The sequence below is a fragment of the Chelonia mydas genome, chromosome 1, assembly GCF_015237465.2.
Source record: "Chelonia mydas isolate rCheMyd1 chromosome 1, rCheMyd1.pri.v2, whole genome shotgun sequence".
Classification (NCBI taxonomy): Eukaryota; Metazoa; Chordata; order Testudines; family Cheloniidae; genus Chelonia; species Chelonia mydas.
In genome coordinates, this window is record NC_057849.1 from 165,485,532 (window position 1) to 165,629,710 (window position 144,179).

The window sequence follows — 144,179 nt, forward strand, 5'->3', positions numbered from 1 at the left end:
TTTCTCCCTGGCTGCCTCCCAGCCTTCTGGCTCCCTCCCAGCCTTTATAGCCCTTGGCTTGTCAGGCCAGCAAGTGTTGCCAATCCTCAGGCCGGCATCAGGCCTTTTCCATCAGCCCCAATCTGTTTCCCCTGATTGGAACTGACTGGGCGGGGCTAATTAGGCGCTTTTGCACCAGCACCCTGCTACAAGCCCCAACAGTGTCTGTTTGCTTTGGAGTTTTGCTTTGGAGTTTGGGTGGGGGTGACACTGGGAAGAAGGGTCTTACCACTTAGAGCCTGTGAGAGCGTGTGGCCACCACCAGAGCAAGTGTCCAACCCACAGCATCCCTACAGCACAGCAAGGGCCTGAGAAGAAGGCCTGGGACTTACAGGGAACAGACTGTGAACTGCCCTGACATTCCAGAGACACTGTGATGTTCCCTGCCACAGAGCGGAGTGATGTGTTTCCTTTAACCTTTCCCATTTTTCCTTATTCTTTTTAAAATTAATTGTTGATTAAATAACTTGCATTTGCTTTAAATTGTATGTAATGGTCAGCAGGTCAGAGAAGTGCCCAGTGCAGCGAGAGTACCCCGGAGTGGGGACATCCTAGCCCCTGTCCTAGGTGACCACAGCAGGGTTGGGGGTCGAGCCCCCCCAGGAATCCTGGGCCCAGCCTTGTTGGGGTTACGAGGACTCTGCCAGACAGAAGAGTGGAAGGGCAAGCCACTGGGTAAAGGAAGTGGAAGCGAGGACTCAGATCCTTTCGCTAGCCCACTTCACCGGAGTAGTGCAGAAGCCAGGAAAGTTCCCCACGATAGCGGGACTATTCTCCCGCTTACACAGAGAAATATATAAAGGAATCAAATCCAAGGTTTGTGGAGCAGAAAGATCTTAACTGAAGTATTTGAATACTTTGGCTCATACACGTTCAAGATGAGTCCTTTATTCTGTTCCTGGATGTGTGACCTTGGGCAAATCACTTGAGTGCTCTAGGCCTCATTTTACTCTTCTGTAAAACCAGGGTAGTAACAAAGGGTATGTCTACACTGGAATAAAAGACCCATGGCATGGCCATGGCTGGCCCAGATCAGCTGACTCAGGCTCGTGGACAGTGGTGCTGGAACAATTTGTGTAGTGGGGGTGCTGTGAGCCATTGAATCAAACTGTAAACCTTGTATATAATGGAAACCACTTCAAGCCAGGGGGCATTGCCGACCCCAGCACCTTTACTTCCAGCACCTATGCTCGCGGGGCTCGGGTTACGGGGCTAACAATTGCAGCGTAGACATCCAGGCTCAGCTGGAGCCCAGGTTCTGGGACCCTCCTGCCTCAGGCTCCACTCCAAGCCCAAAGGTTCACACAGCAATTTTACAGCCCTGTGAGCCCAAGTCAGCTGACCTGGGCCAGCTGTGAATGTTTAACAGTGGTGTAGACATACTCAAAGGGGTCCTGTGAGACTTAATTGGGAGCTAGATTAAACACTGTGCAGATAGAGGGAAAACAAGGGGGATGATTCTCTGTGACCTTGCACTTTGTTTAGTCGTTTACGCCTGTGCAAAGTGGGTGCAAAACCCTACCAAATCAGCACGCTCCAGTCATTTAATGGTGATAGTGTTTTATACCCACTTTGCACCAATGCAAATAACTGCATAAGGTGAAAGAGAGTGGAGAATCAGGCCCACAATCCTGATCTCAAGAAAGAATAAAGCTGGGCGAAATTTTTCAGACAAAACTTGATTTGTCTAAAAATGCAGATTTGGTTCAACCAAAAAATGTTTTGAATTAATGTCAAATTTACTGAATTGGTACAGTCAAAAAAAGATTTAAAAAATTCCAAGATATTCTAAACATTACATTTTGACATTTTCAAAATGATTTTTTTAAATTCAAAATGACTTCATTTTGAAATTTACTTCACTTTTATTAAAATAAAATTTTAAAATGGTGAAAAAAAACAAAAATTCCTCAAGTGAAATGAAACATTTCATTTCAAGTTGAACATAATGTTTGTTTTGAGCTGAAACAAAAAACCATTTTTAGGTTGCCAAAAATTAAAAAAAAACACCATTGGGGTTCACCCAAAATAATTTTTTTGGAGGGGTACAGCCAGTGAACTGAAAAATCTGTTGTTTGCACAGCTCTTCTAAGTTGCTCCCAGTCTAAGCCAGAAACAGCGAATATGGTTCGGACAAATGCAATACACATACTGCGGCTATATCTCAAAGATGTGCAGATATGTTTTTGTTTTGTTTGTTTTCACAAGGAGTGAAAGGGAATTCCAAGCATAACGGATGGCATGGAAGAAGACAAACAGAAGTGAAAGGTGACCTTGGATTTATAACAGGGGAATATTGAGTAGGTATAAGGAGATTATCTTACTTCTGTATTTGGAGTTCGTGCAGCTGCTACTGGAATATTGAGTCCAATTTAGGTTTCCACAACTCAAGGTGAATGTTGCAAAATTGGAAAGGGTTCAGAGACGAGCCGCGAGAATGATTAAAGAATTGGAAAACATGCCTTATAGTGAAAGACTCAATGAGCTCAATCTATTTACTTTATCAAAGAGAAGGTTAAGAGGTGTCTTGTGGAATGCTACCAAATCAGAACGACAGCATTCTACAGTCATACTATTGTGACTTTTCATGGGCATAAATAACCGAATAAGGTACAGGGCAGCCATGAATTGGGCCCACAGTTTGCTGATTTTAAGCTGCGGTGTCCATGGCAAATACAACACCACCACTTAGCACAAGTTATGTAACTGCAGCTGGAGCCACGCGGTTAACCAGGTGCCCAAACTGGTCAATTTTCCAAGATTTGTTTAAAAATATGTATGCCATATGGTTCCTTGTTTTGAAGTTGTAAACTCTTGCTCTGCACAAAGGAGAATAGACCCTTTACAAATGGGATGGATGAGATTTTATGAGCCATGAGGATCATGATTGTCACTGACACAGCTCAGTATACATATTTTTCAGTTCACGTTGGAGAACACAGAAACTGGCAAATGCTGCTGCTTCTTTTTTGTAGTGGTGGTTGTGATCTGAACCTTGAAATGTAAATATCAAAATGTCCCTCTAAAACAATCTGAAGACACAGAAGATACTACAGAGAAATCAAGTGGGAGCAGAGGGCTGGGGAAATGTCTCAGAACTAGAGAGAGGGTCCAGTGAGAGAGAATTTAAGAAGTATCTTTTAAAATGTGTACTAGTTAAAAAGTTTAGGACTCCAGGAAAGCAGAAGTATGGGCTGTTTCAGAGAGTTTTCTTGCCTTATTTTGTATTCTCCCTATGTCTTTACTTTCACACTAATATCGAAAGACAGGCTGTCCTTTACATTACAAGGCATGTGCCCATGCGGTAATGTAAATCTGATGAATCTGACTTAGAGCTAGTGACTGAGATGCAGGATCACATCTAAAATTGACAAACTCCAAGGTTAAAGAAAGAGACGAGAAATGGGAGATCATGCTCCCATTGAAGTTCATAAGATTTGTGCCAGAGACTTCACTGAGATGAGAATTAAATAACTTGGGAACTGATCTTCAGAGGCACTGAGCACCCACTACTCTTGGATTTCCATGGGAGCTGTAGGTGTTCAACACTTCTCTAAATCAAGCTGATGGTTTGCACAAACTATACACCTACTTGGCAATCAGTTTTTTAATTCTTCATAAATTAATGGGTACTTGTTGAAAGCTATTGAGCATCACATTTCACAGCAAACATTGGTCTCCGGCTGGGGTTGCAGAGAAATTATTTCCTGTAGTACAGTATAGTATGAGGTAACTTTTCAGGTGCACTCTGGGGGTGCGGGCGGGTTTACCCTTTCCTCTAAACCAGTGGTTCTCAAACTAGGGGCGCCACTTGTTCAGGGAAAGTCCCTGGCGGTCCAGGCCGGTTTGTTTACCTGCCGCACCTGCAGGTTCGGCCGATCGCGGCTCCCACTGGCCACGGTTTGCCGCTCCAGGCCAATGGGGGCTGCGGGAAGTGGCAAGGGCCGAGGGATGTGCTGGCCGCCCTTCCCACAGCCCCCATTGGCCTGTAGAGGTGAACCGCGGCCAGTGGGAGCCATAATCGGCCAAACCTGCCGACGCAGCAGGTAAACAAACCAGCCCGGCCCTCCAAGGGCTTTCCCTGAACAAGCGGCAGCCCCTAGTTTGAGAACCACTGCTCTAAACCATCTTAAAGAATGGAGGAAATGGCCTGGAAGAAATACATGAATACACGAGAAAAGAAAAGGAGTGCTTGTGGCACCTTCCTCAAATAAATTTGTTAGTCTCTAAGGTGCCACAAGTACTCCTTTTCTTTTTGCGGATACAGACTAACACGGCTGCTACTCTGAAACCTGTCATGAATACACGAGGAGTTCCACTATTCCAGTCACTGAAATGGAAACCCAGACTGAAATATTGTGCACACTGTTGTACCTGACCCTCAGAAAAATGAGACAGAGCCTCAAGTTGTTACCAGGCTGATTGTTCCTATAGAGGTTGCATCCAAAGTGGTATAACAAGATGTGCTGCACATTGTGTAGTTTTGCCCTACACTGCAACCACCTGGATTAAACTTTCTTGGCATACTGAAGCAATAAATAATAAACATAATTAATAATTAATCAATAAAAAGACAGACTTCTCTTATACCACCTCTATTTCAGGGAGATATTAAGTACAAAGAGAGTTTTGCTCTCAGTGGAAAATAGCCAACTGACTCCAGTTTACTGTATAATCATTAGGAACTGGAAAATCTCAAACTGCTTGTCTGTAGTAGCTTGGATAACACCAGTTGGGTTCATTCCAGAAATGAATATTGCAGCTGTGATGAGACATGCTTTGTCTCTCCTTTTAGGGTGAATTTTATCCCTGTGCACGGGCCAGATTAAACCATATACAACTCTTGAGTTCCATTTAAGCCATCAAAATAAGGATTAAGCAAGATTTGAATGGTGCATATACCTTCTGGTCGTTTGCATAAGGATGAATCATTAAGGTCTATGATTTTCACTATTAATGACAACGAAATATACACAGAGAAAGACTTCGTTTCTTTTTATTATTTGAATAGTTTACAAAAGTGTCCAAGATTTTGCAACTGAAAAGGAATATTCATACTTCAGCATTCAGCTGGCACTCCACCCTTGTTGTCTCTAGATATTTGTCTTCTGCTCATCTGCAATTGTCTGCTCACTTTGGGTTGTAAGGCAGAACCAAACAAAACACCCTTGCACCAAATTCTGGACCAACATGGAAATAGCACCAAAATGAGAGCACATTAGCGGCAGAAGCAACATCACAGAGCATCAGTGTTCTGACTAGCAGTGTTCCCTTCATCCCCCACCAAGCCCAGCGCATATTATAGATTCGCCTACTGGGAGAAAGAATAAGCTACATGAATACTTGTGTCAAACGTCAGCCCACTCAGAATGCTCTTCTCTGAATGCTGTCTCAGAGGACCTGCCAAGTTCTCTCCCTGCTAGTTTTTGGGGAACCAGAATTCAGATGGAAAATTTGTGCATATGGCAACCAGAACGCCGTCGCTTAATGGTGCTTTGTGTGCATTATTGCCAGGTAAGACCTAGCAATAGCATTTTTGTTTTAAATTTCTCTTTCATGACTCCTTCAGTTTTACCTTTGAAGTACAGAGAAGCATATTTTCTAGTTTATGTCTCTGATAACATAGAAAGAGACTTCAGTCTCCAGTAGTGGAATGTCATTTATGGTGTCAAACCCTCAATTGGTGTAAATCCACACCAGCTGAGAATCTGCCCCATAGTTTTAAAAATCCTTTGACGTTTATTTTATAATAAAGCACCAGTATTGTGGCTTTAGTGTATGTTCAAGAATATACCCAAAATTGGGGAAAGACAGTGTGCGGTGTAGATTTTTTTTTATTGGATTAATTGGAGCTAAATCAGTTTTTAACTCCCTCTGTTGTGACATGGCCCCATTTAAATGTAAAGATGTATCACTGACTGAAAGGGTAAGCTTGCAAATGAGGGGGGAAAGGAGTTGAATGTTCAAATCTTTGGAAAACCATTTAAAGAAATAATAGTAAAAAGACGGAAGTTTTTTAAATACATTCAGATTTATTTAAGTTCTGCTTTTTGTGCCACAGATGTTCTGTTAACTAGAAGAGAGATGTTCAAAAACCACATCTTGGCTGTTAAACTCTGGAGCTGAGATTAATTAAATGTCTGCTGCTCCGCACACAAAATAGCCTCTAGAGTTTTTCAGTCCTTCCAGTCTGCTGAAGAAACAGCTGTAGAATACATCATGTGTATATCTTGAAGTCTTAAAAATGTATCCTTATAACTAATGTCATTTTTTATAAGGAAAATTTAACATTTTACCCTTCCTCTCATTAACTTGCTGCTGTTCAGAGAAAAAGGATAAGCGTCCAGCAGCAGCATCTGATACTTCCTGCAGATTGCTGCCTCCACCCAACACATGTTTAAAACAAAATTCGTATTAGGTTCAATAGTCATGATTCTTTGTTTTATTTTATGGCTTGTGAGTTCAGCAGTTGCATCAGAGGCAGGAAGGTGAGAGAACCTGGTCTGTCCCAAGGTGCACTAGCTTAATAGAGAGGAAGTACCATTTGTCATTTGTGTCTTCTTTTACTTGTCCCCTTTTGTACAGTTCTGAGTGGACAGGGCAGAGAATGGTCCTTCGGACACTGATCAAAATATTGCACTGCCGACAGAGAGACATTTGAACCTTTGATGCAGTGTGTGACATGTCAGGTCAATTGGATTGTGTTATGGAAGTAAATGCCGTACTATACGATGTGGTGCTATCCCGCATGACTAATTTTATAGTCAGTCACACTAACAACTTTTTTTTCCCTCCCGCAAAAGTGGATACCCTGAACAACCTGATTTTCAGCCGGGCCTCAACTCAGCTTCCTAATTTTAATGTTATTTTGGGCTCGCAAATTCATAGCATCCTTCTGTCACTGTAATACAACAATAAAAGCATATAAATTTTGCTCAATCCAGCATGAGCCCCATATCCCCCAAGGCCAGTTCCCTTCGCCCTTACGGGCTAAATGAAACTGATGTCAAATATAGAATTTTCAGCCTGCTGAAACTGTGAGACACATGAGATGTTACTTACACACATCACTTACAAAAACATAAGGCCTCAGCCAAAGGCGTCGTCTTTGCTTCCCACACGGCTGTAGTTGAGGAAGATGTCATTGACCATAAAGAAGAAAGTAAAACATTCCCCCTTAAAGCTATAGCGTTCCACACCAAGAAGACTTAACTTTTCTTACTAAGGCACAGCTGTCTGTAAATTTTTGGTCGTGTAATTGAATAAGTTTATCTTGGAATACTAAATTCAGTTACAATAAAAGCAGGTGGTTAACTATCACTTTTCAATCCCATGAAAGAAACAACTGGACAATTGTGGTGTTCATGAAATAACATGAATCAGTGCCAGTGTATAGCTCTTCACTGTGATGATACTTAATCCACTTTAATATTTCAATCTTAATGCTTTATAAGGCAAATATAGTCTCTTAATTTAAAATAATATTAAAAATAAATCAGGGCCTACAAAAAATGGTGAACTGGCAGCCTTGGAAACTGAAGTCCTTCCTCTATTAAAAAAAAAAAAAAAAAAAGGAGTACAGAGACAGATGGAATGCAAGCTTCTCTGTTACCTCCACCCAGGTGCAGGGTGGATGAGATGAAGATGTTAGTTCAGTCTCCAGATGTATTCAATCTTTGGTTGTCTGCTGAGACTGCCAGTATGAGTGCAGCGCAGTGCCAATTGTGATGATGGCTTACTTATTTACTAGAGACTGGAGCACGCCCACAATCCCATTTCAGTATCAGATGGTAACAACTAGCAGCGGTTACTGGAACAATTTTTAATCACTATCAAGCATGGCTAAATATAAACTAGTGGTAGAATTTTCAAAAGCCCCTAATTGTCTTAGAAGCATAGTCCCAAGGAGAGTCAGTGGGACTTGTGCTCCTATGTCACTTAGGTGCTTTTGAAAACCCCAGCCTGGCAACCTGTCGGTGAAAGGATGTGTATTCTACTACAAACCGCAACTCACCTAGACCTTATTAAAATACAAAACAAACAAAAACACATCTCTTAGAACGGCTTGAAAAATGATTTTGTAACATATTTCCTTTATTAATGAGCACTTTCCATGGAAATTGCTTAATTGGTTTTGAATGTATTTTCAAAAGAAATGTTTAAAACAAATGGACTAAAAATTAAGGTCTGTATGCTTGGATTGTTAAAATTACTGACCAAATCAATATGCTGCAGTGATGGATTTTTATTGCAAAGGTTACAAAGAATTACCGGAAGATTATTAAGAAGAAATAAAGGATTAGAATTAGGCTCTATGTAGGTATCTTGTGGGTAGAAAGGATGTTGTAATTGATAGGGTACAAGCCTGGTAGTCCTAAAAGCTTGGGGAGAGATGGCAACATTTTCAAAGTGCTGCCTATATGTTGTGTGTCTGATTACGTTATTTTTGAATTTTCTTAAAAGCCCATTGTAGAAACATCTGGGTTTGGGTTGACAGTCTTTGCACTAAAAACAGTCGGTTTTACATTTTTTACACAAATTCATAATTAAAATAATCCCCACCCAGTGAATTAGGGGGTCTCAGCTAATCTTAGCATAAACATTTCTTTATTCCCAAGGAAGAATTAATGAAGAAGGGTAGTTAAAATGGTGAAGGCCAGATTGCTCTGAGTAGGCAGTCTTTACACTGAGGCTTGACTACAACCAAGGGATTCCAGCAAACAGCGTTGGGGAGAGATTTCCATAAATGGAAATCTATCTGCACTTTTCCCCTTCCTAAAGGACTTGTCTGGTTTTTGTTCTTAATTATTGTTAAATCCAAAATAATAAAAAAGAGCCAAAATATGGAATAATTACTCCAAATGATCAAAATAAATTGTTTAAAATTAAGCCAGAATGGCAGTGTTTGCACTGGTGTAACTAGCTACAGAAGGTGCTAGGCAGTGGAAAATCAGGCCTGCTATGTTTCACCACAATCAAAGAGGCAGAACTGAATTACTATTTAAACATGTCGCTGTCTAAGAAAGAAGATAATAGACATGTCCCTGCCTAAGAAAGAAGGTGGCCATAAAAGCGTGAAAACTTTCTGTATTTATTGACCAATCCAGAAATGGATTTTAATATATTAAACTTCTTATCACAACCAAAGTAAAGGACTTATTATCAAGCGCATATTAAACTAATGTCATAGCAATTGCTCCAAAGGAAAAAACAAAGAGAAACCAACTCATGACATTAAAAAAAAAAAAAAAAAAGTCATAGGCCATCACCACAGTAATCTCTTCAAAGAAGAAATGAATGAGCCTGATCCTGAGAACATTGAAACATGTGAGTAACATAGTGAGTTGAGTTAATAGCGTGTGAGTAGTTCCATTGGACTCATTGTACACCTTATTACTACTGAACCAGTAGTTGATACTTAGTTTTTCAATGCAATATCTTACCAGCAGGTGAGTGGGGTGGGAGGAAGTATTTTTTCATGCTTTGTGTGTATATAAAAAGATCTTCTACACTTTCCACAGTATGCATCCGATGAAGTGCGCTGTAGCTCACGAAAGCTTATGCTCAAATTGGTTAGTCTCTAAGGTGCCACAAGTACTCCTTTTCTTTTTGCGAATACAGACTAACACGGCTGTTACTCTGAAACCTTTCTAATATTACAGTCCATTGTCAAGGTCTGATCCTACAATGAATTACACAGTGGGACTACTCACATGAATAAAATTATTCAGGGGCTTTAGTATTTGCAAGCCAGACCCTGGTTATAAAGACTAGGGGTCAGATTCAGCTCTAATTTTTTTTACTTCCTCTTTTGAGCACTATTGAGCACTATTACTGTGTGTGGTGTTTAATAATTGTCCTATTCCAAACCAGGTGTATAGGGACTGCAATTCATTTGTAAGGCACTTCTGGATGAAAGGAATTATGTAAAAGTATTACATTATCATAAATTAATAAAAAATAAATTCAAAACATAAAAAAGACAATAAGAGCAGTAACAATGTCCAGAATAAAATGAAAAAGTCTCTCTGTCTTTATTCTTTACAGCATAAGCTGATCAACTGGAATCAGAAAAAATGTTTTGTGATGATATTGCACATATAGGTGCAGTATGGAGTTTATTCCCTCTCTGAAGCATTCAGTATTAGTCATGGTTGTAAATATGCTATTGAACTATGAAGACTACTAGAGCATTTTTATATGGCAGTTTTTATTCTCCTTTGTAGGCTTTCTTAGGGGGAGTTCTCCTGAAAATCAATAAAGGAAAAGGAAAATGTTAGGGCTATGAGTTTAATATGAATATGTGAAGACGAGAAACAAATGGGACTAATATCCCACACTTGATTAACATAAAAAACAGATTTGCCACCAGTCTTAGATTAAAAATGACCCATTGGAGATATAAATACAATAAAATATATACAGACTAATGATAAATTATTTTTTGGTACTGCAGGTCCATGGTTTTTATTCAGGCCCATCTCTGTTAATAAGATTGAAAACCTAAAAAGTGAGAAAATAAGACGGACATTTTATAGAACGACTTCTGAGGGAAGAGCAGCTAAACGGATTAACATCATATCAACATTTTCTAAGGGTTGTGGTAGATTCTCCATCGATGACAATTTTAAAATCAAGATGCAATGTTTTTTTTCTAAAGGATATGATCTAGGAATTATTTGGGGGGAAGTTCTATGGCCTGTGTTATATAGGAGGTCAGATTAGATGATCATAGTGGTCCCTTCTGATCTTGGAATCTCTGAAACTAAACATCTAAATGTCCTCTCAAGAAATATAGGCAGCCTAAGTTGTTCAATCATAGGAGAAAATACCTTACTGCTGTGGTTTGTTACTTCATGGAGACATATCTCCCATGCAGCAAAACCCCTTTAATCAGAAATCCCATGCTACTGGTACAAATTTACCAGAAGAATTCTAAGCTTTTTCTTGGTCAACAGACAAAGGGTGAGATACAACCTTGATGTAAGCAGCTCCTCCTGCTGCTCTATAGTCAATAGGACTGGGTCTGTTTAAACCAGTGCTGAAATTGCTCTAAAGTATTTAACTACTTAAATTGTGCTTTAGATCTAATTGAGGATTTTGTGGCCTTGTATCTTTCAGTTGGGAAAGGTCAGTCCTGTGATTTCCAGGTCAAAACTGTTTGACAAGGATTTAGTGCTATCCACAACCTGAGATGTGCTCCCAGGCTCTCTAGTTTAAAGGGAACGCTGTAAGAGTAAAAGGGGCTAAGAAAGCAAAATATAGAGGAAAAGAAGACTATCTTAAGTGATTTACAGACTTGAAAATTCTGAGAATAGAAGCCATAATTGAACTAGCTTTCAGTTGTCACAGTGCTGAATTATTACTATTCTGAAATGTAAATTGTAGAGCTCTCCAATACTGTTTCCATGGAATAGTATGTTATAAGCCCAAGTCTTTCTTAAGAATCTAGATCCTTTCTGGGGAAATGGTGTCTTCTATATGCTAAAATTTGAGGGAGTTTCTCTAGCTATAAGACAATCTAGGGCAACAGAATGGATAAGCAATAACACAAGCCAATCTGAATAATCATTTTAACATTTTTCTCTTTTTCCTAGGCTATAAAAAGGCCGTTGGAATTATATTACAATGTAGAAGAACATTACATTGGTCTCTTCAGTTCTGTATTTCCTTTCATTGAGAACTCACACTATTAATAAGAGTTCTGCATTGGTTATTCAAGCTACTTTTTTATCATCCATCTTGTCATTAGCCCATCTTTCAAAGGTATTTTGCTGGTTCAGACCGGTGCTAAATGTTTTCCAAGGGCCCGTTCCAGCTCCTACTAAAGTAAATAAGAAAAGACTTCATTGAGGGTAACTAGGCCTACTCATGACTACAATCAATAATGCAAGATGTTCAAAAAAGGGGAGGAAGGAAATTGTGAATATTTTCTCAAAATCTTCCTCTCTTCCCCGCCCCCCCTTTTTTAATGTCAAAAATTGTAAAAATTTCTATCAATTCTGCGGCTGGTCAAATTGAAAGGTGGGAAAACGATGAAAATGTTGACTTTTCATAAAATTACAAAATTCAGAAAATATTGACCAGCTCTGGGAAGTAGCTCAAGAAACTTCAAACGATGAGTCATTCCTGAAGCATAACGTATATAGCTCTGCAAATCCGTAGATATTCACAGATAACCACATCGTGGATGCAGATATCCACCACCATTTTTGCAGATGGATGCAGATCCAAATTTTATATCTAAAGCTCTGGAAATCGGTGGCTATCCACTTTCTATCCACAGATATTGGCTTCCGCAGATGCGGATATCAGCTGATCATTTTTGTGGATCGGATGCAGATACAAGTTTTGTATCCATGCAGGGCTCTAATAATGTAGCCTTTCATTGCCAACAATTTCTGATGCTCGCAAATTACTGTAACAGGGAATAAGCATTACCAGGTCTCAGAGAAATTAACTATTGAATCCAAGTACTAGTATCTTCAGAAAAACAAAGGATTGCATAGAGAAATGAACAGATGCAAACTTTCATTTGTGAACTCTCATCCTGGCATAATCATTGAATGATATAATTTAAGACTAGGGATACGTCAATTATATTACTTAGCACTTATATGGCAATATTTGTGTTGTAAATGGTTTACAAATGTTAACATGCGGTCTAGATGGTTATCTAAAAAAGTATTCTGTTCTTTAAGGAGTCTCCAGGAATGCTGAATTCAAACCCTAATCTGACATTCTTTTAATTGCCTGATAATATGGTCCTGATCCTGCAAGAATTTACATATGCTTAAATATAATTCCTGTGAGTAGTTCCATTAACTTCCATGGACTATTTGAAGTACGTAAAGTTAAACACTTATGTGAGATGACACATAGATGTCCTAACCTGCATGGAAAGCTAAGTGGCATGGGCTCTTGGAACCCTTGTAAATCACCTGATGCAATCTGTCCTTTTCTGGAGAACCTCAAAGGACACACACCAAATGCATCATACTAGACTCCTTTGCTTCAAGTAATGATTTATCTTTGAGTTACTGCAAATGAAAGTTGTGTGATTTGACCTTCTCTCAGGTAGGTGAATGGGAACAGCAGAAGCAATGCTCTCCTACGCCTGAGTGCCCTCCTTTTCTTCAAGTGGAACAGGTTAGATGAACATCCACGAGGGATGGTCAAGGTGTACTTAATCCTGCTTCAACAAAGGGAGGCGGACTAGATGACCTCTTGAGGTCCCTTCCATTTGTAGTTTTCTATGATTCTCTGAGGCCTGCCTTATAGTGGGTATGTCTACACTACGAAATTAGGTCGATATTATAGAAGTCAGTTTTAAGAAATCAATTTTATACAGTCGATTGCGTATGTCCACACTAAGCGCATTAAGTCGCTGGAGTGTGTCCTCACTACCATGGCTAGCATCGACTTACGGTGCGGTGCAATGTGGTAGCTATGCCACAGTCTCCGCTGCCCATTGGAATTCTGGGTTAAGCTCCCAATGCCTGATGGGGCAAAAACATTGTCGCCGGTGGTTTTGGGTACATGTCGTGAGTCGCCCCTTCCTCCATGAAAGCAACGGCAGACAATCGTTTCGCACCTTTTTTCCGTGCGGATGCCATACTGATTTCAGCAGCCGGTGCAGTAGGACTGCTAACCGTCGTCATCCACCACTTCCGTTGCAACTCTGCTCTGCTGCTATTGTCTCAATAGTGGATTTCTCCATGTTGTCTGTCATGGACTCCCGGGTACGTGTGTTCTTCCTTGGGAAATGTGTGCGGTGCTAACCGTCATCCTCCACCGCTTCCGCTGCAACTCTGCTCTCCTGCTCTCATGAATCCACCTCGCAGGTCCTCTCGTCGTGCTCTATCTATTCTCATGGCATCCTTTGTCAGCCACTGCTTCCGCTGCAATTCTGCTCTCCTGCAGACGCCATACCACGGCAAGCATGGAGCCTGCTCAGATCACCGCAGCAGTTATGAGCATTGTAAATACCTTGCGCATTATTCTGCAGTATGTGCAGAACCAGAACTTGCAAAAGCAGGCGAGGAGGCAACAGCAGCACAGTGACGAGAGTGACGAGGACATGGACACAGATGTCTATCAAAGTACGGGCCCTGGCAATTTGGACATCCTGGTGGCAATGGTGCAGGCTCATGCCATGGAATGCCAATTCTGGGCCCGGGAAACAAGAACAGACTGGTGGGACCACATAGTGTTGCAGGTCTGGGATGATTCCCAGTGGCTGCAAAACTTTTCCATGCGTAAGGGCACTTTCATGGATCTTTGTGACTTGCTTTCCCCTGCCCTGAAGCGCAAGAATACCAAGATGAGAGCAGCCCTCACAGTTCACAAGCGAGTGGTGATAGCCTTCTGGAAGCTTGCAATGCCAGACAGCTACTGGTCAGTCGGGAATCAATTTGGAGTGGGCAAATCTACTGTGGGGGTTGCTGTGATCCAAGAAGCCAACGCAATCACTGAGCTGCTGCTATCAAGGGTAGTGACTCTGGGAAATGTGCAGGTCATAGTGGATGGCTTTTCTGCAATGGGATTCCCTAACTGTGGTGGAGTGCTAGACGGAACGCATATCCCTATCTTGGGACCGGACCACCTTGGCAGCCAATACATAAACCACAAGGGGTACTTTTCAATGGTGCTGCAAGCACTGGTGGATCACAAGGGACGTTTCACCAACATCAACGTGGGATGGTCGGGAAAGGTACATGACACTCGCATCTTCAGGAACTCTGATCTGTTTGAACAGCTGCGGGAAGGGACTTACTTCCCAGACCGGAACATAACTGTTGGGGATGTTGAAATACCTATAGTTATCCTTGGAGACCCAGCCTACCCCTTAATGCCATGGCTCATGAAGCCATACACAGGCACCCTGGACAGTAGTAAGGAGCTCTTCAACTATAGGCTGAGCAAGTGCAGAATGGTGGTAGCATGTGCATTTGGATGTTTAAAAGTGTGCTGGTGCAGTTTACTGACTCGCTCAGACCTCAGCAAAACCAATATTCCCATTGTAATTTGCTGGTTGCACACCCCCAACCAAGTGATATCATGTGCTTTACAGCCCTCTGTGGAAAGGATCACTTCTAAAAGCCCCAACAACTTCCTATCCCCATTAAAAAAAAGGCATAAAACTGTCTCACCCACTTAAAAAAAATACACAAATAACAATAAGATAGGGAAGGAACCTTGCGGGATTCTTGCAGCTTGCAGGCAGCCATGGTAAGCCCCCACCACCCAATTCTCTCGGATGATCGCTTCACCCCTCCTCCCACCACGTGACTAGTATCAGGGAAGATCTCTGCCAGCGAAACACGAACAGCTCAGCGTGAACAGGCCCCCCCACACCCTGGCGTGGCTAAAAGCGGGGATGATTTCTTTTCAGCCTCAGGCAAACAGCCCAGCAGGAATGGCCACCTCTGAATGTCCCCTTAATAATGTCCTTGGAGGATTTCCGCTCCATCCCCAGACACGTTAACAGACTTCTCCAGTAGCTGTACTGGCCATGAATGAATCCCAAGTCTTCAGGGCAAATTAATCATTAAACATGCTTGCTTTTAAACCATGTATTATATTTACAAAGGTACACTCACCGGAGGTACCTTCTCCGGCTTCATGGTCCGGGAGCCCGCCTTGGGAGGGTTGGGAGGGTATTGGCTCCAGGGTGATAAACAGTTCCTGGCTGTCGGCAGAACGGTTTCTCCACTTGCCTGTTGTGCGCTATCCTCCTCCTCCTCGTCCCCCAGATCCTTATCCCTGTTGCATGAGACTCCCCCCTTGCAGGTGTTCACGGACAGGAGTGGGGTAGTGCTAGGGGCACACCCTAGAATTGCATGCAGCTCATCATAAAAGCGGCATGTCTGGGGCTCTGACCCGGAGCGACCGTTTGCCTCTTTGGTTTTTTGGTAGGCTTGCCTCAGCTCCTTAATTTTCATGCGGTACTGCTGCGGGTCCCTGTTATAGCCTCTGTCCATCATTCATCTTTTGGAACGGAGTTCTGATAGCACGGATTCGTCTCCCCATACAACGATCAGATCCAGTACCTCCTGTTCGGCCCATGCTGGAGTTCGTTTGCGATTCTGGGACTCCATGGTCACCTGTGCTGATGAGCTCTGTGTGGTCACCTCTGCTGATGAGCTTGCCACGCTGGCCAAACAGGAAATGAAATTCAAAAGTTCCTGGGGCTTTTCCTCTGTACCTGGCTAGTGCATCTGAGTTGAAAGTGCTGTCCAGAGCGGTCACAATGGAGCACTCTGGGATAGCTCCCGGAGGCCAATACCATCGAATTGCATCCGCACTACCCCAAATTCGACCCGGTGATGTCGATATCAGCGCTAATCCCCTTGTCGGAGAGGAGTACAGAAATTGATTTTAAGAGCCCTTTAAGTTGACAAAAATGGCTTTGTGGTGTGGACGGGTGCAGGTTAAATCAATCTTATGCTGCTAAATTCGACCTAAACTCGTAGTGTAGACCAGGGCAGTGATTCTTCGTTCCCTTCTAAGGAACTGTTGTACTGTTTATCAGACAATTCACCTGGGTATGGATAGCTTTACATGTTGTGATCAGATGAAAAAGTAAATGTGTGTATTGTGTGTGTGGAAGTGGTGGGATGATCTAAGTATCTGAAAGCATTCCAAAGGTTAAAGTAAGTGTTAACTCTTCCCCACCCTGTCTCCTCCCTGGGAATTGAAGGAAATTACAGCCCACCCAGACTAAATGACAGTTTGCTTGAAATAATGACAGGCGTGTGTGCAGAAGAATCACAGTCATACAGACAAAGGGAGGAAATTTTTTGCATTTTCTTCTAACCCGGTAAATGTGGCAGCTTCTGCCCTGAGAAGAGAGGCATGAATCTCCCCAACTTCTAAAGTCAAATGTCATAGAAAACCTCCTGCAGCGATCTGTGTCCCTGCAGTAAATACAGGAAGCAGTAAGTCACTGTAAAACACCGGCTTGCTAATTCTTTTTCCCGTTAAACAGAGCAACTCATCCTTTTTGCTGGTTGCACAACCCCAGCCAAGTGATATCATGTGCTTTACAGCCCTCTGTGGAAAGGATCACTTCTAAAAGCCCCAACAACTTCCTATCCCCATTTAAAAAAAAGGCATAAAACTGTCTCATCCACTTAAAAAAAATACACAGATAACAATAAGGTAGGGAAGGAACCTTGCGGGACATGAGGTAAGCAAAGCTTAGTCAACCCCGATCAGTTGTGAAATATCAAACAGTTCCAGGCGACACTGTGGCTTTAAATGATTCAAAGGAAATCTTGTGTTTTTCTTAAACATTTTCTCCCGGTCTCTCTCTCCTCCCCTCGCTCCTTCCTCTCTCTCCTGCCTTCCTGTCTCAGTCCCTCTCTCTCTCTCTCTCTCCTTTTCTCCTCCCCACTCAGTCCCTCTCTCTTTCTCCCCCCCCCCCCCCCCCCCAGTTTCTCTCTGTGTCTGATTAAATGAGAAGGAAGTGTGGGAGTGGTGGTTTTGAAGCTCTCCCTTTAAGAGGCAGCCTGCAGTGACGAATTGTTGAAATTGCCATTGCAGGATGGCATTCCGCTATAAATTCATTGTTCCACCTCCTCTCATCTTCACATTTCTCTCCCTTCTCCTCTTGTTCACATCGACAGACTGGGGATAACAACCCGCATTAGAAAGGGAGAAGCTGTTTTACAAAATCCAGGGCATTATTATTATCGTTATTATTATTTTAACCATCTCACCGGAGACGATCGAGCCTTTTTTGGCGTGTGTGTTTCTTCTCCTCTCTTCAAACAAAAGGGGGCAAAGGAAGGCGAGGCACTTGCTGCTGAAAGGGCCGATCTGTAGCGGATCCCCCGGCCTCTGCTGGGGAGGATGGTGCAGTGACTCCACGAGAGAAGTGGAAGAAGAGCGGAAAGTGCTCAAACTTCCCCGCTCGCCGGGTGTGAGCCTCCCTTCTTCGCCTCCTGGGCAGCAGTTGTTTTAGGATTGTGGCGCTCTCCTTCCATGTGCTCCCGACTCTTCCCTGCAGACAAACGCAAAAGTTCACACGCGAGCTGCCTTTGTTGACATTTTTTCCCCCTTCCTCCCACTCACACTTGCTTCAAGCTCGGGAGGATTTTCCCCCCCTCTTAAGCTCCGCTGTTGATCTCCACCGGGTGATTTTTTTTTTTTTTTTTAAAGAGAGACAAATATGGTCCTGAAGTTTGTTTCCCTGCTGCTGGCTGCGGAGTTGCACTTTGCCGCTGCCAAGACCGGATCTCCAACAGCAACAACAGCAGCACCTGCTGATGATAAAACCCAGCCGCCTCCCGGGGCGGCGGCAGCAGCAGCAGCGTCCCGTCAGCCTGGCCCCCAGCAGCTGCCCCGGACCAGCGGCCCGGTGCAGAACATTGACCAGATCTACTCCGGGGGAGGCAAGGTGGGCTACCTCCTCTACGCGGGGGGCAGCAGGTTCCTCTTGGATCTGGAGAGGGACGAGCTGGTGGGTCCGCAGGCCCCTGTGCAGCACCCCCGCGGCTGGGCTCACTGCTATTACCGGGGCACGGTGGACGGAAGCCCCCAGTCCCTGGCCGTATTCAACCTCTGCGGGGGGCTGGATGGCTACTTCGCGGTCAAACACGCCCGCTACACGGTGAAGCCCTTGCGCCGGGCCAAGGGGGCGGCCCCGCGGCGGGTCTATGGGCCCGGCTCCGCCCCGATCCCGCACCTCTTCCGCAAGGACCAGTTCAGCTTCCAGACGGTGCCTTCGCGCCCCAGCTGCGAGACGCGCGGCTCCGGCCAGGCCCCGCCGCTGGAAGGCAAAGGCGGGCTGCGGGGGGGCCAGGAGCGCCCCGCCCAGCCCCAGCTGGCCCCGGGGCCCTTTGCCCCGCCGGGCGCCGGGCGCAGGAGCAAGCGCTCCATCTCCAGAGCCCGCCAGGTGGAGCTGCTGCTGGTGGCCGACGGCTCCATGGCCAAGAAGTACGGCAAGGGCCTGCAGCACTACCTGCTGACCCTGGCCACCATTGCCTCCCGGCTCTACGGGCACGCCAGCATCGAGAACCCCATCCGGCTGGCCGTGGTGAAGGTGGTGGTGCTGGGTGACAAGGAGAAGGGGCTGGAGGTCAACAAGAACGCGGCCACCACCCTGAAGAACTTCTGCAAGTGGCAGCACCAGCACAACCCGCTGGAGGACGGGCACGAGGAGCACTACGACGCCGCTATCCTCTTCACCCGGGAGGTAGGTGGCCTGCGGCCCTGGCACCCCTTGCCCAGCCCAACCAGGGCTCCGCACAATGGGACAGTGGTCTCTAGAGTCATAGATTCCAAGGCCAGACGGGACCGTTGTGATCATCTTGTCTGACCTCCTGTAGAGCACAGGCTAGAGAATGTCCCCACGATAAGCATCTCTTTTAGAAAAACTTCCAATCTTGATTTCAAAATTGTCAGTGATGGAGAAGGCACCATGGCGCTTGGTCAATTGTTTCAGTGGTTAATTACCCTCCTTTCTTGTCTGGCCTGATTTTCCTTCCTCCTCCGTTGTTTCCCTTTCTTTTACATCCACCTTTACAGTCCTCCAGTCTGCAGGGTAGGTGTCTGACCCTCGCTTCTGTTGGTGTGTAGGTCACTGCGCTGGACAGCAACAAAGCTGATTGCAAACCCCAGCTGTGTGGGATCCTACCTCATTTCCTAACTAGTTGCTTAGTTGACAACACCACAGAATCATGATGATTAAAAAAACAAAGCAAAACAAAACCCTCCAAACTTTATGAATGGTGCTATCTAAACTGAGGTGTAATGAGTGCAGGTGCTTTGCAAGTTTCTCTGGCGCATCTGCTGATGCACTGCCTCCCTGGCCGGCAGCACCCCATGTTTAGTCCAGAGTTGGGCTACTCTTGGATAGAGACTGCAAGTGTTTAGGGCCGGTGTTAATTTGTATAATCTGGACACATGGCTACTAGAGACGAGACCGGGGATCGGCAACCTTTGGCATGCGGCCCATCAGGGAAATCCAGGCCAATGGGGGCTGCTGGAAACGGCAGCCAGCACATCCCTTGGCCCACGCCCCTTTCCGCAGCCCCCATTGGCCTGGAGCAGCGAAACGCAGCCAGTGGGAGTTGCGATCGGCCGAACCTGCAGACGCGGCAGGTAAACAAACTGGCACGGCCCACCAGCGGATTTCCCTGATGGGCCACGTGCCAAAGGTTGCCGATCCCTGGACTAGACCAAGATCAGCAAATTCATCTCCACTTGAGAAATTACATTGCTGTCATAGTCTGTTTCACATTTCCTTGTTAACAGTAGTGCATCTTCCATCATTTATGTATAGTCACAGTAAAGAACTGACAACACCCATTAGACCAAATTAATCCAAGAATGAATTTGACCGATTGAGATTAGGAAAACAGAATGAATTGGTAGATAACACCTTAAGGAGCTTCCCTGCTTAGCTGCTGTAATTTAACATGGTATTCCCAGCATGACAGAAAAATGGCATTAGGCCTGGAGGAATACAGAACTTGTGGTACAAAACTAGGACTTAAATATAAGACACATAAACGAAGCCACACTAACTCAGTTCAACTCAGTTTGTGGAGGAGCATGTAGTACCTTGCTATCCATATAGTGAAAATTGGTCTCCTAATCAATTAAAGGCCAGATACCACAATTCTCATCCATGCAAAACTCTGCATCAGTGCCTTAATTGCATTGCCATACATAGTTAAGGAGCACTGCTCCTGTGCACATGTGGTATAGTTTAGGCAATGATCTACTGTAAGAATATCCCGTTCAGTTATATTTTTTCTTTCCTCAGTAAGAAAATAATAAAAAACTGCAGGACTTTCTGTTAGTTTGAATTCTCTTGCTTTGCTGCATCACAGGAGGCTGCCAAAAAGGATTCTTTGGATGGTTTCTGGAAGGAGGTGCTCAAGAGGAAAGGGAAAGAAAAAAGACTGGCTTACTTTTGTAGCTGTAAATACTTGAAATATTAGGCTCCGTCTCTGTCATCCCAAACTTGTACAGCAGGCGCTTTCTTGTGGCAGTTCAAACCCATCCATTCTGTTTGTTAAAAGCTATATCAGATCTCATTTTAAAACAGTCACCTTGCTAATTACAATCTGAAGGAGAGGAAGCTAGCTTGATTGTGTCAAACTGCTTTCGTTTTTGATTATAGACATCAATATTGAATGGCGATTCTGGGCCAAATTCTGTCAATCTCACATGTCTCTGTAAGTACTTCTGTCGATTTCAATGGGACTAATCCTGCTTCACACAAATAAGGATGGCAGATTGTGGCCCTAAACTTTGAGATGATCGCTAACAATTGGACTGCATTGCATAATATCTTACTCTGTGAGTTAGGCTTCAAAGGGACTACAGGTGGTAGAATCTGATCCTAAACATTTATTTTAGATGAAAATATCACAGCAAAGAGCAAAATATCACAATTTCTGCAGTCTCAGTTTGATCTTAGTGATTATAGTAATAACATTCATAGGACACATTAGCCTTCATATGGAAAAATAGTTTGCACTATTACCAAACAAACAAAAATATGTTCCAAGAAAAATCATTGGCTGCAGTTTGCTTGGTCATATGGTTTTTGACACAATTAATTATTTGACATATCCTCAGCTGACGTAAATCAGCATAGCTCAATTCAACTTAATGAATTGCTGCACTGATTTACATCAGCTGAGGATCTGGCCCTGTATTTTAAGCTCATGGAGGTTGCATCATAGGTATATTTGTCTTAATGAGAAAAAACACAGGTATTTTCTTACTATGTGCATTCCTGGACTGTTTTTGAAGGGAATGTGCTGAGATCCATACCGCTTTCATCTGATGGTGTTGGAAGGTTCAAAATGAATCTCAGTTAGACCTCAGAATGTAAACATGAAAAAGCGTTAAAGGATCAACAAGCAGAAGAGGTACAGCTCTTAGAAAATAGGTTTTTTTAACCTCAAAGAAAGATTCCCCCCACACACAGAGTTTTGTTTTTCAATGAGAAGAAGCAGCAGTTGGCATGAGGATCCAACTTTTACAACTGTGTTTTGAATGTATGAAGTAGGTTGCTTAGCAACTAGACGCCAAGCTATGGCTCCATGTTTTCCTGGGCTCTGAATGCTGCTGTGCTCAGTGTTTGTGCATCCAGATGTCTTCTTCTAAATGGCTTGTTTTTCAGGCATGGAGCAAATGTGTGAGATACATTTTCCATCTGTTTATTAGCCAAGCCCACCTTGATCTCTGCGTCTGTGTGTCAACAGAATAATGTTGGCAATTCATTTATCAAACTAACACATTTCACAAACTTTAAGTAACTCATTATGCATCATCAGTGTGTACATTAAGCATGCATATTACCATGTAGCTCTCTAGCCTAACACTCACATTGATTCTGGAAGGACTCTTGTACTAGAACTCACATTACACACAGCAAAATATTTTAAAGACACACTGATCTTGCTTGAATGGGAAAGTGCTTTCAAGGTCCTTCCCCTTGTTCTTGTTTTCTTTTCACTTTCTTTTTTTTAAAGACAAATCAATATGTAAATGTTCATAGTACTGAATGCACCAAGGGCTTTCCCTCAGTGTACAATTACTACCAGTAATTATGTTGTTAGTATTTAAATTACAGGTAGTGCCTATGCAATCTGTTTTTAAGTAGAACTACTGAGTCCTGATTTAGAAAAAGCAATTGACCTTTATGGCTCAATGATAGGTGGTCTGTTATCTGTATTTAATCTGGTAAGTGCTTCAAAATGAGCCATGCTGCATAACACAAGAGGTCAATATATAATTTGCAAGGGATCTGGGTTTAACTCTCTCTAATATAGACAAATGACCAGGCTTTGAAAGGTATTTAGACACTTAGTGGGATTTTCAAAAGCATCTAGGCACCATAATACCCATGGGCATTTAAAACTCTGGCCCAAAGTTTTAAGTGAAAATTCTTCTTAACTTGGATCCACGGCTATGCATTGATATCAACAAGTGCTTCTCCTGAGTAAGGATTACAAAATCAGACCCATTAGTTTCAATTAATCCTAACTCTTGTATGACAAATTCAATGATTTGCTTCAATGTTATGGAAAAGTGTTATAGAATTTAATAGAGGTGAAATTTTTAAATCACTAGGTTCTGTAGAAATGTGATAGGGTTCTACAGACATTATTTCAAAGCCTACATAATTTCATAAAGAAAAATATTCTTTCTGTAGGCCTGGTTCTGCCCCTACTGCTGACTGTGAGAGAACCAGGCCCTGCAGAGTATTTGAATTCTAGAGAATGGTTAAAAAAATATAATAGGTGATAATTTTCCATTAAATTATAAATTTGTTAGTCCCTAAGATGCCACAAGTACTCCTCACGTTTTTTTGCTGGTACAGACTAACACGGCTACTACTCTGAAACCATTAAATTCTGTAGGACTTTTCATTAGGGCAGATAAATACATTCTCCATAGATCTGTTACTGTCTTTGTTTATTTTGTGGCTAGGTCTCTAACTATGGTTCTAAATTTCTGGGCCAAATTCACCCTTTTTGTAAATTCATTGACTTTAGTGGAGTTACACCAAGGATGAATTTAGTCTGTTTTGCTTAAATCTCTTTTGTTTATGTCTAATGCTTAGACTCTGGAAACTATTTATTTGCTATATTGACAATGCTTATTGACATTAACAGTAAATATCAGACTATTTGCCACAACACAAACACATGAGTGATGTAGCTTCCAAACTGTACTTGAACCAACACCATTGTTTTCTTGGGTTAAGTCTTCTCAGCAAGTACCCAATAAAATCAGGCCAGATTAACAAGTGTGAACTTGCACAGCACTGTCTGCCCCTTTAGGGGCTTGCAGAGTCAGGGAGCAGCAAGCCCTGGCCTAAGTAGAATCCATCAGGCTGGTGTTGGGAACCAGCTGATACAGCCAAGCAGCAGTTTTAATGACTGGCTCTGATTCCCACTTGGAAGATATTAGTAAGGACCCAGATCTGTGAGTGGAGGGGGCACAAGAGAGACAAACACTTTCCTGAGCAGCAGTGGAAGGCTGCAACAGGGCAGGAAGGCCCTGTGGTCCCCCCTGAGGCTAAGGGATGGCCTTGAGCTCCGTGGGTGGCAGAGGAACTGCAGTACCAGTCCAGTTCAAGACTATCACTTTTGTTTCTTGTCACTATTTTTTGCCATTGTGGGGCGGAGGAATAGAAGAGCTTGTGCTGAAAGCTAAAACAGAGTTAGGTATGGCTGATTGTTACAGCCCCCACCCATCTCAGGAGGTTCCTGACCACCAAACCACCCTCCCCCTAAAACCGGATAGATTCTATGAGCCCCTGCTCCAGGTCGCAACCCTACTCACTCAGATTTGACCAGTCATGACGGAGTGGTGGCCGGGGCAAACCTGTGTGAGTGGAGCTGTGAACTGGCGCTTGGGCCCTCCACTTCTCCCACAACCACCAAACCAAACAGAGATTTTGCTGCATGCCCCCTCCTGCCCTGAAAATTCGACCATTCCCCGCCCCCAATTGAGACCCTCTCTTCAAGGGGATAGCATTGTTAAGAGCGTATTGTTAAGAGTTTATAGGTGGGGAGCGGCACAGTGAAGTTTTGCCTACGGTGGCAATTGTCTTCTATATCACATGCTCTGTGTAGTTTAAGGATGGGGTAATTTGCGTAATGCACAGGGTCCCAAAATTATTTAATCCAGGCCTGTGTACAATTCCCCCAACCTATATCATTCATGACCTAAGCTAAACTTGAATGCAAGCTCCCAGAGGAGAACTACTGAAAACATCTGGACAAAATCCCGTTCTCTTTCTTTCCTTTCATTCCACCCTGAATCATATGAAAACTAAAATAGATACTTCTCACAACAAATACAGGCAACCAGAACATGAAAAAGTCTTTCATAAGTACTGCTCAGCATAGTCAGTGATAGTACCGTCATGCCTGGCTCTAACAAAAAAGTTCACATTAGAGCCAGAGGCCACAGTCCTGCCCTTTTCCACATAGCAATTATATGGGTCCTGCTTATGTGATTTAGTTTAACTATCAAGCTGACAGTGCTGTTAAAATTTAACAGCAAGCATTGGATTATCTCAACTCAATGGATGATAATTTCACTGAGTGGAGAACGTGCTTTCTTTGGCTCTCATTATTTCTTTTTATTTTACCATCTCATCCAAATTATTATCCTTTGTTAGTAAGCCAGAGGTCACTCTGTCATTGTGCCAATTGCCAGCAGTATCTCTACATAGGTTTTTGATGTTTAATGTCCAGTGTAACTGATCCTTATTACACTAAACAATTACAACATTTGCTGTCACTCTTACTTGCAGAGCGGTTCCATTGACCTTATATAAATATCATATGTTTTGTGTAGGAAATGTCATTGGGGAAAATAATATGTGGTAATTTTGTGCATGTAAGTAGATGTGAGCAAACCATTGCAATATTTCACAATATTTGTGTTGACTTCCTCCCCCCAAAAAGCTAGGCCTAATGCAGTTATGCACAGACTTCTAATTGTCTGCCAGATTACCAATTTGGTAGCCCAAGGCACTTTTTTTCTGGCATGTCCAGAAACCTCTTTCAAATGCTTTTAGACAGCTTTTACAGTTCTAACATGCAAAAGATGTTACACGATGAAGAATTAAGTGTGTTTTGAAGAGCAAGGTTTATGAATGGAAGAAATGTGGGGAAAAGTTAAACTTCTTGCTCAAAGTATATCTAGCTAGAGCTTAAGGCACTATTTAATGTCAGGGTTCAAAATTTGCATCTGTTACAGATCAGTTTATTCCAGTTCTCAGACATACAACTAGAATTAAAGATTTTCAAGCGAAATTAGTTACCAGTCTCAGTAGGGACACTTCACACTTGTCTTCATTCACAACAATGCCACATGTAGGTGGCAAAAGACCAGACTTTCTTGATGCACTTCAAGAATGCTGAGAAAACTTGGCCTTTAATGAGCTGTCTAATTAACTATTGATCTTACGATGCACAGCTCATTTTTCCTAAATCATTTCTTTGCCAAGCCTTTAGGATTACCATCTATTGTCTCCTGTACAGTGAATGCATTTTCTATTGATACATCATTTTGAAACTACTGCAATCTAGATCAAAGGGCAGACTGAATTCTTTCTTTAGAAACAGCAAGAAATGTTTATTCTTCAAAGTTTCCACCACTATTTGGAGATAATTAAGTGAGATAAAGGTCAGATGAAATTAGACAGATATGAATGGGTATCTAACTCTTTAAATGAAAATCACACATTATGTGGAAATAATGCTTGGAAACTAACTAAAAGCATTATATGGGCCCATGCTTGCTTAGTGCTTTTGAAGCAGTTTGAAAAATTGAGCAAGCCTGCAGATTTATTAGGTTACATCATTACATCAGGGCCTGATTTTAAGCAAGAATACTCTTCAGGTGCAATAAAAACCTCCAATAGACTCCCAGCAACTTTACTTTAGGAGCATCTGAGGTTGCATCTGACACCTCCAAGGGAAGCTAAGAATGTTATTGATACTTACAACTAACCATCAATAGTCAGTGGGACCACTGAGGTGTGTACATCAGGACAAAATTTGTCCCAAAAGTTTCAATCTGCAGAAGTATAAACAGGCTAGGTTTTTAATAATATACATTCAAGTCTTTGCTATTGAAAAAGACCAAGCAACTAGGGAATGGGTAGCGAGTTGAGGTAAATAGTATGAAAGCAATGTAATTGCAGAACAGTTGTCTCAGAATCATCACTTGGTAGGATTAAAAAATGCATAGTGTACAGATACAGAACCACAGTAAAATTAGTTACATAGGTCAAGTCTGAGCAGCCATGGAGAGGCAGGGGAAAGGAAACGTAATTGAGATCATGAGCTGAGAACAGCATGGAAATGCGTGTCTAAAAGTCTGCCTAAGTAAATGTTGGTAATGATAGCATTAACTTAAGTAAAAAAAATGCATCTATGCACAGTTACCCAGGATTGAAAAACAGGATAAACCGCTGCTGGCAGTATGTAAATCTGAATCTCCAAAACCCAGCCAATTCAAGTTTGACTCTAGTTACAGCCATTGTTAAAGAGCAACCCACAGCCACACTCTTCCAGTAATCGCTCTACACCACGAAGCTAATACCAGACAGCAATTCCAATCCCCACACCACAGGTCCTCTTTTACCCCCCTCCCCCACCCCCAACACACACACCTCTCGTGCCCAACTCTCTGTTTTAATTTGGCTAAATTCAAATGTTATAAAGACGAGCACGGTAGTGACATTTGTTGGTGAGCTGGGAATAGGTTTGACTTTGGCATGTACAGCCCTTTGGGCAACTACTGGAGCTGAGAATAAATACACTTTTTGGGTGGTGTTGCAAAATTTCTGAAAACCTGTCTGTTGTATGGTGACACACAGCATGCAGTCTGATGTGATGTCAGCAACATGTCCATATTAACAAAGCATTGCTGAATACAGATGCCCTGGCGTGTTGAAAGCCACATGTATATATGTAAAAAGAAAAGGAGGACTTGTGGCACCTTAGAGACTAACAAATTTGTTAGTCTCTAAGGTGCCACAAGTCCTCCTTTTCTTTTTTGCGAATACAGACTAACATGGCTGCTACTCTGAAACATATATATATGTGAGATAAAAAGTAGGTGAGGTAATATCTTTTATTGGACCAACTTCTGTATATGTAGCAGTCTTGACATTAATAGAAGTGGCAGGATGAAATCCCCATACACCACTTTGGAAATTTAAGAGTAATATGTATGTTCAGGCTTGATAGAAGTGGTGCATTTTAAATGGAGATTTGAAGGAAGGAAGAGAATCTGAATTATTTTAGAGAAAAAAGGTACCAAGCAGAGAGATTTCTTTGACAGATCCATTTGAAAATATAGTTGTGTCTTCAAATGGCACTTTCATCGAACCATGCTGAAGTGGTAGATGGACTATGGAATAGGCCTATTTTGGTATTTTCCCTTTAAGCCATCTGACCATCTCTGTCTGTTAATTGCATTTTGCACATTACAGTGTGCTAAACTTTCTGACCATTTAGCAGTCCATACTACGTATATGCAAAATACATAAGGGCCTGATCCAAAGCCCATTGGCATTTCAATGAGAGTCTTTCTGTTGACCTTTACATCAGGCCAAATATGTATATGCATGTCCACGCAATGTAACATTAATGCTACCATCCGAAAGCAAAAGCATTGGGAAAGGTAATATTGTTAATTTTGTTGTCTCTTTCACCAACAGAATTTGGTCCACTAAAAGATATGACCTCACCCACCTTGTTTCTCTAATAGCCTGGGACCAACATGGCTACAACCACACTGCATACAGCATAGTTTTTCGACAATTTAAAGGACAGCAAGAAAGGCAAAATGGTTCAGTGGTCAGGGCACTAGTCTAGTACTTGGGAGACCTGGGATTCAATTCTCTCTTCTCCCACAGACTTCCTGTGTGACCTTGCGCAAGTCATTGAGTTTCTCTGTGCTTCAGCTCCCCATCCATAAAATGGAGATAATAGCACTGCCCTTCCTCCCAAGGATGTTATGAGGATAAATCAGTTAACGCCTGTGAAGTGCTTTGAGATCTACTGATGAAAAATATAGGTATTATTAATTATAAGTGCCATTTAGGAATGCATAGTTTTGTGGTTACAACAGGAGACTGCGAGTCAAGAAATCTGTTTTCATACCCAGCTCTCTCTAAGTGACCTTGAAAAAAATCACTTACAATTCAGTTCCCTCATCTGTAAAATGGCGATTAATAATACATCCTTGGCCCGCGCTGCTTCCCGCAGCCCCCATGGGCCTGGAGCGGCAAACCGTGGCCAGTGGGAGCTGCGATCAGCCAAACCTGCAGATGCGGCAGGTAAACAAACTGGCCCAGCCCACCAGGGGGCTTACCCTGATGGGCCATGTGCCAAAGTTTGCCGATCCCTGGCCTAGCACAATGGGACTCTAGGCACCATAGTAATTAATTACGAGTCTTATCCAACTCCCCTCAAAGTCAATGAAAAGTTTCCCATTGACTTTCATGGGGGTGGGATTGGGCCATCATGCTTTTAAAGTGCATTGAGATCCTTAATAGATGACCGTCCAAAGTACTAGTAGTATTATCCGGGTCCAGCTGTTTGCAAAGGGCCGGTGACTCTACTTGTTGTTACCTGTGGGTATAAACATTTATTTTAATGACTTTTTTCTCTTTCTTGGCAGGATTTATGTGGGCATCATTCATGTGATACTCTGGGAATGGCAGACGTTGGGACCATATGCTCTCCTGAACGCAGCTGTGCAGTGATTGAAGATGACGGCCTCCATGCAGCTTTTACAGTGGCTCACGAAATTGGTATGCAGTGCCTTTTCTGTTCCCTTGCCAAATCAAACACTTGTAACAGCTGCATTAGTAACCAAAATACTTCACAATTAATTCCAGATTTCCCCTGGTTCAGATGTACACTTGGGGATTAAAGCTGTATACATATGCACTTTGGGGTTAACTAATAAGAGATCAGAAGGCAAGTGAAGGCGCACAGTAGGTGTTTCCTTTCTGACAATGTCAGTTTAAATCAGTAGTTGAAGTGAAAATTCAAGGACTGCTACTGTCCAAAAATGTCAGTACATGTCCCTTATATGAAAATATTGGCCCGGTCTATTATGGTTTATATGCATCTAGTATACATACTGTGGGAAGTAACTTACACTGCAGAATCACTTACTGGACCTTTCAGGAGCAATCGTTATGAACATTCAGTCAGTATGTTTTTTATTGTCTGCTGAGTGGGCTGAAATCAGCTTTCATGGAATGGGAAAATGCTGATATTATTTTCACCCTATTAACATTCCAATTTTATGGTGAAATGCAATATTAAAATCAGTTCTGAAATAGCTGAAAATAGTATTTAGGTGCCAGAGACTTAGTCTCAAAAATCACTCAACCATGTGTCAGCTGATCCTCAGCAGGCAATAATTTACACTAAAAATCCACTCTGTGGCCTTCAGAAGGTGACATTTAAGACTGCATTAATGATGGAGGAGGGGTTGCATACCAGTAAATTACATCTGGTATCATATATTCCTCGAGACAGATTGCTGACACCTTCGTCAGTTTTAATTTACCAGTAGATCCCACACTGTGTTTCAGATCTTCACTTTCCTCAATCATTCACACTATCATAATTGCTGGAGATTTGTTTGTATAAAAACTATTAGCTCTGTAGCGTGAACGGTAATGGAAATGGAAAACAATTTTTTTAACATTCTTGGAAGGAAATAACAAGGCAAGAGACTTTCAGGCAGTGCCAACTTCTGAATTGCCTTGTACCTCATGCCAAACCAAAGTAAAGTTTGTTTTGGGAGTATCATTGCACTAGTTCAGTTTTCAAATAGCTAGCAGGTAGGGGGAAAGAGTCCTGTGTCTAATATCCCTAGAATGGCAATCAGAAGTCACTTGGGCTTTACTCATGGTTTTCATGTTAGTGGCTCTAGCCCCTCCACCAGACACCCTCAAATAATAAGGAGAAACTAACCTGGCACTCTTGCAGTGACACAGTCGAATGAAACTACAGATGGCTTGAGCTAAATCATTTGCTGTAGGAAAACCTATAAAATGATGTCAGAGTGGATCCTGATCCTGAAAGTTCTTAAACAGGGGGGCTGGAATCATAATAGGAGATAAAGCCCTTCTAAGTCACAAATTCAAAGCATTGGTAGATAGGTGCCACTATATGATAGTTATTCATTGACCCTATAGGAATTGTGTTTGCTTAGTTCATTTCCCAGCAAGAAGAGTCCACATCACAAAACCCACCTTCAGAACTGGAGCTGACTGATTCCCTCCTTGACACCCTTAGCAGAATGGCTAAGAAATTAAGGAGCATATAGACTGAATTATCCTCTGACTTCTAGAGGTGGCACCTCCAGCTAAAGGTTAATGCACACTGGCAGAGAATGATGTGGAAGCTTGCACTGCTGCCACTCATACTAGATCTGTTCTGTGGATACTTTTCACCAGTAATAAATTCATATAATATTTTTAAATATCTTATACATTAAAGAGAAGAGAGGAGATGAATGAGTAATATGATACCTTTGAACTCAATTAGAAGAAAATATAAACATGCTTGAATTATTTTTAGTAATTTGGAAGCAGATTTTTCTTTGAAAAAAATCCCACCACTTTCTTACCTAGAGGTTTACCGTGAACCTGTAAAAGCTATAATTTTAAATATAAAAAAGGCAGGGATTGAAACTAGTGGATAAATAAGTACCCCACTGCACACAAAAACTCTAGTTCTAAGTTGTTTAAACTAATAGCCAGGTTTTCCTCACCGTAAGATTTTAATAAGGAGGGGGTGTCCAGTCACAGATTGGTCTTTGTGTGTGTTTGTTACCCAAAGTGTGAGATGCTGGGAAGTGTGTGTGTGAGAGAGACCCAAAGTGGGAGACACTGGCAAAAAACACACTAGCATTGCTTAGTCTGGTACTTAGATGACAGTAAAGGTCAAGAAAAATAAAAGTGTGGTGGGACTACCCTGTAGTTAAACTCTTTGGGAAAAACCCTGATGTGTCTAAGTTGAAGGCCGAATTCCTTCCTACCATACTGGAGTCTTACAGTTCCCTTTTTTTGCAGGAAGGGAGTGGATTTAATTTTACAATAACTTAGTTATTCAGTGGAATTCACCTAGCAGGGCAGAAAACACCCTCAGGACAGGGGTATTCCAAGTATTCCAAAGCTAGCTGGTCTTTTCTATTAGCAGGATTGGTTAAGCAAGCCAGCTAAGAAGCAAATCAGAATAATTGTCTGCAGTTCTTTAAGGGATTTGTGATGTGTTATAACATGAAAACCCAAATGTGGTAACTAATTAATCTGACCCTGTGAATTGTTGTACACCCTTGCTTTGACCTGAATTCAGTGGGATTTGAAGGCACCTACCACCTCACAGACCGCGCTGGACTTTTTGCAGGATTGTGTCCTTTCTTAGGAAGATCCAAAAAATAAATGGAAATAAGGATCAAATCCACAGCTGTGTGCAGCCCAAGTACACAGGCTGGGCCTGGGTAAATGCATAGGGGGCCAGAAGGGGACTCATCTGTCTGCTACAGCATGGAACCTCAGTGGTTCTGCTACCAGCAGGACTTTCACACCCACATACATCGGGTTTGGATTTACCCCTAAAAGAGAAAATATCTGAATTTTTCACAGTGGTTTTTGAAAGACAGAATGTGAATGGCTAGCAATGACAGGTGGAATCAACAGAGGTCTATGATCATGAAAGCAAAAACAAACTGGTGGAGTCTTGAAATAACATTCATAGAACACTGGTTAGCAGACAGTAAGTTAGACTTGGAGAAGGTTTCATAGCAGGGGACTCAGCAAAGTTGGGCTTCAATTTTCTCCTACTTACGCTGGTGTAAAACAGGAATAATTTAACTGAGCCCAGTGAAGTTAAACTCACATAAAACAGGTGTATGGTGAAGGAGAATCAGATACAACATTCTTCATGCTAAGGATGATGCATCAAAAACAGTATTTATGGAAGAGACCTCCATACCTTTGAAGGTAATAATCCAGTTTCTGCCACAAGCAAAAGCAAGCAGCAGGTATGGGCTATACGTTTAAAACATAACCTGTAAAGATGTTCAATCATTTGTGGTGAATACATATGTACTAATTTTCATGTATTAAAATATGCATTGGATGTGTAATTGGGATGGTACTATTCATGTGGTTGATAACATTAGGAACTGTAGAGATAGGTTAATTATAACCGTAAACCCACAGGTTGCATACTAATATGAAACAGGTGGACATCACAGGTGTATTGGAAAGTATGAGGCCAAAGGTCTAATGCCTTGAATAACATGAAAAGGTCACCAGTAGGTTACTCGTGCACACCCTGATTTGGATTTATCTTTACCTTTCAGTTTTAAAAATAAAACAATTCTAGGAGTGGTTATGCAATGTATCCTTCTTCCATGGCAAATAGTTCCTAGTAGAAAATGAGCAAAAACATGTAGGAAAAGGTTTGTAAATAACTTTTCCCTATTACTTTGGATCTATTTTATTGGGTTCTGTTTCCTGACAGTTGCAGCTTTTTTGTCCTTCCCCTTAAGGAAGGGTAGTCCAGAGTTTAGGGCTCTAACCTGGAACTTAGAAGACATGAGTTAAATTCCCTGCTCTGCCACAGATTTCCTTTGTCACCTAAAGCAAGTCACTTAGTTTTCCCTGTGCCTCAGTTCCCCCACTTTAGAGTGGGGGTAGAAGTACTTGCCACCTCACAGAGGATAAACACATCAAAAATTGTGATGTGCTTAGGCCCCACGGTAGTGGGGACTATAGAAATGTGAGAGATAGATTTCATTGCTAACGCTGTGGAAGTCCCATCTGTGCCCTGTTGAGATGTGGTGCATGAGCGTGATGTTATTAAAAGGCTCAAGCAGCCAATCAGAATGTGGCTTTTGACATGATCCAGAGTCGCCAGACATCCTTTAATTTTCAGTATTACACTTGTCAATTTAGTAACCACTTGTTGCTATTTATATTACCGCCGCATCTAGAAACCCCAGCCCGATTTCAGGACCCCAAAGTACTAGATTTTGTTCCCACACATAATTGGAGACAGCCCCTGCCCCAGTGAGTTTACAGTCTAAAGAAATAAGACTGGCAAAGGCTAGGAGAAAGGACACAGTATTACCCCCATTCCACAATTGGGAAGCTGAGGCAAACAGAGAACCAGTGATGTGCCCAACATTACAGAGGAACCCTGCGGCAGAGCCAGGAACCCAGTTTACATCACCTGCATCCCAGTCCACTGTCTTCACCGCAAAACAGCATGCAGAACTCCTGTTTACTTCATGGAGAGTTACATGTGCATAGAAACTTACCAGGTGAGGCTCCAATTGAACATTTAATTGTTCTTTATTTCAACTTTGCAGAAGGCAATTTTGCTAAGCAGTGATGGAGGATAACATCAGTCTCTCTGCTAGGATCCTTAACATTCATCCCACCTTTTGAAAATTGCCTAATTCTCCGTCTGTGATCAAACTGGCACATCACTGCTCTCTGTATCCTCCTGAGTAATGTGGCTCACATATGCTCTTCCCAGTGTTTTATTTTTAGAATGTAACTTGACATTTACAACACTGAACTAATTAAGCTTTTGTTTGTTCATTAATTTCATCCTTTTCCCTGTAATTCCTCCTCTCCACTTTCAACAGATAGGTACAGTCATGACATTATGCAGCTGTATGGAAGCTACAATTTGGGAATAACATGTTTAATACTGAAACTTTTTCTCTGTGTCAACATCCTACGGTATGCGTTAGCACATGCTCCCATTTTGTGAGAACCCAGTTTACAGTTGCAAGTGCAAATACTGTTAACACTGCAGACATGCTTCTGAGCTCAGTATAAAGTCAGTGATATTGCAATCCTTACTCAGGAAAAACATACTGAAGTATAGACACAAACCAAAACCCCAGATGCAAAAATGATAAAAGGGTTGAGGGCAGGTTCAGAACCTGGACCCAGCTGTGAATTTGATAGTTGTCTCTTATCTCCATAAAAGGCCAAACCCAGAGCCTGGATCTGAACCTCCCTCACACTGAAATAGGCGTGTTTAAACTCTGCATGCAAACTTTGTGACTCTGACCTTTCTCCACAAGACTTTGAAGTCAATGTGAGTTTCGCTTGATATCTGAGCACCGCTTTTACTCACAGGTAAATTATACTATATGACAGATATGTGAGTACGCAGAGAAAGTTGTCATTTTCTTTGTCTATGTCAGTGTTTTAACATTTGTGTTATTTCGTACATGCACGAAATGTAACTAAATTCACAGTAGCTTTTTGTTTTTACTGATGAAGATGTAGCCCTTTGAGTTTAAGGCTGTCAAGATAAAACAGATAAAAAAAAGCCCTAGGCTAGATCGGAACAAATCTTTTGTAGTCCTTCCATCCCAAGGGGATACATTGCCAAGGGCACAGAATCTCATAGCACGAGAAACAATGGTGAAGGATGTCTAACTTTCATCTTACTCTTCCCACATGAAAGGTAAAGTTTGGGCAAATATCCAGGTGACAATAATTAGTCTGAGTTCCTTTCTAAAACCAAGAGACTACGATTCATCCAAATCTTCTCTGATTGTATCCATGGGAAGAATTACTTAATACATTCTTTTTGTATCTTCTTTTTCAAGCTTACATTTTAACTTTTGATGCTACCAAAGCATCTGGGTTAAGACCTCAGAAACAAGATGAGCACTCAACACTAAGTCCTGGTGAGAGGTAAGGAATAGGGCAGAGACTTCAGCTATGGTTTCAAAATACAAACATGAGCTGTACAAAAGGTTTGTCATTAATGCCAGGTTAAATGTTTACTAAAAAATCTTGGCTCATCCAGAAATATTTTTATTACGTTGTAATGATGATAATTGTTCCACCTGCTGCACACATGGGACTTAAAAATAACCCTTTTCCTGAAGCTGGGCCAGTTTGTAATTGGCTGTAGGTGGGAATGGAAGGTGGGATGGCGGAAGGAGGTTGATTTGATTTAGAATACCTGAATCCTCAATTTCTGAACATGCGTAAGCTTTTCTTTCTCTAATGCTTGTTTTTAAGCCTGTTAAGTTCCTTGCTTTATTGAAGGCTGTGAAGTGATTGTGAAGGAGAAGTGAGAGGATCCAAAATCAGAGCAAAATGTTCAGCCAGAGACTTTGGAAGTGACTCAGACACAACAGCCTCACTGCCGAGTTTTGCTGCTGTGGTTAGAGGTTTTCGGGAGTTGTGCTGATCTAGGTAGGAATATACCCTCATACATGATTAGATTAAACAAGGCTGTGTTTTGATAAGCTGCAGTGGATCTTGAAACATCATAAATTAAACCCACAGAGTCAAATATCAGTGTCCCAGCCATCTGAAGGGAAGTGGGAATGAAACCAGGTTTCGCCTGATGTTTCAACATAATCATTATTATCGGTAAAAGTGTATGTTGGGCATGTGTGTCCCACCCCCAAAGCCTTTCATGTTCTAGAGGAGAGCAAAGAATTTTTTAATATTCTGCTAGTACTGTAAATGAAGATAAACATTGTGGTCCTGATCCCTGAAGTCCTCATGTTGTAGTCAGAGAACCAATGAACCTGGCACAGGGAGATGTAATTTATACATTCCTGCAATATCTAATCTCCTTGTGTCTCATAAGGGGATTCATGTGGTGTGCCTCAAAATTTGGGGAACAGATTTAAGGCACAGGAATCCTGCTGATGGAGGCTTCTGAGAGAATGTGCTGAATCAGCACATCTCCTGGCCGTGCCTTCTTCCCAGGCAATGCTAAACATTTTTTGGGATGAGCTACTTTTCTACAGCCCTCCCCACCCACCCCCACGGAGGCGAGATGGCAGCTGTTTTCTTCTCTTGAACCTTTCCTCAGTGGCCTTTCTGCCACCCATGTGCTCCATCAAGGTCAACACCAGCAGATCCTGATGTAGATCCTGGACTGAATGTATATGTGAACTCCCATTGAAGCCTATTATGATAAGTGACTGGTGGAAGTTCTGTCTATGTGATGTCTGTAAGACAAGGCCCTTTTGGCTGTGTGTTGTTCTCTGTTTTTGTCTGCTATTGCACTGAACTTTAATGCAATCATTAAGGTTCAAGTCAGTGATCCAGAGCTTTATTAATTATGAGATTTTAAAATTGCCTCTGGGCTGAAGATTTAAATTAAAAAGTAAATTTTGGTCATAATTGAAGAATACCAGTCAAAGAAAATGAAGATTCAAATGAAAGTAGAGGGGAAAGCACATTTTTAGATTCTCAGTATGAATTTTGTTGTGCTTTTACAATTCAAAACACCTTATAAAACAGAACTTTGTAAATCACTATTGCTTATGGTCGTCAGCTTTTATGTAAAGCTCCCATTGACTTCAAAGTGATCTCTCCCTGTGAGTGGTAGCAGGATGTGGCTCTTCATGAAGACCAATTGTTTTTCATAGTTAGAAAAACAATGTAAAAAATTTGTTTTTATCTTAAATGAGTTACTGCATGGAAGAGAAAAAGTGATTATTCAAAATGTATGGACTGGTGATTAGAGCAAAAACCTCTGAGCCAGGAGATCGCTGGACTCTAATCCCATGTGAGCTCCTGACTCATTGTGCAACCTTGGGCAAGTCTCTTGACCTTCTTGTATCTCAATCATCCCAGCTGGAAAATTAGGTGAAAGGCATGACCTCACTGAAAACAGATGCTTCATCTGAGCTGAGCTTTCCTAAGTAAACAAATTATAATGTTTAGAACATTTTTTAGCACGCTCTGTCATTGCATATGTCCAATGGTCAAATTTAGTTTAGGGACAATACTTTAGTATGCTGTTTAATCCAGGGACTAAACGATAATGTATACGCATAACAGACTTTGCTCCCCAAACACTATTTTGGATCTTTGATTATATTTTACATTGTAATTTACATGCTATATGTTGGGCCAGATTCTCATTCACTCTGTTCTTGTGCTTGGGACAGGGATGGAGAGTAAAGGTGATTTGACGCTACCTTTGCACTCCCCATGTACAGAGGCCCACCTGGGATCTACTTGACCCCCAGCCTAAAGTAGAGCAGACTCGGTGTGCTCAGACTTCTGTTCTGCTTTCACAGTCCCTGGGAAGAAGAGAACAGCCAGAATGTTTTGCTCACAGCTCCCAACACACCCCGTATGTGCCCCCGAACCACCCTTTATGCCAGACGCTGTGAGCAAGGCTAGCATAAAGCCCTTTATGCCAGCTCCATGCTGGTCAGAGAGACCCTCTGCACCCCTTTGTTCTGCCAGAGCACAGTAAAGGAATTGTGGTATAACTGAGAATCAGGCCTATTGTGCGCTGGTTTTCAGAGAGGATTTAGGCTTTGGTGGGTTTGTGACAGTCCCTTAGGAGTATTCTCATTTTTCTGCAAGATTCTGTGTGTCCATCTGATAATATAGGCCCCAATCCTATGAGGTGCTAAAAATTCTTCCGTGGTGCTGAGTTCTATCCTCTCCCATTGGCGTCAATAGGATTTGAGGGCACTGAGCACGTTGACAAAGGACATTCAGCATTTCTTAGGACAAAGTCCTTATACTGTTTTAATGTTGCTTTTAATAGTTTGGGAAATGAACAATCCTTCCCTAATTTCAAAACAGAAGGATTAATGAGGCTGTGAGTCCATTTAAATTTTCTTTTGCTGTTTTGGAAGAGAACAGTTTAATGTGTAAGAAGACTAGCATGCACCAGGGGGAACCTTGCATCATCTACTCTGTTTCTTTTACCCTTTTATGCATTCCTGCAGCATAACATAACTAAAAACCATCCTTCTGGGAAAATGATATTGTATCATTTTCACTCAGTGGGAACTGTCAACACCAGTAAGATGCTTCATTAAGTAAAAAACATAAAATGATCTACTAACCCAGTCTGAATCAGTCATTGTCAGACAGCTGTTGGGAGCCTTTTTTAGTATTATTATTATTCTTTCCTGACTTAAGTTCATAGTAGTACAAAATAGTGTCATGCTGCAGTTGGCACCATTTATAAAAACACTTGTTAGAAGAATATTTTCCCAAGGTTTCTGTTCTTACCTGCAGTTTTTAGTGGGGTTTTGCCTGCTTATAGGTTGCATGTATAACCTTAATTCAGGCATTCCCTAACTTTTGAATGCTTGACTTTGCTACCTTACTATTTGTGTGTGTTTGTGTGTGTGGGTAGGTAGGTAGGTAGGTTGGATAGGTGGATGGATGGATAGAAAGGAAGGGACGCATGGCCAAGAGGGAACAGTCATGCCTGTTCCCCACGTGTACAATGGGGATAATAATTCTACCTTTTTCCCGCTCTTTTTTTGTCTTGCCTACTTAAATTGTCATTTCAAATTTACTATCTCAGAAATCAGTAAGCTACTAAAATTGTTTTCTGACAGAATTGATTTCTCACTTTTTTTAACGTGCCAGAAACACTGATTCTTCATTCTCTAAATTTGCTTTAGTTGATAAAATTGTAGCAGTATGAACAAGCTCCAAAATCATCTGAGCCTTTTACTTTGAGATAGGAGACCCAGTAAGATCTAAACTAAAGGTGATTAGTAGTTTCCCAAGCAGCAACAATGTTCTTCATGAATTATAGTACTGAGTTATTGCAATATTCTTAAATGAAAAAATAACAGGCAACTATATTGCTCCTAAAACAATAGGCCAAATTCTGTTGTCAGTTACATTAATGTAAATCTGGATTAGCATCAGATTCTGCTCTCAATTATACAGGTATAAATCTTGAGTAGTTCCAGTGGACAGCGTGAAACATTGATTCACTGCAGCACTTGCAATTGTGAAAAGTTTAGTAGTCCATTGGGTGACTTAGGTCACCATTAATTTTGTTGGGTAGTAATTGGACTGAATGAGCAGATGGCATATATTTATAGGGCCAGCTTTGTGGTGCTCCAGCTATGTTACCCTGGAACATACTGGGGAATATATAAAAATGCATAAATACATTTTTTATTTAACCTCACTGATGCTTAATATTAACTTCAGTGGGTCTTCCCTTTTTATTGTTAAGTTTTGTACTTGCTGATTCACACTTAATAACTATCCGTACCCAAATACTTAGTGAATAGTATGTGCCATGTAATGTTACATATCCCTTTCTGTGGTAATCGTAGAGTATTTATAGGCACTTAATGGCAAATATTTAGCACAATGCCCAAAGACTTAGAAATGCAGCTCCTCTTGTTGTTAATGGGATATGAATGCCTTATTTCACAAACACACTATCCTGAATGTAATTAATGCAACCTTAGTGCCCTCTAATGACCTTTGATATTTAGACATTATGCTGTCAATTGTTTTTGAGCCGTTAAAGCTGCCGTCCATTATGCTGTTAGATCTCATCAGCATAGCATTCTCATGGCTGTTGGGCTATTTTAAATTATTTTTTGTGTTAATGCTCCTATTAATCAATGCATCAACAAGTTCATTTAGCTTTAGACATGGTAATAGCCAGTTGTGCTCATTAGAAACTGACCAACACTCCTGCAACATGTCAGCAGAGCTGTGGGAACTAATGGTGTAAATTTGTTACGAGGCAGTGATTTAACAAGTCAACAAAGCAGTTCTAGTTACAGTGGCTAAGAAGCTTACATGAGTCAGACTTTATTAATATGTCAGTTGGATTGCACCTAGAGTTCTTTTCAGACATTGAATACAATGAATGGTGCCTGCCATTCATTTCATTAATATGATACAAGTACAGTGAACTGATAACATCATATGGTGAGACAGCGAAACGAAGTGTGGTCTTAAGGTTTTTTGAAGAAGCTCATTGTTTGAGTAAAGGCTTGCAGGGCTTTTAGCAAAGTCAGAAGCAGAACATCATAGAGCCTTCATTGTTAAATTAGTTGTTGATCCGCTAAGCTATCAGTCTGTAACATCATAGAATTTGTAATATAGGTTACCAATGGCACATTGATTATTCAGTCGCTCTTTCTAAGAGACACATCTCTTCAAGATAATAATATTGCCAATAAGTTTTATTCAGCATCAATACTTGCCTTAAACAAAAAAATTGTCAACTCTTTTAAACTGGTGTTTGCATGGGGTGTTTAAATAGTAACATAGGACCAGAATTGACCACCCTAAAACATGAGTACTACCTTACTGCAGAGTGAGGGTAGCAGAATATGGCTAATGCATATTAAATATCCCCAAAGGAAAATATTCATATGTTCAGAGAAAAAAACAATGCCTACATGTCATAGATATCACAAGTCTATAATTAGACATTCATCACATATAAATAGTTGGTTTAATATATTGTTACAGTAATGTATGAATGAGTGCAAGCATACTGTTGTATAGAATTGTTATTTACACTGTATTACCACATAATAATATCGCATTACTGTAGCAGATAGTAACAGAGATCAATTTTTATTGCAGTGTACAGGTTTTAACTATATGAGACTAATTACATTTAAAGAGAGTTGCATAGCTAAATTCTGCCGAACATTTATGCCGCAGTATGTCGGAATACATTATATGTTTTCGTGAAATAGAAAATGTATTTGAATGAATACATTGCTTCCCAGAGACTGAGAGAAGTAGATGTTGTTGCTAGATTTAGCAACTGAGTAAATCTGGTATTTGAAAACACTCAGAGATATTCATCTTGAGCACCCTCCTGACCAGTCAGTCACAGAATATCAATGTATTTGTAGAGATCACTGTTTGTCCTCCTTGTTACACCTTTTGTCCCTTATCCTGCAAACACTAAGGACCAGATCCTCAGTTGATATAAATCACCATTGCTCCATTTATGTCTCAACTAGTGTAAACCAGCAGTACTCTATTGACTTCAAGCTGAGAATCTGACCAATGGGAAGCTTAAAAGTGGCCATCTTCACGTTGTCATTTCAGAGTGATGCATCCCACTCTGAATATACACTTCCCTGCTAAAATCCTATCCACTGGGAAATAATATAATTACATTTCCTACTTGCATTGCTACAGGGCACCTGCTTGGGCTTTCCCATGATGACTCCAAATTCTGTGAGGAGAACTTTGGCTCCATGGAAGATAAGCGATTAATGTCCTCCATCCTGACTAGCATTGATGCGTCCAAACCCTGGTCCAAATGCACTTCAGCAACCATAACTGAATTTTTGGATGATGGTCATGGTATGTATTATTAAACCTGGTGTCAGATATAGACCTCAGCTTTGCACACTCCCGTTGTATATCACTGCAGTGTTGACAAAAAGCTCATTCTTATGTTGTTAGGAAAATTGTGGACCAGATTCTGCCATCCTTACTCCTATTGAGCAGTACCAAGCAGCAACTTGCAAGCAGTAGGTAGTACACAGCATGCCTAGGAGCTTGTTTGTATGAACAGTTAGCGTGTGGCAAGCATGGGTGTAAATCGACTCCTGTTTCAAAACAGTGTAGATCAAAGCACACTATGGAATGTTTAGTGTGTGGTGTCCATATGACAGTTAGTACACAGCAGGCTGGTGCAAGATAGATTTACACCCAGCTTGCACTGCATGCTAACTGTTCATATAGACAGGTTTCAGAGTAGCAGCCGTGTTAGTCTGTATCTGCAAAAAGAAAAGGAGGACTTGTGGCACCTTGGAGACTAACAAATTTATTTGAGTGTAAGCTTTCGTGAGCTACAGCTCACTTCATTGGATGCATTCCTATGAAGTGAGCTGTAGCTCACGAAAGCTTACACTCAAATAAATTTGTTAGTCTCTAAGGTGCCACAAGTCCTCCTTTTTCTTTTTGTTCATATAGAGAATCCCTAAGGCTGGCATAATCTAGCCCCTTGAGTAGCCTGCATGATAAACATGGATGGAATGTAGGTGGATTATGTGATGTTTTCACTGGGAACGTTGGTAAAGTTTAGCTAACAACCACAGTATTACTTTTTTTTCCAAATACTGTAGAAGAGAGTCCAGGGAGCACTTTACCCAAAAGATGCATGAACACCTTGGCTTATCAAGGAATTAAAATCAGCATTAAAGGTGATCAGATATTCGGCTAAAAAAGTGAAGATGCTACACTTAGAAGCCTCATTCCTCCTACTTACTATTTTTTATTATTTATGTCATGTTAGTGTCTAGAGGTGCCAGCCAGGAATTAGGACTCCTTTGTGCTAGGTACTATTGACACACATAACAAAAAGACAACCTCAGCCCCAGTCTACTATACAGTACTTTAGAGGACAAAACTAATATTCTATCTCTTGCCAAAACGAAGTAGCTATTTAGAAATGTCGAGCATACTCAGAGGAGAAGGGCTCCTCAGCTAGCAAGCCAAAGTCTTTAGTCAGGGTCTTTGATTATTAACCTGATCCTGAAAAAGTACTGTACAACGTAGTATGTTAACATTTTATTGTAACTTTGACTTAATAAAAAGCTTTTTTAAAAAAAGCATAATCAATAATCCTAAATGCGTTTTCAATTCTTCATTATGCTTGCAAAGCAACTGCAATTCTTAAACAAGCCATAAAAATTCCAAAATACTTAGATAAAAATTACGTAATTGAGCGAATGGATCAAGTTGTTACGGTAACTGCAACACTTACGGATGAAAGGTACCGCATGTCAGAATGTCCGGGATTTTTTTAAAGCAAGTAAGGTAAATATTTTATTGGCTAATTTCAGGGCTGTCCAAAATGCTTTATCCTATTATTGTATCTGGAAAATTACTTCATTTTTTCACTCCTAATTTTATGAGCTCCATTAATCTAGGGTTGTCCTGTTTTGTGGTACATATCGCTTTGGCATTAATTTAATTTTAACAGGTAAGTTTCCACATGTGCAAGAGCAGATCTGTATCACATAGCTGTGTCAGGCCTGGAGCAGACCAAAGAATGAATTGTGATTCAGAACCACAGTTTATCCCTTTTCCCCCCACCTTTCTCTGCGGAGGGAGCAAGTTACTTCATCCCTTTTCTCCCCTTACTGTGAACCCAGCCAGCTACTCTATGAGGGGCAATGAGTGTGAGTGCAAAGACAGGGCTCCTCCCATTCTCCTCACTGCCAATTTGCTTGCATTGGGCAGTGTATACTGAATAGCCCCAGCGCCCTACCCCATGGCGGGAGTCACAGTCTGAGCTGGAGAGTAACTGGAGTTGTGGCAATCAAGCCCAAAGGGCTCGTGCCGTTTACTTCAATGGGAGCAGGATTGGGCCCCAAATCATTCAGGGCCATGTTCCAATCCTCTTATTCACAATGAGTAGTACCTTACCACACAAGACATCCCCAAGATTTTTGTGCCACTTCTCCCACAGTAATATACTGCACAAAGTGAGGAAGGCTCTCAGAATCTGGCTTTCATTTAACATGATTGGGTCAGGTGTGTTGCCCTTTCTCACCCTGCTGAGCACTTAGTCGCTAACACGAATAGTTCCACTGAAATATCCAACATGGTGAAGTGCTCCACAATCTGACCTACGAGCCGCTTTCATGCCTGGCATTACTCCATTTATTTCAAAATCATAATGGAGTCTCTGTGGAAGCTCGGGCAGTCGGATTGTTTGATCATCTGAACTTACATCTTTTCTAAACAGAGAAGACATTTTTTGTAATAGTTTTGTTGCATTCTATTGTATCCCCTGTGGGTGGGATCTTCCATCTATTTTAAAATCAAAGATTTGCATTGACAAAATATAAACATAACCTATGAAATCAAGCCCTTCTCCCCAAAAAAGCCCTAATCAACAGTCTAAATTGTTTCATTTCCCTGAATAACAATGTTGCAAGGGCATTTGGTGTACAAGGAATGGGAATCGTTTAGTTTATTCTTTTTCAGTTTAACTGAAATCACAGATGAACAGCTCCCACTTAGATTAATGCCCCAGCAAGCATTATACAAATGATGTCACTTCAGCCACTGAACCCTATTGGATCATGAAGCCAGTTTGAAGGCCAGGGTGTATTAAGAGTAAACAGGACCTAGATCAGTGGTGGGCAACCTTCCCGCAGCTCCCATTGGCCAGGAATGGCGAACTGTGACCACTGGGAGCTGCGGGCGGCCGTGCCTGCGGACAGTCAATGTAAACAAACTGTCTCACGGCCCGCCAACGGATTACCCTGATAGGCCGCAGGTTGCCCACCACTGACCTAGATACATCAGATTTTCAGGGCTCCCCAAAATAATTTTGTGCCAGCCCTTCCCCATTGCACCCTTTCCCCTCTTGGCCCACTCCTGGTGGCTGAAGTTTAGGATTGCTCCATCTGAATTTTTCTTTTGAAGAAGTTACTTTTCTGCATTCCCCCATGTAGACAGGTGAAAAGATTGTGACTCCAAAATGCTATCAGGCAGAAAGAGGTACCTACCCATTCATTCAGACATCATGAGTGCGGAGCTGCAGCTGCCACACTATAGAGGAGGAGATACCTTGTAGAACACACTATAGCATCTCTGAGAGAGAATATCTCCATGCTTTGGAGTTGTTTGTCTCTGGCTTTTACATTGTCCTGTGCAATCTAATATGGACGAGATTGTACAAGAAGAAGAGATTTACTTTCTTTCTTTGGAACATAGTAAACTAGCACTGTATTTTGCTTTGGACAGACCAGAAGCTTGTGAACCATTAACTGTGATAACTAAAGCATGTTGAAACTGAAATGAAATCCAAATTGCTGGACTTATTAATAGGCTGTCTTCATAAAAGAAGGGTGACTTCCTTACTAAGACTTTAGTTAACCTTCCCATATAGTTCCCCACCTCCCCCCATCTATCTTAGGTGCTTTTATGGCCCTGTTACCATAGTATTTGAGCACCTCACAATCTTTAATATGTTTATCCTCACAACACCCCCTGTGAAGTAGGCAAGTGGGCAACATTATTCCCATGTTACTGACAAAGAATCAGCGAAACTAAGTGGCTTGCCGAAGGTTACAGAAGAAATCTGTGGTGGAGCAGTGAATTGAACTGAGGTCTTCCGACACCTAGCTAGCAGCCTAACCACTGGATCATTCTTCTGCTTTTGCAGCCATGATTTAATTGCTGACTTTATGTTTCTGATTTCACTTAAGGCATCAATGTGATATTGTGGAAGAAAAGGCCTAGTTACTCTTCAGAAGACAGGAGAAAATTCCTTCCATTTGCTTTTACCTTCTTTCTACCATATTGTACTGATTATCCGTATTTTTGGTCATTATTTATTGCATGCAGGCAGTGTGTTCAGTACCATACGGAGCCTAGACAAAGAGAGTCTCTGTCCCAAGAAGTTTACAACCGCTGCTCATCTGCCTCATGCAGAGTTTTATTGTACAATTCTCTCTTGTGCAACATGTGTGTAAGACTGCTAGAAGAGATAGTGAGATGGCTTGGACTGCATTGCCATCAAATGTCAATAACGCTTAATTTTAGATCTTTGTTTAATCAGATCTGGACTGTGCAGTCAGTCACAATGCAATTGTGTTCACAGATCTTGGCTGAGATAGAGGCTTGGATGAGAGCTAAACTGGCTGAAGTCACCCTGCCTAAGTTTATAGTCCCTAGATATATTTGTCCAGGGACTGGTGACAGAGTATTTTTAGTAAAGAGAATTCATTTCTGGAATTCACTCCCCACCCAGTTAGGAAAAACTTGAGTTTTTTGATTTTCTGGGCATGAGGGCTCATATGTAGAATGTCTGTTCTTGAATGAACATTTGGATTTTAACATGTGTTAACTAAGAGAACAGAAAATTCTAGTGAATAGAAGGGCACAATCATTTTAGCTGGTCACGGTTAATCCAAGGGTCAACTCAAATAATTGTGTCCTGTCTACATTAGAATTTTCAATCATGTGAGTTAACACGTGTTAAAACCCAATGGTTTGTTCAAGTGTAGACAAGCCACTGGGGGCTGAGGAATGTTTGAGTATTAATACTATGGCAGTTTTGTATTATTTTTGTCATATGTTTTAAAATACTGAATAGTTGGTTCCGTAGAGTTTGATAAGCACTATGTATATCTGGTAGTAATAAATACAGCTAAGTCTAACAAGCTGGTCCTCTTTCTTGTCAGCATCCCAAAGTGGTGCTAACTTCCTCCATTAGCAAGAATGGTGTGACGGGGGCAGACATTTGCTGTTTTTTTATTTTTACTGAACACAGTTTTTGACAGCAAATGCTGCTAGTTGTTATTTTCCTTTTAGAAACCCAAGCCCTTCATCTTGTAGAAAACGTGTGTGTCCTCACCCTCCACTATGCCTTTAATATTTTATGTTACAAGACACATTTCACAATAGGGTCCTTTTAATGACTTTCATCTTGGGATACCAGCCTATCTGTTAGAAGAAGCACACCTTGTTTTCATTTTTAAAAAGTCAGTGTAGTCCGGACTAAAGATAAGATCAACATGTTGGGTAAGTCAAGGCCATCAGGGGACAAATGGAGCAACAAACTTAATGAGATGAGTCTTCTCAGTAATAAATAAGTGATGATGCTGAAAGGATTTTTGGCTGAATTTAGCTGTCGAGAGCCCTTAGTGGTCTATAGGGAAAGCAAACAATTGCAGTAAATGTGTTTCTTGAGGGAAATGAAACCTGTTGTTCATTTTTTTTAAAGCCTCTAAACTAGGTCTTGAAACATGATGCCAGACCTTGAATTCTCATATTTTGTAAGCTACGGTAATTGTGAAGTATTTATATTACACATTTTTTTTACCCAGGATTGGGCAGGGGTGGTGCTGGTGTTGGTTGCAAAACAAGATGGGTTGTGGTAAATCATTCTGGCTGAGGATACGTGAAATATGCCCATACCACATGATATGACAGAGTTTAGAGTGAAGACCGAGTTTCCCATGTCAGCATGTGAGTTTGTCAGTGGTGTGAAAATTTTTGTTAGAACAGGGCTCTTGAAGAATGTGAATGTGGCATTGCATTTTTAAAGAGAGAGGGAGCCAGGCAGATTTTTGACATTTTGCAAATAACAGCATTCTATCTTATATTTTAATTTATTTTCTTTTTTATTTAAAGATTAATAGAACTGGGTCCAGAAGTGGCTAACTGTGATTCTTTACATGAGGAGCCCAATTTAAATTTACCACCAACATAACCTTTGATTTGCTGCTTATATTTTTCTTTGAACTGATGTTTTTTTCTTAAAGGGCCCTACTGGCTACAGATCTATTTTTTCATGTGTTTTCTGGCTTTCCTTTAGCAGCTTTGCCTTTTCAAATGTTCTGGCTCAAAATTCAAATGACAGCTTTGCTTATTTTATGTGTCTCTTGATCATGCCTCAAATCACAGATTGATAAATAGAGTGGAACCTACTTTGAGTGAACTCAGATACAGTGAAACACCATGCAAGTCCCAAATTGCCTCAGTGCAGTTCAGTGTTCTAATGTTTATAGGGGTTTTGGGGGTGGGGGTTGGGGGGGACAGGGAGGAAGGGCTCACCACAGGACAAAATAAACAGCTAGACAAACAAGAGTTTGATACCTGTTCCCTGGAGTGCTGAAGATAGAGAACCCAGTTGCAATAACAGTGTCTGATCCAAAGCCCACTGAAGTCAATGGGAGTATTTCTGTTAGCTTCATTGAGGTTTGGATCAGGTCCATAATCGTTATCACAGCTTGAAAGCTAGAGGTCCTATAGTACAGGGAAGTGAGTAATAAACTGGATTGTTCTTTCAGGGAACTGTTTACTTGACCAACCACGAAAGCAGATCTTGGGCCCTGAGGAGCTTCCAGGACAAACGTACGATGCCATTCGTCAGTGCAAACTGGCATTTGGACCTGAGTACACAGTGTGTCCTGGCATGGACGTATGCTCTCGCCTGTGGTGTGCAGTTGTTCGCCAAGGTCAGATGGTGTGTCTGACCAAGAAGCTACCTGCTGTGGAGGGGACACCATGTGGGAAAGGAAGGATCTGCCTCCAAGGAAAATGTGTTGACAAAACTAAGAAGAAATATTATTCGGTATGTTAGTGCTCCAAGGGCCAAAGCCTGGGGAAATCTTAGAAGGCCTGATCCTGCAATGTGCTGATTATAATGTGTGTTAAAGGGACGGAGCATTGGCAGGGTTACGCCCATAGTCTATCGAGTAAAAACTGCCTTCTTGTTTATCTGATATGCAGTTAAATTGTTGCTGGTGAAGACCCTCTTCTGATACCTTTGGAAAAATGTTGCTGAATGTCAGGAAGCACGTTTTCTTCTCCCAGGGTATTGGAGCTTTCACCCTAGGAAAACTGGAAACATTATTTTAAAATATAGACCTTGATTCTGCAGTGAGATAGAACTCAGGAGATGGAGGGGCTGTCAGGCTCCCATTCATAGCTCCCTGGTTCTCAGGCACCACTGACGTAAGTTAAATATGCATAGCTTTAATTTACACCACAGAAGAAAAGTTCCTTGAGGACCTTAAGCCAGTGGAGAATCAGGTATATTGGAGCTCCTCTTCAACATGCCCGTGACACCAAGAGCAGGTTTTTTGAGCGGGAGGTATCAGAGCCGGTACAAGAGGTGACAGAGCCCCTCCACCAGCTTTACATGGATGGAGTTTCTCCATAGACAGGGGAACTGTCCAGTGCAAATCTTGAGCTGCTTGAAGTTCACGTTGCACGACGCTGGTGCGAGAAACAGGATAAATCCTAAAAGAAGGTCCCTGCCCCAAACAGCATTGTGAGAATGTTTAAGAAATGTTAGAATAATTCAGACCTAAATGCATTCTTTCTTTGTATAACTGTATTTTCACAAATGACATATTCCCATCCTCCTGGTATAAAATGCATACATTTCAGAAGTATAATTACAGTGGAAGTGGTGCATTGTGCACAGAGTTAGTTGATTGGCAGGCTTAGCTGCAAACGGTATCTGACTGCTCTCTCTTATGCCAATGCCTGTCAGCACTTTAGCACACTGGTTGAGAAGTTACTTTAACTACACTCCTTTTGCCAAGCTCTGTTTTACCAGCTCATACCTTTGCGTCTTGAACTTAGAACAGCTATGAAATTCAATTTGTATTTCTGTTTATGTGCTGAATAAACGAAAAACAATCACTTAATTGGGGAAGATTATAGCAATATAATTCAGGAAGATCATTTAATTAGCATTCTGTGATATGGCTGGCATGCATGTGAAGCGTCACTTTGAAAACAAAAGTGATTTTGATAAAGGTACCATGAACACTATTCACATTTCTTGAGAAATCTAAAATACAAATCGGAGTCACATAATCTTGCTTAGGTTGGTCAGGTCATGGCTATTTATCTAACTGATAATCTAGCAAAAGGACTCCACGATGAAGAACAATATCTCCTTACCACAAGCAGTGGCATACAACTGTACTACTTAAATATTCAGGGATCACAATGATCAATAATAGCAGCATATTACCTAGGCAGAGTGGAGCTAAGTGAAGTGGGCCTGGCAGAACAATTATTACAAAGAAAGAATGGAAATGTAATTAGGAGTCCTTTAAATTGAAGTGTTTGTTCCCAGTGAAATGGGTAGAATTTGGTTCTGCAGAGTTAGGCCATATACTGCCCTTGACCCACATCCAGAACTCCGCCGGACATCATGCCACCTACATGAAGATCAAGGGCAGTAAATGGATATGATTGCAAGTGAAAAGTTTCTCAGAGTTCCTCCACATCCTAATATGAGGAGAGCCCCAGTTTAAACAAGAGAAAGTACATCTTCCATTTTGGGGACAAGTATCTGTGCTTTTGAGATATAGTATCTTCATTCTGGTTTGGATCATCTTTTCACAACCCACTGTTTCATGTGTTCTAGGCTTCAAACAATGGTAACTGGGGTTCCTGGGGTCCTTGGGGACAGTGCTCCCGTACATGTGGTGGAGGGGTTCAGTTTGCCTATCGTCACTGCAACAACCCAGCTCCTAGAAACAACGGGCGATACTGCACTGGAAAGAGGGCCATCTATCGCTCCTGCAACGTTGCATCCTGCCCAGCAAATGGTATGTTCTGCAGCAGCCAAAGCTGCTTGACGTTACAGCTCTTGTTCCTGTTATATGGTAAATAGTAATCTCCATAGGAGAAAAAAAAAGAAGCTGTCCATTATAGCTTCCCCCAAGTGTACCACAATGTGGAAACTTTAGCTACAAGTGATAACAAAGTCACTGTAACCCAGTTTAAATTCAAAAGCATAATTAACCCTGTAAAGAGATGGTGGCTACTGACAGGAGGATTCCATAAAGAGCAGCCCTGCTCTGCAGAAATGAACCAGATGAGTAGAGTTTTGTCATTAAGATGCTTATAATGTCATGGGAGCATTGCCAAAATAAAAGATTCAGAGGATTTTCAAAAGCCATTAACAGGTGTTAGGGCAAGGAGGAGGGATGGTGTGAATTAAACATGGTATCATAAGACCAAAGAAGGTAGCTGTGCATACTGACATTTGCAGTATATCCTACATTAAACACTAATGAGATGAATGATAATTCTCCAGCTAAAGCCTTTCGACAAGAACAATGTGAAGCAAGAAATGGCTATCAGTCTGATGCAAAGGGTGTCAAAACATTTGTTGAATGGGTCCCTAAGTATGCTGGAGTGCTTCCTGGAGATGTGTGCAAGCTCACCTGCCGAGCCAAAGGGACGGGTTACTACGTCGTGTTTTCTCCAAAGGTAATGTACCTTCAGTGACAATTTCAGTACCAGGCTCTGAGGGTATTTTGGAAAGCTCTGTAGCTAGGCTGTACCAAGGAGAAGAATACCTTTTGTTTAATCGTGTGTTCCAGAAGAGCGTTGGCCAGAACTGACCTCTAAAATTAGACAGTTTTCCACATCTAAACATGTGCATGCACATGAAATTGTGTTTGCTAATTCAGTCAATACTACTTTCACATCAATAGTAGGTGAAAAGGTTTCTCTCTTTATAGATGGCAGTGCACATTGGGATCTTTCTAGCTGAAAGGAGTTGCTTTGTCTGTCTGTAAACTGCTAAATTTTGCTCCAAGCTGCACTGATATGAATCCAGAGTAACTCACTTAAAGCCAATGAAAAGGAGTACTTGTGGCACCTTAGAGACTAACAAATTTATTTGAGCATAAGCTTTCATGAGCTCAGCTGCTCACGAAGCTTATGCTCAAATAAATTTTAGTCTCTAAGGTGCCACAAGTACTCCTTTTCTTTTTGCGAATACAGACTAACACAGTTGCTACTCTGAAACCGGTCTTAAAGCCAATGGTCTGTTATGTGACCTATGATCAGAGTTTATTATTTCTGACATGATAGAATCAAGAGTGAAGTGATTCCTATGAATCCCTTAGTTATGTCTCTTTCTTCCTCTAGATGTTCTGAGGCTGAGTTAATTCAGGTTTTATAAAGTACTTTGAGATGGTCAGATGAAAGGCTGTCTATAAGTGCAAAGTATCACTGTTCATAAAATCATCCTTAAATCAGAACTTCTGATTTAGTGCCTCAGGGTAAACAGAAAAGCCATATGTCAGATGCCTGTGGCCCCTTTGTTAATGTTTCTGCTGCTTTAGTGCCCTGAGGGTTAGATTGCATCAGTCCTGGCTGGCAGAATAAGAACTGTGTTCTGTTAATCATCACACCAAATGCCAAGCAAGCAGAAAAGTGTGAACTAGAATTCAAACATGCAGAGGGCACTGTTAAAAAATACACTAATTGTTCCTTTATAGTACAGCTTTAGATAACTCACAGTAGGTATACTGTGGCTGAACTAAATAAATAGCGATGCTTGCCAATCAAATACACAAAAGCAAATCTTTTTTTTTTTTTTTTTACAGTTTTAACTAACAAAGGTTTAATTCCCTAGGTGACTGACGGAACTGAATGTAGGCCATACAGTAATTCAGTATGTGTCCGGGGAAAGTGCATTCGAACTGGTTGTGATGGCATCATCGGTTCAAAGCTCCAATATGACAAGTGTGGGGTGTGTGGAGGAGACAATTCCAGCTGCACAAAAGTCATGGGAACCTTTAATAAAAAGAGGTAATAATTCTGGATGGAAATAACTGTACCCTTTTGTGCAAGCAGAATTATTAGCAGGCTTTTATAACTATAGATGCAAATGAAGCTTACTGAATAGATGTGTCTAAGTTAGAAGTAAAAGTACTGCTCATAAGTAAGCCTGCGAGTTTCTCACAGAGGTCACGGAAGTCATGGCTTCTCTGACTTTCTGTGACCTCTGTGACTTCCGCAGCGGCCGGTGTGTCTGGCTCAGGGCGGCTCAGGCAGTCTGGGGCCATGCAGTAGAGTTTGGGTGTGGGAGGAGACAGGGAGTTGGGGCACAGGATGGGTTGAGGTGGACTCTGGGCGGCGCTTACCTGTGGGGCTCCCCGGAAGCAGTGACATCCCCCTTGCTCAGCTGCTAGGCGGAGGCATGACCAGGCAGCTCTGCGGGCTGCCTCTGCCCAGAGCGCTAGCTTCGCAGCTGCCATTGGCCGGAAACCACAGCACCTGCGGAGCCCCCAGGCAGCCCTCCCCACCCGCCACCCCCAAGTTCTATTCATTGGTATTTTTAGTTAAAGTCATGGATAGGCCATGGGCCGTGAATTTTTGTTTACTGCCTGTGACCTGTCCATGACTTTTACTAAAAATACCTGTGACTAGAACATAGCCTTACTCATAAGACCTTGTAAAGGCACAAGTCTGACTGGGTGCCAGATTTCTATTCATGAATTTCATTTATATATATATATATATATATATATATATATATATATATATATATATATATATATATCCATCCCAGACAGGCCTAAGTTTTATTGCACTTCTCAGATGCTTAAAACAAGCTTCCTAACACTATCCAGGGTATGTAATAATCAGAGAAAAACACTGCACCGAATTCAATTCCGAGGTTCTGATAGAGAACCTAGGCTGCAGCCCCAGCAATGAAAAGTTTGCCCGGAATAGAGGCGTAGTTTTACAAGCTACCTGTAACCATAGATGTGTACCAGAGGGCCTGGAGCCAGGTTAGTATCCCCTAGAATGTGGGGAACCAGTCAGCAAGGGTTGGGGCTGGAGCAGTCAAGTGATGCACTGATATGGTGCATTTCCCAGGTGACCTGTGCTTGTGAGGGTCCTATGGAGTCACAAATTGAATTTAAAAACTCAACTCTGTTGGAGGGCTGGCAGTATTACTTGCCCCTTGCTAGGTTACGTGCAGTCTGGAGGCATGGTTGCAAATTACATCCCTCTATAATCATGTGCTCAAATCAAGCATATTGCCTTTAATATCTCATTGTCTGTATATCACTCTCTACCTATGGAAACTAAATCAGTCAACCTATGGTGCCCTTATTTCCCAGGCAGCTGAACAGTTGTGATTAATGCTGGCCAGCAAGGGTGGATTTTTTATTCAATTAAAAATATTTACAGCAAGTTGTTGATCAAAAGTTTTACCACCATCACTACAAATACAATACTTAATTTAAAAGAAAGCTCTCCATTTAAAAAAATCTCTTTGTCACAGAAAAGACAGAATTATTACTGATCTTAGTGGTATAATTAGTTTCTGTCCAACCAGTATATCCTTCACAGTAAAACAGTGGCTGTTGTTTTTCTATTTATAAGGGGAACAGTAATATTCCTTATATTAAATTTACCTAATAATTCCCATTGTAAAAATTTCTCGTAATAGAATTTGTTTACGCCTTTTTTCTTAATTTTTAATGTAATTTTCTAAGGGTTTTTTAATGTTAAAGAATTTTAAGGTTACAAAGTCAAGCACTCAGAAGTTAGAAAATGCCAGAACAAAGGCTTTTTGTGCTATCTTTTGTCTTTGCATTATGATACAGTCTTTAATTACATGATCACATACTGTTTTTTCCATGAGCGACCTTAATTCTGACATTTCCTAACTTTTGGGCTCTTGAGTTTGTAACCTTAATAACATTCTTTTAACACAGATTTTTGGATATGTATTTTATGTAAATATGTAATGTAATTTTATACAAATATTTCCTGCAGTGGTGGATGGTGCAATTCATAGACTTTATCTGTACCTCATTACTCCTGACAGTGTAACTTGATTTTAATCATTAGTTATTCCAGCAAAACAATGGAATAATACAAGTACTTAATCTAGAGTAGCACATTTACTTAGTCTTTACATAAATACTCAAAACTTCATAAACATAGCAGCCTGTCGGCTAACTGGCTCCCAGAGAGACATCTTCATTTTTTATATTTTTATCACATTTTCTCATGACTCCTTCCTTTTACTTTAAAAAGATATTACACTGCCTTTTCAAACACAAATGTGATACTTCCAGCATCAGCTTATTTGTCAGAGATTTATAAATGAAAATAAACGTATCAACCGTTCAGCTAATAGTTTATAATGATGTATTTATTATTTCTCTAGATTGTATCCCTCTTGAGATATTAGATATTCTAGAGAGCCTACAATTCTGAATACTTGTGACCTTGAGTATAAGAATTAGACATCTCTTTCTAAATCTGAACTGAAATAAGATACCTTGCAAGTAGTGGTTGACAAATGAAGTAAAGATGCTGTAATTGTCTGAGTTAAGCATTTGACCGTGCCTTTCATTAGACATTTTGCAATTAACCTTTAGCTTTATGAAGTTTCAAAGGAAACACAGTTTTTTCTCAGTGTTCAAGATTATTTTAAATGTTCCCAAGGTACCTTACCCAGCTGTTAGCTTGCTCACTCTTTCCTTAATCATCATTATAGCAAAGGCAGTATGAAACAGCTGTAACCAATGCATACAGAGGTGGCAGAAACTTGATCTGAAGGAGGGGTAGAGTGAGGTGCTCTGCGTGAGGAGCGGGGAAGCAGACAGTGATGGAAGGTCGGGGTGTCAGAGATAGGAAGGCGAGTGGGATGGATGCTCTGCATGGGAAGTGAGGACTGCTATGGAGACTCAGGTGTAGGGGGTGGCTACCTGCTCCAGATGCATATCTTTTTAGCTTTCCTTGGCAAACCTAATGTGCTTCCAATTTCATATCTCCCCTCCTTTGCTCAAATGCAGAAGCTTCAGGTATATAAACTGTCAGTTATTGTTCATTCTTCTTGAATCCAACTCATATAATATTAGTACTGAAACCAAAGATTAAGTCATTTGAAGTAAGTGCAGTGCATTTTATTCAAGGACATAAAAATGAATAAAAAAATATAATGAACAACGTGTTAAAAATTAATTGGATAGCATCACTCTGAGATGGGCCTCAAGCCGAGTGCTTTCAAGGCCTGATCCAAAGCCAATTGAAGTCAACAGGTGGCTTTCTATTGACTTCAGTGAGCTTTGAATTAGGCCCTCAAAGCATGTCCATTTATTTCTCACTAGCTACTTAACATGTTCCTTTCCTCCTTGCAGTAAGGGCTACACGGATATAGTGAAAATACCCACAGGGGCAACTCACATCAAAGTCCGGCAGTTCAAGTCTAAAGTCCAGAACAGGTTCACAGCTTACCTGGCCCTAAAGAGGAAAAATGGTGAGTATCTTGTCAATGGCAAATACATGATCTCCACTTCAGAAACAATCATTGACCTCAATGGAACTGTCATGAACTATAGTGGCTGGAGTCACAAGGATGATTTCTTGCATGCAATGGGACATTCTGCCACAAAGGAGATTCTTATAGTACAGATTCTTGCCACTGACCCAACTAAAGCAGTGGATGTCCGTTACAGTTTCTTTGTGCCAAAGAAGCAAACGCAGATGACTAACTATGTCACGAGCAATAGCAACAGTAATAAAGTAACACCACAGCTCACGCAGCCACAGTGGGTGACTGGACCCTGGCTTTCTTGTTCTCGAACATGCGACACAGGATGGCATACCAGGACTGTCCAGTGCCAAGATGGGCATGGAAAACTAGCTAAAGGATGTCTTCTCTCTCAGAGACCATCGGCATTTAAGCAGTGCTTACTAAAAAAATGTTAACCTGTGGTTATGATCTTCTTAAAAAGAGGTCTAAGTAAGCCATTGTTGACATACTAGTATTAGGTCTACCTAGCCAGACAGAAGCCAACGCTTCAATGTACTTACATACAGTTTCAAATTATGGGCAGAATCTGCCTATTTGGACCAAATGAAGATGTGCACTGCTCTAAGTGACAGTGGGGTGATCTTAGTATGTCGCAGAAACTAAACATTAGAATTGTTATAAGCCCTCTGTGTCTGCAAAAAAGGAAGAGGAAAAACCAGTGAATGGACAATCATGGGATATTTGAAGGTTACAGAATCATCTCCCCCTTTTCACCTACCTCTAATACAGTATGTCCTTAGACAACTTTGTCATATTTACCCATGATACCACAGTAGCTTATTTTATACAGTTTATAAATGTCTTCCCTTTGGTATGTCACTTTATATCACTTGGTTCTACTAATTAAAAAAAAACAATCTTTCTATAAGCAAAGTGATTGACCAAAGTATGTCTGCAGCCATTGTGGACCTCTTCCATTTTTCAGAAATGGCTGTGGACGTTTTACTGGAAAACGAAGAGCTTGCTGTTGTTTTTAAGAGTTGCTACAATTTTCTGACAACAGGAAATGCATTTCCATTCTAGGAATTTCCTGACAGCAAAATTTAATTGTATAATAAACAATGCTCTTCCTCCAAGAAATTCTCACAAGAGGGAGCATCTCAGCAGCTATGCAGATGAACAATAGCTGCTAGTCTTTAAATAAAATAAAGGCATATATTATTTTGTAGAAGCAAGTTATAGAACCAAAAATTACAGTTCAGATAACTCAGATATTTTGAGACTGTTCTCAGCTGCTTTCTCTGTTGTTTTCTTTATGGCTTCCATGTGAAATCTAACAATGTGTAATGTACCTACATCTACTGAAGAGACTATAAAAGGTCAAAAAACACAGCAAGCAGTTAATAGTATTTGATCAGTGTTTTGTCCACCATATCTAACTCTGGTATCCATTTTACCAGTAGAAGTTTGTAAAAAAAATTCAGTTTGTTTCATTGTGTTTTAAAAAGCTGTAGAAGTCATTCACATTTTGTACACCTTGCATATTTTGGAGGATTAAGTGTCACAGGGAAGTTAAACCACGTCAGGATGTGGTGGATATAATCAATCTCAGTAAGACTGTTTCCACAGAGTAGGTAGAAGCTCTTAATGTTTTTCAGCAACTCTTTCCAGATCATGTTGTTATCTGACAGAAGATCTGGCACTGCTCAAGGCCATTTCATTGTAGGCAAGTAACAAATAGTGGGCTGATTCCAAGCCCCCAAAAAAACAAATGTTGCCTAAAGTCTACATAAACCTGCTGATGCACCTAATAGAACCTAGATTAGAACAAAATAGATTCTGACCCAGACCTTATCCACCAGTTTGTCCACATGGTCTGCGTGTATGTAATTAGATGTCTGTTCTTCAGTCAGGATTTTCAAAAGAGCCTAAGGGACTGAGGGAATCTGACTCCCTGAGGCTCTTCTGAAAAGATCAGTCTTTGACATCACCAGTAACTCAGTAAAGGAAACTGGTTTGTTTGCAAAGCCCAAAAGGGAAATTTCCCTTCAGACTGGCACAAGCATGTATTTGGGACTCTGAACTCTAGAAAGCAGATAGTCATTTTCAAATAGCAGAGAATTACTACAGCTGTACATTTGGAACTTGGAGAAATGTCTATTTTTGTACAATATATTAATTATACTAATAGAAACAGGACATGTTAATTTGTGATAATTGGATGCCTGGGTATGTTACTAGACATGAGACCAACTGTTGTGGTCAAGAGTAGTGTGGCCTTATTGCTAGAAATGGTCCTGGACAAAAAATATTGATTTTTTTAGAATTCTTACACTTAATTGAATGAAATGAATCTAAACAGACATTGACCATCCCCAAACTTTTAGTCAGTTCAGATCCAAACTTTCCGTCTCTCTTCGTTGCAAAGAAAGACTATGCCCACAGTGTCAGTGTCTCTTCTAAAATTACATTACTTATGAAGACAGAATGTGCAAGCAATTGTGTTTGAATCATATTTTTCATATTTTAAACAGTGATGAGTAAATTTTTTTTGGATGGTATACAAATTCCAGAAAATGAAACCACAAAGGATTCTAAATTTAAAGCATTCTTAGATCAAATATATACTTTTCTTAGAGTTTTTGTATAACAAGTAGGTATCAGAACAAGCCAAATAGTGAATATTTCCCTTTCACTGTCACCCATCCTTTAACTAAAATTAGTTTTTCTAACTCATGTAGCACCTTAGTGGGATAACCAAATACATAAAATTGGGCAACTGAGCGGAAACTGGATTGTCAGATCTTCAGACTGATTTCAAGAGTTGATTACTTTGTAAGTGTAGAGAAAATGTGAGGGGGAGTAGACAACAATCTCACAATGGGACTGATTCAAAGCTCACTGCCTTCAATGGGCTTTGGTTCAGGCTCTGATTAGGGGAGTGAGATTTGTCTTTGTGCCTGTGTGTGGAATGTTCCCTGTCTCTCCCCACAGCTGCATCATGAGCAAGTGTCCCAAAGACACTTGAAATCAGTGAAGTTACACCAGAGATGAATTTGGCCCTTACTGAGTGGCAACCTTTCACAGTAAAAGGCATGTGCTAGAGGAAACTTGTGAAGTGAACATGGACTGCTCAGGTACAGGAGAGGGAGGACTCAAAGGAAGAGGAGCAACTTCCTTAGAAGTCTCCAGGCCACATCTTGTGGTGGTATAACTAGTAGTTGAAGTTATGCATTTGGAGTAAGTTGGCTAGAACACAGGTGAAAGGAGTAAGATAGTATAAATTGCATCAATTTAGCATTCAGTGAATATGCAAAACAAGTGTAACTTACACAGTGAGGGGGCCTAGAGTGGCATAGCAAGAAAAGCAGCTAACAGGATGGTGAAAAGTAAGGTAAGTCTGCCTGCTTTATTTTACACCCTGCTTTTAGTTGCTTTTCCTGCTACAATGCCAATTCCAGCCCCTCCACGTGTCAGTTACAGTTGTTTTGTGCATCTGCTGGATGCAATTTTGGCGCAAGTTACATGACTTTATCATTTTGACTCATGTTTGACCAACTTAATCCCTAAGTATTCAATTAATATTTTACACCACAGTTTATATCACTGCTGAGTTTTGCCCAAAGTGCTTCAGAAAATGCTTCTAGCTAATGGAAACCCAATTCAAAAACCCAAAATAATGTTCTCTATGTAGAAATAAAACACAGAAGGAATCTCCTTTCGTGTCTCCAGTACGAAATTCACAGCTGATGTATTGGGATGCATCTCCATTGTCTTCCACTCGTGTCGCTGTTACTTGGTGGGTCTTACGCTACATAAGACATCTCACATTCTTAGAATAATTATTTTCACTATGACAAAGGTTATTACGTTTGATCTGAGTTGATCAAGAAACTCAACTTAGTCACCTTCCTGTGGAAACAGTTTTGTCCCATGGGGCGGGGGGGGAAGAGGGGAGTTTGGGGGTTCATCACAAATGTAAAAAAAGCAACGCAGCACTGAAAATAAATAAATAATTTATTATTTTTACAGCTGGTATGTGAATGGATGTAATGAATTTATTTATTCTTATTTAACAAAATTACCAATTGTGCAAATTCTATATTTAAAATGTTTTGCTATCATCTTTTCTTTTCTTTTTTTTTTTATTTATGCTTTATATTTGTGTGGAAAATACACTTTCTGAGTTTACATGATGTGTAGCACTGGTTGCTTTTGAGTTTTGTTTGTTTTGTTTGGTTGTTTTTTTAAAGGAAGTTTTCTGCATGAAATAGGTGTGTGTATACACATATGCACACACAGTGTATATATGTATATTCATTTTCTGCTACCAGATTTTTCCTTTCCAAAAGAAGTTATGATTTTTAACTTTTGTGAAACAGTGTGCAAAAGCTCCTTGATATACTTAATGTGCTTCTAAAGTCTCATAACAACCAAATCGTAGAGCCCATTGACCTAAAAATCTTTGAACCACAAGTGCCAGATTCTCCTTTCATGCAGATTCTATTAGAGGCCTCAATCATTGACCATTCTAGTCAATGGGAGTTTTGCCATTTAATTCAGTGGAAGCAGGAGCAGGCCATAATGAATGGGAGATGTGTATATGCTTCCAACAGTGAAATTTGTCTGAGTTGTCGAGATGGTGTGTGAGCGTTCAGTCGCACAACCGCTTGTACATTAATGCAGACACTATGAATAGTTCTTCCTTTGTGCCTTTTAGAAAATATACCACAAACACTGTAGGATTTGATTTACAGTAACATATGCTACTTTTCCAATCACATTAGCACTCGTAGTTCAATACTATCATCTTCCTATCGTCAGGTATAATGAAAAGCCAACCAGAAACACTTGCTTCATTTTATTTTCAGTATTTTCTAGCCATGCATACTATATTGCACTTCAAAAAGACACACACAAAAGTCATCCAAATGTGCATTTGCCAAAAAGCCCACAATGTGTCCCTGGGAATGACTATGAGCTCTCATTGCTTCCACTGTTTGTCTGATTCAACTCCTGTTGAAGTCAATGGGAATTGGACTGGGCCCTATTTGACGAAAAATTAGCAGTGTAAGCAAACTTACAACATCTGTATAGTCATTTATTTAATGATGCAAAATAACCTTCTGATCACTCCAGCTTGATGCTAGTGCCACACAAAGCAAACAACCTAGTCCAAATTATTCAGCTGTGTATCATTTATATAGTGTGTACAGTTCTCCCTCACTTAGGACCTGATCCAAAGCCCACTAAAGTCAATGGAAGCCTGTTCATTGACTTCAGGGAGCTTTGAATCAGACCCTAAAAATAGACTTTTGGGGAAGGAGAGTTAATCATTTTGTCCTACAGAGCAATCTTTTTTGGGTAAACATTCTCCTCTTATTAAGACTGATAAGAAAAATTATATGTTGTCCTCTGCAAAGAAATGGTAGGAGCAAGGAGCACTTTGCTATATTGGGGTTGCCAAAATCGAACGTTCTCTTAAGTGAGGACTGTAATTTGTAGCTGAAACAGGGAGTTTATTTTTGGCACATCCCTGCGATAGTGCATAGTTTGTAAATAGTTGCCAACACATGGCTATGCATTAATATTCATCACTAGGAGCATTTCCAAGAGGGTTATTGTTTGTTGTTACCATCCATATGAGTGCACAGAATATTGGCTTGTTTATAAGGCTGGTTCTCTAGTTTGTAACTCTACACATTTGTCAGTAACTTTGCAAATGCTTGCTAATGTTTACACTTGTCAACTCCATTAACTGTTCCTTCAGCTATTTCAGTTTTTAATGTGCACACCTGTAGTGATTCTTAGCATGAGAAAAATTGTCAGTGATATATCTTCAGGTGGAGTTAATTGACATAGCTCCAGGATCTGGCCCATTGTTGTTGCAAATTCAAGTTTTCAGTGGTAACACAAAAGTCTTGGAAGAACCCAACTAGAATAACAATCTTCTGGGTGAATGAAATGAGAACTCGTTTCCTGACACTCAATATTTCTCCTGAATATCTTGGCAGATTTGTTGTCCTGCTTCTTTATCTATGCAGTGTTAATTGTCAAAAACAAAAGCCACACAGTTGTTTCTCCTTACTTAGATATTTACAATAGCTGTCAGGACATTAAAAACACTTCTGTATATATCAGCTGAAATCTTATCTATTCAAAATTGAACAATTAAGTATCTGTATGACTATGTATAGATTAACTCAGTCTATAAAAAAATGCATTTTGTATATATGGACAGGTACATGGGTCTCCAGTATTCTCACATATACAGGGCCAAATTCTGATTTGTTATACCAATGTAGATCTAGAGTAACTTCACGGAATGATTCGACTTCTATTTATACTATTGTAACTAAATGCAGAATTTCTCATAATGTATCATAAACTGGTTTGCACAATTTGACTTATAAAATGTGATGTAGTGTGCAGTGAACACTGTTCGTCATTGAAGCATTACTCAGTGAAAGTCATGCAAATGTACATTACTAATGTCTCGTGAGACACAGGAATTATGCTGAATCTAAACACTTTGGGGCAGTTGTTTAATAATCCATTTCAGTTCTACCACTGGGACAATTACATAAAGTCATGTAGGACCAAAATGAGAGGTGTCGTAGGGAAGACTAGGGGGAAAACACATAATTATTGTCTCCAGTTAATTTCACATACCTTTTAATAAGCTGTACCGGGGGCCACATATTCAGTGAGGCATTACATAGCGTGTTGTTGAAATACCAGTACCTTTTGGGAAACTGAGATATGTTACTAAAATTTATTTTTGTTTTGATAAATGACTAATTAAGGTGAATTAACAAAATAGAGCACAACCACGTCAGCCAGTTTACACCATAAATAATCTGTTATATAGGCTAAATCTGTTTGAATTTCATTGTATGAGATCTGTACTGTATCCTGACAATACTTTACCAATGTACTATTCCCTGTGTATAATTTACCAGCTGTAATTTTAAAACACTTGATTCTGTGGTTTCAGTGAAATTAATAAATATAAATTGTATCGTAGGTTCAAATATTCATTCTATATGGTATGTCTGTGGACTCTTGTTTTCCAGTTGTATCCCAAAGATGTACAAGCTAAAAGAGGTTGACCTCATCCAGAAAACAAGGCATACATTTCTTCTACATGTAGACATCATACATTTGTATTGGTGGGCTTGGGGTCTTCCATAGCGGTTTTTGTGTGTTCTGTGGAAAATGGAAACACCTATGTCTTTGTTCACAATCACAAAGCTCGCATTTGCCCCAATCTTAAATATGATGAATGTAGGTGGACAACTGCAGTCACAGAGCCCTATTGGAGCCTCACTGATTTCAGGTGAGTGCAGAAATCAGTCTCTGAGTATCATATTCCAGGAGCAGGGCCAATGACTTCAGTCATGCAAAATAAGACACATAATAAGCAATTTAGGCCACATTTCTATAAACCAGAATAAGAATAGTTAAAATATGAAACTGTCAAAAACAAGTAATGGAAACATATAAGGTATGCACAGAGGACATGGAATTATGTATAAATAACAAAGGAAAGAAAACAGTAGTATCTCTGTGAGTAGAGAACCGATATGTTGATGGAGTGGCATTCTCCAGTGATTAAAAAAGCAGAACACCCTCAACATAAATATAGCCTAGTTCTGGCTTTTATCAACCTAATTTTTTTTTTTTAAACCCAAGTCAGGAGGAGATCTATGTGATGTCCCAAAAGATGCTGATACAAAACTGTTCAGGTCAAATGGTTTCCACATTCTTACAGGTTTCCCCTGTAAGCCTTCTTCTGCTGCCTACTACTGACCTCAAGTAGGTGAGCTCAGGCAGATTCTGAGACAGGAAATGATGAGACAGTAGCTAAGGGGAAATGAAGAGTGCTTTGTGGATTTCTGTCTTGTATTGGTAGGGACAAAACAAATATGATGGCTTTAGTTTCAAAATAAATGCAGTGTACAAATAAGACAACTTCTGTCTCAGTGAATTGGTTTCTGTATGTAGTGTTCCTGCAAATTCCCAGTCCTGTAAGAATTTAAGATATGGTGGTGGAGTAGAAGAGGAATGCTTCGGAAGACCATACTTCTTTGACACATTTTGTAGGTCTTCAGGATTTTCAAAGCTCGCTGTTTCTGAGGGCAATGCAATTTGTCATCAACTTGACATAAATAATGTATCTCATAAATAAACATTGACCACCCACACAAAATGTCTGCCTACGCACTCAGCAGGCTGCACAGTGAGGGGAAGCAGAGATGCTTGGATACTATGATGATGGACACAATATGAATATGCTAGATTAGATGCACAGAAATACAGACACCGGCCAGTGCATTCTGTTCACAAGAAATCCTGTCAGCAAATGGCAGGCTTTCCTACAGTGACCTAACTCCATGTTCTCTGCATTGTTCTTTTCTGCCCCTTCCAACAGTTGCCAATTGCTCATTGATAATGACAGTGGCTTGTGTAATGCTGAGGGAAACATAAGCTGAGACTATGTAGTGCTGCTCAGTTTGGGATGTTAGTCAGCTCTGTTTGTGTTTGTTGTCAGTTTGGTCTCTTATTATTTGAATGTATTTATGTACTGACTTATGTGTGTATATGCCTAGAGCATCGATGGTCAATGGAACTTGTGCTTCTAAATCACTCAGCTGCTTTGGGAAATCCTACCCTTATGCTTTAAAAATAATCTCCTAGCACAATATTCAACACCATGAAATGATTCTGGGCAAGCACTCTCATCCCACGCAAGGCTGCTTGTGCTGTGCTTTGCGGCTGTCCACACCCTTTCTTCCAGGCGAGCCAAGGGTAGGATACAGCCAGTGGTGAGCTGGAGCCAGTTCGCACCAGTTCGCGTGAATCGGTTGTTAAATTTTGAAGCAGTTTTAGAACCGGTTGTTAGCCCGCTTCCCTGCAGGGGGCGCTGAGGCTTTGATGGGCTCCAGCCGGGATGTGATGTAATTCCTCCTCCGGCCACGGGGGGCGTTGCTCTGCGGGAGCCATGTGGGCTGCTGCCTGGCCCTGGCACGAGCCCTGTTGCTGCTACTGCTCCCCTGGCCCTGGGGCTCCCACTGCTGCCGGGTGGGTCCCCGGCTGCTCTGCTGGGCCTGGGCTGCGTCCTGCTGTTCTCCCTGTGAGCACCCACCACCCTGCCTGCAGCCAGCCCCTGCCTCCAGCCACCCCCGCACTCCCTGCCCGCAGCCAGCCCCTGCCTCCAGCCACCCCCGCACTCCCTGCCCACAGCCAGCCCCTGCCTCCAGCCACCCCCGCACTCCCTGCCCGCAGCCAGCCCCTGCCTCCAGCCACCCCCGCACTCCCTGCCCGCAGCCAGCCCCTGCCTCCAGCCACCCCCGCACTCCCTGCCCGCAGCCAGCCCCTGCCGCACCCCCGCACTCCCTGCCCGCAGCCAGCCCCTGCCTCCAGCCACCCCTGCACCCACTGCCCACAGCCAGCCCCTGTCTCCAGCCAGCCCTGCACCCTCTGCCCGCAGCCAGTCCCTGCCGCACACACCCCCTGCCCTGCCCGCACCAACCCCTGGCGCATCCCCTGCCCTGCCCGTAGTCAGCCCGTCTCCAGCCACCCCCGCACTCCGTGCCCGCAGCCAGCCTCTGCCGCACCCCCTGCCCGCCCGCAGCCAGCCCATCTGCAGCCAGCCCTGCACCCCCCTGCCCTGCCTGCAGCCAGCCCCTACCTCCAGGCAGCCCCTGCCCTGTCTCCAGCCAGCCCCACACCCCCTTGCCTCCAGCCAACCCCGCACCCTCCTGTCTCCAGCCAGCTCCGCACCCCCTGCCCTGCCCAGAGCCAGCCCTGCACCCCCTTGCCTCCAGCCAATCCCACACCCTCATGTCTCCAGCCAGCTCCGCACACCGTGCCCTGACCGCAGCCAGCCCTGCACCCCCTGCTTCCAGCTAGCCCTGCCCCACGCCCCCGTCTGCAGCTGGCCCCATGTCCACTGTTGCCCTGCAGTTCCCAGGGCAGTAACCCTGCACACCTGCTTCAATGAGGGGGGCATGGAGCAGCTGGGACCCACACATGTGCACACCCTAGGGTGACCAGACAGCAAGTGTGAAAAATCAGGACGGGGGTGGGGGGTAATAGGAGCCTATATAAGAAAAAGACCCCAAAATCGGGACTGTCCCTATAAAATCGGGACATCTGGTCACCCTAGCACACCCCCAGGGAGTGGCAGGGACCCACACATGTGAAACGGAGCTCATTTCTAGTTCAGGCCCATCTTTTTAAAAAAGAACTTTAGGCAGGGTTAACATACATCCGTATTTTCCCAGGCAGGTCATTTTTGGTTCTTAAATCACCGTCCGGGAGGAATTTTTAAAAATTCCTCCCGGGAAAATACGGACATATGGTAACCCTGTTGGTACAAAAAATACATAGTGGGGCACATCCCTTAAATCAGAACTTTTTATAGGGAACCGGTTGTTAAGATTTTGGCAGCTCATCACTGGATACAGGCCTAAAAGAAGTGTATCTTTAGTGTACCAACACAAGAGAGACCACATACAATATACTATGACCCACCATATTGAACAGATTGGTTCCACCAGGGCTGGTAATAACAACATGTATTTTAAAAGGTCTCTTTACCTTAAAGAGAAGTTTATTTAAAAAATTGCATAGTAGTTATGGCAACTGCTTCCTGCCTCTTGCATGCCAAAAGCCACAACCCATCCATGAAAAGGAACTCTTCCATCCAAACAAATTTTTCAGTGGATAGCAACATTCCCTGGCTGGCGCATACTCTTCCATTCCCTTCTGGCAAACTGGAAGCCAAACAAAATCTGTCACTAATGTGATTTGAGAGAGTCGTGAACTTCTTACTAATATCCTTCACATTTTAAAATAAAACCTAAATAAGCAAAAATGTAAAACACAAACAACCAACACTCCTTTTCTTATATTAAAAGAAAATTCTTCTCTACATACAGTGTATATTTAACACTCTCAATATTCCCAAATTTTGTCACAGTTAAAAAACAAAGCAAAAAACAGTGAAAGGTTTCCTCTTGCTTTGGTAAATTTTATCCTTAATACAGGTTTCAGAGTAGCAGCCGTGTTAATCTGTATTCACAAAAAGAAAAGGAGTACTTGTGGCACCTTAGAGAGTAACCAAATTGGTTAGTCTCTAAGGTGCCACAAGTACTCCTTTTCTTTTTATCCTTAATACAGATGCTGGTGTCCGGACTTTTAAGAGTCTGGTGTACATAGAATCATAGAATATCAGGGTTGGAAGGGACCTCAGGAGGTCATCTAGCCAACCGCCTGCTCAAAGCAGGACCAATCCCCAACTAAATCATCCCAGCCAGGGCTTTGTCAAGCCTGACCTTAAAAACTTCTAAGGAAGGAGATTCCACCACTTCCCTAGGTAACACATTCCAGTGTTTCACCACCCTCCTAGTGAAAAAGTTTTTCCTAATATCCAACTTAAACCTCCCCCACTGCAACTTGAGACCATTACATCCTGTTTTGAGACCAAAGTTGTCTTTATGAGTCAAGAATAAAATGTTGAGACTCTTTGCCTTGTACAGAAATTTTGCTTTTGGGCATGCCATTATGTCTAATCTTCACAATCAGCATCTCTTAAATGTTCCACTTTAGAAAGTAGGAAACCGTTTTGTATTATTAGTTTTATGGCCCTATATTTATAAATGTTATTTTCCCTTACTTGGTTCCGTTAGGTTTCACTCCAGTAAATTCATGTAGGAAGCCTAAATTCATAATTTTAACATTGCAAGCAAGCTTTTAACCAACCTGAAAATAATTAGCAAATTTTCCAACAGTTTGTTGGTTTCATGCTTCTTTATTATGAGACAAAATTGCAGTATACTGTTTCTGCCAATAGTTTAATGCATCATCATTTCAAGCTCATGTATAATGAATAAAAACAAACATAAAAGAATGCCCAGTAAAGTATGTGATAAATATATTTTTTTAAAGCTGATGAATATCTCTTCAATGGTTTCCTGGATTATATATATCTTGAACCTGACAATTTGGGGTACATAGTAGACACACTGTTTGCAATAAATCATTTCCTAAGGATATGCTCTTTTCTGGATGCCACATACAGGATGAGGTTGTAGTTCTAACTCTAATCTAACTATACTCATTAATTTCTATCTCAGTAGCCCATTGTATGAGATACTCTTTAAACAAACCACACAAAGACGGTGCTTGTCTCAGTGAGCTCACAATCTAGTATTTTAGACAATACACAAGGTGAATAAAGAGATAGCTAGAGGACAAAGTAACAGTAGAGACGGGTGATACTGTATTGGAACTTGTGATATAAGGTATCAAGGTCAGTACTACACAATGAAATTAAGTTTGCGTTTCCAAGGTCTCATTAGTAAAATCTCATTGCTTTGGAATTTGTCCCCAATTGGTTCTGATTAGCCAGCAGCTCTTTCCCATGGGCGGGAATATATGCCATATACATGTCTTTTAAAGTTGGCTGAGAGTTTTGCCTTAGAAACTATTGTCTTTTTCACTACTTCAATTAAAGTGATTCATGATTTAGTATTTTAGTCTTTATTATATGAAACACATAGTGTGCTATAACAACAACACTTAAGGATTTCAGATCCCTTTACAAAGGTTAGCATTGTGTCAGGAGTCAGCAAGTAGGACTGTGTTATGCATAGTCTTCCAATTTTATATCGTGAGAGCAAGTTTTGAATATGTTTTGGAGTTATGCAAGATTTTTGTACAGAGGCAGCTTAGGGGGAGAGAGAGCTATGTGAACAGCAGAAGAATTTGCCCTCTGTTTTGGTCTCTGAGTAGAGTCAGTTCTGGAGCCAGAGTTGCTCTCAGGGTCATTGGTGCTGGGCTGAGATTCCTGTAAGAAGCTGTTTACCATTTAATGTCAGAACTGGTATATCTGTGTAAATAAAGCAATTTACACTTAGGGTAACTGTCGGGTTGGTTGTGTGCTCCAGGTCAGCAGTACCGCTTAGTGGCAGTACTTTGAGACATGACTCCGAATGGTGAGTCCAAGGGTTGATTTATCTGGCTGTTCCAGCCCAAGGTAGTGTTGCCCACTCTCAAGAGTCCAAAGGCTGCTCTGACTAGTGGCTACAGTTCAGGGGTAGCATCACTTACTGGCAAGAGTGGGTGGGTAGGTAGGTAGGGGAAGCTGGGCCCACCCTACTCCACCAGGTTCTGACCCAGGACCCTTTGAAATAGTAGCCCTCATACAGGGCTCAGGGCCTGATACCCCACAGCATGCTCCCTGGGTCACCTCCTACCCTTGTTCCAGTCTCTCTGGCATCATCATGGGCTGGACATGGGATCTCTCTGATCCATCTCCACATTCTCTCCCGCTGACCTCAGTGACTCAGTCACCCTTGGCTCCTGTGGTCAACTGGCTCCCAGTGGCTTCACTATGAGGCTCGGTCCTAGCAGTGTGGAGCCCTTGTAATTTCCCAGCAGGAGTCTGCTGCACCTGACTGCTCTCCTCCGCAGTCCACCCAGACTGAGCTGAGTTGCTCCCTTTAAATGCTCCTTCAACGGGAGCATGCCTAGCAGAGGGGAGGGGATGTGGCCTGTCGGGCCCAAAGCAGCTCCTTAACTCTCGCCTCACCAGCGCAGGGTTGGTACACCCTGTCACAGGTACACACAGACCCCAGGTTACTGATTTGTCCTTCACTAAGAAAGCAAATTACAAGGCCCCAGAATTCTGCTATTGTTTGGCAGAGAGTAATGCTGACGTCAAAAGAAGGGGCAAAAGTAAGTGGGTATTATTACTAGAGCTGGTCTGGAATTTTTCAATGAAATATTTTTTCCTTTGAAAAATTATGATTTGTAAAAAAACAAGATTGTTCATGGAAAACCAGTTCACCAAATTTCCCATTTTGACATGTTCAAAAAAAAACTTTAATTTTTTGGTTTGAAACAACTTTTCATTTCAAAATTTAAGTTAATTTATAGTAAAAAAAACTAACCAAACAAAAGCATAAAAAAAATTAAATAGGTCAAAATCAAAACAAAACATTTTTAAATGATCAAAATTAAATGTTTTGAGTGCCCTGAATTGTTTTCTGTTTGCAAAAATAGTTGAGATTTCAACTTTTTGGTCCCAATTTGCAATAAAAACATTTTTGAAATCTTGAAAATCTTCCTTCCCAGCTCTAATTATAACCCTTATTTTTACAGCAGAAGACTCTGGGGCACATAAAGGTTGAGCAACGTGCCTGCCTAAAGTCAAACAATGATCAGAGGCACAGTTAGGAATATAGCCCATTTCTCCTGATGTGCAGATGGTAATATCAAATCACTGTACTTGCATTCATCCCTTGCTGGGATTTTTCTCCATTGCTTTCAGTATCAGGTTGAATGCTTGCTAAATTATCAATATTATCAACTCAAGTTGAGAGCCTGCAAAAGGAACCATCAATGGGTGATATTCCTACCCAAAACAGTGGAAGTCTCAGGGTTTGTCTACATGGTAGGCTAATGTGCTCTGCAGAGGAGTGATTTCCACACGGCTTGAACGTGTTGTGCATGAATTGGTCCATGTAGACCCTGCTGGTGCACACTAAAGGTTCCTTGGTGCGCTTTAACATAGTACTGTTTCAAACACCACTACTTTAAAGTGCACCAGCAGGGTCTATACAGACCAATTAATGTGCAACATGCTCGTGCACTAGAAATCACAACCTCGTAGCGCACATAACTCCACTGGATAGACAAGCCCTCAGTCACTTAGTGTCTGCTGGAGATTGCTTTATAAAAATCGCACAGTGATTGTCATTCATGAGATCCAGTCCATGAAGACAAACATGACTGCTGCTGTAAACTGAACTAGTAGTCTGCTGTCTTCCCAAGGCATTGGACACTATGGGGGTCGGGTGTGTCTATAGACTGATAGGGGTTTTGCCAGCAGTGCCCTTCACTGTTTATGTTATTTAAGATCATTTAAAATTTTAATTCTAAAATATATGAAACTGTAGCAATTGTGTTTCCATTTTTTTAAATCAAAGGAATAACGTTAAAGGGCCCTTTGAAGCCTGTGCCACAGCTGCCACGGAGAGACCAGCATTGCAGTCTCTGAAGGATCGTGGGAGCAGCATCCCTGTTTCCAAGGAGTTGTCCAGCAAAGGACAACATGCCAAATGGCTGCATTTCTTTTTGGGAATTGAACTGGTAGAGGGAAGGGTCCAGAGTTGGATATGTTGTGCTACAGGTTTTACCAAGGTACTAGTGAAAGATTTAATACTGTTCCTATTTAAATCCTCCCTCTTTCTCCCTCTCTCTCTGCTCATACTTCATTACTACGCCCTTTGTTTTCTAATTTTACTAGTTTGCCCTTGAGTTCTATAGGGAACTGTACATCTTTTCGTCAGTATGCAAAGTATTTGCGATTAAATTCAAAAACCTCAGAATGTGAGGTTTTTTTGCATTTTATTGTAATTTCATAAAATACCTCCAATTTTTTTTCTTCACCTTTAAAACATTTTTTGGATGGGGGGAACCTCTACCTTTCTTGTAAAAACTTTATTTTGCAAAATTTTGTAGGAAAAGAGAAATGTTGTCAAGATAAAATTGCTTGAATTCAACTTCTGAAACTTTGGGCAATAAAACATTTTTTGTTTCATGCAGCTTTAGTATACAGTATTTTATGCAATATTTACCCACCATATCCAGATGGAACTGGGAGTTAAAGTTAGGGAAAACCCTCCGCCCCTTCCCCAGAAATGAAGAGAGTCCATGAAACAGGAACTCCAGTCGATGCTAGCGTTGGGGGTGATTGAGGAGTCTTTCAGTGACTGGAAAAGCCCTGTGGTACTAGTCCCAAAACCCAATGGGAGTACTCACTTTTGCATTGTCTTCCGCAAGGTCAATGCAGTATCAGAGTTCGATGCATACCCAATACCACGTGTTGATGAGCTGCTCAAGCGGCTGGGAAAGGCAAAGTATATCACCACCCTGGACTTAACAAAGGGATTTTGGCAGATCCCCCTCACACCCGAAACCAAGGAAAAGACAGCTTTCATCACCCCCTTCAGGCTCTTCCAGTTTCAGACTATACCCTTTGGTTTGCATGGCGCTCCTGCCACATTTCAGTGACTAATGGACCACATTCTCCACTCCCATAGCTGCTTACCTAGATGATGTGGTAATTTATATTCACGACTAGCCGAACCACTTAAAACATGTGGCCACAATGCTACAGTCCCTCAAGGAGGCTGGCCTGATGGCGAACCCCGCTAAATGCCACCTCAGGAAGGATAAGGCCACCTACCTCAGATACACACTGGGAAAAGGCACCATCCAACCCTTGAATGGCAAAGTCCAGGCTCTCCAGCTGTGCCCCGTCCTTCCTCAAAAAACCAAATACACCAGTTTCTAGGACTGGCTGGTTACTACTGCCACTTTATCCCAGGGTTCTCCTCCATTGTGGCCCCCCGCTTACCGATCTCCTCAAGAATGAGAGTCCTAAAAGGATCCAGTGGACCATAGCCTGTGAGGAGGTGTTTCAAACTCTGAAAGCCCAATTCCATCAGGAACCTGTCTTGTATAGCCCAGACTTGACTAAGGAGTTCTTGTTACAGACGGATGCCTCGAATGTTGATCTAGGAGCCGTTCTATCCCAGGTAGTGGGAGGCGACAAAAATCCCATCCTCTACATTAGTAGAAAGCTGTTCCCGAGAGAGAAGGCCTACTCCGTAATCACAAAGGAAGCCAGGGTGGTAAAATGGGCTGCGGACTCGCTCCGTTATTATCTTCTAGGCACATACTTTACTTTAGTCACTGACCATGCCCCTCTCCGCTGGCTGCATGCTATGAAGGACACAAACCCCTGAATCATGAGGTGGTACCTTTCCCTCCAACCCTTCTCCTTCCACATACAGCACCGGGCCAGGAGAGCCCATCTAAATGTAGACTTCTTCTCCCTGGATGTTGGAGGTGCCGGGGGGAGGCACACCACAAATGTGGTCATGAGGGGGAGGATGTGTGAAGGAGCAGAGAGACGGCTGCCTGGCACAACAGGGGTTAAAGAAAACCTGTGGGTTCAGCTAGCCCAGCCCCGTTATACCTGCAGCCAATGCCAGGCCTGGAGGAGGGAGAAAAGAAGGGAGCCTGGCTTAGTCGGGGGCTGATTGGTGAAGAGGCAGGACCTCTCTGTTTGCCTGCCTGAAGATAGACACTGGCACCCTGCCAGCCACACAGCCATGGAAAACAAGTAAGTTTTTCCCTGCTAAGCGGAACCTACAGCTAAGTCCAACTGTGGGGAAACTGAACTACTGGGGCCACGCCCCAAGTTTAAGGACTTGCACAGGGAGCAGCCCAGGAAAGTGTCCTGAAACGCCCCCTCACAGTTCGGAGAAAGATCCAGCCCCACTACTTAGAGGTGTGAGCGGCACAGGACCCTGGGCCAGAAACTGAGGGAAAAGGAGGGGTCAGGTCCCCTTACGGCCCCCCTACCCAGCAATCTGGCCACTAGGCTACCTGGCCACTGAAGGCCCTATCACAGTGCCAAACATTTGCATGGGGCCATGGGAGATAGCTGACGCAGTTATGGTATTCCATGAGAGTTTTATTCTCATACCTGAGAAATTAGCAACATAAGCATTGTCGTACTGGATCAGATCCAGGGGCCACCTAGTCCAATATCCCATCACTCACAATAGCCAGAACCAGATGCTACAGAGAAGGTGCAAGAAACCTCACATTGGACAGAATGGAATAATCTACTTCCTATGTAAAATCTCCTAATCCCTAGTAGTTAGAGATTGATTTAAACCCTGAAGCATGAGTTTACTATCTCTTCTAAAACGTATATTAGCATTAACTATTCTCTTTTTGCGGATACAGACTAACACAGCTGCTACTCTGAAACCGACTATAACTGTGGATATCCTTGTTATCCATATAAATATCCAATCCTTTTTGAAGCTTGCTAAAGTTTTTAGCCTCAACAACATCCTGTGACGAACTGCACAGCTTAATTAGACATTCTATGAAAAAGTATTTCTTTGTATCAGTTTTGAATACTGTTTACTGTGGCAAACCTTTTAATGTCGTTGACTATTCTCTTGTTCTTGTGTTGTGACATAAGGTGAAGAGAAGCTCCCAATCTACTGTCTCTAGACCAGTGGTTCTCAAAGCTGGTCTGCCACTTGTTCAGGGAAAGCCCCTGCCGAGCCAATGTGCTGGCCACCCTTCCCTCAGCCCCCATTGGCCTGCAGCGGCAAACCGCGGCCAGTGGGAGTCGCAATTGGCCGAACCTGCGGACGCGGCAGGTAAACAAACCGGCCCAGACCGCCAGGGGCTTTCCCTGAACAAGCAGTGGACCGGTTTTGAGAATCGCTGCTCTCGACCATATATTATTTTATATACTGTTATTATGTTAACTCTTATTCCTCTTCTTTCTAAAGTGGACAACCCCAGTCTTTCTAATCTCTCTTCATATGAGAGTTTTTCCATGCCCCTAATCATTCCCGTAGCCCTTCTCTGAACCCCTTCTAATTCTGTAATATTCTTTTTGAGATGAAGTGCCTAGAACTCCATACAGTTTTCCATCTGAGGCCAGAGCATTGATATATAGAAAGGCATTATAATAATCTCCATATTATTCTCCATCCCATTCCATATGCATCCTAATATCTTGTTTGCTTTTTTAACTGCAGCTGCACATTGAGTAGTGGGCTTCATTGACAGGTCTATAATGATGCTCAGATCATTTTCTGAGTCGATAGAGTTAATTTAAAAACATGTAAATTGTTTGAGTGTTTGGGGATACAGGAAGGCTCAACAGCTGTGTTCTGGCTGGTTTTGGCTGTGGTAGCAGAAGCTCCAGTAGTAAGATGGGAAGCACCGGAGACTTGCCAGGGTGACAACTCCACAGGCTTAGTGGCTGGGAAGAGTGCAGTGATGGAGTTGCCATCATACTGTTCATGTATTTATACCACATCAACCGTGGGTCTAGGTGTTTTATAAATACTATGTGAGGAAGTCTTAACACAAAGGCAAGCTTGTGAATATGTGGTGTTGTCTGATCCATCTGATATCGGTCTCTTCCTGTGTTCTGGAACCACTTGCTAAGCTTTATTTGCCTCAGGATGCTGCTGAGACAGATTTCACTTCATAGCTATCTCTGAAGCCTTCAACAGAGAGCTATCATTGGACCAAAGGGCAGAGACTGAGCAGGGATTCAATATAAAGAAGGCAGTCTTTCTCCAATCCCCCATCTGTTGCAGAAAGCCAGAGAGGCAAGTAGACTCAGTGGGCCACATTGGAAGGAAGGAGAGATTCCTCCCAGCAGTCATATCTTGATGGATTTCAGATGAAAAACCAGTTGTAACTGGAAAGTAAGGTCTTGCATAGTGGAGGTCATTTAAAGCTTTCACCAAGAGGGATGTTTAGCTCTCACCTGATATCATCTTAATTATCCATTAGTAGAAAAATAATATCAGTTAAAACCTATTTCTCTATACTAATTCCATTATTCATGAAGTAACCAGATAACATAACATGCTATCAAGTGCTGTCTCCCCACACAAACTAGTAAGCCCCAAAGAGGACTCTCTAAATAGGACTCTTTTGTAATCTGCTCTAAAACAAAATCCATACACCGTGTATATAGTAAAACATCACCCCCTTTCTAGGGACTGGTTTTATTCATGAAAAAAATAGCAATAACATAAAGCAGAGCTCAAGCCTCCTCTGCCTCAGGCCTGTTTGTTCATGAGATTCCTACCCCAGACTGTTCAATCTAGACACTCTCAAGTGAGAGCCAGCTATTCCCACTTTTCTTATATGTAGGTGCAGTGACAGGCCACCAGTCTACATGAAGTTGCACTTAACCTAGGCTGACCAGATAGTAAGTGTGAAAAATTGGGACGGGGTGGAGGGTAATAGGAGCCTATAGAAGAAAAAGCCCCAAATATCGGGAGTGTCCCTATAAAATCGGGACATCTGGTCACCCTAAATTAACCCTTTCCCAGATACATCAGCACCTACTAACAGGGTGGGGTGTTTCAGGCAACCATTGCCAACTCCCTACAGATTTGTTTGGGGAGATTAATGTTTTACTAACTCATACAGTCTCAACTGACAAATCTTCTTATGGCATAACTTATATGGCTGCTAAATTAGCATGACTGCTTGTTCTGTGTTGGTCTGCACTTGGGTGTCAGAACTGGTTGTCCTAAAATCTAAAGGCCTCTCAAAGAAGACAAATCTGATAGGGTATGAATTCCTTTGTCTGGGAAGAATAACCCTCAGCTAGGTGCCAATTCTACTACCTGTGCAGATGGACCCATTCCTGCACAGAGTCCCCTTGGTTTCATCGGGGCATTGTGTGTGCCATCCTCACAGAGAGCACAGATGTCTGTTCAGACAGAGCTCCTTTCAGGCAGAGGTGGATTAAGAGTTATTGGGGCCCTGGGCACAAAGGACATTTGGGCCTCCCACACCCTCCTCACAATGGAGTCCCACCCCCTGCTTCTCCTATTCCCCCTGAGGCCCTGCCCCCTGCCAGGAGCCAGAGCCAGGCCACGGTAAGAGCCGCCCAGGGAGCACTGAGTGGCTGTGGGAGCATTCATGCAATCTGGCTGAGTGTGAGGCTCCACATGCAGTTGTACTGAGTTGTAACAGAACCTGGAGGGGTTTGCTGCTTGCAATGAGTAAGGTATTGTGAGAGACAACCCAGATTAGTGAATTAAGGGGGCACAGCAGACCCACAGTCCTAGGCTGCACCCCGGGGATCCTGTCACATATATTATGGAAAATATATAATCACCATAGGCCAAATTGTGCCATGTCAATCCAGAGCAACTGCACTAGCTTTAGTGGAGTAACTCCAAATTTATACCATGTAAATGAGAGCAGAATATCTGGCCCAATAATCCTATATTTAGATAAAACCCAAAAACATAATACATTGATTTCAAATTCTCCTGAAGACCAGAAAACTTCATGTTCAACTCCAAACTCCCAAATACTATTTCTTTAAAGAAAGGTATAGCCATTACCTATTATGATATTGTCATGCATATGACAAAAATGTTTTCAGGCAGGCCTTGAAAAACAATATTTCCTTTCTTTGGACTTTGATTACATGAATCTGCTCCTTCTCAGTTTCTCATTCGTCTAATTCAGAATTACATAGGAGAACTTGGGCTTTTGCACAGAAAATTTCAGAATTAAGCCAATCTACCATTTCTTTGTGTTATTTGAGTAAACTATATATACATAAATTATATACAGTGACTAGCTGTTGTTTAGTGCCATCTTTTGGGCGGTCCTATTACTACAGAGCAGCTTAATCAAACAGATTATATAAATTTGCATTCGTTCTCAAAATAAAGTGTTACTGTTTCTTTAAGTTGGTTACTAATTTTTTCTGTTTGCCTATTGTGATATTTGAGAGTTCAATACAATTCTGCACTTTTAAATGTGTCTGAGGCCTTGAATACCACAAGGAATGAATAGAAGTGGGGTGGGAGATAGATGAATAGAAGTGGGGTGGCTGGTTTGTGCTACATGTATAACTGACTGTTTTTAGGCTGCTTTGCCCTTTTCACAGCAGCAACCTTTTCTGAGGGCTGTTTGTCAGCTACCGTATCTAGGAGCAGTGGCATTTGTATGGCATAACGGGAAACCTGTGGTTTAGAAGAGTCAGGTTCAGGAATCAGGAGAACTAATATAATAAAAGGGTCACAATCAAGTACCCCAACTTCTGAGGTGGGGTCATGTGCAGCCACCTGTCTGTAAGCAGGCTACACAATTCTAGGACTTGGTCACTTGGAGTTGTTGGGGGAGGAGGAATGTTTTCACCTGTCCATTTACCAGACTTCAATAACTTAGCACTGCGGCGTAATGGATAGGGAGCTGGAGGTGGCTGTGGTGTCTGGTCTAGCAACTGCCCAGCAGTGTCCGGAAAAAAGGATGCTGAACTTTCTTACAAGTGCCTTCTGAGACTCTGCTATAGAACTACAAATCATCTCCTTTGAAAATCAACCTGCAGATTTGCACTGTTGGAATGTAACCTTCATGCCTACTTTCCCATTGCTAATGCTACCCATACCCTCCGTGCACAAAATACCATTGCAGATAGCAAAAAAGTATGTAACAGCTAAACAGCCTCTCTCTCTCTGCTTCTTTCTCTCTGTCCCACTGTGCCAAAACAACAAGATTTAATTTTTCAAAGGAACTTTTAAATAAGTGTGTACATGTACATTTAATTATAGTAAGATTTTATCTTCCTCCTGTAGCAAAATGCTTCCAGCAGCTCCCACACCCAAAACAAGTGAAGAATTAACTCAAAATGGCTGAATCATAAAGATCATATGTTTATCAACCATAATCAACTGGAATATTTTTATGATACGTTGACATTTCCCTCTAGTCTTGTTTTAACACACATACTCTAAAATACCCAGCAGCTAAATATTTTCCTATTATTATTTAGAAACATTAGTTTCTCCCATTCTGGTCAACACTCATGCTATTTTAACAAGTTTTTATTCAGTTAACTCAGCTCTGCTATACATTAGCAACTTTTTCCTTCCCACTCTTGACACTAACATAGCAGCTAACTCATTGAATCTCCCCACCTTTCCCTCAAATGTTCTGTTAGCTCCAAAAACAAATCATATGACAAATTTAAAAAACAATCAACAAAAAGCCAGCTGATAACCTACATCACTGTATACAAGATTACACTTGCAAGAAATACTAATATGAGATCAATGCATTAAAGCAAATATAATAACCACATACATTTTTAAAAGACTACATTTCCCAGAGTTCTCTGGGATAGATTGTCCTCCAAACAGGAAATCGTATCTGTAAAAAGCTTTCACGAATGGTAGGCTGGCTCCTAGTGGACTCATTAGGAAGAGCCTTGCAGTAGCTCAGGTAAGAAGGAACTAAACACTGAAGAACAAACTAAGTTATTTTATCAGATTCTTTTTTTTTTTCTTTTCTTTTCACGTTGCACATACTTATTTGGGGGAAGGCTTTTCTTCCTTTTAAGCATTTTAAAATCCTTAAAAATAGCTTCTTCCACTTGTGCACAGAAAGCTCTACATAGGGATCATAAAGCACTAAAAGCTGCCGTGGGAGGAGGGAAAAACGAAGGGAAGGGTCAGGGAGATGTGTAACAAAGAAAATAATAGTTGACCACACTTTGGAAATAACAAAATACATGTCAATGACAGATATTTCCTATATCCATAATGAAAGTCTAAAAAAACCCCAGATATGTAATGGAGGACTTGAGAAGAAAGGCTTGAGGCTTCTTTTTAATACCAAACAAATCTGGGGCACTTATAACCACAGTGAATAGAGTCTCTCAGAGTCTTTAGTGAAGCTTATAGAAAGAAATGCACCTCTTCTGTCCCATTTCTTTATTAAGCCTGCAGTTACTCACTTTTGTTTTGATAAGTTTAATGTCATACTACAGCAGTAGGCAAAGCTAAGGGCCTGCTTGTGTCACCACTTATGCAGGTGAATAACTTTACTCATGCCAGTAGTCTGTCAAAGTCCAGAGGACTACTCATGTGTGTTAAGTTACCCAGTTGAAGTTGTTTGTAGAATTTGTCTTTTACTGAGCTAAAGCCTGGAGGGACAGCTTTTCTTCTATCCCCCCCCGCTAATTATTTTAAAGCATATTTATGTTTTTGGTACATTATTCTACTGCATGACAAATTGTTTTGGTAACTCCTTTTTACAGCTAAACTTAAATTTAATAGGAGCCCATAGCTGTTATGCTGAACTTGAGAGGTGCACATAGTATAACAACTTTGGCAAAGCAGCCTCCCGAAGAAAATGCTGATGTCTGCACAGAATTTATCTGTGAATAGAAAGGTTCCCTAGGTACTTCTTCCCGATCTAAATGTTGCTGGAGATTTTCAGGAGGTGCAAGGGAGTCTGTGTTCCCCTGCTCGTGCATAAACAAAATGCTGCTCAGAAACCTGTTCAAGTCACCCTAAGCAGATAAGTACAATATGTGAATGTATAGTTGGTAGCATTATTCTTATGTTACTTAGCATGAGATTCTATTATCTAATAAGGCTCCACATGGGGCCCATCTGCACAGACCTGATTGTAGGATTGGGGCCTATAATATTAATTGACTAATGTGTGCCCAGGGGTGGTAATGCTGAGATGCCTGTCTTGTACAATGTCCTTGTTCATATCATTCATTGGTATTGCATTTTTGGGTTTCCACCCACCACTGTTGTACAATCAGGTCAATCAAGGTGCATAGGATTTAGAATACTATATTTTTGTCTGTAATTCTTTAAGGAATTGTTGCAGACAGCAAGAGTGCAGTGCATTGTGAATGGATGGTTTTGTCTATAAGTGCAAATATATGTACTCCTTTTATATGCACATACCAGAGAAATTAAATGCAAAGCTATGTCCAAATGATATGAAGTCAGAGGGTCTCCTTGCATGCACAGCTGTCTGCCTACATGCAAAAGATCGCAGGTTATGCCATATGGCATAGAGGTTAACATAAATGAACAAATGCTAGAAAATTCAAAAGCTGATACTTTCTCCTTAGCTGACTTTATATCAGGGAGGGCAAGAGAAGCAGCACAGCATGAGTTAAGTTCAGGTGTTGTCATTACTTAAAATGTCTGAGTTTTTGATGTTTTATGCTACAGCTTTAATGTTTCATCATTTTTAAATCTGGTTCCCGTGTTCCTGTTTTATTTTGAATTTGTTTGAAAAGGTAAAAAGAAAACATTTTTCATGGAAAGTTTTGAAATGCACATTAATAAAACTGGGAGGACCCTCTTGTTAAATATATATTTAGGCCCATTTTTTGTCTTCTACACCATTAGACTATTTTAGTACACGTATTTACCTGTAAAGCCATAAAAGTTCATCTGGCATCATTGTCCATTATATAAATCTATATTTTTATGAAATTGATTTTTACCGTATCCATCTGCTACATTTTCATATAATGCTTTTGTTTTAAAAAAGCAACACATGTGACTGGTTTGTACACATTTGTATTGGAGTTGGGATTTTTTTTCCAAGTGCACAAATATTACCAAGTAAAAGCCTGGATGACTGCAGAAATATAATGTAGGTGTGAAAAACGGCATTTGAAAATATTTGGGTATTCTTGTTTCTCAGCTGTTTGTTTTTTAAATATAAAGATAAGAATAAGACCCCATCTTCTCTGTGGGGGCTTTAAAGGTCCTATAAGAGGCATTTGCCCAGGTGTTTTGGTACGTGCCTTTAAGACCATGTACAATCCTCCCCAACACACATCTCAGAGCCTCCTTCTCTTACTGCATATCTTTCTTCCTATAATGTCAGCCTCAGGAGGAGGCCCCGTAAAGTCTCCCTCAAATTACTGCCCACTGTTGTTTTCTCAGTGCACCCTGTTTTCTCTGTCTTCTAGGTCCCAGTACTACAAAAACACGTGCAAATTTACCAGTGTTGCCAATCCTTGTGATTTTAGTGGGAGTCGTGTGATTAAAGCCCCAGCTGCTAGAATCAAGAGAATGCAAGAGAGTCTCAACTTTAGTTTTTTTTAAATGAAGTTTCTAGCCTTTCTAGTTGCAGAGAAAACCATGAAAAGGTGAAATTAGTGCAGCCTAAAACTGAGAAATGAGAAGGCTAAAATAAAAAGAATCTAACACTTATTTTTAAAATCTCATTATTTTTAAACCAGTCTCATGATTTTTGTGACTTGTCTCATGATTTCTGAATGCTTGGGTTTGGCAATACTGATTTACTCATATTAGCAGTTCCCATTATAGTGTAATTACTGCATGAGTATATTTATACCATATGCATCAGTGTTTGCAGGATTGGGACCTTGGATCAAAAAATCTTTTAGGCGGAGACTGTCTTCATTTTGTGTTTCATACAGTGCTGAGCATGCTGTTGGTCTGATATGCTTGGCCTAATTTCCCCTTCCCTAAATTTTGTGCAGTGGGTGCGCGCTACCCCAGAGGTAGTTAGCTGCATCTCATTGATGGATATATCTATACAGTTGTGATCATAGGGTCAGTCCCCGCTATGATCCCTTAATCCTGGGCCAGCAGTGTACAGTGGCCATGAATGGGCAGAGAAGAACCTAGGAGAATTCTCCCAGCAGGCGGCCATCCTTCATGGCTCTATGTTGCACCCCCTTAAAATCCCTGGCATAGGGGCATGTGCTGTGCCAATTTTGTGCTTCAAAATAGCTCATAGGCAGCCAGGTGACTTATACCACGAGCCATGCTGGCCTCTCAAACAGCCCAGAAACTGGAATGGGTAAAGGCAACTTAAAGCCATGTTTGCCCCTCCTCTGCTGCATCTCCTAAAAGGCACCACACTGAATCCTGTCCCATTTTCTTTCTCCCTAGGCTAGGGAGCAAACCTGAGGCAGCACACTCAGTTCCTTCTAGCTGAGAAGGACTATTATATGGGATTCCCTTTATAGCCTGGCAATGTAGTCAGAGGTGAATTAAGATTTATTGGGGATCTGAGCACAAAGAACATTTGGGCCCTCACACCCTTCATCATGGGGCCCTGCCCCCTGCTCCTCCTCTTTCCCCTGAGGCCCCACCCTCTGGCCAGGCCAGAAGTCTGAGCCCGGCCATCGTAAGAGCCACCAGAGAGCCTGGGCCACTGTGGGGAGCACCGGATCCTCCAGTTGCCCTGGGCGGCGTGCCCCAGGGGGCAGGGACACAGGCCAGGGACTGCTTTCTGGCCCCCTGCCCGACTCCAGCTTCTGGCCTGGCCAGGGAGCAGGGCCTTGGGAGGAAGAGGAGGAGCAGGGAGTGGGGCCCTGAGGGAAGAGGAGGGGCAGGGGCTGGGGCCCCAGGGGTAGGGGTGCGGGGTCACAGTTCTTGTGCCGGTGGCCCTCTCACTTTTACACAGGTTCCAGCGCTCCTGTGAGGGACCCCAAATTAGTCAGAGCCCCTGGGCACGGGCCCCATGGGCCCGTGCATTAATCTGTCACTGAATGTAGTTGTAGCAAAGAACTGCAGAAGAGTCACTGTTAAAGGACGTGAGGCACTCCTTTCTTCGCTGGGTTTGTGTGTTCTCAGCTGCACTCCTTGCAGATCCTAGAGATAAAGGAACAGGCTAAGACAGGTGTTCTCAAACTGGGGGTTGGGACCCCTCACAGGGGGTCGTGAGCTGTCAGCCTCCATCCCAAACCGTGCTTTGCCTCCAGCATTTATAATGGTATTAAATATATTTTGAAAGTGTTTTTAATTTATAAGGGGGGTCGCACTCAGAGGCTTGCTATGTGAAAGGGGTCACCAGTACAAAACTTTGAGAACCACTGGGCTAAGACATCAAACTGAGGTGTCTCACGTACCCATGCAGAGCATTACCACTAAGCAAGTATGTGTATTGCCCGGCAATGTAAATCAGTCCTTTTTATGTGCAGAGGAGAGGGAAGTAGGATGAATTTGTTGCAAGCACAAAATAAATGATTCCATGTGTAACTGTAGTGACATTTATATGTCCATAATAAATATATCCCTAGATGCACTGATCACACATTTAAATAGATTTTAACTGAATGCTTTAAAAATATTTAAATATCCAAATAAAGAGAAGGCAGGGCTAGGCAGTGGGTGAACTAAGGTTAGAAATACTTAGAGCTGCAGTTATATACAGTAAATAGAAACATAGTTCAAACTCTTTTTCTCTTATAATCGGCCCCCCCAAGATGTCTGGCACATTTGGGTGCTCTGCATATTTCTTTTCAGATGCATATCCCTACAATTTATGAATTAAAAACTTTAGCTAGCAATCTGAACTATTAAATCATGTAATATGACTGCCCCAAAGCACCTCATGAAAATAAGAATGAATAAAAAAAATCTTCATGAATATAAATGTGCCTTTCACTGGCACTGTAGTTTCATATGATCCAAAATTGTATTGTACCTGTGTCATGTTACAGCCCTTAGGAGAAGAAATGTGAGCCGGTAGAATAGCAACAGTTTATAGAACACGCAACAACAAATGTCCCAATCTTGTGAACATTTACTAACATTATCCACATTATCCCACTGAAATCAATGGGCCTATTCACAGGAGTACAGTTAAGAACATGTGTAACTTTTTGCAGATTCGGGGCCAGGATGAGGAATTTAGTGATGCTATCTGACAGTTAAAAAAGGAAGGGCTTTTTTATTTTTTGGTTGGAGTTTGCACGTTTGGTCTTAAATGGATAGAATTTTTTCTAGCTGAGCTGGTGGTGATGAGTGAGAGTTATGTGAATCTGGAGGTGCCAATTGTATATACAGTATAAACATAATCTCTGCAGCTGCATGCCTAAAATGTGTACTGGTGTATCAGGAACTATTTATTTCCTATCATGTTCTCTTGTAGTCTCTATGGGTACAAATTAGGATACGCTAGAATACGGATGTAGCTCTTTTTCTCTTTGAGAACTTCATTTTTTTTATGTAAGCCATTGCACATGCTTCCCTTCTATATGTTTTGTAAATAAATATTATACTCAGTATATTTGATGAAGGTCCCAGTCCTGCAAACATTTATGGGATTATTAACAGGCTGGAAGTTAAACCAGTGTGTAAATAATCTCAGGATGGGGGTCTATGTGACTGTTCCGTTTTTTGTTTTTTTGTTTTGGGTTTTTTTAATATTATGTGGTTACTCTGTGCATTATATCATTGGGCTAGATACTACACATCTCCATATTAAGACTGTTAATATTAGACTCCTGCATTTTTTGCATGTGAGAACATGTGGCCACCAGGCATGAGCTCTATTGGTTGCCCCGAATGGTTGGAGAGATAACAAGTATTGATTCTGCTACGCATTATGACAGTGGACATGACAGCAAAACACTATAGACACTGTCAAGGTATTTTTTATAATTTCAAAAATAATTTTTGGTCACAGTCTTTAATTTCACTTTCTAGCGCCCAAAGATTATTAGTTTCCTTGCAGGTTCATTATTGTAGGGTTGCTTATAATGGAGTCTGGCATCAACTTTTTCAGCAATAAAAGTATTGATTGTAGTATTAGTTTGGTGGGGAAAATGCTTGAAAATAATTACATGGAGAGTGCAAATATACATAATAATGGTAGGCCAAAGTATGGGCCACCCAACTTTCACAGTGTCCTTATAAGGGAAAGAAAAATGTCCACAAGCAACAAACAGAACATAGGACATCTTCATTTCAAGTCTATTATAAATTAACACAATAAAACTATTAATTACAGTAATGGTTAGGGACTATCAGAGTATGGACTGGAGCCCCATTGTGCTAGGTACTGTACAAACAAAAACTAATAGCTGCCCTGCCCTAAAGAGCTTACAATCTGAATAAGCAAGGCTGACAAAGCATAGGGGGGAAAGGTATATAATGCACAGGCAGAGCAGAGGGATCAATGCAGTGGCAGCAAATGTAATGTTAGTTCTGTGATTTTGTTTGTTATTTAAATCCTTTCAGTGTGGCTATGCTGGGAGGGGGGCAAGAATTAGCTAGATGGAAAGACAAAGCAAGGAAGTGGGTAGGAGATATTAGAGACTGTGAAGGAGGAGGTGGAAGGGATTGGAGCAAATGGCAAATCAGTAAAGGGGATGGAAAGTCCTAAGTGAAAACGGCAGAAGACAACAATATTTTGCACTTCTGTGGTATCTTCCATCCGAGAATATTATAAAGTTTTACCGTGAATTAGGACTTGCAATATCTCTGTGAGGTAGGTAAAGATTATCTTGCCCATTTTATATATGGCATAGAGAGATAAAGGGCTAGATTCGCAAAAGGATTTGGGCACCTAAATGACACTTTAGGTGCCTTGATGCCAGAATCAGGCCCCACTGGGATTCACAAAACCTCCACTCAGCTGCTGCCCAACTTTCTAGACACCTAAACTCACTTGGCACCTACATTTTTGCAGTAAATATTCCCTAAGCACCTATGGCTATGTCTACACTGCAGGTGGCAGTGAGCCTCCCAGGCGCCTGGTGCTAGTGAGGCTTGAGCTAGTGCACTAAAAATAGCAGTATGGATGTTACAACTTGGGCTCTCAGGCTCACCTGCCCCCCCCCACCCCCCAGGCTTGAGAGCCCAGACTCCAGCCCCAGCCACAATGCCCACACTGCTATTTTGCTGTTGCTGTTAAGCAAGTCCAACGAAGCATTCATCAAGTTCTATTCTGAGACTGAAAACCAGTGAAAGAAAAGGAAGAGCAAAATACTATGTAGCCAACCCCTATTTTATCACAAGTCTTGTGATATTGGATGTTCTTCTGAAAGCCTTAGATCCTAGAGTGAGGTGAACACATCAGAATCTCAGTTTACATTGTGTCCATCTCAGTCTAGCCCTCATGGTTGTGAAGATAACTTGAAAGTGTGAACCCTAGAGGTTCAAAAGTCAGAAGGCAAATAAAAACTCCAAAATTGTATTCTTTTCTAAAGGTCATGCTTTTGGGAGGCCTGACTTATGATTTTTGAACGTTTTAACCCCATTTGTCATTCTATGAATATGAACTGCCTGTGTTGTTCTCTAGCTAGTACAACCTACCATCTGCTTCTGTCCCCAAGTGAGTGACCACACATAGCCCTCTCTGCCACTAAGTCAGCACTGGAAAACTTTCTCCTACTGTGCTTGTGAGGTCTATCCAATAATAAAAGGAAATGAACCACACAGTTTCAATACAGCTTACAAATTTAATGAGATGGCAGGAAGGAAGAAAGATGAGGAAGGATGGGTCTGTGTTAAAGGCACTGGACTGACTAAGCAAATCTAGGTGCAGTTCTCAGGTCTGCTGCAGACTTCCTGCATGACTTGGGCAAATCACAGAATCTCTCTCTGCCTCAGTTTCTTATATGTAAAATGGAGATAATACTTCACCACCTCTCAAGGGACTTGAGGATACATTAATTAACAACTGTGAGCTGCTCATTTTGGAGCCATATAAGTACATAGAGAGAAGGACAGTATTTGGAGGGAAAGGGTTAATGAAGGTTCCTGCATGCTAGCCTTTGAGATTAATAAAGGAATCAAACTGAACAGTTGGTGTAGGTATAAAGAGATTTTCGATGCCTTCAGTGGCAGCTGAACTGCATATAGAGTACCATAGTGTGTGTGTGTGTGTGTTTAAACTGTCAGTCAAACAAGCAAATCTGACATTCTAGCATTACTGAGCAAAACAAATAAGTATTATAGAAATAAATATCCAGATCTCTTACAAATCTGAAAGCCAGATTATTGAGTTGTTACTCACCCTTTTAAGCGCTTACTCCTACAAGTAGTCTCGCTTTAGCCAATCGGACTAGTCACATAAGTGCTCACCAATGAGGGGAAGTACTTCACAATCTGGCCCTAAACCAGAATGAGGCACCATGTTTTTACCTGTATTACTTATCTACTTTTATGGCCCCCATTACCCTAGTATCTGAGCCTTCCCAGTATTTAGTGTAGTTATCTTCACAACTCCCCTGTGGGGTAGGGGAATGTTAGTAGACCCACATGCAGCTGCATAGGCACAGAGACTTACTCAAGATCACACAGGACATCTGTGGCAAAGCAAGGAATTGAACTGAGGTCTCCCAAGCTCTAGGCTAGTGCCCTAATCTCTGGTACCATACTTGGGATATAGAAAATACAGAATAAGTATACACATAATTGCAATTATACTCATGAGTTTGCATTCTGATCTCCTGTAGCATTTTTGAAAGATTTGCTCAGGTCACAGGATGAGTTGATGATTTCCTGGATTAAAGCATCTAATTCCTGATTCAAATCCTTGAATTTTCTGTTTATTGAAACTTCCTTTTAAAGGTTTCAGAGTAGCAGCCGTGTTAGTCTGTATTCGCAAAAAGAAAAGGAGTACTCGTGGCACCTTAGAGACTAACCAATTTATTTGAGCATAAGCTTTCGTGAGCTACAGCTCACTTCATCGGATGCATTCACGAAAGCTTATGCTCAAATAAATTGGTTAGTCTCTAAGGTGCCACTTGTACTCCTTTTCTTTTTCCTTTTAAAGCGCTCTGTTGTGAAGTACATATCACTGAGCATGTTCTTTCCATCAGTTCTGCATAAAAGAAATCTAGACAAGAGTATTCCATGCTTGGCTGGCTAGCATTGCTCTTCTTGGGACGCAGGTCCAGTTTGGCAGAGAAAAGGAAGCTAGCAGCTGATCTCCATTACAATCACTTGAAGGTATTGCTGGGATTAGTGAAAACACTGAGGGCTTTAGGGACTAGCAAACCTTTTGGCCTGGTACAAGTAGCACAGACACACTGAAAACTCTCTGTTTTGATGAGAAAAGCCTCACATTCTCGAGGCTTATTGTCCAACAGCTGCATGAAGAAAAAATGCATTGCCGTTGCAAGGTTATGGCTGTGCCCAGCGTACCCCTTTCTCGCCAAAGAACAAAGTTCCACTCTGGATTTTTAATCAATAAAACCCCCTTTACTTCCCAAGAGGCTTGTGTTTGTTATGAATTGGTTATTTTAAATTGAACAGTTTGAAGGATGGATTCTAATGGCAGATGATTACTTGAAAAAACTATAGAGTTCTTGTCCAATTGAGACATACAAGAGGATGGTTATTGAGCCAATCTAGACTTTCTTATTCAAAAACTACACGTCCTACTGTGCTCTAATACCAAACAATCTACCTCTGTAGCAACATGTTATAGAATACAGGTTACAAATGGTAAAGGGTGGTAATGACCACCTCTATCTCTGTGCCTGTCAGGGGTTCTTTCTCTCCTTCACAGTTCATAGCAGGCTGCCCCAGAAAGAGCAGCATCGTCTGGTCTCCCACAAAGCTGTGTCTTCTCTTGGCAAGTACTACCCAATCTATGGAACTTCATCTCTCTTCTTTTCCTCCTAGTGCCTGGCAAGTACCAGCTTTCCCCAAGTGCCATCTCCAGCCTTGTCTTCACTGCTGAGAGAGAGCATTTTTAACCTTAGGGCAATTGACGTTGAGCGATCCCAAGGTAAAAATACAACAGAGACAAGGCACTTTAGATTTATCACAAAGTAAACTAGACAAGTTCAACACTAGCTGCCCCCCCCCCCCCCTTAAGAGCTGATCTCACTTAGGGCACTTTATCTTTGCCACAAAGTAAACTATCTCAGTAGTTTTCAACTTTTTTTCATTTGCAGACCCCTGAAAATCTTCAAATGGAGGTGCAGATTCCTTTGGAAATCTTAGACATAATTTGTGGCCCCCCTGGGGGTCTGCAGACCACAGGTTGAAAATCACTGCTCTTTGGTAACGACAACCTTTCGCAGATCCCTTAGACATGGTCTGTGGACCCTCAGGGGTCCGCAGACCACAGGTTGAAAACCACTGCCCTATCTTCACTGTATTTTTACTTTAGGATAGCTCATGTACATTAGTTACCCCAAGGTAAAATATATACCTTTTTCAGCACCGAAGACTAGGCTTTCAGTTCATGTGCTTGAAACGTTGCTGAACTTCTTCCTTATGCTCACCCTTTCTGGGTTGGGTGGGCAGGGCAATCTGCTTGTCTAGAAAACCTGTCATTAGCCACGTTGCATTGTACCCTATCCATACAAGTAGTGTCATGGATCTTGGTGGGACTACTTGCTAGTGTAAGGCACTACTCTGCATTAGTGAAAGCAGAATTAGACCTATAACCCCTAAATTTCATGAGAATATTAATATACAGGATATGGTGCCTCCACACCATGAGTCATTGGGGGAAAACTGTAGAGAGGAGCCAGCCAGAGGCTCCAGCCAACAGGACCAGAAGCAGGCAAAGCAGGGACCATCAGACATTTAGAGAACTTTCTACAGTTTCCACGGCACTTTCTCTGCTCTGTGTTGATTGGCTGTTTGCTCCAACCCTCTCCCTCCTCCAGTCTTTTTACTTCAGTGTCACTTCACACCTGATCTTCATACCCTCTTCTCTCCGCTTCCCTTTTCCCCCCTTCCATTTAGTTGATTCCCTCCCAAGCAATCTCCTTCCCTCCCCCCACCCTGAAAAAAAATCATGGAATTAACGAGTTTGCTTTGCTTGTGTGTTTTACCCCTTCCCCATTCTGTGTCCATCTTATCCATTTAGATTGTAAGCATTTTGGGGCAGGGATCATCTACAACTCTCTTTTATACAGCATCTATCACATTGAGGCCCCATTATCAGTTGGCCTGAGGCACTTCTGTAATAAACATGATTAATAGGTTTTACATGGTGCATACCTAGGCCAATTCCTGTGACTTTAACTAGTGATTGGAAAACTATAAGCATATAACTCAGTTTTATTAATGATTATGCCCCCTCTTGAACTAACTTCCTATTTCTTTCAGTAGCTACATTGTAACAAGGAACAATAGAGTACTCTCTAGATAGCATAGGACATACTTTATTATTTTCACTGCACAGTATTAAGAAAACACATTCTACAAAAATAGGAAGTCAAGACAAGCCACTAACATATATGAAAGCATCAGGAAAAGTGGCTGGGTGTGGGGGGAGACTTGCCTTCAAACTTTGGAAGTCTCTTTTGGAAACGTCACACTGGATGTACAATTCTACTTTAATGATCGTATGGGATACTGTGACTAGTGTAATTTCCCTGTGATGAATGTTGGGGGGCCCAGTGATGAATATGGATCTGTACCCCAAGCTGTGTTTTAGACATAGGATTCCTGAGGTGGTGGTGGAATGTCAGGTGGAGTAGAAGATTTCAGCACATTCCTCCATAGACACAAGACCTGTGACTGGGACCCATTGAGGCTGAATGGGTCTCACTGCCAAAAAGTGGAGCAACCATCATAGGGACGTGTTCTTGTTTCATTTGCTAAATAAACCTACTTGTTTTAAGAACTGTTCCTCACTGTATGGCACTGGTCACGAGCTCCCCAAGAGAAGATACACCGATGTCCAGTCCGACCCCATGGTAATAAGCAGTTGGAATGCATAGGATGTTCTACTCAGATCCCAGCCTAAGAGAGAGAAATTGGCGAAATTCCACCCCAAAAGAGTTAAGGTCACAAGGCCTAACATCCAAGGGAGTATACTCAGAGACCAGAAAGAGGGGGAGAGGTGCAAGCAACCCAATAGCTGTGAGCCAAAGTCCATTGGGCTCAAGCCCTATAGCTGTAAAATCATTAGTGGTGGACAGCACCTTTATTCCTCTGTCATTTCCTTCTGTACATTAGGTGTGAAAGATGGTCTGGTGGATAGGTCCCTCACATAGCATTTAAGAGACTTGGGTTCAAACCCAACTCAGCCACAGATTTCCTCTGAGACTTTGGGCAAGAGACGCGCCCTGTGCCTCAGTTCCCCCTCTGTAAAGTGAGGAAAATACTTCAGAGATTCATAGATATTAAGGTCAGAAGGGACCATTATGATCATCTAGTCTGACCTCCTGCACAACGCAGGCCACAGAATCTCACCCACCCACTCCTGCAATAAACCTCTCACCTATGTCTGAGCTATTGAAGTCCTCAAACCATGGTTTAAAGACTTGAAGGAGCAGAGAAACCTCCAGCAAGTGACCTGTGCCCTATGCTACAGAGGAAGGTGAAAAACCTTCCTTTACTTTAAAAATCAATAACTGTGAAGCACTCAGATAATAGAGTGATGAGTAAAACTGATTAGAGTTTTCATTTAGGGTCATGAAAATTGTACATTTCTAGAAGTATTTAAGTAAATTCTGCATTTGTAAAATTCACCGTTCCAAGTCTATGTGGTACAGGCAAAAATTACAGTGTGATAAAAATATCAAAATGTCAGTGGAGTCTAGGGTACATATGAATGTACTTCACTCTGGTTTCCAGTTGCTGAGGGATTTTGTAACCAATGCTATTGTTATATTTAACTTCTGAAACACTTCAGCAAGCATAATATAATGCAACTTTTCGTTTTGCCTGCTTCCTTTTATTTGATCCCTGATTTCTAGAGTGGTTTAAGTATATTTGACACTAGCAGTTGCTTTGACCATGGTAATTTGGATTTAAGTCAGCTGTTCATCAGCAATTTAGGTGGTGAGTCAAATTCTTGAATAGGAACATTTCTATTACCAGATACTGTATATATGGGTTGTCTCCCTCAACAGTCTTTTAAGTCTGTATTGTGTTCTTATCCCCAGGCAAATAGTTTTGCTATCTGTGTGATACAGTAATATCTGAATTCACATTCTTTGATAAGCGAGAGGTTTTTTATTATGGTATGTGACCAATAATAGCTGGGGTTTTGGTGTACATGTATGGTAAACATAAATGCTTGGCTGCCCTCTAGGCTTCAATTCAATCAGCTAGCTATTGTTAAATGTATATATTGCCTTGTCTATACTAGTCTTTCAGAACATATTAGTTAGAACTTGTTAGCTAAAGTATCCTTTTTATCCTAATGAAGACAAACCCATAGACAGTAAAACCCAAATTATGAATCTCTTGTGACTTTCAACAGTAATTCAAAATTCTTGACTAGAATGACAATGTTCTACCATTGGTACCTCCATCAGTTTTACCTATTTGATATGATTTTAGAACTAAGTTTTCTCTATGGTTCCTGTACATTTAATGCACTGAACATCTATTGTATTTTACATCTTAACTCATCAGCTTTAGAAGCTGAAGTTGATACACTTTTCTCCAGTAGGTAATGGAGAAGGTAAAGGGTTTCTTCAAAATATTTGTACAGATTTAGGTCAGCCAAAACAAAAAAGAAATAAAGGTTTACTCGCCACCCCTCCCTACCCTCTTTGAATGTCAGATCAAATTTCTGTAATTGTTTAAAATTAGTGCCATTGTTTCTCTACGTCAATTCTTTTGCTTGATTATAAAAATGCTGGCAAACTTCAATGGGCAGTGTCTTGGTATAAATATTTTTTCAGACAGAAAATGTAGCCATTTTACATTGATATAATTTAACACAAGAAAAATCTAGTATGACAATGGTGGTGATTTTCCCACATTGAATGAGTGTTCCATATGGAAAATATTTCATATTTCCCATTTGTCACATACTGCATTTGATCAGATAAGTTGTACAAATATGGCACTTAGGTACCACGAGTATATGCTCTAGAAATACTATAGAAGTTGAATATAACATACACTTGAAAGGTAACTGTAAATGATATGATAATCTTTAACTATAACGTGGTAGAATAACAGTCTGCATTAAAAGTTCAGATGTCAAGCTATTCAGAGACAGAGTTAAAGCAACACTCTTGAATTTACTTCCTTGCACATGCCGATTACAATATGACATACAGCAGAATCCTGTCCTAATGAATCAAAGGCGTGCTGAAAGAGGTAATATGTAGCAGAATGGCCATGGTTGAGGAGCTATGCTGCTGGTGCAGGATGATGACTCATGGGACAAAGGGGGGGGATAAATAGGCAACGTGCTCCACAGCATTCATAGATTCTAAGGCCAGAGGGGACCATTGTGTTCCTCTAGTCGTACATAATAAGACTTCCCTGAATTAATTCCTCTTTGAACGAGAGCAGATCTTTTAGAAAAACATCCAATTTTGATTTTAAAAGTCCAGTGATGGAGAATCCACCATGACCCTTGGTAAATTGTTCCAGTGGTTAATTACCCTCACTGTTAAAAATGTGCATCCTATTTCTAGTCTGATTTTTCTTCCTTCAGCTTCCAGCTACTGGATCTCATTATATGTTTGTCCTCTATCTATCTATTGCTACCAGGGCCGGCTCTAGGTTTTTTGCCGCCCCAAGCAAAAAAAATTTTGGCCGCCCTATTCCCCCCCCCCCCCCTCTTTTTTTTGGCTTTTACATGTTTGCACTTCGCAATGTTGTGTTGTTTTGTTTTTGTTTTTTTTGACTGTTTAAAATTTAAAAAAATTAAAACAAAGAATTTGTAGTTAGTGAAATAAAACAATTCCTACTCATGTACTCATTTAATTTTAACAAAATCACAATTACAAACAATTTGGGTTCAACTATACACCGTAATGAAAAATGTTAGTGTCTTCCAGTGCGCCCTGTTTCTCATAAATTAAAGGAATTTATATGAACTGAATTTTTCTGGTTTTTATACTTGTGTAGTCTTTAAATAATTCAGTGAAATCTAAATTTTTTGCAGTGGTACTTTTAATTGAAATTAAATTAAAAGTACCACTGACAAACAGTTTTGAGACATGGTGGACCTCAAATAATTTTTTAGTAATTTCAGTTTTGAGAAACTGCGCTCACTAGAAGCCACTGATACTGGTAATGTTAAAAGGATGCGTAATGCTATAGCAGTGTTTGGAGTGAGGTGTTCGGGGCTGTACATCCCGCCCATGGGCCCCCAGCCCGATCTCAGACCCGGCCCCACCCCCGCAGAGGGGACAGTAACCAACAGAGCGGCTGGGGGGGCAGGTCAGGGGTGCCCGTCCAGTGCCGAGCCACCCGAGGCAGCAGGTCCCTTACCGGCCGCAGGTCCTGCCCCGAACCCGGGCTCCACTCCGCTCGGCTCCGGCTCCTCCACTGCTTGTTACATGTGCGGCAGGGGCGGGCGGGGGGAGGAGCCGCATCGCCCCGCTCCCCCAGCGGCGGGGGGCCAGAGCAGGGACCGCCCCCGTGCTGAGCCCGCTGCTCCGCCCCACGCAGGGGCTCATTGGTTGACTGAGGGGGTCGGGGGGAAAAAAAAGGATGGCCAGAATGCCGCCCCTGGAAATGTGCTGCCCCAATCACGTCTTGCTTTGCTGGTGCCTAGAGCCGGTCCTGACTGCTACAAACTTTAATATTCTAGTTGCAGACTGGGGGGTCTGGATACCCTTTCCTTGCCCCCCAATGATGAACTATAGACTGCTAACTGGTGTGTAAGGTGGACTCCCTTCTAGTGCTCCAGAACACTCCTGGGCGGGTGCACTACAGGATGAAGAACAGGTTCTGTGTCCTCTTTCTCACTCTCTTCCCAAGATCATTTCCACAAGGCAGGAAATTATGAGAAGCCTTTATAAAAAATTATACAACATTAAGCAACTGGACACACTATTGAGAATATGGCTAACTATTCATCAAGTGTGAACAAACTGCTAGAAGTTACAGAGTAGCAGCCATGTTAGAAGTTAGACTCTTCATACAGTGTGATCAATTCAAGTTATGCGGACAAATTGGTGTAAGCTGCTAAAAACATACTGCCATTGTCAAAAGGTCACCTCCTTTGGTTTTAAAGCAGTGAGCTGTTGAAAGCTTTCCATAGCAGTCTGTGAGAATTATGGAGGGGTAACACCATCAAAAAAAATCTTAACTGACTTCAGTGGGATCTTAAGCAAGTGAAAAATTGTTTCAATAAGCTCAAAGCTAGTTTTGTACGGCACTCATTTTGTAAATACTTTTGGGGGGGGGGAAGAAAAGCAACATTTCAAACATAAAATACTCGAAAGCGCCACTTCATTGTAAGAAATGTAACAATCAAAGTTTACATTTAAATTTATTTTTTCCACATTTTACAGTTGAAGTGAGTGAAGAATTGATTCAAAATTGTAGCTGTTATGCATTTCTAGCAAGCCTAACCTTTATACTAACTTCCATGTGGGTGATTTATTTTCAATACAGATGAAAGTGTTGGTTTAGCATGGAAATACCATTCAGACATTAGGGTAGCTAAAACGATGCTGGGGATATGGAAGTGCAGAGGGAGGTTGGTCATGAGGACCTGGTTTTCTTGATCCCTGAAGTAGCAGGCATAGGGAGATAAGACAGAATATAATTGTGTGGTCTAAGCCAAGATCAATATGTTTATCCTTGATACCTCCTAGTTGTATCTGTACTTCTCTCTCAAAGGATCTAGGAAACAAGGATCCTTGTCTTTGATTCATGTTAACTAATGGAAGATTGGTGGTGGTTATAAGTTTCAATCATCATGATTTAAGAACGAGGTTCTCTGATTTTGTAGGTAGCAACAAAATCAGCCTGGATGACACTACCAGACTTGTTTTGGTCCCGTTGTCTCTGGTCGAATAGTCAGTAAGCCTTGAAATCAAGGTGGAGGGAAGGCAAGGAGGAAGTTGCTGTAGCTGTGCTGTTTGCATCCAACTAATGTGCAGCAGGTCTCTTCCCACTGAACTGGACTAAATAAAGTATGCGTATCTTGTATGTGAGCTCTGGAATGGAGTTAAGAAGAAATTACTAGAGTACAGCTCTCCATGTTGCACAACAGAGTCCTGATGGGAGCTGATGAAATTCTGTGTTGTAGCAGAATTGGAGGTTGTATGGCCGATGACAGTTATCAAATACAATTTCTACACAATGGTGAGTCTCCTGAATTGGTTAAGCATTTCATGGTCACCCTGCTGATAATGAGATTATCCCCTGCAGTTGCTGGACTAGATCATGTAGCTGGTCCTAGTTGGGATGAGTGGCCTGTTTTTGATGGCCTATGAAATGGGAGCCTAAGAATTTTCAGAGGAATCTCTGAGAGAATACTGTTCATGTGACAGGCCATTCTGTTAATGAATTTGGTAGGAATTTTGTCCCCAGCCATTGATAAAGGTGATTTACTGGTTTCCTCTTCCTCATCTTCAGCCTCACAGTTCACATAGTTTTTTGAATGACCTGTGACACTAAAGTGGCGAATGACTGACAGAAGTCATGTGCCATATCTGACTAACTGCCTCCTAAACAGCCCTGGCATAGGAGTTCAAACTATCTTTATGATACAAAGAAGAGTTTTTTTGTCCCACCATAATATCTTCAAAGTCCAGATGAGCAGATTTATATCAAGTAATAGATAGCCATATTAATCTAGACTGCCCCCCCCATGGCTGGTTTGAGATCACTCTGAGGAAATTTCATATTTGTTTACAGATAAGATTGTGTGGAACAAGTCTGAATGTTCTGTGTCTATGAGAGAAGCTATATAGGGAGAGGATACATGCTGTGTGTTCCCTGTGTGAGTTGCCTAGCTGTCCTCTGAGGACTGGAGAAACTTTGTGATACAACCTGTGTTTTGGATCCTTTTACCCCCCTGGCTGGTAAAGGCCAGCAGGGAGGAGCTGGGCTACTGTTGGGTGAGATTGTCAAAGTGCCTTTTAGGCTGTCTGCTTCCCTTCCAGGAGCTCTTCCTACAATCATAGAAATGTAGGGCTGGAAGGGACCTCTAGAAATCATCCAATCCAGCCCCCGGCGCTGTGTCAGGAGCAAGTAAACCTAGACCATCCCTGTCAGGTGTTTGTCCAATTGGTCTTTAAAAGCTTCCAATGATGGGGACTTCATGACCTCCCTTGGAAGCTTATTCCAGAGCTTAACTGCCCGTATAGTTAGAATGTTTTTCCTTATATCTAACCTAAATCTCCCTTGCTGCAGATTAAGCTCTTGTTTGCTTGTGGCTTTGGAAAACCATGACTGAATGCTGACAATTTGGCCAACTATCACTTTGTATCTAATGTTCCATTCTTGATTTAGGATTATTTAAAAGATTATGGTGAGACAAGACTCAGTGTCTAGATGCCTTAAGAGATCCTTGATCTCAGTTAATCTACATTTGAAAAAGACTAAGGAGCAGAGGCTCTGCTGGATGTGTTAGCAGATAATCTCCTAAGGGAAGAAAATCCTTTCTCCATGCTGACACTTTTAGACCCATCAGTTGCTTTTGATCATTACCTGTTGTTGACTTGCCTGTGGATAACAACAGGAGTAGGAAGAAATTAAAAACCTAAAAATTCCCATCATGTGAAACCATACATGGATCCACATGGGATCATCAGCAGTTGCAATGTTTAGATCCAGAGCACTTTTCGCTACCACTTGAGCTAACTGAGTAATTGGTAGCAGTAGAAGGCTGTTATCTTTATGTGGACCTGCCACTAGAAAGGGATGGAAACACACATTTTGCCAGTAGAGACTAACAAATTTATTTGAGCATAAGCTTTCGTGAGCTACAGCTCACTTCATCGGATGCATTTCCACTGAATGCGTCCAATGAAGTGAGTTGTAGCTCAAATAAATTTGTTAGTCTCTAAGGTGCCACAAGTACTCCTTTTCTTTTTGCGGATACAGACTAACACGGCTGCTGCTCTGAAACCTGTCATTTTGCCAGTGTTTCACAGCTTGTTGCAAGACAGAAAAGGAATATTGAGATCCAGGACTTCTGGGTTTAATTCAGGGTTCTGTAAGGAAGTGTTCTCTAGTGGCTACAGACCAGGGGCGGGCAAACTTTTTGGCCTGAGGGCCGCATCAGGTTTTGGAAATTGTATGGAGGGACTCCCCAAACAGCCAGGCGTGGCCTGGCCCCCACCCCCTATCCCCTCCTGCTTCTTGCTCCCTGACAGCCCCCCCGAGACCTCTGCCCCATCCACCCCACCCCCCGCTCACTGTCCCCTGACTGCCCCCGGAACCGCCACCCCTGACTGCGCCCCACCGCCCCATCCAACCCCTCCTCTCATTCCTCATGCCCCCCCGGGACTCCTGCCCCCATTCAACCCCCCTGTTCCCTGCCCTCTCACCGCCCCGACCCCTATCCACACCCCTGCCCCCCCCCGAACTCCCTTGCCCTCTAGTCAATGCCCCTCCCCCGCTCCCTGCCCCCTTACCGCGCTGCTTGGAGCACTGGTGGCTGGCGGCGCTACAGCCGCGCCGCCCGGCTGGAGCCAGCCACGCACCGCGCAGTACAGAGCACCAGGCCAACCCGGGCTCTGCAGCTGCACTGCCCCAGGAGCTCGCTGCCAGAGCATTGTGCCAACGGCGCAGTGAGCTGAGGCTGCGGGGGAGGGGCTGGGGGCTAGCCTCCTGTGCCAGGAGCTCTGGGGCCGGGCAGGAGGGGCCCGTGGGCCAGATGTGGCCCGCGGGCCATAGTTTGCCCACCTCTGCTACAGACCCTTCTGCTCCTGAGCTGCCCAGCCTCTCCCTATCCCCTTTGCTCCTATCCATCCCTCTCAGCTCCTGCCCCTGCCTAACTGCTCCTACCCTTCCCTGGCCTCAGCTCTTACCCATGTCCTTCCCTCCACCCCGCCTCCGCTCCCATCTACAACTACCCTTCCATCCCACAACATTGCTCTTCCCTCACTCCCTCCCCCTTGTTCCTATTCTTCCCCCGTCTTCTGCCCCTTCTACTCCTGCCTCCCCCTCTTCTCTTCCCCCGCCCCGAGGCTTGTCCCCCACTTCCATTCCTCACCCCTCTGCATTCAAATCAAGCTGCCTCCTCCTCACTGCCTGGATGCCAGAGGCTTTGAGAGTATAGCAGAGAGAATCTGGCTGCTCTCAGTTCCAGTGTTCAGCACCCCCAGACCTTAACCAAGGGGAGCAACTGAAGGGAAAGTCCTGCTCAGCCTCTGCAGCCCCAGGATATAACATGTTCAATTACTCTGTGGGGATGGTGTATGAACAGTCCAGTCAGCACATAGCAGCTGTGAGGGGATGGAGCATGCTCAGTACAGACAGAATCTTCTGAGAATTTAGCTGCCAAACTCTCTGAAAAGTCTTCACTGAATACATGCAAACAGATTTTTCAGAAGCTTATAATGTGGCCAAATCTGGGCGAATTTTCACAAGGAAGGCAAGACACATCACTGACACTAGGGTGATGTCTCTGCCAAATTTCAAGTGCCTGATCCAAAGCATGGAGTCTCCAGAGCTTCTCGGTGAAGTGACTGGAAGAATTTTAACATGAGCAAAACGACGTATTTTTCCCCTGTCTAGTTGCTGGAAACAGCTGAACTATTTTATCCAAAACTTTCAGAAACAATCAGCTTAAGTAAGACACCTGACAGAAAATTTCAGCCAGAATGATTAATTTTTTGCAACGCTGTAAGCAATCTAAAACAGTCTTCTAATGGGAAGTATTAGGCAACCTTTAACTACAGGTGTCACTACCTGTGCCACCAAAAATTAAATATGGTGTTTGAGATCCAGAGCTAAATTATTCCTTGACAAAAAAATGCATGTTGCTCCACTACATTCATACGATTCTGTGGTGTGTGAATCAGAGCGAAATGTTTGTCATGAACTAGAAACATGCTTGAACCTTTACATTAGGAAAAGGCCCAGATTCAACTCCCCCAAACTTCGAGTAAGTTTGGATTTTAGACTAGAGTGCACTTTGTGGCTGCCCTTATCTGTATAACTGGACAAACCAAAACCCTGTATCCAAACAACCCCACATTTTGACTAAAAATGAATCCCAAACTGGACTCCTGTCTGTGATCGATAGGTATATTTCTGCATGAGTCTGTATCAGATTGTCCTTCACTTGACATTGTCACCATCACTTTGAAGAATGTGACTTGCACTGTGAGTGTGTAGCTGTGACTACCTAGAGAAGGTAAAGACAGGCCAAGGCAGCTCATTGTAATGCTGGACATCTCCCCTGAAGCAATTAACCCAGGAGTTAAGAAGACTTAAAGGGCCAGAAGACTTAAAGAAGAGGTGAGCATAGATTCAGGGAGCGGAAGGGAGGAGCATGTAGGTTATTCTTGTTTTCCTAAACATCTATAACTCTTATATGCTTTGAGAGTAAAGATTACTGAAAATTTGGAAACTCCTTTGTGATGCCTGTGTTCCTTACTTTGCCTGACACGTGGTCCCCAAAGAGTTGAACGATAAACTAGAGCACCCAAAGAGATGAAACTTGATGGATGGGCATAAGCGACTAGAGAGGGTTGGGATGTCGGAGCTCTGGTTTGAGGGTCTAGGGCAGTTGAAGTGCAGAGTCTCACATCCCAAGGAAGGTTGTCAGACAGGAGGTCTGCACCCAGGAGTTCCCCTTAGAGGCTCAGATTTAGAAACAGTGACTGAACGCTTCCCAGACCCTGCTGGTTTGAAGGCATGTGGGATCCAAAAGTTAGCTCCAATAACAATAGACTGGTGACCTTCCCCTAGTGGGACTCAGTCAGGTCTGTAATAAGGTCCTTCTCTAATAAAGAAATGTAGGATACAACAATTTTCAGTATTGTGAATTCATAAGAACTTATTCAATTCTGCAGTAAGACACTAATAAAATCTAAACACCACTTAAAAAGTCAGTGCTATTTGTCATATCACATGAAACCGAGGAACCCATTATATACGTGTTAGATGGTACAATACCATGCCTTGAAGTACCAATAGCAGTACATCATCTAAAAAGGTACAAACTGAAGAAATAAAAAAGTTCAAGTATAACAGTCACATTCTGGCAACCCATTAAATAATATAATGCTATAGACTGGTCTGGCAGACAAGTGGACAGGTCTCCCATTTCCTAGATCACTAGGAACTGGAAATCTTGTGGAGGCAGCATGCTTGGTCCAGGGGGGTTGGTGAAAGGCAGAAGAAAGAAATAGTGACCTAATTTTTAAAGTGCTCTAATATCTACTGATGAAAAGCACTATATTTGACTAGATATTACATTATTATTTTGCTCCCATACTGCTTTACATAGCACACATGAGATTGGATCTGAATCGAACTTTCCTACAATTTTGGCAGTTGGCTTGACGTCGGGCTTTAAGTGAAGGGAGAAATTAAGGGGAAATGGAAGATCACATAGAATTCTCATGGATCCTGATGTGTTCCCCCCCAAAATTCAAAGATATTACATCTATCATGAATTTTCCCTGCATTATCTTTCCCACTATTGCTGGTTATGAAAGCACTTATGCAGAAAGAGAATATTTTAGCCTTCTCCTCCTGTTATCCCATTCAGGGAGACCACAGTCTAGTGTTAGTGACTATCGTGCTGGCAGACCAAGTGCCAGCTCATGCCAAGGCCCTGGGCCTCACTGAACACTTATGAATGCATAGCTGGAAACCAGATGTAAGAATGTGTTTAGACCTTGTGAATGGCTTGTAGGATGCTGCATGTATTAGTCTCACTTATCTGTTCACTAACTCACCAAATGGAAAAGAAGCATCAATTAAAATAAAGAGTTGGTCCTGCACAAAGTAGGCCCACTGAGAGCAAATGAGCCATTGTGAAGCAAGACAAGGACAGAGACCTTGTTCATTGCATTCCTCAACCCCTCCAGAGACTGGCGCATGAATTCATCCCATCAGCTCGGACTCTGGGGTGAAGGGATAAAAATCCCTGACAAGGAGAAACTCAGTTTTGTTTTGCTGCTTGTACTCTAAAGGAGCAAGACTCACTAAGCATAAGCTAAAGTCCCCCATGTGTTTTGCCTGGGTTAGCCCCAAAGGAAGCATAGTGTCTGTGTGTGAAAGAAGTTTCTATTATCTTTTGAAACTCAAGACCAATACTCATTTGTGTGTATATGTTTACCTTCTTTAATCTTGTATATGACTTATTTCTTTTTTTCTAGTTAATAAACTAGTTTGTTACAGGATTGTCTACAAGCATTGTCTTTGGTTATAGATCTGAGTACAATTTGACCTCGGGTAAGTAACTGGTCCTTTGGGACGGGGAGTAACCTGAATATTGTTGTGATTTTTGGTGTTAAGTGACCATCTGTCATGAAGTCAAGCTTGCCGGGGTGGCAAGATGAACTGGAGTGCCCAAGGGGACTGTCTGTGACTCCATGTCAAGACTTCTGTAGTGCTTCAGAAGTTCACACTTGATAGTTGGTTGATGAAATGTAAATATAGAACATACAATCAGTTTGGAGTTTTTTTGCCCTGGTTCTTGACAGTCTGCCCTAAGGTTGGCACTATGGCTTGTGAGCCACTCCAGACACTGTGACAGTGACATCAAAATCAATTCCAGGGTAATAAACTTGAAGTCATAAACTACAAACAGCCGTAACTGAATGGACTGAGCAAAGAATCTTGCCCAATTCAATCAGTCATCTTGAAAGGAGGAGGGAGAAAAACTGTTTTTCTTAACCTCTGAGGATAGGACAAGAAGCAATGGGCTTAAATTGCAGCAATGGAGGTTTGGGTTGAACATTAGGAAAAACTTCCTGTCAGGTGCTAAGCACTGGAATAAATTGCCTGGGGAGGTTGTGGGAATCTCTATCATTGGAGATTTTTAAGACAGGTTAGACAAACATCTATCAAGGATCATCTAGATAATACTCAGTCCTGCCTTGAGTGCAGGGGATTGGATTAGAAGACCTCTCAAGGTCCCTTCTAGTCATATGATTCTATAATGAGTTCTCTTTCTCTATGCAATGCCAAGCACACTCATGCTGCTAAACAAGTAAAACAAGCTGGTTAGAACAGAGTTCTCTTCAAACACTTAAGGAATCACCAGCAATGATGGGAAAGGTAGTACAGAAAAAAAACTGTTCTTTAAGTGAGTGTTAAGCAAAATATTTTAGGTTTTAAGCTTACTTGGCATGCTCCTTTTTATGTGTTTTCAGTTGCATCATCAGACTGCATCTCCTATTCAGTGGCCTAATGGGCCCTCTGCTGTTTGAATTCTAAATTACTATAATTCCTAAAGCATAAAAACCTGGTTGCATTTAAAACAGATACTATAAAATATTTTTTAATTGTGAAAATATTAAGTTACAAAAGTAATGGCATAAAAACACAAAAATGCATCATTGTTAAAACTGTTCAGCTATTTACAATACTTTTCATGATTAATGCACAGACTGCTGTTCTTTCAACAGTGACTAAAATATGATCTGTTAGCTCCATCTGGTGGTTTATATTATTTCACTTTTTTCTAATTCAAGCAAGTTGCTTTTTCTTTGACAGTTTTATCAAATAATAGAAATCATTTATCATGATGAAAATGTTCAGTGACTAACTTCAGAATAACCATTAATTCCAGGAACTGAAAAGTACAAGTTTATTTCAGCTTTGTAAAATTACCCTCATGGAACTATCACAGCGCTTTTGATTTAGAGAAAATGTGATTGACTTAAGCCCTAATCCACCAAAAATTTATACACACACTTTGTCATGGGTGGTCTAATTGAATTCAGTGGGACTACTCATATGCACAAAGCTAAGTACATGTGTAAACATTTGCAGGACTGGGGAGCCTAGTGTATAGCAATGTTACAGAGAGATTATGAACTGCTATACAATTTACTTTAACTTTTCACTTGTTTTGATGTTTGCTAGTTTAATTGACTAATTAGCACTTTGTTATTCACATAGTACATCATTTATATGCAAAATTTTACATTTGAAGAAGCACATAATGCAAAAAGAGGAAAAAGAAACTGTCATTGAATTGGTGCCATTTATTAAAAGTTTCTTGGATGTTATATAAAAGGCAGGAACACTTTAAACTACTTGTCCGAATCATAAAAGTTTTGAGAACAGTAATAAAATATAAGCGTTTTCACCATAACATAGTTTGAAAACCCAAGAGACAAGCTGTGAAAGAAATACATTCAAAAGATTTTTTTAATAGCAGAGTGCCATCTGGTGGAAAAAGAGAGTCCTTTCATATAGAAACATTTAAGGTGGTCACTATCTCTTCAAATCATGAAACCAATGAGAATGTAGAAATATTAAATGAGTTGCATACCAACAGAGGGACTTCCTTGCTGATCAGTGGTATGATGTAAGGTTAATTCCTGATAAATGCTGTAAATATGCACTTTATCAAGTATTTTCAGGTGTTAATGTGAAAAGCATGAGTGAAATTATTGATTGGTACATTACTGATTGGAAGAGGCCCTGAAGGTTTTTCGCCTTCCTCTGTAGCATGGGGCATGGGTCACTTGCTGGAGGATTCTCTGCTCCTTAAAGTCTTTAAACCACGATTTGAGGACTTCAGTAGCTCAGACATAGGAGAGAGGTTTCTCGTAGGAGTGGGTGGGTGAGATTCTGTGGCCTGCGTTGTGCAGGAGGTCGGACTAGATGATCATAATGGTCCCTTCTGACCTTAATATCTATGAATCGGTATCACCAGATCTCTGAGGTAAGGCTACAGCCTTTATGAGCATAGCTAGACTGAAGTTATAATACTTGAGTATCAACAAAAATATAGACCTTAAAATACCCACTGTATACTAAAATTTCAGTTCTGAAGGGATAACAACTTTGTCTGTCTTTCAGGACTAAAAATGCTTGATACGGTTGAGGGAAATTTGCTGAAGTATATCAACTAAAATCCCTTACAAATAAGTTCTAATTGTGACATGTTTTGACACACTAGGCCGGACTCTGAACTCACAACCATTTTATACTGGATTAACTGCAGATTGATTTAATATTGAATTAGTCCAAATGTACATTAGTAAAAGTGAGGGAGAGTCTGATACATTTTGTCTTACAAGATGTTGCATTCCTCTGCCAAATATATTTCTTAAAGACTACAGCTTATCATCCTGCATTGGCAATAAATGTGTTGTTATAACAACACAGTATAGATACATGTACCCAAGTTCATGTAATATTCCTCAAAGTATGAAGAAAAATAAGGGAAAGACGTATCTTGCTGCAGTGTAGGATTGGCACTGCATATAGAGAGAGTACAGTAGGTAAATGAAATTGCAGAAGTGTTCACTATACATAAAGGCCACATCATGGAGAATAATTGTTTTGGCCTCTGAATTTTACCTTCCTATTCAAGTAACACTAAGGAATTATTTAAATCCCAAAGTCCTGGTATGGATCACTAATAAGTATAGTATTTCTGTTAATATTCAGACATTTGTTTATTGATTCTTTGCCCTCTTTCTTAAAGAAGGGCCTTAATTGGAGAAAAAGTAGAATATTAAGTCAAACTGTAAACACCTAAAATGAGTTCCATTTAAAGAATTAAGTGGATTAACTGTACCACTATGGTTGGTTATGGTTTTAAAGGAAGTTATTGACTGCACCTACATAAATGTCTCTGTTTAAGTGATTTAAAAGGAGTAAGGTCCCAGAACTACAGGTGCACAACAGATTGTAAGCGTTATGAGGACTGTGAAAAAGCAGGAAGCTGGATAGACTTAAAAAAAAAAAGTCCTGTTGTTAGATGTCAGATCACCTTAAGATTTGCTTTGCCTTTTACCTGTACTTCCATAATATTTAAACCTGTTAACCAATAGTTCCAGCTTCTGGCAGAGGCAGGATCACTAAGAAGAAGTCTGAAAATGAGTGACTGGAAGGGAAAATAAATTTCTTTTAATTTTGCAACTATCGTTTAGTGCACAGAGTGAAACAGTAATGGATTGGCCCACAATGATCAAGTTAAGGAGGGCACTGGATTAATCACCTGGGCTGTAAAACTTTAGAAATGCTACCAGCTGAAATCTCAGTACTACTGGCCCGTTTGTCCTGAAAATTCAACTGCGGCATTTGCCACTTCTCGCCTAGTTCACCCGCCCTACCTCTGACTCGGTGAGGGTGGCCTAGGTCATCGCTGCCCTTGTGGAAAGGGAGCTCTGCGCGGGGGACCTGGCTAGGCCTCCCTCCCTTCTGCGTCTTTCGAGGGTAGGTGACAAAAGCAACGTTCCCCTCCCGTGCTTGCATTTTAAGTACTGGTTCGCCACAATGGGGCTGGGCCCCCCGGGGAGTGGGGGGGGGAAGAGAATCAGGGCTCCCCGAGAGCGCCAAAGCCAGGCGGGGAATTTGGAGGGGGACGAAGGGATGGGGGGGAGGGCTGCGCTACCTGTCACCTCCCTCCCCTCTGCTGCAGCCCTGAGCAGCTCCAGCCTTCTCCGTCCGACGTGGAAAACCTGGGCAGCGTGCAGAGCCCAGGCTGGGGGCGGGGAGCAGGCGGCGGCGGCGGCTTGGCTCACCCCGCTCCGTGTGGGGCAGCCCCAGCTCCGCCCGAGGCCCCGGCGGGAGCGGGGGGGGGGGGGGGTGCAGCCGCCGCACGGTTGCGCAGGCAGAGTGAGCTCAGCGCTCCAGCCGCTCGGAACTAGGGGCGGTGCCTGGCGGGGGCAGCTGTGGGGGGGCTGCCCGGGCAAATCCCATAAAGGGCGGCCCCGGCGGCCCCGGCTCCTGCACTCACGCCGCACCGCGGAGGCGCTCGGAGCCCAGGGAGTTTGCAAAGACGGGACGCCCCCCTCCTCTCCCGCAGCAAGCCCGAGCGCAGGGCAGGGCTGCGGACGTGCAAGCGGCTGCACCCCGACTCGGAGAGGAGACGCGCCGAGCCCGGCAGCCGGAGCCTCCCCTGCCACCAACTCTCTCGGCAGCGCCAGGAGCCGGGGGGAGCCGAGCCAGCTCCTGCGCCCCGCAGCTCCCTCCCCACCCTGCAGCTGCGCTCCGGCCATGGCAGGGGCAGCGCCTCCTCTGTAGGGACTCCGAGACCGCGCCGCGCTCCTGCTGCAGCCCCCTGCCTGCGCTCCTGCCCCCGAGCCTCTTCCCGGCCGCCTGCGGCTCGCCCCGGAGCCGGCTGCTCCCTGCGCTCCCCCTGCGCCTCCCCGCCCGAGCCCCGGCGCGCAGCATGGGGCCCGCCCCCCTGCTGCTGGCGGCGCTGCTCTGCCTCTGCCCGCCGGGCGCCCGCGGCAGCCCCGCGCCGCGGGAGGAGCAGGAGCTGATCGTGCCCGTGCGGCTGGACTCCGCGGCCGAGCCGGCTGGCAAGAGGCTCTATCGCCTGGACGCCTTCGGGAAGCGGCTGAGCTTGGAGCTGGAGCCAGACAGCAGCTTCCTGGCTCCGGACTTCAGGCTGCAGTCCTTGGGCAGCCGGCCCCGGCAGGAGGAGGAGGCGGCGGTGCCGGAGCAGGGAGCCTCGCTCGGGATCCCACCCGCCGCCGACCTGGCGCGCTGCTTCTACTCCGGCACCGTCAACCGGGACCCGAGCTCTGCCGCCGCCCTCAGCCTCTGCGCGGGGCTCCGCGGGGCTTTCTACTTGCAGGGGGAAGAGTACTTCGTCCAGCCGGCCAACGCCTCCCAGCCGCAGCTCCACCTCCTGCGCCGGCGGCCCCAGAGCAGCGTCCGCCCGAGCGGCGGCTCCAAGTGCGGGGTGACCGACCAGAGCTTCCCCCGGGCCGCAGAGGGACAGCAGGCGCCCGTGGGCCAGACAGGTACTAGGACCCTGGTTGACTCCCGTGGTGCAGCTTCTCTCCCATTACTCTCGTAGAAGCCTCAGGCTGATGACCTGAAATCGACACGTCCTCAGGGGCGTGAATATCTCGTGCGCGTTGGAGAGAGACAGACCCTGGGGAGGGATTCTCGAAAGAGCCTCTGGCTCTTTTGGCAATTCCACCCTCCACTTCCGAGCACATCCCTGCAGGCGGGGATGGGGAACTCTTTGTTGTACTCCCTTCCAGCACGTTAAGCATTTCTCCCTCGGTAACCTCTAGCTGTACTGCGGGTTGGATTGGAAAAGGACAGAAGTTTAGTGCAATGAAAAACCATACGCTCTACAAATACAGAGTGTGTGCATGGATGAACTGTAGCCAAGGCTGGCATCTCAATTGCATGTGCCTAAAATCACAAATAACTCCTTTAAAGTCATTTGAGTTACGCTGGTGCAAATGAAGAGAGACTCTGGCTCACCAAATAGGGGCGTAAACAAAATACAGATCCAAGCAGAGGCACATTTGTTGTAAATGTTGGTACAAAGAATCCCACCCCCTAGTAATTAGTGTACAGTATGTTCATTCAGAAAAACGACTCGTGTCTCTGACACAGGTGTGTAGCAAACAGAGGGAAAGTTACAGTGCCTGACAGCCCAGAAAGGGCCTATGAATGGGGGAGTTTCATCATCTGGCTGGAACAGCACATGGGAAGGGGGAGGAGAGAGGAGTGGAACTGAAAGTCAGACGAGGGCACGGTGTCCTACTAGAGTAAGAGGCGGTGCTGTTGCAGGGTCCCGGTAGCAATCGGGTTGCTTGGCAGGAGCCTCGAGTACTGCACTGTGCTTTCCACGTGGAGCCCAATGATCTCATTCAGACTTCTGAGTCACCCTTTCGTTTGCAAGGTCTCACATCATACGCTTTTGGCCAAGGTTGCTCTTTACTGCATCAGCAAAAGTGACTTAGTGGGTGAGATTATGTTAACGATGCTCAGGTTTCAGAGGTCAAAAACCGGCTATTTTAAGTAGGTGTGCCCTCACAAGCCTCGGGTTCCATTTTAAGGTCTTTCTGCCTTTAGTAATAATGTGGTAAAATATTTCCTGCCTTAGATGCAAATTTTGTTTGTTACTGTATTTTGTTCTAGTTCCTTATAATAATTTACAGTAATGTTTCTGGCCAGGCTATTGATATGCAATTTCCCCCTTTTTCTTTTTTAATATAGAAACTGGAAGCACACGGAAAAAAAGATTTGTGTCCAGCCCTCGCTATGTGGAAACCATGCTTGTAGCAGACCAGTCCATGGCAGAGTTCCATGGCAGTGGATTGAAGCACTATCTCTTGACTCTGTTGTCTGTGGCAGCCAAATTATACAAGCATCCCAGTATCCGAAACTCTGTTAGTCTGGTGTTGGTAAAAATTCTGGTCATCTATGATGAGCAGAAGGGACCTGATGTTTCTTCTAATGCTGCCCTTACCTTAAGGAACTTCTGCAGTTGGCAAAAGCAACACAATCCACCCAGTGACCGACATGCAGAGCACTATGACACAGCAATCCTCTTTACCAGACAGGTGAGGGAAAGTTTGGTCGTCTTCTTACAAACAAAGCAAGCCTAACCTTTTTAATTACAGTCTTCAGAAAAATCACATTTAGATTCAGTCGTCTGAGATTATTGACTCAAACAAGTGGGATAATAATTAACCACCTTTTTGTAATGTTATCTTATTTCAGATGAAAGGCACTTTATATGCAGCATACTGCTGTTTTAGTATATGGATTGTTTAGCAATATTTAGCACTGAAATTATGGAATAAGGACAAGCATTTTTGCATGTTGCGAAGGAGAATTTTGCCATAGTATCTTGAAATTCTGAATCTTTATGCTTTTTCCATAAGTAAAGGCAAACTGCCAAGGCTGAATGATTCTTGCCAAGGTTAAGTCTTTGACCGGGTTAAATGAAACTGCCTTCTCTTTTAAAGGACCTTTGTGGTGCCAAGACATGTGATACCCTTGGGATGGCTGATGTGGGAACAATTTGTGATCCAAACCGCAGTTGCTCTATCATAGAAGACGACGGATTGCAAGCTGCCTTCACAACAGCCCATGAACTAGGTAATTCACCTTTGACATGAGCTTTGAATTAATTTAAACTAGTCTAATACCATAAAGTAAATATCTGATTATGTAATAGGGCCCAATTCTGTGAGGTGTTGAATGCCCTCAACTCCTTCTAAAGTCAGTCAGTAGGAGACAATGGCACATGGCAGATTGTCAGGCAGGATTGGCCAGATAACTGTATGTGGGAGCTGTAGATTTGATTGCAATTGCGGAAACACCATCTTTCTTAGATTTGCAAATGAGACAAGCAAAAAGAAGGTGGCATCTGTTTAAAATGTTGGAACTATTCAGATAATTCTTTTAAGTATCTAAAATGCATTTCAGTGATCAGTTCAAGACTAACATTTAAAAAATATTTGCTAATGCATAAAACAAACTTCCTAAAAATCCCCCCCCCCCTTTTTTTTTTTTAAGGCCATGTGTTTAACATGCCCCATGACGACGCAAAGCAGTGTGCCAATATTAATGGTCTAAGCCGGGATTCCCACATGATGGCGTCTATGCTTTCCAATCTGGATCGAAGCCAACCTTGGTCTCCGTGCAGTGCCTACATGATTACAACATTTTTGGACAACGGATATGGTAAGTTTTTATTAAGCTTTCTATTCAAGTTTGTACTCTTAGCGTTTAAGTGGCAGCTAAATGTATCTTTGTTTTCTTCCTACTTTAATAAAAAAAAAAAAAACTAAACTAAAAATGAAGCAGTCCCCTCCTTACAACACTTCCTGTTAGAGAACTCCAGTACAAGGTTATGTTTTTACTTGGCTGCCAGTAACATTAAAGAAGTCTTTAACTGGTTCACACAATTGTTGGTGTAATGAAAGCTGAACAATTATTTGAACAAGAAAGCTAAGTGCAATTGAACAAATAAAATACATTTTTCCCATTCAAACCAGCTAATCAATTACTGTTTTTTCCAGGTGAGTGTTTACTGGACAAGCCCCACAAACCTATACAGCTTCCCTCTGATCTCCCTGGAACTTTATATGATGCCAATAGGCAGTGCCAATTTACATTTGGAGATGAGTCCAAACATTGTCCGGACACAGCCAGCACGTGTACAACTTTGTGGTGTACGGGCATCTCTGGAGAATTGCTTGTGTGCCAAACTAAACACTTTCCTTGGGCAGATGGCACCAGTTGTGGAGAGGGGAAATGGTGTGTGAATGGCAAATGTGTAAACAAGACTGAGAAGAAGCATTATGATGTAAGTATTTTTTTTAAAAATCTAGAATATGCAATAATATTTCAACAAGATACATAGTTTTGATTTCTGATAATGAGTAAAGTGAGGGCGGTAACTAATAAAACATAGAAGGAATCTTGTGCAAGGGGCTCAACTTAATTGAGAGTTTTAGTGTGGTTGTTATATATAATTTGCTGTTTATCATTTTAGACCCCTGTCCATGGAGGCTGGGGATCATGGGGACCCTGGGGAGACTGCTCAAGGACATGTGGTGGTGGAGTGCAGTACTCCTTTAGAGAGTGTGATAACCCAGTTCCAAAGAATGGAGGAAAGTACTGTGAAGGCAAACGGGTGCAATACCGATCGTGTAATATTGAGGACTGTCCAGATAATAATGGTAAGTTGGGAGTTGATCTTTGACATGGAGGAAGGGGATGTTGGGGGCAGGAGAGATGGGGGAGGGGGGGCACGACAATTAAAGATGAAGATCTAATGTCTAACTAATTTTTCTCCTATGTATAGGCAAAACCTTCAGAGAAGAGCAGTGTGAAATACACAATGACATTTCTAAATCCCCTTTTGGAAGTGGACCTGCAGTGGAATGGACACCCAAGTTTGCTGGAGTCTCTCCAAAGGATAGATGCAAACTTGTCTGCCGAGCAAAAGGCACCGGATATTTCTTTGTTCTGCAACCTAAGGTATTTTTTAAAATATGTGTTGTACATTACATTTTAAGCAGGAGTTCTTACCTTTTCTGATTATTTATTTTTTTAAAGTGGAGTCAAAGGATATGCAAACTAAAATATTTTAATCATAAGCTTTTAAAACATCTTAGCCAGATTTTCCCTTCCTCTGTTCTACAAGTAGTCTAATCCCGTCAATACAAACTAGATTTAAATATGTGGACATGCTTCTTTCAAACTCAGTCACAGCTTTTTAAACTCACATACTTATCACATTTTATTACACTGGAGTTTTTACAGAACATTGTGTTTTCTGTTATTTTATTCAACTTTTCATAGGTCCTTCAGCTTCAGGTTAAATATCCGCTCTTTGTCTCATATTCCTAAAAGGCTAACATCTTAAAACGGTCAAAAGGAAATACTTTTTAATGTAATATATTTAGGCAGTGGAACTGGGAACCAATGGCTTAGCAAGATTAAGGAATAAATACGCTTTTAAGACTAGCTTCTACAGCTATTTGCTAGGTAGGATACTGTTGAAAGGGCTATCAGTCCTTACACTTCATGGCCCAAGACTGACTCAACTGGCTTTAGGAAGCAATGTCCTTCCTTATATGGGCTTAAACAATTTAAAGTTGTCCCTTTTGATGAACACTGACATTAAATCAATTTCTCATGTTACCATGGCATTTTAGTGTTGTAAGTGGAATGAAGTAGCACTGCATACTCTAAATGAATACGTTTTACTTTCAACAGTTGCTATCTTCAGAATATGAAGGGGTGGGGGACATGTTGCATCCATATTTTAATTTTATTATCTGTGTTTGCAAATAAGATGTCCATGTTCTAATCAAAGGCACTATTACTTTTTAACTTTTTTAAAGGTTGTGGATGGCACCTCATGTAGCCCAGATTCCACTTCTGTCTGTGTGCAGGGGCAATGTGTAAAGGCTGGCTGTGATCGTATGATAGGCTCCAGTAAGAAATATGACAAATGTGGTATCTGTGGAGGCAATGGATCTACCTGCAAGAAAGTGTCAGGCACTCTCGTTAGTGCAAAGTGAGTTTACAAATACTGTTCCTCTTTTGAACTGCAACAGTTAATATCTTGCAAAATAATCTTTCTGTTTCAAAGACAGGTATTGGCTCAGTTTACTCTTAGAATTGAAAACTAATCTTTTAAAATCAGTTGATTAGTTATAATTTTTCAAAGTAAAATCCTAATTAAATTAAGTGCATCATACAAGGACCTCCTGTATTGTAGCAGTAATTTAGGATGATTGAACAAAGCATTTTTGCACATGCTTGTGCCTATTGAAGTTAATTGGACTTAAGCATGTGCATAAGGTAAAGCTCAAAATTTAGTGTTTTGCTAAATTGAAGCCTTAATCAGTGGAAGACTAAGGACTCAATATTTGCATTTTGTTCCCTGTAGACCTGGTTATCATGATGTTGTCACCATTCCTGCTGGGGCAACCAATCTTGAAGTTAAGCAACGAAATAACAGGGGTTCACGACACGATGGCAGTTTCCTTGCTATTAAAGCTGCTGATGGCACATATATTCTTAATGGTGACTACACTCTATCGACATTGGAACAAGACATTACTCATAAAGGCAGTGTTTTGAGGTACAGTGGCTCATCTGCAGCTTTGGAAAGAATCCGCAGTTTCAGCCCACTGATGGAACCTTTAACTATCCAGGTTCTGACTGTGGGTGACTCACCTCAACCTAAAATCAAATATACCTATTTTGTGAAGAAACCACTACAGTCTGGGTCTGAGAAAGCTTCCAGCAAAAAGAAAGAATCTTTTAATGCCATCAAGGAGACGATCTTATCTGAATGGGTTATTGAAGAATGGGGAGAATGTTCAAAGTCATGTGGGTCCGGTTGGCAAAGAAGATCTGTCAAATGCAGAGACCTTAATGGGCAGTCTGCCACAGACTGTGCGAAAGAACTCAAACCAAATGATCTCCGACCATGTGCAGACATGCCCTGCCCACAGTGGCAATTGGGAGACTGGTCACCATGTTCTAAGACATGTGGGAAAGGATTCAAGAAGAGATTATTAAAATGTATGTCTTACGATGGCAGTATGTTGCCACAAGAAAGCTGTGACCCTTCAAAGAAACCTAAACATTTAATAGACTTTTGCAATGTTACAAAGTGCACTTAAACAGTATCCAGTTGGGAAAGCTAAAGATTTTTTTTTCTCCCAGAACAGTGCACTGAAAACAAGAGAGTTAGAGGTAGCATGTGTGTCTTGCATATAAAGGGCATGGTGAGGATTCATTGAGAAGGGACAGTAAAAATAATTTTAGGGTGGTGTTGCATCATAAAAATATCCTGCAAAGTGCAGATTTGATAGCTTAGCAAGCCAATGTCACTAACTCTTTCATCTTCAGTAGATAAAGCCCTAAGGCATTATAATTTCCTTTTTAAGTCAGTTACAAGTTAAAGAAAATATAAGCAGGGGCCAAACTGAGTTTAAGTAAACATTTCAGATTCCCCCCACCCCCCTTAGATTTGTGTTGTGGTACTGTTCAAGTCCCTAGGGTTTTTTTACGTGGGTGGCTTGGGGTGGGGGTAGGAGGGAGAAAATAGCTTTTATCTAAGCTTAAAATAATTGGTCAAGGCTTACCTACCTCACAAAGGACAAAAAACAGGATTAGAAAAGGAGTTTCAACTACATTGTTCATGGCTGCTATTGTTTCAGAGATTAGTTTTATATAAAAATAAAGCCATATTCTCCACAAGTAGAGTCAAAAATATCAAGAAAAATCACTCTGACTTAACCTGCAGACAACTAGAATGTTCTATTTTTAAGCATCTTTGTATCACCCAATGTTTCTATCCATTTTTCTCATCCATGCCGATGTAGTCATTGTGACATGTGTAACCTACAAAGCTGGAATAAGTGGCAATCTCCATGGAGCAGGTTCTGTCTAAAAGTTGTTGCTTTTAGTGCTTCCTGACCAAACCACTGGTTTCTTTGGTTCTACCATACTGTCAACCAAAGTTATGACAGTGAAGATTTGAGCGCTGTCTCAAGTTCTAACTTTTTACCATGTTCCAGCCAATACTAGCTTACTTGTTTGTGTTATGCTAGAGACAGATCAGAGGAAAGAAATTCCCAGTATGAATGGGAATCTCTAATATATGACATTTTTATAGTGCTCAAATCACTTTTATAAGGCGGGAAAGACAAAGCTGAAGGATAGCAGGTCCATCCACAGCAGTACATTAGCAGTTGCGTAATTAAAAGTTTGTGCCAGTCCATAGACTATGAGAGAATATGGCTTTCCATATGTATATAGTAAAATATATTACTATAGATTATATATACTTTATAAGTATTTTATATTTCTTTACCTTCTGGGAAGGGTTATAGTTTGTAATAAATGCGTATAATAAACCTATTTATTTTTATACTTCCTGTGATCTTTTAAGTTATCGCTTTTTTAAAAGGACATATAACAAGGATAGAGTATTTATACAGTATAATATGTTACTAGAGGTAATAAATGAACACTATGAATTTTTGAATTTGAGTGTTTTTATTTCTACTTTATATATTGATTTTTACTCCAGTGAAAGTACCTGAAATCTAGCGTAACCTTTTCAAAAGTGACTAAGGGATTTAGGAGCCTAAGTTTTATAGGTGCTTTTGAAAACTTTTCCCATAATGTCTTATGCCATGGTAAAAGAGTAATCTTGTGTTTTGTTCTTTAAACACCAACAAGGTGCACAGCAGTTATTTCATTTTTTTAGAGGGGAAAAAATGGAATATGAGTTAATTGATATTCTTGATTTTAATTGGGCTTATGGATGGGACAGAACTTGTTCTGTCAGCTTGTGTTTGTAACCAGCAAAATTTCTACAAAACTAGCTAATTTTCATGTAGTACTTAACATTTTAAAATGCATTACTGGGAAAGATGCATTTAAGTTAATAATAATAATAATTAACCAAAAGTCAGACGTTCCCTTAAGCAAACTTCTTGAGGGTATGATAAGCACTCTTTTAATTAGAAATACCTTTTTAATGAACTGCTCTAACATTTTTTGTAACATGCTCAATAACGTTGACATTTTAAATCGGAGTTTAAACATCCAGAAACTGAATTTTACTCCCTTAACTCTGACTCAATGCCCACTGAGCTCAAGAGGAAAAACTACTATTGACATCAATGGGAATTTTTGTCTTTGGCTTTCAAAGGAGCAGGAGTATGCCCAGTGTGAAAATTGAAGGCCTCTCACTGCTCTCTGAAATCCAGTTGAAGTTACATCTGTTAAGGGAAAGTAAAATTTGGCCCCGTATCCTATTAAAGGTGCCCTGACAAATGTTTGTCCTTCTGTGTTGTGAAGCAGTAATTCTGTTACTCCACAGGTGATATCCTGTCCCTGTTAAAGTCAGTGGTGCCAGGATTTCACCCCTTGTGCAACATAGTACCTTTTCCTTGCTATGCTGGCCAATTTGCACTAAATGTGATGGTTAGAAATAAACACTACAAAATATTTTAACTTTTATTTGTGGTTTTAATTCCATGGTCTTGCCATGAGAACTGTAGGAGTAAATATTGTTTTAGTGTATCTTATTTCTACTAACATTAAATCATAGCTTTTTTTTTAAAAAAAAACACCACAGTTGATGGGTGAGAAATCAAATGTACAGCAGTTTGCAAAAAAGACAGTCTGTTTTAATTTTACACTGCACCTCTCCTCCCTATCAAATTTATTTTCTAACAAATACCAACTGCACATAGCCTAAGTGCTTAGTTATACTGGCACAGTTCATGCTATCAACTTGTGAACCCAGTGAGTTTTAGTAATAAAATTCCAGCAATGTGCTGTAGCTAAGGAATGGGCTTGGGCCCAAGATCTCTGGTTGGTAATTAGTGCCTTACCCAATACTACATACATCAACCAAGAATAAGTGAGCTGTGTAGGGCTAACAAAACAGAGGAAACTGTTTCTCACAAGCATACCTATGTCGATTAAAGGCATTCCATGGTGCTGACATCCTCTCCCCACTCCCAATAAAAGGCTGAAAAGACATTTTTAGAGAGGGAAATTATATTTTACGCACACTCTTTCATGTTGAAGTGCGCTCAATAAAATTGAATGCAGCAGATCCTTATTGTTGCAAAAAGTTTCATAAGACCTTTTATTTCTCTCTATACATTTCTAAAGTGCCTATGCTCATATTATGTGGGCACTCTAATGATTAGAATGGTCAGTATCTTTAGCTAAGATGTAAATGAGGTGTGGGGGGGATTCTCAACATTTGTTCTATATTAGAATTAAAGATATACATGGCAATGACGATTATATTTGATTCATAAAAACAAAATGAAGCAATAAAATGTTATGATAGGCTATTTGCTATACTGGTGTTTGTGGCACAATGAACACAAACACATCAGTGCAAAGGTCAGGTCATTACCGAAATTTGTAGCTCAGTGGACCAGGATTCCATTTTTAAATTGTAGTTTTCTAGCTAGAAAACCACAGCTGTAATATTTTTCTTTCACCAATTTATGAACTCTTATCAGTTGTGCTATAACACTGGAATAGGGCTTGTAAAATCATTCTTTTTTAAAAAGTGGGATTTGGTTACTGAACAAGCATGTACCAAATACTACATGATTTTAAAAAACTTAGTTAAAAGAAAGTCTAGCCCCATGAAAGGATACTCTCTTATGTGACACAGCAAAGGAAAAATAAGCAAAATAAACTGGATGTGATTTATCTGTGTGGCAGTTGAGATTGCAAAGCAATTAAATATATCCTCTGTAATAAGAGTCCGCCAATTTATAGCGCTTATGGCAAAGGATTGGTCTGCGCACTATTCTTTGTGAATGCACCTTTTTTGAGTAAGAGCCTCTAAACATTATTACTGACTTATTTAATACAAAATTAGGTCCGGAAAGAGAGAGGTAGAAAGTCAGGTTGTGTGTTTATTTAGAGGACATTTTAACATAGGAAATAATCCTTAAAGGTATCAAAAGCACTTTGTTATTTAAACTGTTATTTAAATCAATGCAAAGTGTCCTATTGTCTTCAGTTGGCTTTGGAGCAGGCCTTTGGCAAACTCTAGATGGACTATTTTAGCCCAGTTTTACTAGTTTCCTCACCCAACAGATTCAGAGTTAATCACCATAAACACTGTAACCTGCATACCGTTTCCCTCTAGGGTCATACCTGCCATTGTTCATTGGGTGTATGAGTATCCGGTAGCCTCTCCAGTCAGGCAGATAATGAGCAGGCACTCTTTTCTCTTCTCTTTTACCTGCACCTCTCCTCCACCCCCTTTTAAACTGAGATTTAATTCCATGTCAAAAATGTGTGCTTTTAGTCCTTTAGAAATTGGGTACAGACGAAGGGGAAGTCTAGTTACAAGGATATTTCTTCCTCAGACCCCATTTTTTCAGTTTAACCCTTTGACAGTTGAGGTGGACATTTATCCAGATTTTAACTGAGCTAAACTTGCCTGTCTCAGCAATACCACCAGCTTGGATTTATTGCCAGAAAATGTACAGGTGTATCTGAGTTGTGTGGACACAGAAGATGAACCATGAGTCATAAAATATTTTATGCAGAATAGCTACCTGAAAGTGCCAAAATGAATTAAATCTGTTTATCTTAATAATCCTCCAGTTCAATGCTCTCTGCTATACTGTGCCAATCCAGCCGAAGACCGCACTATCTTTCAGTTACTGATAGGAGCTTATCTGTTGCTAGAGCAGAAGATAAGTGAGAGTAACAGCAATTACAAGAATATTTCTTGAAGTAGTGAACTTCGTCCACTATGAGGTTTCCAGGTACTGAGGTTCTGTGATCCAAAGTCTTTGTGACTCTTTTGGTGGAGTTCAATGAGCTTTGAGTCAGGCCTTAAATCTTGTAAGATTACTAGACTCAAAGAACCCTATTTTCAAATTTGGGTATCTAAATTAGGGAGCAGATGGGCGTTTGGGTAGGAATGTGGATATGTAACATTCCCTCTCCAGCTAATTAGAATGTCAAACTGTGGCATTTGGGAAACCAGTTAAGGCTCCCCTATCTGGGAGATAGACAGTCTGATATAAGGACAGATGTCCTATATAGTACTTCAGTGGCAAGACTAGGAAATCTGGAGCTGAAATTTTGGTTTACATGATTGCCATATTACTAAAAGCAGAATTGGAAAGGGCCTAATTTGATCCTAGAGATAGAGAATCAGGACCTAATTCACCATTATTTCAAATGTGTTAATGATTGATGGAAGAAGCCGCATGCAATGCATTCTGCTATATTCCCATCCCTGTGGTCTAAGCATAGCTGTGAAAGTAAGAAAGTACGTTCTTACCTGAATCACAATTTTGCTGCTGTTCTGCTGTTTGTAATTATGTCTGGTTTCAGACTGTAGACATCATAGATGATTTTGAATGTCATTTTGAAACAAAATCATTTAATAAATGTAACTTCTAACTTTGTATTAGATAGTTGTTGAGCGGAAAGCAAGTGGTACTATTAATCATAAACTTCTACTTATTTATCCATCTGTAATGTGGGTATAACAAAGAGGCACAGTGAGGTTAACTGATTTTCCCCAGATCACACAATGAATTAGTGGTATACTCTGTGTGTGTGCAAGGGAGACCCTTGGAGTCTTCCTGGACTTTTAATCACAAATTTATACCATATTAACAGCACAACACATCTTAACACAGTAGTTCAGGAAAGGAAATAGAGAAAAATACTCTCTCCAGTTGAAACTGCAAGGGAAATTTAGGAGGGCAGACGATAATTACCAAATCTGATATGTAGCAGGACACCAATGCTAACAATCCCCCCTTAATATCTAACTTCTGCACTTCAGCAACCTGTGAGATTTCTGATGATACATTGTCTCTACATACAAAAAAGAACAGAAATGAAAAATGGAACTCTACTATTAAATGAGAAAACCCTATAGGCCTGGCACAATACCCACTCAGTGAAATCAGCAGGAAGACGCCCATTGACTTGAGGTGCGTTACAGAACAGCACTTTCTATAACTAAAAAATAGTAGATCATTCATTTTCATTTTTTTCAACTGAACCAATTAGGTTTACACCAGTCAGTGAGGCACTAATTCAATTGCATTGCCATGTGGATAAGGTTCAAATATTAACAAAGTTAGACACTTGAAAAAGTTGTTGATCACATGCAATTGCAAACATGGCTGAGGCTGTGTCTACACTACGCAACTATTAGCAACACGGCTGTGCCGCTACAGCTGTGTCGCTAAAAGGCGCAAAGTGTAGCCGTTGTTTGTCATCAGGACAGCGCTCTCCTGCCAACAAAAAAACGTCCACCCCCAACGAGCGGCGTTCGCGTTGTCGGCAGGAGAGCGCTCCTGCCCACAAAGCGCTGTTCACCCCAGTGCTTTTCGTCAGCAAAACTTTTGTCTTTCGGTGGTGTGTGTTTTTTTAACGACAAAATCTTTCTTCATACGGGAGCTATTCCATACACCTAATCATTTCTGTTGCCTTTCTTTGTACTTTTTCCAATTCTAATATATCTTTTTTGAGAGGGGGCAACCAGAATGGCAGCCAGTATTCAAGGTGTGGGCGTACCATGGGTTTATATAGTGGCATTATCATATTTTCTGTCTTATTATTCATCCCTTTCCTAATGGTTCCTAACATTCCGCTAGCCCTTTTGGCTGCTGCTGCACACTGAGCAGATGTTTTCATAGAACTATCCAGAGTGACGCCAATGAGTCCCTGAGAACAGAGAAGTGACCTTATTCTGTGTTTTGTGACTGGCCCTAGGCTGCTAAAAGTGAAGATCAAGAGTGTGTAGTCGGGGGAAGGGATGCAAAGAGTGGCACAAAGTTCAAGAAAGTCCCAAACTCCATTTGGGGAGGGACTGGAAAGCTGTGCTTTAGAGCATTTGGCAGGCGGCGACTGGGAAGTTATCAAGCAATACTTATTTTCTTCCAAATATTGGTTTATTTCCTTTCTTTATACAATCCAACTGACGTTTGTTTAATAATAAAAAGAAATTCATTTCTCCCTTACTAAGGAGATTTGGAATTTGTGGGGTGGGGGAGGGCAGCAGATTGGGAAAGATGATCCTGAGGCCATATAAAAAGGGGATTATAAAGAAAATGTAAGTGTTCTATCTACATTGATCCAAAGGGAGAGTAGGGGCTTCGAGGCTCTTGAAGGAATTTTCCTGTGAAATATTGCAGCTGAAAGAGGGGGAGTTTTGAGTAGCTCTAGAAGTTTGGCTGGGAGGAATGGGGGCTCAGAGAGCCAAGATATTTTTGGGTCCCATCAATTTTGATTTACGGAAATTCCAGTGGGTTTTTTGGAGATTTGACTGAGTCTGCTACCAATCTGCTAACCCTCTGTATCTCACAGCTGGACTGGAAAAAAATTCCCTTCCCTCTGAAACAGTCATTGGATTAGAAAATATTCCAACGTAAAGAGAGCTATATTCTGGCCCCAGAAAGCCGTCGGATGGAAATGCTGAGTGGTCAGGGAGTATGTCTGGACTCTAAGAAAATCCAAGCCTAATCCAATCAAATCCCATATTTAGAAAAACAATTTGATAATATTCCAGCAGTGAGAGTAACATTTAACGTGAGCTCAAAACAAAATAATTATTCTTATTGGAATCACTGACTGTAAACCTCATTGTTTTCAGTCATGGTACATATTCTCTCAAATATAATGCAAAGGAGATTGCAAATAAGAAAAATGGCTAAAATCTGTGGGATAACCACCACCACCTCACATTCCCTCTCAAGGTAACAGGTTCTCCCGAGGACTATCTGCTTTTTGAAACTATACAGCAGGTTTCACCCTCTGGTGACTGTCCAATCTGTACCAGCAAGTCGACTGTAAGTGAAGAACAGGACATACCCCCATATGGATGATAGATTGCAGTGCCTGGTTGCTCAGAGTAAGTGGTTGGAGAGTGGCCACATTGTATACTACAATGGACCTAGTGGCCCAGTGATGTCTGGGTCACAATAATAGGAGTGGAGGAGAAGCTAGCTCTTTGTCTCTAGGGGTGCCTTGGCTGAATGGAGTGAATTGGGATGGGATTCCTGCCTTGCGGTCAGAGCCAGATTAACATAGGGGCTTTAGGGGCTGCAGCCCAGTGTGCTGGGGCTAAAGGGAGCCCCAGCGCAGCAGGGGTCAGGCAGGCTGCCTGCCTGCATGCTGTGGCCCCAAGCCACTCCTGGAAGCGGCCAGCTGCTGGCATGTCTCTGCACATCCCTGGGGGGCGGGGCGAGGCAGCTCCACGCACTGCTCCCGCCCCCAGCACAGTCCCCCCAGGAACCAGCCAATGGGAGCTGCGGGGGCAGCACTTGCGGGAGCAGGCAGTGCATGGAGACACACTGCGGGAACATAGATCTTCCTAGTTTTACAGATCATCCTGGTTTAATCTCCTCTCTTGGGGAGATCGGGAATAAATTGTCCAGGTTTGAAATGCAGAGATTCAGAGTATCCATAGCTTCTGAGGCTATGAAGATTTGTCCCATTGCAGAATGCTGGGAATGAAGTAGTGGATACTCAGAGGATTCCAGGAGTTTCCAGTGCCAGGAAAGTGGATTCTGAGATTTTTATTCAATTTCATTTGGAGGTCAGGAAAGAGATTCTGGGACTGGAGATGATTTGCTACCCAAGACCTGGACTACTAAGAGATAATGGTTGGATTTGGCTGCCTTTGTAGTGCAGGAGCGACATTTAACCTACAGAGGTACCTATCAAACTAACTAATAACTTGCTTGTCCACCTGTCTTTCTGCCTACCTAGATGTCTGCCATTCGATCTCTCAGGGTGCCTTTTTCTTTGCTTGGCTTTGTACTTCAGTGGCTCCCTGCCTATTTGATTTACCTATTTGCTTTGTTGCCTGGCAATTCCCTTCCTGCTCTGGTTCTGCCTAAGGCTATGTCTACACTGCAGCAGCTACAGCAGCGCAGTTGCACCGATGCAGCTGCGCCGCTGTTGTGCTTCTGATGAAGACACTTTAAGCAGACAGGAGAGCGCGCTCCCTTAATAATTCCTGCCTCTGTGAGAGGCGGTAGCTATGTTGGTGGAAAAAGCCCGACATAGTGCTGTCTACACTGGTGCTTAGGTGGTATAATTTATGTCGCTTAGGAGTGGGATTATTCACACTCCTGAGTGATGTAAGTCAGTGGTTCTCAAAGCCGGTCCGCCGCTTGTTCAGGGAAAGCCCCGGCGGGCCGGACCGGTTTGTTTACCTGCCGTGTCTGCAGGTTCGGCCGATCGCGGCTCCCACTGGCCGTGGTTTGCCGCTCCAGGCCAATGGGGGCTGCTGGAAGCGGCACGGGCCAAGGGACGTGCTGGCCGCCCTTCCCGCAGCCCCCAATGGCCTGGAGCGGCAAACCACGGCCAGTGGGAGCCGCGATCGGCCGAACCTGCAGACATGGCAGGTAAACAAACCGGTCCGGCCCGCCAGGGGCTTTCCCTGAACAAGCAGCGGGCCGGCTTTGAGAACCACTGATATAAGTTATACTGAAGTAATTTGTAGTGTAGACATAGCCGCAGTGTCTGACTAGTGAGCTCCTCTTTGCTTTTTGTTTGGATGTTTGAATGAACTCCTAGAGACCAGCCCTGATTCCGTGGCTGCCTCTGTCTGTGCATACCAAGACACCAATCCACCTCCCACTTCTTCAGTTTCATATTGAGGGGAGGACACAGTCAATGGCTCCACCCACTGCTCCACCCACCTGTTGATCGGCTGAGGGTGGGGTACCAGGTACGGAGTCCGTGCTTTCCCACACATGCTCAGGCCAAGATATGGAGAGGCCATGCAGGAGGTACATATTTCCTTTTAACTCTCTGTGTGGCCACCTAAGGCATGAGCTGGCCCTAAATAACTAAATAAAATCTTGCTTTTTCAAAATATTTTAAACAATGGGCAGCATGTGAAACTCTTCCATTTGTTCGCTGATCTGTCAATTGAAAGCAAGTGAATTGATGTAGAGAGTTTTGTGTAAGTGCCAATAAATATACAATATAGAAAAAATAAAAAGTTTTGCCTTTTCAGCTGAAGTAATTAATCCCCCCTCAACAAGGTTTATGACGGAAAAGCTGACAAAGCCTAAATAAGACCCAACAGAGTCAGTAACACCGTAATGTGAGAGGATGGCAGCATTATTTTTTGAAGACAATACATTGTTCTATGCTAATTTTAAATGATTTTAAATTAAGATCCTTTGAAACCCAGATGTGAAGAAAGACATTCCCATGTAGAAGCAACAGTTACTGCAGACTTGTTTTAAGCTTTTATGTAACATCTTATAGTCATTATGTACAGACATTGTTCCCTAGCAATAAACTGTCCATACTCTACAGAGTCACAACTTCTTCAAAGGGACAAAACTGCCAGATTATGGAAAAATTCTAAGGGATATTTCATAACATTTGATTTCTTCCTCATGAAGTGATTTTCCACCATAGTTTGGTCTTTTAATATATTGGCAGTGAAAGAGAGAATGAGGCAGAAAAAAATGTTTTGTTAATGATACATATGTTAATGGTAAACACAAATTCTATTATATTTTACAGAGAGCACAATCCTTCAATTTCTCTCCCACGAGTAATGCCACTGAAGTCAATGGGACAACTCACATAAGTAAGGGCTATACGACTGGATCCATTATTCTTAGTGAAGAGAAGTCAAGGAGTGCCTGATGAAGCCCGTAGCTGGTAATGGCATAGTCAGAATGTGAGATTGTTTTTTTTTTTCTTTTGAATGACTTTAAATATTCCAGATTTCCTGGTCCAGCCAAACTACATTAGTGGGGCTGAAGCAAGGCAGAGGGCAAAGGTCATGTTAAGCCATCTTCATGCCGCTTGATCCTGAAGAGCAAGCCTCTGGGTTTTTCTAACTTACACCTGGCTGCTCATGGCCCCAAAGGGCTGTTCTGGAATTCATTGATTGATGGTGAGACATAAAGATGCACTGGAAATGCCTCCTACACCTGAAGGAGGTGAGGAAGGGTATAGTATAGGAGCCATTACAGCTGCTCTACACCACTTGGGGATTCTCCTATGTAAGAGAAGTCCTCCATAGGCCAGATATACCAGCTTTACAACTTTTTTTGTCCCATCAGAGCAGTGGAAAGTAGCTGGAGAAGGGGTCAGGATTTGGCCCAGAATTGCATGTTTATTTTTAAAGTCACACCTACTGTCTAATCTTGCAGCCTGTACTCATGGGATTACTCCTATGAGTAAGGACTGCACATTGGGATTGAGCCTTTGATCTGGAAAATCAATTCTTGCTTGCATATTACAAGAACACACACACATAAAGACAAGAGGCATTTTCTCCAGAAGAATAGCTCTCATAAGCAACTCTTAGCAAATTTTGAGTACAGTCTAGAGTTATTTTCCACGTATCACAGAAACAGTAACAGTTTCCAAGGTATTACATTGCTTTGTGGTAATAAAATGTCTTCCTATGTCTAGCCAGTAGCATGGATGTGAAGCTGTACAGGTACACAAGGTTCAAGCTTCCTAGGCTGTTGTTAAAACATTGTCTGCACCTACTATGCTCAGTACATTCTGATTAGCAGAATGCTATCCAGAAAGCTGATGCAAGAAGTTTACTTTCAGAAGAGAAGACTGGTCTTAGGTGGGTCCTGTGATCACTAGAATTAGCCATAGCTGGATGAACTCAGAGTTACCTGAATCCAGTAATAATCATCAAATGATACTGTACCAGTACTGAGGGGGCGGAAGAAAGGGGAAGATATTTCAGTAATTTCCATTGGTGAGAAGGTTTTTGCAAGAACTACCTCAGCAAGCCAGGGGACAAAAATGCCAAGCCTATGTAGCTACTTGGAGTCTTGGAACATCTAAACATTCTACATCCATTCCTGGGAACAGAAGGCTTTCACTTATACCCCAGCCATCCATATTGTCTCTTGTTACATCCCCTTGTTCCCAGGATACTTATTCCATGCTTTAAGTACTGTAACTGGTCACCTTGTAAATACATTTAAGAGAACACTGTCAGAATATGGGGGTGTAGTGGATAGGACACTGGAGAGCTTCCCCTGCAATTCCTGCTCCTAGCTGCTGTGGTGCCAAACACAGAAATGAGGGCAGAGAAACTGTCCTTCCTGTGATGACAGGGCTCCCCATGCTGGCACCCAGGCTGTGATATAGAGTGGTGAAGTGCCTGATCTGGGGAGTGCAAGGAGTAGACGTGGAGCTCTGGTGGGGGAAAAGAATGAGATTGGATAAGGAGCCCGGTGAACAAGAGACACTGGGATTGGTCAAGGAGCCCCAGGGGGAAACTGAGAATGTGACTGGGACCTGGAGCAGGGTGAAGACTGGGACCTGGACTCAGAGTCCAAGGGGGGAGGCTGGGATAGTTTGGACAAGGGAACTGGGATGGGAAGCTGGGGATGGATGGGAAGACTGAGATTGGATGAGAAGTCCAAGGGTGTGGGGAAACAGACTGACTGGACAAGGAGACTGTGACCAAGAGAAGAAGCTAAGGGGAGCTGTGAAGAGATTAGGAGTGGGAGATGGGGCAGGAGAACTTGGACGCAGAACAGAATGGGGGAGACAAGGGGTGCGTACAAGGAGGTGGGGACGAAGGTTATTTGGACAAGGAGCCTGGGAGTGGCCACTGGGCAGGAAAGAAGAGACAGGATGAGGACAGGGGACATGCTGAAGGGGTTAGGGGCAGAAGGATCAATGACCACTAAAGAACACTTCCCTCAAAACATGAAATAGAAGCCAGGATTCTTGAGTCTCACTGTTCTTCGACTGCAAGCAAATAGCTGTGAACCTGTGGGGAAAGGGTGTGTCTCGTCCCCTTCTATTGGCTGGGCCATAGAAGATGATAGCCCTTCATTATTGCCAGTTATTCTGTTCACTCAGGTGGCAGAGTTCTGAGTGGTGAATATAAAGTTTGTAACCCTGCTGATAAGCAACATGGGGGTCAGTATGGTTCCACATGATGGAATTATTGTTTTTTTGTTTGCTTTTTTTTATTTATTCACCCAAAGGTTCATAGCAAGCAAAAAAAGGATAAAACAATAGGAGGTCATATGTCTGGGACTATCTAAACTTTATTCTTTCCTTGCAAGTTTTAGGTACATTACACTCTACCCAGACACTGCTACTCCTGGCCTGGATGAGATAAATAGCCCCTGCCATATTATCTCCATGTCTTTCTGTCAGTTTCAACTGGTGTTCACTCACCTCCCCTTCCTCTCTAGAATGGAATCTTTAATACTCACTTGATCCTAGTCTTGGGAAAATTAACCTATTAACCAGGGCGGAGCTGGCAGGTTCATATTTCCCAATTAATAGCTTCCCCATTGCTTCCTTAAGGATCCTTGGTATTCTTGCTGGCAGTAACTTATCTGTCATTGTTTTATTTCCTGTTTGTTTCCTCCATAATTGCCTCCTTTGATTTAACTGCATGTAATCAGGCAGGTAAACTGAGGTGCACATTATATTCTTAAAAATAAACCAAATAACTCCCTTATTCTCCATATCAAATAAACTGTATTAGGGTCAATACTGAAAGCACTTATGCATGTGCTTAACTTTATGCACAGGAGTAGTCCTAGTGAAATCAGTGAGTGTAATGTAAACCATGTGCATAAATGTTTGCAGTTTTGGGGCCTCAGTTAACTTGTGGAGTAGCTGTTGTTATGTGTCAAGATGTGGGTGTGGCTTCAGAGACTGAAGATAATTCTCCATTTTCGAACAGACTGCGACTGGCTGAAGCTTACTGCAGGCTTTCACTGCTGTGTAATATCATGTTTGCAGTGTAGCCAGCTCTCATGATAGTTGGTGGTTTTTTTAAGACCCAGCTGCTGGAATCAAACTGCATGAAAATCTCAGCTGTCATTTTTTTTAAAAAAAGCCAGTTTCTGGTCTGCATGTTTGATGAGAAAAACTTGAAAATGTGAAGTGAGTGCACCTATGAAGCTCAAAACCCACAAGGTAAATACAAAGAGCCCAACACTTGTTAAATGCAAGCTATTCATGCCTTAATAAGGAGTCAGAGTAACAGCCGTGTTAGTCTGTATTTGCAAAAAGAAAAGGAGTACTTGTGGCACCTTAGAGACTAACCAATTTATTTGAGCATAAGCTGTAGTGAAGTGAGCTGTAGCTCACGAAAGCTTATGCTCAAATAAATTGGTTAGTCTCTAAGGTGCCACAAATACTCCTTTTCTTTTTAATAAGGGGTAGAACACAGTTACCCTTATGTACAATTACTCTGTCTTATTATCTGTCAGCATCAGAGATCAGGGAGAGAGAAACAATGGTCATTTCCATCTTCACCTGATAGTTTCATTTCAGAGTTTCTGATAAGTCCCCCCCCTCCCCTCCGCCCATTAACTGTCTTCTTCCAAAGTTTCTGTGCAAAGAACTGTACTTTCTTAACACTATATATTGAAATATTTCAGGATGGTTTTAGAAGCAGGAGAAGGATTCCTCTTCTATGTAGGAAGAGAGATAGAGGTAGTGCCTGTGGGAAAGGGCTGCAAAGTTTCTAAAAAAGGTCTGTTGGATGAAGTTTTGCAAACACAATTTTGTAACAGGTTTCAGGGAACAATGCAGCCCCTGGTGAACAAAGGGTTAACTTCAGCTCATGCTTTCCTCCCCTTGCAAAGGTGTTGAGGGAAGATAGATAGGGCTACACATTTAGGGGCATTTGACTAGATTTAGCCCTAATTTGGGGAGTTTTCTGTTTAATTTCTGTTTTGCTTATTTTACTTTCTTGTTACAAACATTAGCTGTTAAGGAAAATATCTTGTTGACTGTAACTGTGTTTTTTCTTTTCATTCTGTTTCCAATATCCAGCAGGTGAGGGTTCACCATGTGTCAGATTTCTTAGAAGTTCACCTACGTGTTTCCAATTACCTGGTGAGTAGTTGCTGTGATATATACTAATTTATTACAGGTTTCAGAGTGACAGCCGTGTTAGTCTGTATTCGTAAAAAGAAAAGGAGTACTTGTGGCACCTTAGAGACTAACCAGTTTATTTGAGCATGAGCTTTCGTGAGCTACAGCTCACTTCATCGGATGCATAGCATATCGTGGAAACATATGTTTTTTTTCTTTTTTTTTTCTTTTTCCTTTTCTTTTTACTAATTTATTAGTTCATTTTAAACTTCTAACAAGATACTGCAATGGCTTGGGGTTCTCTGATCCAATATTTCCATTGTAGCACTGTTGCATTAGCTTCTCGTATTGAGTAATATGTCCATCATGACAAAAACTTATGTCATCACTGTATCATAAATAAAATGCTGCGATGGATCAGAAAATAAGGAGGCCTTGGTAATATGGTAACAGCATGATTCACTGCTATTAAGCAGATACAATTCGGGAAGTGAACTTTTTAATCATAGAGCTTATAGCTGATCCATGAACTATGAGTGCCGGGATCCTCTTTTTTGTTCTTACAGTACCTAACACAGTGGGGTCGTGGTCCATGACTGGAGCTGTGAGATCATACCACAATACAAATAATAATAATAAACAGTAACAATATCGGGATGATGGGCCAGATTCACCACTGTCCTACATGTTAAAGGGGTCTTTTATGTATATTGTTATGAAAAGTGCTACCATTCTGATTTGGTAGTATTTAACATCACCTTTACGTTGGTGCAAATGACTTGTACAAGGTGCAGAGTAATAGTGAGATGGGCTTAAATCTTATGGCATATGTGACAAACCTGATTTAATAGATGATTAACAGAGATTTAATGAGACTGAAAAGAGGAGCCCATGGAACACCTGAAAAAGTTCATCTGAGTATGAGGTTCTTGAAATTCAAAGGGAGTACAGGAGAACTGAATGTTCTCAGGAGTGGTAGGATTGACTTTGCCCATGCTGCAGAAGGGGTACTACCAGCCATAACACAAAGAAATCCAGCAGAGGAAAACAGTGCTTAGGAACTGAGCCACTCACTAGGGTCTTCAGCACTTCTTCCCTACTTCTGCTTCCTCAATAAAAAGTTGAACAAAGCTAATCTATTTTGGAGGCTTCTTTTGAAAGAGAAATGTCACTCCCTAAAATCCCTGGGCCAGGTCCTCATCTGGTATAAAATTCCATTGATGACTGATACCAATTATCAGAATTCTGGCTCAGAATTTACCTCCAAGTCAAACAAACCAAATGGAACCCTGATAACTGCTTTAATGTTAGACAGTATGTATGGCACCGTTTGTCACTATTTGGAAAGAGATGCTTCAGTTTGTAATGTTGATATATTTTTTAACCTAGAAAAATAGGATGAAAATTCATGCAAGAAAATATACTAATCTTTGTGAAAAGGAACATTTAAATGAAATAGGAATCTAGGTAAATAAATGAGTCCTGATGAATAAAAATGAAAACTGTTCTTCAGACATTTATAATTGACAATAATTTAATGTGTCTTGTGACATTCTGCCACATCAGCCAGCTAAATGACTTATCTTAAATCAATTCCTATGAATTAACCTCCCATGATGTAATCTCTTAGATAGCTGGCTTATGATCCTGGAGAATATTATTAGTTCATTGGCTTGATTTAAGGAGTTCTGTCTCCCTATTTTTAGATTTAGCTACACTGCATGAAATCTGAAGGAAACATTAAGCAAATGAAGCAGATGTGGGGAAAGGGAGAGCCCTTTAATGGTTCTCATAAAATCTTTTGACTTGCAGTCCATGGTATTGTTTCCTTAAAGGGTATCAAAATTTCCAATTACAAAGGTTTGCAAAGGGGATAGTTACATAATTTTTCCTTTGCTGGTGCCTGTAAGAAATTCTAGCCATTTTCTTCATCATGTCGTATTCCATAGTTTGCCAGTGAATTCAGTTTCAATTAAGCTTGTTTCCACACAGTATATCAAAGTACTTCTAAGACTCTGTAGGAAGGAATAGGAAAGTCCAGGGTCACAATGTTTATTTACTAAAATTTTACTCACTAGGATAAAACACGTGAATGGAAATGAATCATCTCAATTTCAAGCGTGTCCTAAGGCTGCAGCTTGCAGAAAAATAAGTTAACCATGTAACTGGTTTTAATTTTAGATAACTGTTTACTTACTTCACAGCACTTGCTTCTTGGGGAAGAACTCTGTGGCTTGTACGCAGATGTAGGCATTGCTTATAACTTCTTATTCTGAATCTGAATCCCTCCCATGCTGTCAGATGTTGCTTAGGGCACGAACAAAGCTCTGACATCCCTGTCTATCCTGGACCATTTTTTGAATGTTCTCTGGTAAGTCAAGTCCAAAAGTGTTCTGTCTCTAAGTACTGTTAAGGATTCTTTCCATCAGCCCCTTTTACATGTTCCTCCAGCTGCCCAACAGCTTGCCTGCTGGGGTAGACCCTCCGGCTTCAGTCTTAACACATCCCACGCATTTCCAGCTTCTTTTCTGGATAACTTTGCAGATAAGGGTTTGTGGAATTCCAACCAATCTCAGCATTTGTTATAAATTCATTCCATTTAATACCTAATATTTTTCCTGAGGCATTTGCCTTCAAAGGCATTTAGATGTCTGTCCGACTACCTTTGGTGGATTGCCAGTTTTCACATCCATGTGCTAAGGTAAATAACATTTGAATTGAAGAGTCGTAGTTTGGTCTTTCAGTTGTAGATGTTTGATGAAAACATCTTGTTTAAGCAGCTTGGGACATTATTTCCTTCTGGATAAACCCATTGGTTTGCATGTTATTGCTGAGGTGTCTGAATTGGCACCTCTTGTATAACTTTGCCTTCTAATGTAATGCTTGAGTTGGGAGTTGCTGCAGCCTAAATGTCATTTGGAAAGGAGAAAATTCCTCAAGTCTTATTGTAGTGAAACAAATAGGAATAAATACAGTAATTAATGGGCTCGTGTGTATGTTTACCAACTACTGAATGGTATCAGAACTGCTCAACTTTGTGTCCTACACCCTATACTGCTGAGGAGAGCCCTCTTTAGCACAAATATTAAGACCTGTGCTTTTTGGAACAGGAGGATCTGAGTTCTATCCTTGCTGTGGTGAGATGTTCCAGGTGCAGGGCCGACCTTAGGGGTGGGGGCCAGTGATGCTGGAACAATTTGTATAGCAGGGGTGCTGAGAGCCGTTGAACCAAACTGTAAACCCTGTATATGATGGAAACCACTTCAAGCCAGGGGGCGCGGCAGCACCCCCAACACCCCTGATGCCAGCACCTATGGTGAGGGCGCTGCCCAGGGCACTGTGCAGACTGGCAACATGAGCTGCAGGGGGGAATGACTATCCTCCTGAGCAGTGGTGCCCCTCCTCACCTCTTTACTCCACTGCTGTCTGCAGCTGCCAGTACTACTGCCTCTTCCCCACACCCTGGAGCCACCTCTGGCCAAGCTGCTCAGGATTGGAAGCCTGCCTCCAGTCTGCTGCACAGACTGTGGGGTATGTGTGCTGTGTCGAGGTGTCTCCCCCGCACATGCACCCAGTCTCCGCTGAGCTGGGGTGGGGAGAGCCTGTTTTCGCTGCTGCCTCTGGGTCAAGAGTGGGTGCTGTTGGCAGCTGCTGCTGTCTGAACAAACACTCAGGCAGGTAAGTGCTCTGCTTAAAGAGGCTGCGCGCTGTCATACACACACTCGCTCTGTCACATGTACACTTGTATTGTTGCTGGTACTTCTTGGTACTTCCTGTCAAAATGTGTAATGCACATATATTCTCTGTAATTATATTCTTTAAGTTCAGTAAGGATTACAGTGCTGCTATTTTAGTTTTTTGACTGGGTCTGTGTATTTCATAATTTTATTTCTCTGTTACGCTTAAATTAATTCTTTGAGTAGCAAGTTCTAAAATGCCTAACCTGTCCTGGCTGGAGTAATTATCATTCCTACTTTTATTACCATACTGTGCTTTGTCATTCATTATTTAATATGGTACAATCAAATAATAGTATCCTTCTAAAATGGAAATTTAGCTTGTACTCACCATAACAGTGCCAATTTTAAAAAAAAAATTAGCTAAACACGTAACTTTAGCCACTGTGCCGATGAAGGTTATTTTCAAATTGTATTTTTAGTTATATCTGTAAAATAACTTAAAATTTGTATGAAAATAAATGTGATTCGAAGTCTGATAGCAATGAGGGAGTCAAATGTTAGTGAGTCACGTACATGATTTTGATCGGTAAACATAAATGCCAAAATAGTTGGAAAAATAAATTCTAGTTCTTAATAAAAGAGAGAAAAAACCTTAATAGTGTATGTTAAAATTAAGTAAATACATTTTTAGTGGAGTGAAAAACAGTTGACTAAAATAGAGTAGATAATGGCAGTAACACGAAGTGTGTCTGTTAGAGAAAGTAAGCAGATTTTATTTATTTTTATTTATCTTTACTGAAGACTGTGTGCAAGGTATCAAACTTGTTTTTTTGATATCTGTGTTAACTCCAGAACTGATACCTCAAGGTTTGGGATTGGGAATATCTTGCTGTATTATCTCCTGATTGTTCTAAACTTACATATAAATTTAAAATATGGCTTTAATTGGAGTTTGTATATAGTTTTTTCTTTCTTTATATAGCAATTAGGTACAGTGCTCTTGTCAGCTAATTTCTAAGTTATTATCTGCCCCCCCCAAAATAAAGTACAGTTTTCAGGTGCCTAAGTAGCCCCTGGAATCATAGTTAAAGTTGCCCCCCTCCCCTCCAAAATTTGAAATGGCACCATTGGTGAGCCAGGAGTGGCCAGAGGGCTGCTGGATGGCTGTGAGTTCCAGCAAGATGCAGACCCCATGCAACAGCACGGAGCCCACCTTGACCCACAGGCCGAGCGCCAGGCACCACGAGCCACCGCAGCAGCAAAGAAGTAAGGGTGGCAATACACCATATACCATGGCACCATATACCGTGATTCCAGGGGCTACTTCCGCGCTACTGCTGGTGGTGGCACTGCCTTCAGAGCTGGGCGCCTGGCCAGCAGCTTCCGCTCTCCAGCTGTCCAGTCAGTGCTTAATTTGTCTGGGGCTGAGTCCTGGCACCTCTTTCAATACAAATTTAGTACTGGAGGAGGGGAGGCAGCGGGGACCAAAGACTGTGCGGGGGGAGGGGGTAAAGAGCCCATGGGGCAGGAGTAATGGGAGAGTGCCTGTGGGTGCCAAGTTCACTCAGGGCACTATTTTCCCTAAGGCCGGCCCTGTCCAGGTGCCCATGGTGTGCAGCACAGAGACAACTGTGTCTGTGGATATGTTACAAGATGGTGAGCCTGGATTTTTTGTTTTTGTTTTTCTGTGTAGCAGGTTCCAAGAATCCGTTTTCTACCGATCTCACAGTGGTGCTGTGGAGACTAATGTCTGTACAGGACCGTGAGCATTTAAATTGCTATAAAAATGTTAAGTATTATTATTTCTAGGTGGTAACAAACTGGATGAAACTGAATGGATTGTAGAATTTAGATTCTAGGTCTCCTGGCCCTGGTGGAATACGAACACCAGAGAGACCCTCTTAAAAGGGGAAAATCGTCACAGCAACGCAGAGCACATATACTGTGGCAAGGGGGAGAGCATACAGAAAATCCTGCTTCTGTCCCAAATTCCACAATCCCACTGATTTTTGCCTTCACCAGAGAACAATTTATGTGCAGTTTATCACTCCTTAGAGAAATAGCAGACGTGTGAGGTCTGGGAGCGCTGATGCTATTTAATGCTCAATTATTACATGCACAGACATTACCTCTTCTCGTCTCATCCTTTGTCTTACTTGAATCCACCACTTTATGCTCCCTTTTGCTAACAGAAGCCTAAGAGCATTGCCCCTCGTTCATCACTGACCTTCGGCACTCTGAATGGTACAAAGCAGAAAGAGTGGAAAATGGAACCCAAAATTTGGAATTTTGAATGTATCATGCCTTCTAGAATTTGAAGTCCTGATTTTTTTTTATTATTATTTTTTATTTATTTATTTATTTTTAAAGGTTAAACAGCCTACGTCTACCAACCTTCCAGTTCACCGGCCCCTTGCTGTTTCACCTCCCTCGATTTTTGGAAGGACTACAGTCAAAGAGTATAACATTAAAATTACCTTTTTCCCTCCTCAAAAAAAACTATGTGAAAAGTTTTGGAGTAGCTCAAGCTCTTTCAGATTCTCTAGTTCCCAGGTTAGAGGGTAGACCTCAATTAGGAAACAGTTTATTCTTAAACATATCATTTCATAAATAGCATAGCAAATTCTGGTTGTCTGAAGTGTTTTGTTACCATTTTGTAGGGAATAACGATTGGTTGTCTGGAACTCTGGTTAGTTGGCAAAAATTCCATTTATTTAGTATCACAGGGAACAGATCTTTCTTATTGTCTATGGAGAAAGAAATTCCTTGGCACTCTTCCCGTTACCTTTCTGTAACCTCACCACTTCCCTTTAATGTCCAGGCTTACTTCTCAACATATGTTTGTATTTTCTGATATAATGTGAGAATTGTTGTAGTCATTACTCAGCCTGTGTGAATTTCATGGTAATTGCCTTCGAAAACAAATGAACAAACAAAAAAAAAGAACTGTGGCTCAAAGGGCTGTAACTATTTGTGCTTTATTTTCAGGAAGGTTTCCAAATGATTTTTAACATCTAACATTTTTCTGTGCAACACTCATTGCGCTACTCTATTCAGATCGAACTCTGTCGTCTTTTGAATTAATTACTTAAATACAGAAGAAAGTGTGTGTGCTGTTTTGAAGGCGTAATGCAGGGGTTCTCAAACTGGGAGCCAGGACCCCTCAGGGGGTCGCGAGGTTATTACATGAGGGGTCGCGAGCTGTCAGCCTCCACCCCAAACCCCGCTTTGCCTCCAGCATTTATAATGGTGTTAAATCTATAACGAAGTGCTTTTAATTTATAAGGGGGGTCACACTCAGAGGCTTGCTATGTGAAAGGGGTCACCAGTACAATAGTTTGAGAACCACTAATTAAAAAAATTCTTAACATGAATTATCCCTGGAAGTACTGATCCATGGATTTATAAGGAGCAGAGCAATTTTTTTCTACCATGAGGTAAATGTGCTCAAATTAGGCACTCATTGGGGTCACCCTTGAAAGCCAGTGGTGCACTAAACTATCAACTTCAAAAGGTGTCCCATTTATAGAGGGCTTGCAGGACTGGGCCCACCTTGGATCTTTCAGCCAAATTCATCTGCAGAGTAACTCCATGGAAATCAAGAGAGTTACCAAGGGGATGAATCTGGCCCAATAAAACTACATATTTGAATCAGGCAAGCAGGATTTGGCTCACTGAATCCAACTGCTTTTTAGCCCAGCAGTGTTTTGATATTGTGACTGCACCAATTCAGCTGCTAACAGCATAACTGAGATTTGAAGTCCCAGGTGAACCAAAATGCATAAGAAAATCAAAACTAATTACTATATTTTGGAAGCTGATGGATGAGACATCAATAACAAGGTATTTTTTTACTAGATATGGAAATATATTGCTCAGATTTGGAAAGATTTGCTTCTTGCAATATCACTAAGGGTCAAGGTGTTTCAGCCAGTCAAAAGTAAGAGGGTAATAATTCTAGAACTGTTCAGTATAATCAACTTAATCTGTGCCAGCTATCAGCAGAGTCATATGTTTCCTCTAATGATGCTCTGTCTTGATCACTGCAAGGCTGGTGGCATCACTGTCAAAGTGCTAGTGATTACTACACTATGGATGTTAGGTTACCTTATGATAAAAAGCTGACTTAAAGGGCAAATTCTAATTGTAACTGAAAACTTTCAAAATTTGCTCATTTTTCACCCTGGAAGCAGGTAGGGGTTGGGGGAGGGAACGATGACAAAAGTTTCAAGGGCACACATTTAAAAGGTAAATGGCATGCAACTACATTTCCTGCATAATAAGAGCTAGAGAATATGCCAAGCCACCCGTCAAATAACAAAACTGCTCACAAAAGAGCCGACAAATTCCAAATAAGCTAAAGCAAAAGTGTCGATACAGCGGTAGCCCTGGCATCTAAATTCACACTGTCTAGAGAGCCATACATATTTCTTAAGGACCCCATCTCATTCGCTTAGTTATTTCAGTAATAAAAGGTGCATCTGATATGTAATTTTATTGTTTCATTCATTATGGCACTGTTGATAGACTAATCTGTTATGTTGCATTCAGATTAACTTTATTTTCAGAATACAGAAAATGGTAAAAATGTGCGGGGAAGGAGGAGAAGTCTTCCATAGAAATAAACATTTTGCAAACAACAGTGGATTATCCAAGCATGCTGTCTGCTGTGGATCAGGAAAACAAAAGTCATTTACCAGATGTTTCAAATTGTGAGGGAAATGTAAAAAAGCATTTTGAGGGTGGGGGCAGGAGAGGGGAAGTGTATTAATGCTAGAAAGTTGTCTGTCTATTGTCAGAGTACTAAATCTGAAACATGAACGATCTTAAAAATATTAAACTCTATCCTATTTTATCTTTGAAATATATAGATCTATTTTTGTCAAATTATCCACTTTTAGTTTCAGAATCTGAGGAGAACTTTAGGCCTGAATCATTCCTGTCTGTCTAAGAATGAACTGAACAAAATCCTCTTGTTCTTCCCCTACCCCCGGCCATTTTCTGTAATTACCATGCTTACCCTATAGAGGTGCTTTTTCAAATAGAGTCGAGGAAATGGACACCAACAATACTCAGGATGAAGTTGAAAGAATATAAATCAGTAAGCATGCTTATTTGTCAAGGTATTTTATTTGATATTTGTGTGCACTGAAATTTTGCTTTGGACTTTTTTTGTGACATGATTATCTACGGAAGCCCACAGGTTTAATATAAGTCATTAATTTAGGGACAGATTCTTATACCCTTACTGTTCAAGATGAGTATCTTACTCTTTGACTTTGGTGGGACAACTCATGGCATGCCAAATCCTGTTTATTTTACACAAGTAATCCAATTGCCTTTGGTGGAACTCTTCATGTAAATAAAGTGAGCAGGATTTAGCCTAGAGTAAGCGTCCAGCTCTTGGTGCTTTGCTATATATACCTATCACTAAAGGAAAAGCAATGGTATAAAATTAAGCAATAGAAAACTATTTTTCTAAGTAATTTTCTCATGGAAGCATTTTCATCTGGTCACTACTTACCAATCCTTGTATTATTTACTATGTGAATAATTTTGAAATCCTTATAGTTGTTATATACAAACAGGAAAAATATTTGATTAGACTTTTTAATCCCTTTGGGTTTGCCCCCAATTCTGCATAAGGATCCACCCTTTCAAGATCAAGGTCTTAGATTATATTATTACCTTGTTAGGTTCCTCTCCCTTTACCAGAGATTTTGAAGACTGTTTCTAATTAACCATTTCATTGTACCTTCTATGTGGCCATTATCCACTATCTAGGAATAAATAGACAAACACTTACAGTTTGTCAAAACCACTACTGCTACTTTTAGATGAGTTCAGCACTTTGGAGCCCCATGATTGGTGCAAAACGTAACATTTACAATTTTACCTACTCATACTTACATTGTGTTCTGCACAAATGCTCAGCCTGGAAGATCTAACATAAGGTATTGTACAAAAATTAGTGTTCCCCTGGGTAATCTTAACATTCCAACTCATGTCAGTAGGCATACACTCCATATGTCATAGCTAAAGCTATGATTCTGTCACGGAGATCACGGATGTCACAGAATCCATGACTTCCAAAGACCTCTGTGACTTCAGCACTGGCGGCTGGGAGCTGCAGGGTCCTGCCACCTCCCGCAGTGGCAGGGAGCTGTGAGGTACCCCCACCACCTGAGGCAGCAGGCCCCCAAGCTCCCAGCTGCCATGGGCAGCGGGAGTCCCCTGCAGCTCCTAGTCGCTGCAGGCAGGGCATGTACCCCGCAGCTCCTGGCCTCTGCGGGGGATGGGGGGGCTCCCCGGCAGCTCCTCCAGCCACTGCCGCAGGGCAGGAAGACCCCAGCAGCTCCCCTCCGCCTCTGGGGGCAGAGGGACCCTGGAGCTCTGAGTCCCCATGGGTGGTGGGGCCCCCAGCAAGTGCATGTGTTGTGAAATTTTGGCCCTATTGAAGTCAATTGCAACTTCCACAGACTTTCATGGGCCCAGAATTTCACCTTTTGTTTGTAAGATAATAGTTATTATGAGAATGCAAATATGAAGAGATGGGTTTTGCAATTAATTATGAATGGGTGGCGAGAGACAGTGGATCCTTCCTTATAATTTATGGAAGTGAGTTCCATAGCCTAAGTCTGGCTCCCATAAATGTTCTCTTCTGTACTTGAAAGAAGCTCCCCGCCCCCGGGGTTGTCAGTTTCCTTGTTCTGATCGGACTCATTCCCAATCTTCTCTATCCATCAGTGAGATAAGTAAGAAGGGCAGCATGTGATGGGGAAATAGAAATGGCAACATGCTACAAATTTCAGTGATAACAAGAGACAACCATATAACAATTCAGAATATCACACTGAGAAAAATCTTTTTAATCTGTCGCCCAAGTTACCTTTGTTCTAAATTTTGAACTATAAAGCAAATCATATTTAGCTTCTAATAGACTGTGTCTGAAGCACTCTGGTACAAAGTTAATTAGTCCAAATCAATAGTGAGTTTCCTAGATTAGGCAAGAATCTACATTACATTTCATAAGAATCTACTTATTGAAGATTCAATAAAACAAAGATTATTAATCAAACTGGGGAGACTCACACAGAGCCTTAAATATTTTTTATTTTTTTGTTTGCTATTTTCAAAAGACAAATAGGCAAAAGGAGTAACTAATTGAATCCACCCCTAGCTAAACATTAACAGTTCATGAGGCTGTTGGGGAAATTCATGAGATGTTTTCTTTAAGCACATATATTAGAAATGTAAAATTAGGGAGGGAAAGATCATAGTTAAGCGCCCTGAAAAATCCAAGTTCATAGTTCATTAAGGCCCTGACTCTGTTCCCATTAAACAAAACTCCCATTGACTTCAGTGGAGCAGGGCTAGTGCTAAGTGCATTACAATGAAAATTGTGTAAATTGAACAGTCAGCTTTTGTTTGCTGAATTTTCAGTAACTGAGGTTTTAATGAGTTTTCATAATAATTTGCCAGTTTGATCAAGGGTGAAATATCCTGCAGGAACAGATCTTTTTGGGCAGGGGGATAATATAATGGAACTGCACCCCTCAGATCAAATCCATGCATTTGTCACAAGTGAATAGTCCTTATCAGAAGGAAATGAAACATTTATGACTATTTCTTTCCACGTGGGATAGGGCAATAAGTGTAAAATACACCGTAGAGGTGGTTCATCCTTTCCATGTGGGAAGAAGGAGATATGCATGTGGGGAGACTTAGCAGTATGATCTAACCCACAGTTTTCACTCAATCCTTTCCTAAGTAATCCTGCATTGACTTGAGTAGGCATCTGCTGAAATAAGGAACTAGTAAAATATGACAGGTTTCAGAGTAGCAGCTGTGTTAGTCTGTATCCGCAAAAAGAAAAGGAGGACTTGTGGCACCTTAGAGACTAACAAATTTATTTGAGCATAAGCTTTCGTGTGCTACAGCTCACTTCATCGGATGCATTCAGTGGAAAATACAGTGGGGACCAAGATGTTAGGGGGCTTATTCCTTCACCCACTTACTTCCCTGTCCTTCTCACATGAACAGAGAGCAACAATACCCGAAGTCCAAAAGTGCAAACAATTTGATGTTTATTAGGGTGAACTTCCAGCAAGCATGATTCCAGTTTCCTTCCTTAGTGTCCTCCTTCCCAGCTCTGACACCACAGAGCCTTACCTGTGTCCCTGTTCCCATTCCTGCCCTTAGCAAAACATGATTCCAATCTCCCCACTGTATTTTCCACTGAATGCATCCGATGAAGTGAGCTGTCACTCACGAAAGCTTATGCTCAAATAAATTTGTTAGTCTCTAAGGTGCCACGAGTCCTCCTTTTCTTTTTTTAGTAAAATATGGTTCAGAGTTGGGTGGAAATACATTTTTAAAAGGATACAACATATAATCTGTGTGACTTCAAGAGGTCATTACATGGGCATTTTTGAAATGTTTGCTTTTATAAAGAAATAAACGCTTTGTGAAGTGATCTATTTGAACCGCACCAAACATCTCTATTAATTATGGACTTTATTTTTGGCATATGATTGGGGCGTAGCACTTGGAGTTCAATACGTTTTCATGAACTAGTTATTTTGTATAGATATGTTTTTCTTATAGATGGAGCCGATAGTGCTGCCTACCAACATTTCCCATTATAAGGACTTGTTTTCAGTTGCATATAACCTGTTCAAGCAAAAATTTTCCATACTAGGTGTCTGCCACAAGCAGAATACAGGATGTTTGTGGCGGGGGAGGTGGAGGGAGGGTTATTTTATTTTAGTCTTGGTAGAAATGGTTCAGCTGTTTTCTCAGAATGAGATTAGGGAAAAATATATTGCTTTGCCCATGCTATAAAATTCTTACACGTGTTTTGAGAAGCAGTAGCACCCCCATGCTTTCAAACAGGGTCTTGAAATTTGGCGACGGGTGATCTTTGTGTCAAGGATGTGCCTTTTGCTGTTCCTGTGGAAAAACTGTCCAATATTGGCCAAGTTATAAACCTTTGAAAAATCCCAGTTTACACATGCTGAATAGAGACTGGTTAGAGTTTGGCAGCTAAATTCTGCAAAAATTCTGTCTTCACTGAGTCAGCTCCATTTTTGGGCTCCAGGCACTGACTAGGACTTTCCCTGCAATTGATGCTCATAGCCACTGTGGCACTGGGCGCTAGACCTGAGAGCAGGGAGACTGTCTTCTGTGCTCTCTGTGCTCTCTGCTGGTGGAGGAACAAGAGCTGACAAGGTTTGGGTAGCAGAAGAAGTAGATTGGGAGAAGAAGCTTTGGGAAGGAAACTAGGAATTGGAGTTGTGGGGTAGAGCGAAGATCTGGGGCAAGGGACTGAAATCAGATGAGGACGTAAGATGCCGGCGGGAAGAGTGGGACTCGGAGACAAGAAGACTGAGATTTTACTCAAACTGGGAAGTGCAAGCAGACAGGAACATTGGGAGGGAAGAGAGAGAAATCTTAACTGAACATATTGACTTAAAAATGGTTTGGGTTAAAGGTTAGGTCATTTTGGATATTATTAAAAGATCCTTCTCATCCTTATTCCTCATTCTTAACACCATGCATTTCTTATCTGTCTGCATCCACCATGGTACATAGTTCATTGAACTGCCAGTTTCTCACTCCCAGCATCCTCCACAATTGCACATACTGACACTTTCGCTCACAGGGAACAGCAACAAAAGCTAAGGCTTCTTGCTAATGACAACTCTGTTCACTACTGCAAAACCAGATAGAAACCCTGCCCAATCAGAGGAATATGACTGCTGCTGCATCGATCTGCTCATAGCAATGTTGATTACATTGCAAGGATCTGAAGTGATACAAGGTGCTTGCAGAATTCCACCTTCTCTTTAAGAGGTTCTATCTTTATGGTCCAAAACAAAGCCACCTGTCAGAGCATATTCAACCTTGAGGAAGCTGGGCTGCCCAGAAAACAATTCTGTTTCATGAAAAATGTTGACGATTCACAATTTGTTTGTATCCCACATAGGAATGAAACTGAGCCCTTTCAAAATTTTTGAAAGCATAAGCCCGACCAAGTTAATCACCTGATGGCTGAGACATTCACCTGTGATGTGGGAGACCCAGGTGCAAGGCCCCACTGGGCCTAGGTTTTTTGTTTGTTTGTTTGTCTGTCTGTTTTTTGGAGGGGATCTGAAAATCCCCAAGTTTAGCATGGTTTATTTATTGATCCAACTTTGAATTTAGCTGTTTAGTCTACTTTGTACTTCATTATTTTGTCAGAGAAGAAATTTTTTACATGTTGGGAGGGTTTATTTCAAGTGCTTTCATTTGTAATTAAGTACTATCTTAAATCTGGCATTAATTAGCAAGACTGGAAGGCAGGCTTTACAAGAAAAGTTTTCCTGCTCTATGGGGCTGTAAGGGTGAGACAGTTAAAGGCCCCCATGCTGCTCTGGAGCCAGGGAGAGAGAAGATTGAAGCATTTCCTTGGTTCTTGAGTCAACAATGTAATGGTGCTAATTGACTATGTAATTGACAATGTAATGGTGCCAATTTACTACGCAGAATGGAGACTACAGAACAATCCCTGGGAGAAGTGGAGGCTGTGGAACATTCAGGGGAGAGGAGGAAGTTGACCTTACGAGGTAGACATGGGCAATTTGGGGGAGAGTAGGCTGAGTCAAAATACCTGCCAGTGCCCTTCAAAGGGATACACTTCAGATTAGGCACCTATTATCATTATTCATATGACTGTAGCACCTAGGAGCTCTAGTCCAGGACTTCATTGTGTAAGGCACTGTATAAACACAGAAGAAACATGCCTAACGGAGATGGTTTAGTCACAAAGAAATCAATCCTGCTACAATACAGAAGGATCTACTAGATTATGACACACTTCTCAGTAGCCTTCCAACCCAAATGACTCTAACCGGCTTTCCCACTGATGGATTGGTGATCCTTAGGGTGACCAGGCATCCCATTTTGGCCAAGACAATCCCTTTTTTAAGCCCTGTCCCAGCTGTCCTGAATTTTTTATTTTTTTTTGGCAAAGGTGGGCATTTGTCCTGTTTGCTCTTGCCAACTGATCAAGTTGGCAAGGGCAAATGGGACAAATGCTGACTTTTTTGACAAAAAAGTGGGGCACAGAGAGGAGGAAAGTGCAGGGGGTGAGCTGAGATGCAGGGGCAAGGTGTGTGGGGGAGGAAGGGTTCCAGTGCAGGAGGGGCGGGCAGGCAGGGTTCCATGACCCGCAATAGCCTTGAGCATGGGGGGGCTGGCATGGTTCGAGTGACAGTCTGGGGGGAGCGCCTAGGGCAAGCGGCTGGGAGCAGCGCTGCAGGGGTTGGGATGGGGCCTCAAGCGACCAGATGGGGGGAGGTGGGAGCTCAGCCAGCCCTGCGCTGTGTCCTGTTTTCCCTTTTGAAAATATGGTCACCCCAGTGATCCTGCAAGAACTGAGTGAATTGTGAACAAATGTTTTTGGTGCTCTGGAATAAGGACACCAGGTACTGCTCTGACTAAAAGGCAAATATACAAGAGGAAAGAAGTAAAATGGCTCTGGGGGCTCAGAATGGTTAGTGGCAGTTGGTAGAACACACCTGAGAACGAGGCAATGCAGATCACTGTGCGGCAAGGCCTGGGCTGAGGAAAGACACCTGCCAGTAAGGGGGAATTGCTGGATTGGCTAGTGATAGGGTTTGGGCAGGAGAAGAACTAAAGGTGTAATGGCAAGTCAGCCAAGTGTAACCAGTGCTTGCCTGAGAATCCTGCAGTGGGTCACCTCTGGCAGTGCCACCCTTTGCAGTCTGTCACTTGGAATCGCGCCAGACACTGTGAATTCCAGATAAGATATGAGTGCGCAGCAGTATCAGGTGGAAGATTGAAACCCAAGAATGTAAGCTCTGGGCATACAAATATTTTAAGTTTTGCTATTAGAATCCAGTGCTTTAGTTAAACAACAACTGTGTTATACACTGAAAAAACAAACCTGTTCTGATCACAATCTGAATATATAACTCCCTCCCGCCCCCGGTAAATAGCTCCTTTTA

The 144,179-nt window shown here is 41.8% G+C and overlaps 2 protein-coding genes and 1 long non-coding RNA gene across 3 annotated transcripts; 2 read left to right on the forward strand and 1 right to left on the reverse strand.

The window, feature by feature from the left end:
• Nucleotides 1–9,110: 9,110 nt before the first annotated feature.
• On the reverse strand, nucleotides 9,111–18,585 carry LOC119566853. The gene is made up of 4 exons (XR_006287971.1): nucleotides 18,452–18,585; nucleotides 17,619–18,046; nucleotides 16,859–16,958; nucleotides 9,111–10,286 (listed from the first exon to the last, which is right to left on the reverse strand). It is a non-coding gene; the product is annotated as an uncharacterized LOC119566853 (long non-coding RNA).
• ADAMTS5 (ADAM metallopeptidase with thrombospondin type 1 motif 5) lies at nucleotides 18,215–61,714 on the forward strand. The gene is made up of 8 exons (XM_037905557.2): nucleotides 18,215–19,240; nucleotides 29,224–29,356; nucleotides 41,531–41,698; nucleotides 48,154–48,437; nucleotides 50,253–50,436; nucleotides 50,928–51,103; nucleotides 52,260–52,435; nucleotides 55,792–61,714. The coding sequence occupies exons 1-8, from the start codon at nucleotides 18,215–18,217 to the stop codon at nucleotides 56,360–56,362; spliced, it is 2,718 nt and encodes a 905-aa protein (XP_037761485.1). The 3' UTR covers nucleotides 56,363–61,714.
• A 44,882-nt stretch (nucleotides 61,715–106,596) lies between these two features.
• On the forward strand, nucleotides 106,597–114,728 carry ADAMTS1 (ADAM metallopeptidase with thrombospondin type 1 motif 1). The gene is made up of 9 exons (XM_037905548.2): nucleotides 106,597–107,622; nucleotides 108,839–109,185; nucleotides 109,594–109,726; nucleotides 110,147–110,314; nucleotides 110,653–110,939; nucleotides 111,129–111,315; nucleotides 111,441–111,616; nucleotides 112,486–112,661; nucleotides 113,037–114,728. Exons 1-9 carry the CDS (start codon nucleotides 107,043–107,045, stop codon nucleotides 113,776–113,778), a joined length of 2,796 nt encoding a protein of 931 aa, XP_037761476.1. The 5' UTR covers nucleotides 106,597–107,042; the 3' UTR covers nucleotides 113,779–114,728.
• Nucleotides 114,729–144,179: the final 29,451 nt, after the last annotated feature.

Excerpts from the sequence above, each read along its gene's own strand:
- ADAMTS5 (XM_037905557.2), top strand. The coding sequence starts at position 18,215 with ATGGTCCTGAAGTTTGTTTCCCTGCTGCTGGCTGCGGAGTTGCACTTT. Across the intron at positions 50,437-50,927 it reads TGCATCCTGCCCAGCAAATG|CTAAAGCCTTTCGACAAGAA; the intron begins GTATGTTCTGCA and ends ATAATTCTCCAG. Across the intron at positions 52,436-55,791 it reads GGAACCTTTAATAAAAAGAG|TAAGGGCTACACGGATATAG; the intron begins GTAATAATTCTG and ends TCCTCCTTGCAG.
- ADAMTS1 (XM_037905548.2), top strand. The coding sequence starts at position 107,043 with ATGGGGCCCGCCCCCCTGCTGCTGGCGGCGCTGCTCTGCCTCTGCCCG. Across the intron at positions 110,315-110,652 it reads ATTTTTGGACAACGGATATG|GTGAGTGTTTACTGGACAAG; the intron begins GTAAGTTTTTAT and ends TGTTTTTTCCAG. Across the intron at positions 111,617-112,485 it reads TCTTTGTTCTGCAACCTAAG|GTTGTGGATGGCACCTCATG; the intron begins GTATTTTTTAAA and ends ACTTTTTTAAAG.